Source organism: Aquarana catesbeiana, linkage group LG09, assembly GCF_042186555.1.
Source record: "Aquarana catesbeiana isolate 2022-GZ linkage group LG09, ASM4218655v1, whole genome shotgun sequence".
NCBI classification, from domain to species: domain Eukaryota; kingdom Metazoa; phylum Chordata; class Amphibia; order Anura; family Ranidae; genus Aquarana; species Aquarana catesbeiana.
The window spans coordinates 109,105,012-109,249,190 of record NC_133332.1 but is presented as its reverse complement, the minus strand read 5'-3'; the positions used below and the strand labels follow the sequence as shown (position 1 = coordinate 109,249,190).

Below are 144,179 nucleotides of genomic sequence, written 5' to 3'. Positions count from 1 at the left end.
CTATAAAACGGAAGTTCAATAGCCCGTACGACACCCTTTGGGCTCCTTCTGCTAATCTCGTGTTTATCTCGTGTTAGTAGAAGTTTGGTGAGAGACGATTCGCGCTTGTGAGACTCGTATTTTTCAGTTCGTTTTAACTGTTGTTCAGTCTGTGCTTGTGAGGTTTGTATCTGCTTTTCAGTGCGTTTGGTCAGTTGGCATTGAGAAATCTTTGTTTTATTGGCCGCTCGTTCCTGATTTTCAGGTCGTTCTTCACAGGCCTTGCTGTTCTTCAGTGCGTTCTGTTTAGTGCGTTCTGACCAGCCGACCGTTTTGAAACCATGTTACCTGTACGTACTCGTCGTAGAGCTCGTGCATTGTATGTGCTTGGTGCTGTAGTTTATTCTTCAGCCCAAGACCAGTCCATGAACAGGGCGAGGAGGAGTTCATGGACCAAGAATTGGTTGCTTCAGCGTGACCAGTTCTGTCACATGCCTTTGCTCCGTGAGATCCGTGAGAATAATCCTGAGGATTTCAGGAACTTTCTCCGGATGACGGACCCCGTTTTTGACCGTTTGTTGGCTTTGCTGACCCCCTATATCAGCAGGCAGGATACCTGCATGAGGCAAGCCATCACTCCGGAGCAGAGGCTGGTCGCTACCTTGCGGTATTTGGCCACAGGGAGAAGCCTGCAGGACCTTAAGTTCTCGACAAGCATCTCCCCCCAGGCTCTGGGGATCATTATCCCAGAGACCTGTTCTGCCATCATCCAGGTCCTGCAGAAGGACTATATTAAGGTAAGATATTTTTCTTTTATTAGCATCACATGTTCTTTTATGTAATCTTTGATAATGTAATGTATTTCTTGCTTCAAACACTACTTACCATCATTGCAATATAGTGTGAATGTCCCCTTTTTATCCTCACACATGCTGGATTTTATTCCTGTTATTTTTTGGCATGCATGTATATTTTCCTTCAATAACCTTCCCAGCATGAAGTGATGGGAACATATCCACCTAGTCTACTCATTTTGAATGTATTTTGTTTGAGTGTATTTAGTGTGCTTATAATTAGCAATTAGCTAGATTTCCCAACCCCCCCACCCACCCCCACCTAAACTCACTCCAAATAGTGTGCTGCTAATTAGCAATTATCTAGATTTCCCAACCCCCCCCACCCACCCCCACCTAAACTCACTCCAAATAGTGTGCTGCTAATTAGCAATTATCTAGATTTCCCAACCCCCCCACCCACCCCCACCTAAACTCACTCCAAATAGTGTGCTGCTAATTAGCAATTATCTAGATTTCACAACCCCCCCCCCACCCTCGTAAAAATTTGCTTGAATGTTCTGTGGTGTTGATTTGTCTAAAGCAAATATATGTTGCAGTTTGCAAAATGCATGTGCACTCTACAAGTGCATTTGTTCCAGTGCTTTAGTAAATGAGCAGAAGCTCTGCTGATTTCCATCATCAAATCATATGCAAGCCTCAAAGTGTTTTCATTAATTGCCCTTGCCTGTGATTGTGTACTCCTTGCAACATGAATGCCTTTTTACATTACCTCATTTACTGTAAGCTGGTTAGCAACTGCACCTGCAGAGTGCGACAACTGCAGTCTTGTAGCCTTTTTAGTCCCTAAATTCCTGCGTGTCCTAAAAGTAATCTTTTTTAGGGATTTCACAACCCCCTAAAATGTAATCAATGTTCCATCAGAGGGGGTGAGCAATCTGATAAGTGTGCCTTTCCATATTAGTTATTCCAGAAGAATTAAATTATTTAATGTTATACTGATGCTGGGGAATAATGTTTTTAATTGTCTAATTTTCTTGCAATGTTAGCTTCCAAATTAATTGATTTTGGTTTTCTTGTTTGATTCCCCAGTTTCCTTCAACGCCACAGGAATGGCAGACTGTGGCATCCCATTTTGCCAGCCGTTGGGACTTTCCCAATTGTGGAGGGGCTATAGCTGGGAAACATGTCCACATTGTGCCACCACCCCATTCGGGGTCATACTATTTTAATTATAAGGGGTTCCACAGTATTGTTTTAATGGCGGTGGTGTCGGCACACTATGATTTTTTATATGTGGACGTGGGGAAGAATGGCCGGATGTCGGATGGAGGAGTATTTGCCCAGACGGAGTTCTGCCAGCGTCTCCAGAGTGGTGGCCTGGGATTGCCACCTGATGCGGATAACGTGGAAGGACTCCCCTTTGTCTTCATTGCCGATGAAGCCTTCGCTCTCAGCAAGCACCTCATGAGGCCATTCCCCCAAAGAACCCTCACCCCGGAGAGGAGGGTTTTTAATTACCGGCTGGCCAGAGCTAGAAGAGTGGTTGAGAATGCGTTTGGAATTCTGGCCAGCCGGTTCCGCCTGTTTCAAACAGCCATTAATTTGGCGGAATACAAACTTAATTTTATCATTTTATCGTGCTGCATTCTGCACAACTTTTTAAACAAACATTCTCCGAATTATATAGGCACAGTTGGGCCTGAGGCCGGACAAATAGATGCCAACCTTACGGGCCTGGATACTGTCCGTACTGGCTTGGCCCCCCAAAGTGCCCGTCAAGTTAGACAGCAATATGTTAATTATTTTATGGGTAGGGGGGCCATTGCAATGGGCCAGGATATATAATTTTTTACAATAAAAAAAATATTGAGGAAATCTTGCATTATATTTATTGCTTGCCTTTCTTTTGGGCTGTCTCCTAGGTTATGGTCGAGCAGTTGTAGTGCCAACTGTATTTTAATTTTAAATGTCTAAATAAGCTCCATTGCCACTGTAAACAACTTTTTTACAATTATAACCAAACTGATACTGAGCCTTGAAATAACAAACCACACATTTATTTAATTCCTATAAGGAGATGTTTTTATTAATGGTTGTTATGCATTCAGTTCTGCATTTAGTATAAAATGTTCATAGACAAAAATATAATGATATCTTAATAATGTAGAAAAATATAATTATATTTAAATATTTCTACCTAATCCACAAAAAAATATTTTTGGCTTTTTGATTTTCGCAAACAGGCTTTTTTTGTTTTTTTTTGAAAATCAAGTTTTGTTATTTTTTTTTTTTTTTTAAATCAAGTTTTATTTTTTTTGTTTTTTTAAAATCAAATTTTTTTTTTTTTATTGGTTTTTTAAAATCAAGTTTTTTTTTTTTTTGTTTTTTTTTGAAAATCAAGTTTTGTTATTTTTTTGCTTTTTTAAAATCAAGTTTTATTTTTTTTGTTTTTTTAAAATCAAGTTTTTTTTTTTTTTTTGGTTTTTTAAAATCAAGTTTTTTTTTTTTTGTTTTTTTTTGAAAATCAAGTTTTGTTATTTTTTTGTTTTTTTAAAATCAAGTTTTATTTTTTTTGTTTTTTTAAAATCAAGTTTTTTTTTTTTGTTTTTTTAAAATCAAGTTTTTTTTTTTTTTGTTTTTTTTTGAAAATCAAGTTTTGTTATTTTTTTTGTTTTTTTAAAATCAAGTTTTATTTTTTTTGTTTTTTTAAAATCAAGTTTTTGTTTTTTTTTTGGTTTTTTAAAATCAAGTTTTTTTTTTTTTTGTTTTTTTTTGAAAATCAAGTTTTGTTATTTTTTTTGGTTTTTTAAAATCAATTTTTTTTTATTTTTTTTGGTTTTTTGAAAATCAAGTTTTGTTATTTTTTTTGGTTTTTTAAAATCAATTTTTTTTTATTTTTTTTGGGTTTTTGAGAAAATCAAGTTTTATTTTTTTGTGGATTTTTTAGGTATTTACGAGAAACAGCCCTCCTTTTTTAAATTAGGTTAAACAGCCATTTATGTTCAGCCAAAAAAAGAAAGAGAAGGCCCAGAATGGGGTCAGCAAAACAGGAAATGAAGGACATGATTGATGTTTTGGGGTTTAAAAAAGGGCATTTAGATTCGACCCAAAACATCAATCATGTCCTTCATTTCCTGCTGCATACGATCCAGCCGATTACGCATTTCATCGATGTCTTTATTCCAGGCCATTATTTGACCAATTAGCCGTTGGGCACTTTCAGAGGTGAAATAGTCACTTCTTGTTGTACCTAAAGTGGAATGAAACCAAAAAATGTCTTTAGAAATATGCACACATACATAGTTTACCTTACCATAATAAAGCTGTTGTCTCAGACACTGACCTGGTGGGGTGCCCATGTAGCATAATTCCTCCACATCCTCGGGGGTGGTGCTGTTGCTTGAATCAAGCACAACCAGATCCCCTAAAATAGAGTAGACAAATTACATTAAACAAAAGGCAGCCATGCATAGATTACCGTAAGCTGGTGTGTCAGACACTCACCTGGTGGGGTGCCCATGTCGCCCACCTCTCCTTCCTCCACATCCTCAGTGGGACTTGGGCTGATTTCCCAATCATGTTTGGCTTGGGGTGGACTGTCTTCTTGTTGGCTGAGTGATTTTTCCCCTATGTGAAACAAAAAATTATTAATCTACTTAGCACACAGATATTTTAGTACATAGTAATTTTCCAACATTTGTAGTGAAGTGGTTTGTGTAGAGTTCCTATTTTACCTCAATATTTAAAATTATAAAGACATATCGGATAGATAGATATCAATATCTCAAAATATAGTTAATAATCTTTTGATCTCTCTCTCTCTCTATATCTGGAACAAAATCTCTAAATATCTAACTAAATGTAAAGAAAAAAAATAAAGATAACTTAAAATATTCAAAAAGAATGTTTTACATTTCTATATCTATCTATCTACCTATCTCTATATTTCTCTCTCTCTCTATATATTTCTCTCTCTCTCTCTCTCTCTCTCTCTCTCTATATCTATATATATATCTATATCTATATATATATATCTATATATCTATATATATATCTATATATCTATATGTATATCTATATATCTATATATAGATATCTATAGATAGATATCTATATATCTATATATATTTCTATATATCTATCTATAGATATCTATAGATAGATCTATATATATATATATATCTATATATATATATATATCTCTATCTATATCTATCTATATATATATAGATATATATATATATATCTATATATATATATATATCTATATATATATATAGATCTATCTATAGATATGTAACGAGGTTTATTAAAAGATCGTTTAAAACGATGAACAAAAAATCGTATAGGAAGGAAAAGCACATGGAGCAGTATACAAGGTAATAAACACACGAGAAAAACACGACAAGTACTTACTTTTTTTAAGAACTTTCCGGATACGTCGGTATTGATCCGGCTCCCTGAGTTTCAGGTCAGACCATCTTTTTCTCAGTTGATCTCTGGAGCGCTGGACCCCAAAAGATGCCTGCAAAGTGTCCACGACCTTCGCCATTATTTTGGCCTTGCGCAAATTTGGCCGTGCGTACGGCCCATACTTCCCATCATAGTCAACTTTGTGAAGAATGGCCACCATCTCCACCATCTCTTTAAAACTCATATTAGAGGCCTTAAATCTAGGCCTCATAGATTTGGTTGACGTTCCAGCCTCCGGGCTGTCTCCACTACCTGAGGTCGTCAACATTTCAGGTGTCTCCGCCATTATTTAACTCCACTACGCGCCGTAACAAAAAATGGGCGGAGAACATGAGTTAAAATCGAACGTCAGGGGCGGGCGACGCAGGCGGAGTTTCACACATGCGTAGTGTATAAAGAGGGGCCTTGCGCACGTGTCGTACGTACGTTCTGTGCGTCGAATTAGGGGGCGGAGAACATGAGTTAATTTCGAACGTCAGGGGCGGGCGACGCAGGCGGAGTTTCACACATGCGTAGTGTATAAAGAGGGGCCTTGCGCACGTGTCATACGTACGTTCTGTGCGTCGAATTAGGGGGCGGAGAACATGAGTTAATTTCGAACGTCAGGGGCGGGCGACGCAGGCGGAGTTTCACACATGCGTAGTGTGTAAAGAGGGCCCTTGCGCACGTGTCGTACGTACGTTCTGTGGTAGGTGATAGTGGACCAGGACGTTACAAAACGAAGGTAATTTTAGATATATATTTTTTGGGTTTTATGGTCATGACTTTGTAGCAAGTGGCCTATATGGCTTGATAGATTGATGAGGCCTACATAGGGAGAAGATGATGAGGGGTTAGCAGAAACCTATAATAAAAGTGTTTTTTGTCTTGTGACTTCATCTTTTCCAGATATAATGAATCCCCTATTTAAGGATCCAGAGTTCCTTACAGCTTTTATTTCGAAATATCGAGAGATGAGGAATTTGTGGGAGGTGAAACACCCTCAGTATTATGCAAAGCATGTGAGGAAGTCAACGCTGGAGAGACTTCTGTCCTTTGTCCAGGCGACCATCCCGGAAGCAACAATGGAGACATTGCTCAAGAAAATTGGGGTCTTGAGGAACATGTATAAGAGGGAGCATAAGAAGATCCAGGAATCAAGGAGATCAGGAGCATCAGCAGATGATGTTTATGTACCCAGGCTGTGGTACTACAATCAACTCCGTTTTCTGGATGACCAGAATGAAGCCAGGCCATCACTTTCAACCCTTCCCTCCACCCTTCCCTCCACCCTTCCCTCCACCCCAGCAGAGGCTGATGAGGAGCAAGCTGGGTCTTCCATCCTGGATGAACCAGATATGACCATCTGGAGTCAGGTAAATTATTTTAACAAATATTTACTGTACTAATATTAATGATGTTAACTGGATGTTATAATTGTCTAAAATAATTTGTCACTCAAAATTGTGTATACATATCAATTGACAGTAGTGGCTAAATATGTTTGGCACCTGCTCGAAATAATTAGGGTGTCTGATTAGACTCTTTTATTAAAGAGATGTATTCACATTGAATTTGCTATTCATGAGAAGCAAACTGTGTGTCATTGATTAACCCAAAAAAATATACTCAAACTATTGTCCTTTTTTTATACACAGGATGAGTCCATCCAGGAGGAATGTGGGGAAAGTGGCAGGCAGGAGGAGACCGGGCCCATGGACAGCCTGGAGGAGGCCGGATTCACCATCATCCTGGAGGAGGCTGGGCCCAGTGTCAGGCAGGAGGTGGCTGCTCCCAGTGAGGTGGCTGCTCCCAGTGAGGTGGCTGGGCCAAGTGAGGTGGCTGGGCCCCGTAGGAGCCTGACCGAATCCCAAGTGCCTCCCCTCCACCTTCCCAAAAAAAGGGCCAGGAAGGGGATGGTCACACAGGACGCATCCCTGCGCCTCATGCAAGAGGCCACCCGTTTTTTAAGGAGCCCCCCCGAAGCGGAAGAATCCTATGGCTGCTACTTAGCCAGCAGGCTTCTTCAGATGGATTGGGAGCAGCGCCTCATTTGTGAGCGCCTATTTGGGGAAACAATCCATAAGGGGCTGCAGGGCACGCTAACACAAAACACCCAACTACATGAGGCAGCCCCCCCTCCTCCTCCTCCTCCTCCTCCTCCTCCTCCTGCCACAACTGAAACACCAGAGCCACAGCCTCAAAAGAAGGCTACAGGGAAGGCTGCAGGGCAGCGTGGAGGAAAGGCTGCAGGGAAGAGAAGAAAGTGATGACCTGGGTTCAGTCTGGTCTGACAGAAGACGCAGGCTGTTGTAGGACCACAGTCTGGGGACATCTAGATCATCTGCTGGTGCTGTTGATCTCTGGGATTCTTGGACCAGATTGTGCTCCCTCTTATATGGACTCCGCAAGATCCCAATTTTCTTGTACACCGACTTTTTCCAGCGTTGACTTCCTCTTTATTTTATTTTGACCATGAATAAATGGATCTTTTTTGAGTTTAGCAAAAGACTTTATGTGTTTTCTTTGAAATCATTGATTTTACACACAATGTTAAATTAACAAGGGACAACAATCTCATTGAGTTTGGAAAAAACACACCAAAAATACATTACTAATGTTAATAATGTTCAAGTGGTAAGTCTTGAAAATAAAAAAATTTACATAACCAAAAACGGTGCTTTGGGTTAACTTTATCTAAAAACTAAAAAATAATCACTATAAAAAAAAAAAAGAATAATGGGTTCTTTGTGGTAACTTTACAAACCTAAAAAAAAAAAAAAAAAAAAAGGGGAAAAAGTATTATTAGTATGGAAACATTGTTTTTAAAATGCATACTATATCATTCATGAGATCAAAGAGAAAAAGAATCCAGAAATCAGTTTGGGAGAACTCTGATTATGAACAGCAAAACACCTTCGTTCTTTAGAGCATTCGTAAAGAAGAAATAAAATGCGCTGCATTCAACGATCACAGATTTTGCAGCGTGATGAATGTGCTACCTACAATACGAACACTAGTTTTACTAGACCGAGTGCTTCCGTTTAGTTTTTGCTTATGAGCATGCGTCGTTTTTTTGTCCGTCGGACTAGCATACAGACGAGCGGACTTCGGGGTCCGTCGTAGTTACGACGTAAAGATTTGATGCATGTTTCAAATCTAAAGTCCGTCGGATTTGAGGCTAAAAAAGTACGTTGAAAGTCCGGAGAAGCCCACACACGATCGGATTACCAGCCAGCTTTAGTCCGTCAGCGTCCGTTGGACTTTTGTAGACGAAAAGTCCGACCGTGTGTACGCGGCATAATAGTTGTCCTGTGGACAGATTCTCCTACCTGAGCTGTGGATCTCTGCAGCTCCTTCAGAGTTAACATGGTCCTCTTGGCTGCTTCTCTGATTACTGCTCTTCTTGCCTGGCCTGTCAGTTTAGAAGCACAGCCATATCTTGTTAGGTTTGCAGTTGTGCCATACTCTTTCCATTTTCGGATGATGGATTGAACAGCTTTGTGAGATGTTTCAATGCTTGGGATTTTTTTTTACAACCTAACTCTGCTTTAAACTTCTCCACAACTTTATCCCTGACCTGTCTGGTGTGCTTCTTGGCCTTCATGATGCTGTTTTTTCACTAAGGTTCTCTAACAAACCTTTGAGGGCTTCACAGAACAGCTGTATTTATACTGAGATTACATTACACACAGGACTCTATTTACTAATTAAGTGACTTCTGAAGGCAATTGGCTCCACTAGATTTTAGTTAGGGGTATCAGAGTAAAGGGGGCTGAATACAAGTGCATGTCACATTTTTCACGTACCGCATTTATTGGCGTATAACACGCACAGGTGTATAACACGCACCTTCATTTTAAGAGGGAAGCTTCAGGAAAAAAACAACAATTTTAAATAAAGTACTTTGAAGCAAACTAAGGGTCACAGTCCATCGATGCAGCCTGATCAGTGCCCATCTGCAGCCTCACCAGTGCCCATCAATACAGCTTGCACAGTGCCCATCAGCAGCCTCACCATTACAAATTAATGCAGCCTGCATAGTGTCCATTAGCAGCCTCTCCATTGCCCATTAATGCAGCCCATTAATGCAGCCTCACCATTTCAGATTATTGCAGCCTGCTCATCTGCAGGATTACACAGTGCCGCAATCTCCTGTGTAACCGGCATTCAGTCACACATAGTCCCGCCTCCTGGCCCGCCTCCTGTGATAAACAGAACAGTGGTCCAATCCTGGGCCAGAAGGCAGGACTGTGTGTGAGTAAGTGCGGGGTACACAGGAGATCGCTGCCATGTGTAATCCAGCGGTGCCAGCCCCCTTCTTCCACTCAGATACAGCAGAAATCCACGTATAACACGCACACACAATTTCCCCCTGATTTTTAGGGGGAAAAATTGTGTGTTATACACTGATAAATACGGTATTTATTTGTAAAAAAAAATTTGAAAAACATTTATAATTTTCCTTTCACTTCACAATTATGTGCCACTTTGTGTTTGTCTGTCACATAAAATCTCAATAAAATACATTTACATCTTTGGTTGTAACATGACAAAATGTAGAAAATGTCAAGGGGTATGAATACTTTTTCAAGGCACTCTATCTATCTATCTATCTATCTATCTATCTATCTATCTATCTATCTATCTATCTATCTATCTATCTATCTATCTATCTATCTATCTATATATCTATCTATCTATCTATCTCACTTATAAATACTGTATAAACAAACATTTTAAACTGTATTAAAATGTGGACGGTGTCGGTAGTGCAGTGGATGATGTCAGGTGGACAGTGTCAGTAGTTTTTAATTTTTTTTTTTTTTTTTTACAGTATTTTTTATTTACAATTTTTTCAGGAGCCCTACCTGGGGACTTTGGTGAAATATCAAGGGTCTAAACAGACCCCTGATGTCTCATTTTTGCATCAGAGAAAGGGGCTGAGGACAGAGATACCCTAGCCCCATTCTCTGCAGCGCCAGCTGCACTAGACAGTGAGTGAATGGAAAATACTCTGTACTGAGCAGCTTCCTGTTCATTCACAAACTGAAGCCTAGTAAACACAGTATATTAGGCTTCAGTTATGAATAAACACAGTGAGTGATCTGTATCACTCACAGTGCTAATTCAGAAAAATAAATCACATGAATTTGAGCCTGTTCTTGGACCCATACAATTTTTCCATATTTTGTCTAACAGGTATAACATCAGTTGTATAACCTCATTTAGTAAAATACAACATTATGGCCATTAGAAGGTTCTGATGATCATAGAAAATAAACTTATTAGACAAAATACAAGGAAATTTTGTTATGGCTGGGTAAATGTTTGTGACTAGGGATGAGCTTCGTGTTCGAGTTGAACCCATGTTCGACTCGAACATCGTGTGTTCGGTCGTTCGCCGGATTGCGAACATTATGGGCCGTTCGCGCCAAATTTGAGTGGCGCGTCATGGCCCATAATTCACTGCGGCATCGCAGTGCATTGCTAGCTAATGATTGGCCAAGCATGCACTATGACCTGCATGCTTGGCCAATCACAGCGCTGTCTGTACAAAAAGCCGTAATTGGCCAAAGCCAGGGTGGCTTTGGCCAATTATGGCTCAGGGGTTTAGTACACGCCCCACACTATATAAGGCCGCCTGCACGGTGGCTCGGTGTAGTGTGTTCCGGCGTTGAGAGAGAGATAGACAGAGAGGAAGTGTCATTTGATCTAAGTTAGATAGAGTAGGCAGGTCGAGTCAGTTAGCTGCACTTACAGTGTATTGTGTATATATATATGTATATATATATATATATATATATATATATATATATATATATATATATATATATATATATATACATCCCAGGTGTTGTGTGTATATATATATATATATATATATATATACATACACTGTATTCAGTTTAGCTAGAGCCTGTTCTTCTCTTCCTAATTCCTAATATACTGACAGGGAGACAGGTGTTTATACAGTATTTCTAGTTACTGTACTGTGTACCCTGCACAGTTGCACCTACAGTATAGCTACCTGATGCCAGGTGCTTGTGTAGGCTCTTGACGTATTTCCAGTTAATGTACTGTGTACCCTGCACAGTTGCACCTACAGTATAGCTACCTGAAGCTAGGTGCTTGTGTAGGCTCTTGACGTAATTTCCAGTTAATGTACTGTGTACCCTGCACAGTTGCACCTACAGTATAGCTACCTGAAGCCAGGTGCTTGTGTAGGCTCTTGACGTATTTCCAGTTACTGTACTGTGTACCCTGCACAGTTGCACCTACAGTATAGCTACCTAAAAGCCAGGTGCTTGTGTAGGCTCTTGACATATTTCCAGTTAGTGTACTGTGTACCCTGCACAGTTGCACCTACAGTATAGCTACCTGAAGCCAGGTGATTGTGTAGGCACTTGACGTATTTACAGTTACTGTACTGTGTACCCTGCACAGTTGCACCTACAGTATAGCTACCCGAAGCCAGGTGCTTGTGTAAGCTCTTGACGTATTTCCAGTTACTGTACGGTGTACCCTGCACAGTTGCACCTACAGTATAGCTACCCGAAGCCAGGTGCTTGTGTAGGCTCTTGACGTATTTCCAGTTAGTGTACTGTGTACCCTGCACAGTTGCACCTACAGTATAGCTACCTGAAGCCAGGTGCTTGTGTAGGCTCTTGAAGTATTTCCAGTTAGTGTACTGTGTATCCTGCACAGTTGCACCTACAATATAGCTACCTGAAGCCAGGTGCTTGTGTAGGCTCTTGATGTATTTCCAGTTACTGTACTGTGTACCCAGCACAGTTGCACCTACATTATAGCTACCTGAAGCCAGGTGCTTGTGTAGGCTCTTGACGTATTTCCAGTTACTGTACTGTGTAACCTGCACAGTTGCACCTACAGTATAGCTACCTGAAGCCATGTGCTTGTGTAGGCTCTTGAAGTATTTCCAGTTAGTGTACTGTGTACCCTGCACAGTTGCACCTACAGTATAGCTACCTAAAAGCCAGGTGCTTGTGTAGGCTCTTGACGTATTTCCAGTTAGTGTACTGTGTACCCTGCACAGTTGCACCTACAGTATAGCTACCTGAAGACAAGTGCAGGTGTTCTCATACTAATTATACAGGCAGTTGATTCTGCTAGCTGCAGTATAGTTGGTATATATATATATACATCCCAGTTTTGTGCAGCTACATCTCACTGCAGGCCAATAGTATGTCTGGAAGGCCAACAAGGAGAGGCAGACAGTCACAAGCCAATAAAAGAGGGCAAGCAGGCTTTGTGTCTAGAGGCAACAGTGCTGGTCGTAGACACGGTGCATCCTCATCAGCACGTGGCCATGGGACACGCTGGGCCCTTTTTTCGGCAGCTGGACGTGTTGAGCCACAACATGTGGAAGACTTGGTCGAGTGGATGACCAAGCCGTCCTCATCCTCCTCATCCTCTCTCACCCAGGCTCAGGGTACTTTGCCTGGCAAAGCAGCTGCGAATGCGGCCTCTTCCCTCGGCTCAATGGCATCAGTGACTCCTTCCGTAGCCCCCCCATGTCCTCCTGGGGAGTCCCCCGAACTGCTTGACCACAGTGTTTGGTACATGCTCCAGGATGATGCCCGGCGTTTTGAAGGCTCCGATGATATACTCAGCTAGAAAAAGGCAGTAACGTTAGCCCAGAAAGAGGGGGTGCCCAAGAAGGACAGCAATCTGGCAGTCATGTTCCCCCAGCTGCACCATATTGCCAGGTTTGCTCCAGTGATGAGGAGGGAGGGGATGATGAGGTCACTGACTCCACGTGGGTGCCTGATAGGAGAGAGGAGGAGGAGGAGGCACATCTCCAACGTGGCAGGATGCCCTCCAGGGGCCAACCTAAGGGCAGCACACTGACTGCATCACACCGCAGAGCTCCGCATATGCAGGGCGCTGCTGTCTCTGCACGTTATTCCAAAAGTTTTTTGGTGTGGGCCTTTTTTGAGACGAGGGCATCAGATCGCACTGCTGCTATTTGCAACATATGTCTCAAACGTATCTTGCATGGCCAAAACATCTCCCGCTTGGGCACCACATGCTTGCCCAGACATATGTTGACCTGCCATGCAGTTCGTTGGCAAGCGTACCTAAAAGACCCACACCAAAGAACAAAGAGAACCTCTCCTTGCTCCTCATCTGCTAGGATCTCCAACCCCACTATACCTTCAGTCCTCTCTGAGACCTGCACTGAGAGGAATGAAGGTGTAGAATTAGGTGTGTCACAGCCAAGTACTTGCGGGCAATCTGCTATCGGTACACCGACGTCAGATTGTACCAGGCAAATTTCCCTGCCCCAGCTGCTGCACTGCAGAAAGAAATCCCCAGCCATCCACATGCCCAGCGGTTGAATGCTAGCTTGGCAAAATTCTTCAGTTGGTAGACTCTGCCCCCTTCCGTGAGTTTGTGGAATGTGTGGTTCCTTAGTGGCAGGTTCCCAAACGCCACTTTTTCTCATGGAAGGCGATTCCGGCTCTCTACCGGCATGTGGAAGGCAATGTCTTGGCCTCGCTGGACAAGGCGGTCAGCGGTAAGGTGCATATTACCGCTGACTCATGGTCCAGCAGGCATGGACAGGGACGTTACCTAAGTTTCACTGCGCATTGGGTGACTCTGCTGGCAGCTGGGAAGGATGCAGGACAAGGTGTAGTAGTGTTGGAGGTTGTTCCACCACCACGCCTCTAAAATGCCACTACTGGTGATTCTGACACACCTCTCTCCTCCACCCCCTCCTCTTCCTCCATGGCCTCTTCCTGTGCTTTGTCCTCGGAACCAGCGGTGCTCTGTAGGCGTTCAAGGGGCTACGCAAGTACGCAGGACAAAAGATGCCATGTGGTGCTTGAGCTGGTGTGCTTAGGGGACACGAGCCACACTGGGGCATAGATTCTGTCAGCTGTGCAGGGGCAGCTTCAGAGGTGGTTGACGCCACGCCAACTTAGGGCAGGAATGGTGGTTTGCGACAATGGCACCAACCTCCTCTCCGCCCTCCGACAGGGACAACTGACCCATATGCCCTGTTTGGCTCACATCCTTAACTTAGTGGTGCAGCGGTTCTTGGGCAGGTACCCGGGCTTACAGGATGTCCTGAGGCAGGCCAGGAAAGTCTGTGTGCATTTCCGCCGGTCATATAATGCCAGTGCTCGGCTGGCAGACCTCCAAAAGAAATTTAACCTGCCCAAGAACCGCCTAATCTGTGACATGCCCACCAGGTGGAACTCAACGTTGGCCATGCTGCAGCAGCTGCACACGCAGCAGAGGGCCATCAATGAGTACCTGTGCGACTACGGCACCAGGACAGGGTTAGGGGAGCTTGTTTTTTTTCCCCACGCCAGTGGGCCATGATCAGGGATGCATGCACTGTCCTGTCACCATTTGAGGAGGCCATGAGGATGGTGAGCAGTGACAGTTCATGCACCAGTGACACTGTCCCCCTTGTCCACCTGTTGGAGCACACGCTGCGTGGAATAATGGACAGGGCACTTGAGGCAGAACAGAGGCAGGAAGAGGAGGACTTCCTTAGCTCTCAAGGCCCCCTTTATCCAGACAGTGTTCCTGCATGCCCTTACATCACACAGGAAGAGGACGAGGAGGAGGAGGATTGTGTCAGCATGGAGGTGGAGCCTGGCACTCAGCATCAGCAGCAGTCTTTAAGAGATCATTTACAGTCCCAAGAAACCCATGGACTTGTACGTGGCTGGGAGGAGGTGGCTGTGGTTCATGTCCTTAGTGACCCAGAGGACTCCGGACCGAATGCCTCAGCAAACCTACGCTGCATGGCCTCCCTGATCCTGCAAAGCCTGCAGAAGGATCCTCGTATTCGTGGTATCAAGGAGGGAGATCGTTACTAGCTGGCAACCCTTCTTGATCAACGTTACAAAGGTAAGGTTGCATAACTTATCTTGCTGTCGCAGAGGGAGCAGAGGATGAAACATCTTTGGGAGGCCTTGCAGAAAGGTAAGTGCAACGCGTTCCCAGAGACTGGGAGGCTACAAACTCTTGTTCCTGGACAACATGTTGCTGAGGCTTCGGTCAGTCAAAGAAGGAGTGGTGGAGAAGGTGGCCGGCTGACTGATGCGTTCACACAATTTTTTAGTCCGCAGCCCCAAGGTATGATCGGTTCTAGCAACCATTGCCAGCGTCTGTTTTACATGGTGCAGGAATACCTAGGGGCAAGATCTGACTTGGACACCTTTCCCACAGAAAATCCTCTGGGTTACTGGGTCTTGAGGATGGATCACTGGCCAGAGCTTGCACAGTAGGCAATTGAGCTACTGGCCTGTCCTGCATCCAGCGTTCTTGCGAAACGTATATTCAGTGCTGCTGGAGGCTTTGTAACCGATCACAGGGTGCGCCTGTCCACCGACTCGGTCGATCGAATGACCTTCATAAAAATTAATCAGTCTTGGATCACCACCAGATACCAAGCACCTGATGCTGATGTAACCGAATACATTTTTTTGAAATGTCAGATCCCTTCAAGACTGCCTATGCTGATGCTGAGTGACTATCCTGTTATGCTGAGTGACTATCCACTTCCTCCTCAATGATCATGCTGATAGCTTGTAAGAATATTTTTTTTTCTGGGCTCCCCACCAGTGGCAAAGGCCCAATTTTTTAGCCCCTGTTTAACAGGGACGTGTAATTACAATTTTTGATGCAATACTTTGCAGCAGGGCTCGTTCCTGCGCTCCAACTAGAGTATCTGTGAGGGGTTGCAGTGTTGTGGCACCAGCACCAGTGCCTAAGGCCAATTTTTCAGCCCCTGTTGAACAGGGGCATGTAATTACAATTTTTGATGCAATTCTTTGCAGCAGGGCTCGTTCCTGCGCTCCAACTAGAGTATCTGTGAGGGGTTAGAGTGTTGTGGCACCAGCACCAGTGCCTAAGGCCCAATTTTTCTGTCCCTGTTCAACAGGGACATGTAATTGCAATTCTTGATCTGATATTTCACAGTAGGGCCCATTCCAGCGCCCACCAAGAGTAACTGCGACGACTTACAGTGTTGTGGCACCAGCACCACCACCGCCAAAGGCCCAATTTTTCTTCCCCTGTTCAACAGGTGCATGTAATTAAAATTCTTGATCTAATATTTCACAGCAAGGCCTTTTTCCTGCGCCCACCAAGAGTAACTGTGAGGACGTACAGTGTTGTGGCACCCGCACCACCACCATCTTCAAAGGCCCAATTTTTCTGCCTCTGTTCAACAGGGGCATGTAATTACAATTCTTGATCTAATATTTCACAGCAGGGCCCTGTGAGGGCTTACAGTGTTGTGGCAACACCAACACCTAAGGCCACAATTTATGCAGAGTATATAGGGCAGGCCCCTACTTTCAAACATCCAACTTGCAAACGACTCCTACTTGCAAACGGAAGGAGACAACAGGAAGTGAGATGAAATCTACCCCTAGGAAGGGAAATTCTCTCCTGTAAGAGTTAATATGGGAAAAACATTTCTCCTTTCCACTGATGCTTTATCACCAATCCTTGTTTCACTAAAAACCCCAAATTTTCTAAAAACATTTGTCATTGGGACAGAAAGTGAGGTGAAATCTTTTGAAGAGGAGCACAGACAGCAAAACAAATGTCACAGGGGTGATAACCCTTCCCTATGTTTTCCAAAAAGCTTAAAATAGATTTTTTGGCTGGAGGTAAACACGTTAAAAATGTTCCAGTTCAAAATTACAAACAGATTCTACTTGACAACAAACCTACACTCCCTGTCTTGTTTGCACCGCCTGTATACTGCTGTTCAGATGACCTGGGGTCCCACACCTTTCTTTTTTTTAATTTGGGTGCGGGGTTCCCCTTAATATCCATACAAGACCCAAAGGGCCTAGTAATGGACTGGGGGGGGGTACCCATACCGTTAGTCTCACTGAATTTCATCCATATTTCCGGGACCGGACATTACATTAAAGCCGTACGCAGTTTTAAATGACTTTTGTTACTTTAAAAATGTCATTTTGTGCAGGGACTGTTCTAAGCACAGGAAACAGGAGCCACTTTACAGGCATACTATAGACACCCCCCAGGTACAATATTTAAAGGAATATTTCACTTTTTCTTTTTCACTTTAAGCATCATTAAATCACTGCTCCCAAAAAAACGGCCATTTTAAAAACTCTTTTTTGCATTGATACATGTCCCCTGGGGCAGGATCCAGGACCCCAAACCCTTTTTAGGACAATACCATGCAAATTAGCCTTTAAAATTAGCACTTTTGATTTCGAACGTTCGAGTCCCATAGACTTCAATGGGGTTCTAACGTTCGTGCAAATTTTCGGTCCGTTCGCAGGTTCTGGTGCGAACCAAACCGGGGGGTGTTCGGCTCATCCCTATTTGTGACATTCATCCAGCGATTTTTGTAAAAATAGACTCCTAAGTGTTACTTTTTTTGGCTAATCGAAGTTATTAAGAGTGTGAGCTTTCGGGATTATTTAGATCCCTTCCCCAAGCTTTATATGATGTACACACACTTTTTTTTTTAGATATTTCTTTAAACCTATAAATAGCCTAGCCTGAATCTCATATCTTATCTGAGTGGAGTAGCAGAAAACAAAAAAAATAAAAATAGCCTAAAATGCAATAATAGCACCCTGGCCAAAATGTTTTGAAATAAGGTTTGATACTGAAGGCTTATTAAAGCTCATTGTTAGCAAATACCAGGATTATCTGCTTATTTGTGCATGGTTTTGTCATTGATAACAGAAAACATAAAATACATTTCAAGAAAAGAGTGTTCGGAATGTCAATCGGAATGTTATCCAAAGTAGTTTTTGATAAATGTTAATATTTACACTTTATAAAAGTTTTCTCTTCCTTTTCCCAAATAATCTGGAATTAGGGAGTAAAGAGCCATCTGTATGCAAGAAGGTTAGAACTTCAAACTTTCTCAACATTCTCATTCCATAAAGGTTATCTACTATTGGCCAACAATAGCTGAAGTAGCTGAAAAATGTTCCAGCTTGCATCAGGAACCAGTCATTAAAATTTGGTTAGTGTGGATAATTATTTTCTTTCCTTGCTTTAGTAGAAAATGGCAAATAATTTTAAAGATGTCTTTAAAGTGATAAGCAATATCCTTATTCTTCAAAAATAAACACATTCACTACTTACGTGAATATAAAATATTATTATTATTATTATTATTATACAGGATTTATATAGCGCCGACAGTTTACGCAGCGCTTTACAACATTAGGGCAGACAATACAAGTACAATACAATTCAATACAGGAGGAATCAGAGGGCCCTGCTCGTTAGAGCTTACAATCTAGGAGGGAGGGTCAAGTTATACAAAAGGGTAATAGCTGTGGGGGTTGAGCTAATGGAGAAAATAGTGCAGTTATTAGATGGAGGCAGGATAGGCTTCTCTGAAGAGGGATCACCTAAAAGTGGATAAATTTGGAGACAGTCTGACAGATTGGGGTAGGGAATTCCAGAGGATGGGCGAGGCTCGGGAGAAGTCCTGGAGGCGGATATGGGAGGGGGTGATGAGGGAGCTAGAGAGCAGGAGGTCTTGGGAGGAACGGAGATGGCGATTAGGTTGGTATTTTGAGACTAGGTTAGTGATGTAGCTGGGGGCAGAGTTGTGGATGGCTTTGTAACTTATTGTTAGTATTTTGAATTTAATTCGTTGGGCGAGTGGCAGCCAATGGAGGGATTGGCAGAGAGGGGTAGCAGACACTGAGCGGTTTGTAAGGTGGATGAGTCTGGCAGCAGCATTCATGATGGACTGCAGGGGGGATAGTCTGTTTAAAGGTAAGCCAATGAGGAGTGAGTTGCAGCAGTCAAGGCGAGAGATAACCAGGGAGTGAATCAGGAGCTTTGTGGTTTCATTGGTTAGAAAGGGACGTAGTTTAGAGATGTTGCGGAGGTTGAGGCGGCAAGCTTTGGAAAGTGATTGGATGTGGGGCTGAAAGGAGAGTTCAGAATCCAGGATAACACCTAGCACCCTGACATGTGGGGACGGGTGGATGGTTGTGCCATTGCTCTTGACAGAGAAGTCAAGGGAAGAGGCACGTGGGGGAGGAAATATTATAAGCTCGGTTTTGGACAAGTTGAGTTTGAGGAAGTGGTGTGACATCCATACGGATATGTCGGTTAGTAAGTTAGTGATGCGTGAAGAGACTGATGGAGTGAGTTGAGGGGTGGAGAGATAGATTTGCGTGTCATCAGCATAGAAATGATATTGATATCAGCTGACCCAGGGAAGAGGTGTAGATTGAAAATAAAAGAGGTCCAAGAACAGAACCTTGGGGGACCCCGACAGAAAAGGGAAGAGGAGTGGAGGAAGTAGAATTGTAAGTGACACTGAAGGTGCGTTGGGATAGGTAGGATGAGAGCCATTGAAGAGCACAGTCACGGAGACTGAGGGAGTAAAGTTTTTTGAGGAGGAGGGGGTGGTCAACCGTGTCAAAGGCAGCTGAAAGATCCAGAAGTAGGAGTACAGAATAGTGTCCATTGGTTTTTGCAGTTAGTAGGTCATTTGTGAGTTTTAAAAGAGCAGTTTCTGTGGAGTGTTGAGGGCGAAATCCAGATTGAAGGGGATCAAGAAGGTTGTTTTTAATGAGGTGGTCACTCAGTTGGTTGTAAACCAGGCGTTCAAGGAGTTTAGAGGAAAAGGGGAGCAAGGAGATAGGGCGTAGGTTGTTAAGATTGGTAGGGTCCAAGGACGGCTTTTTGAGTATGGGGGTGACCAGTGCATGTTTTAGAGCGTCGGGGAAGATGCCAGAGGTGAGGGAGAGATTGAAGATGTGGGTTAGAGAGTGTAGGATGGGGTCAGAGGGTGACCGTAGCATTTGAGAGGGAATAGGGTCCAGGGGACAGGTGGTTAGGAGGGCGATAGAAAGGAGTTTAGCAACTTCATCTGTAGTAGCAGATTTGAATAGGGGGAGTGTCAGTTGTACCTGTTGACATGGGGTCTTAGCTGGGGGAGATACCTGTAGAATGTCGATAATGGTCCAGGGGGCCGGTAAATCACAGCAATTCTTAGGGAAGTAGGAGAGAATAGATGTATACAGTGGGCTTCGAATGATGAGAGGGAAAAAGAGGGAGGAGGGTGAATAACCTGGAAGGTGCTCTGAGGGGATAGGAGGAATCCCACTCCACCTCCCTTGCGTCCATTAGGCCTAGGGGAGTGAGTCCAATGAAGGCCACCCTGGGAGAGGGAAGCAAGAGAAGGGGTGTCATATTCGTGGAGCCAGGTTTCGGTGAGAGCAAGTAGATTGAAGGAATTAGTGACAAAGAGGTCATGAACAGCAGTGAGTTTGTTGCAGACAGAGCGGGCGTTCCAGAGGGCGCAGGAGAAAGGGAGGCTGGTGTTGGGAAGAAGAGGAATGGAGACTAAATTGTGTAGATTGCGACTACTGCCAGAGGGTGTAGGGTGATGGTGATGGGTGTGTTGGGCACAGTTAAATAAATGGGCCCAGGGTTTGGGGAAATATCTCCAGCGATTAGGAGAAGCAGAAGAGTGAGGGAGGTAATATGAGAATATGATTTGTATGAGGGGACATGCTTCAGTATCCTGGGGGGTATGTTAGCAAGTGGGCTTAGAGTTAGAAAGAGGTGATGAGTGCAGTAATAGGGGGAGGGGAGAAGTGAGGGTGATATGTACAGATTGTGTGGTGGAGCAGAGGGATGTAGAAAAGAGAGCTTGAGGAGAGAGGCTGCAATTGTGAAGAGGAGGAGAGGTAAAGAGTGCATGTTTCAGAGATGGTGAGATAATATGAAAATGAGGTCACCTGCAGTCGTTTATAGTTAGCTTTGTGCAAATCGCTGAAGTGCAAGAGCAGAAGTGCCACTTATTTAAAGAACGCCACTTCTTTGGAAGAACCCCCTGTATGTGCTCCCCCGTAAAGAAAGCCTTGTTATATACTGTGTTGGCTGTGGATGGAATCTGGCAATTAATCAATTAGGAGGGCATATTAGGAACACAGCAAGCAGGGCATTACTTTCACACCACAATCAAACATATATAAAATATAAATAAAATATATAGATAAAATATATAAAACTCATAATTTGTAATCTATTTATCATGAAATTGATCCTTAGTATGTCTTCTGCCTCTTTATAATGTCCTCAATGAGCTCCCAAACCTCTCCTTATCTCCTCTTACTTCCATTTGTTTTGAAATGAGCAGTGCATATTAGTTGTGGTCGTTGTGCTCTATGCATGCTAGAAATCCCATAGTCCTTAGTCCATTTTAGAAGCGAGCGAGAGAGGGTGGCTACATTCCTACACACAGTGGAATCATAGAAAATGAATGTAGCCATCCTCTAACAGGAAGTCATATCACAGAAAAAGGAATTTGGAGATGTAGAGTAGGCTGAGAGCAATAAAAGTTACTTTTTGGAGTTTAAGCAGACCTTCAGTCATTTTTTCAACTTCCCATCCATTAAATCTTTTGCCCTTGTTGTTTTAATTTTGGATAGTAAAACATTTTTTTTCTGCCAGTAAATACCTTATACAGCCCACTTCTTGTTTCTTGTCTGGTCATTAGCCTTTATGACATCATGCACAGCTCTCTCTCTCTCACTCTCGTAAGGGTCTGCCAGGAAGGGAGTGGGGATGAGTCATAAGAGGGCCAATGAAAGCTGCAGGGGTGCAGAGCTAGAGGTGTGCCTCTGTGTGTCTGTGTATACCCAGGAAGTGAACAGGCAGCAGCTGAGCTCACAGTTAAAATGGTTGCAGCCAGACTCAGTGGTTGGCGATTTCTGCAGCATATTTGCCAAGTACAGAATCACAGTATATATAAAATAATATGCAAAGTGGTTGGAGGAAAGCTTCAGAATGGCAAAGATGTTTTTATTACAAATTATGTGAGCATACTGCAGTCCCTCTTTAACCACTTACCAACCGGCCCATAGCCGAATGACGGCTGCAGGGCGGTTGGATAACTCTGGGACGTCCTCCCAGAATTCCCCTCTCGCGCGCCCCCTGGGGCGCGCACCCGAACACATCCGTGACCGCTGGGTCCAGAGGACCCGGAGCATCACGGATCCCGGTAAATGGCCGCTGATCGCGGCCGTTTACCATGTGATCACGCCGTCAAATGACAGCGCGATCACATGTAAACAGACCGGCGTCATCTGATGACGCCGGTTCCTCTCCTCCCCTCCTGTGTACCGATCGGTACACTGTGGAGGAGAGGGAGATGGATGGATGGCTGCAGCGCTGTGGGCTGTATGTGTAGTGCCCACAGCGCTGCACAGAGACATCCAGCCATCCATCCATCCATGCTCAGCCATCCCTACTACTATGCAATGCTGTGCAATACTCTGCAATACCCCCACAATACTCTGCAATGCTGTGCAATACTCTGCAATGCCCCCACAATACTCTGCAATGCTGTGCAATACTCTGCAATGCCCCCACAATACTCTGCAATGCTGTGCAATACTCTGCAATGCCCCCACAATACTCTGCAATGCTGTGCAATACTCTGCAATGCTGTGCAATACTCTGCAATGCTGTGCAATACTCTGCAATACCCCCACAATACTCTGCAATGCTGTGCAATACTCTGCAATGCCCCCACAATACTCTGCAATGCTGTGCAATACTCTGCAATGCCCCCACAATACTCTGCAATGCTGTGCAATACTCTGCAATGCCCCCACAATACTCTGCAATGCCCCCACAATACTCTGCAATGCTGTGCAATACTCTGCAATGCCCCCACAATACCCTGCAATGCCCCCGCCATACTCTGCCATGCCCCCGCCATACTCTGCCATGCCCCCTCCATACTCTGCCATGCCCCCGCCATACTCCGCAATACCCCGCCATACTCCGCCATACTCCGCCATACCCCGCCATACCCCGCCATACTCCGCCATACTCCGCTATACCCCTCCATACTCTGCAATACCCCGCCATACTCCGCAATACTCCGCCATACTCCGCAATACCCCGCCATACCCTGCCATGCTGAGCCATGCTCGGCTGTACTCGGCCTCTGTATGTGGCCAGGCTGTGGAAGTCTCACACATGTGGTATCGCCGTACTCAGGAGGAGCAGGAGAATCTATTTTGGGGTGTCATTTTTGGTATGTACATGTTATGTGGTAGAAATATTGTATAAATGGACAACTTTGTGTTAAAAAAAAAAAAAGCGTTTTAACCACTTCCCGCCCGCCGGCCGTCATACAACGTCCTTGACTTTGTGCGGGGATATCTGAATGATGGTTGCAGCTACAGGCATCATTCAGATATCAGCTTTTTCAGCCGGCGATTCCCTACACCATGAGAATGATCATAGCAGTTGTTCCACTGCTTGATCGTTCTTACGGGAGGCGAGAGGGGATGTCCCCCCCTTCCGCGCTTCTACCGACTCACCGCTACGATCGAAGCCAGGATCGTTTTTTTTTTTTTTTTTATTTCAGGCTTCCCAGCCTAGAGGTGAGATGTGGGGTCTTATTGACCCCATATCTCACTGTAAAGAGGACCTGTCATGCCATATTCCTATTACAAGGATGTTTATATTCCTTGTAATAGGAATAAAAGTGGTCCAAAATTTTTTTTTTGGGAAAAAAGCATCAAACTAAAATAAATAAAGTAAAATGAACAATAAAAAAAAAAAAAATTTTTAAAGCGCCCCTGTCCCTGTGTGCTCGCATGCAGAAGCGAACGCATATGTAAGTCCCGCCCACATATGAAAACGGTGTTCAAACCACACATGTGAGATATCGCTGCGATCGGTAGAGCGAGAGCAATAATTTTGGCCCTAGACCTTCTCTGTAACTCAAAACATGTAACCAGTAAAAAATGTTAAAGCATCGCCTATGGGGATTTTTGAGTAGCAAAGTTTGGCGCCATTCCACAAGCGCGTGCAATTTTGAAATGTGATATGTTGGGTATCTATTTACTCGGTGTAACTTCATCTTTCACATTATGCAAAAACATTAGGCTAACTTTACTGTTTTGGTTTTTGTAAAGCACAAAACAGTTTTTTTTCCAAAAAAAACGCGTTAAAAAAATTGCTGCGCAAATACCGTGCGAGATAAAAAGTTGCAACAACCGCCATTGTATTCTCTAGGATCTTTGCTAAAAAAACATATATAATGTTTTGGGGTTCTATGTAATTTTCTAGCTAATAAATGATGATTTTTACATGTAGGAGAGAAATGTCAGAATTGGCCTGGGTGCTCCAGAACGCCTGAAGGTGCTCCCCTGCATGTTGGGCCTCTGTACGTGGCCACGCTGTGTAAAAGTCTCACACATGTGGTATCGCCATACTCGGGAGTAATAGCAGAATGTGTTTTGGGGTGTAATTTGTGGTATGCATATGCTGTGTGTGAGAAATAACCTGCTAATATGACAATTTTGTGGGAAAAAAAAAAAGTAAAAAAAAAACCTTGATTTTGCAAAGAATTGTGGGAAAAAAATGACAACTTCAAAAAACTCACCATACATCTTTCTAAATACCTTGGAATGTCTTCTTTCCAAAAAGGGGTCATTTGGGGGGTATTTGTACTTTTCTGGAATGTTAGGGTCTCAAGAATTTAGATAGGCCGTCAGTACTTCAGGTGTGATCAATTTTCAGATATTCGCACCATAGCTTTTGGACTCTATAACTTTCACAAAGACCAAATAATATACACCGATTTGGGTTAATTTTACCAAAGATATGTAGCGGTATAAATTTTGGCCAAAATATATGAAGAAAAATTACTAATTTGCAAAATATTATAACAGAAATGAAGAAAAATGTATTTTTTTACAGATTTTTCGGTCTTTTTTCTTTTACGGCGCAAAAAATAAAGAACCCAGCGGTGATTAAATACCACCAAAAGAAAGCTCAATTTGTGTGAAAAAAAGGACAAAAATTTCATATAGATACAGTGTTGCATGACTGAGTAATTGTCATTCAAAATGTGAGAGCACCAAAAGCTGAAAATTGGTCTGGTTAGGAAGGGGGTTTAAGTGCCCAGTTGTCAAGTGGTTAAGAATACATACGTGAACATATTTGTTTTTAAACCAGAGCTTAGTGTAATTTTGAAGTGGTTCTAAAGGCTCAAGGTTTTTTACCTTAATGCATTCTATGCACTAAGGTCAAAAACCTTCTGGGTGAAACCCCTCAGCTCCCCCTTATACCTACCTGAGCCCCATTTAAATCCAGCAATGTACACAAGAGCAGAGAATTTTTCTTGAGGATCTGGGCTGCTCTGCGCAAAACCATTGCACAGAGCAGGTAAGTATACCATGTTTGCTACTACCACCTCAATACCGGGCCTATTCTGACACTTCTCTCCTACACCCTAGGGAATAAAATGGCACTCATTGCAACTTTTTATCTCGCACGGTATTTGCACAATAATTTTTCAAACGCCTTTTTTTGGGGAAAAAAAAATGGTTTCATGAATTAAAAAATAACAAAACAGTAAAGTTAGCCCAATTTTTCTGTATAATGTGAAAGATGATGTTATGCTGAGTAAATAGATACCTAACATGTCACGCTTTAAAATTGCGCACGATCATGGAATGGCTCCAAACTTCATAACTTAAAAATCTCCATAGGCGACGCTTTAAAATTTTTTACAGGTTACCAGTTTAGCGTTACAGAGGAGGTCTAGTGCTAGAATTGTTGCACACGCTCTAATGCACGCGGCGACACCTCACATGTGTGGTTTGAGCGGCGTTTACATATGTGGGCGGGACTTACGTTTGCGTTCGCTTTATTTTTTATTTTATTTAAATTTTTTTATTTTTACACTTTTTTTTACATTTTTTTTTAAACATCCCTTGTAATAGGAATCTATGTGACAGGTCCTCTTTATGGAGAGATGCGGGGATATAAGACACCACATCTCTCCTCCAGGCTGGAAAGCATGAGATCGGGGAAATTTTTTTTTACCGATCTCATGCTGACAGCCGCGATTGTGGCTTTGTTTATTTCTGGGTACCCGGGCGTGACGTCATAACATCGCCCAGACCTCCGACGGTCAGAGATGACTGGTAGAAATTATTATTATTATTATTATTATACAATATTTATATAGCGCCAACAGTTTACGTAGCGCTTTACAACTTGAGGGTAGACAGTACAAATACAATACAATTTGATACAGTAGGAATCAGAGGGCCCTGCTCACTTAGAGCTTACAATCTAAGAGGGAAGGTTAAGAGATACAAGAGGTAATAGCTGTGGGTGATGTGCTGATTGAGAAGATAAATGTACAGTTGTTAGGTGGGGGCCAGATAGGCTTCTCTGAAGAGATGAGTTTTCAGGGATCGTCTGAAAGTGGATAAGGTAGGAGAAAATCGGACGGATTGGGGAAGAGCATTCCAGAGGATGGGGGAGGCTCTGGAGAAGTCCTGAAGGCGAGCATGGGATGAGGTGACAAGGGAGTTTGAGAGCAGGAGGTCTTGGGAGGAGCGAAGAGAACGATTAGGTTGGTATTTTGTGACTAGGTTAGAGATGTAGCTAGGGGCCAGGTTGTGGATGGCTTTGTAAGTTATAGTTAGTATCTTGAATTTAATTCGGTGACTGAGTGGCAGCCAATGGAGGGATTGGCAGAGGGGTGTAGCAGACGCTGAGCGGTTTGTGTGGTGGATGAGCCTGGCCGCAGCGTTCATGATGGACTGAAGTGGGGATAGCCTATTTAGAGGTAAACCAATGAGGAGGGAGTTGCAGTAGTCAAGGCGGGAGATGACCAGGGAGTGGATTAGAAGCTTTGTGGTGTCATTGGTTAGGAAGGGGCGTATCTTGGAGATGTTGCGAAGACAGAGGCGGCAAGCTTTGGATAGTGATAGAATGTGGGGTCGAAAGGTTAGTTCAGAGTCCAGGATTACACCTAGGACCTTGGCGTGGGGAGATGGGTTGATAGTTGAGCCGTTGATCTTGACAGGGAGATCAGGGGAAGTGGCACCTGAGGGAGGAAATATCATGAGCTCGGTTTTGGATAGGTTGAGTTTGAGAAAGTGATGTGACATCCAGGCTGATATGTCTGCTAATAAGTTGGTAATGCGTGAGGAGACAGATGGAGAGAGCTGGGGGGTGGAGAGATAGATTTGGGTGTCATCAGCGTAGAGATGATATTTAAAGCCGTGGGAGGCAATCAATTGACCCAGGGAGGTGGTGTAGATTGAGAAAAGGAGAGGTCCGAGAACAGAACCTTGGGGGACCCCGACGGAAAAAGGAAGAGGAGAAGAGGAAGTAGAGTTGTAAGTGACACTGAAGGAGCGGTGGGATAGGTAGGATGAGAACCAGCGAAGAGTACAGTCACGGAGACCAAAGGAGTGGAGTTTTTTGAGGAGGAGGGGGTGGTCCACTGTGTCAAAGGCAGCAGAGAGGTCCAGGAGAAGTAGTACAGAATAGTGTCCATTGGCTTTAGCCATTAGTAGGTCATTTGAGAGTTTAAGGAGAGCAGTTTCCGTGGAGTGTTGAGGGCGAAAACCGGACTGAAGGGGATCAAGAAGTTTATTCATGGTCAGATGGTCGCTTAATCGGTTGTAGACCAGTCTTTCAAGAAGTTTGGAAATCTCTATCGTCCTCATCTGGCGCCGGCCGATTCATTCTCCAGGCTCCCGATGGCACGGGAGAGCCCGGAGGAGCACCGGATGGCGCGGGGGGGGGCGTCCCCTCCCATCACCTATAAGAATGATCAAGCGGTGGAACTGCCGCTATGAGCATTCTTATTGTGCACAGAATCGCTGGCTGAAAAGAATTATATCTGAATTATGTCTGTAGCTACAGGCATCATTCAGATATCACCCCACAAACACAAGGACATTTATATACAGTGGCCGGTTTTGAAGTGTTTAAAAAAAAAATTACATGGAAAATATATATATTTTTTTGTAAAAAGATTTATGGATGTATCTGTGGTCACACGGACAAGAGTCCATCTGTGAATTGTGAAAGGGTTAAATAGCATCAAGATTTTAGGGGAAAGCTGCAGATATTATACAAAATGAATAGAACTGTGCAGTCAAAGATACCTACAGTATATCCTATGGAAGGTGACCTGGTAGTGATGGCTTGTAATAGGTTTTTTACCTTAATGCATTTTATGCTGTAAAAAAACTTTTCCAGGTCAAAACCATTGCACAGGGCAGATAAGAATATAATCTTTGTAATTTTGAAAAAAATTCCTTTAAGCTGGCCATTAATGTATTAAAATTTGGTCAGTTCAGCAGGGACTGACTGAATTTCAATCCACCTGTGTCCACTCCAATTGACCAGAAGTTGATCTACCTGTAAACTGAGTGCAGTGTGGTGCAGCAATAATAATTCACACAGTCAGGTGCAGTGAAGAACTTGTATTGAAATACTACAACAGTTCACAATAAACCTGAGGGAAAGGCTGCCCAACAGGGTGCACGCATGGTTTCCAATAATGTGAAGAGAGCAGGTATCAACCAGGCTAATGGGGTCTGTTAAGAGAGCAGTATGCGGCCTGGCAGTCTTGTGCCCATATGGTGTGAAGCCCAAAGGAGATGCATCCCTACGCTTTCCGTCCCTGTCAGGAACCTTTCCCTTACAGATAGTCCTGTCCCAAACAGGCCGGGTACCTATCCCTACTAATTTGCAGAAAGCGTGAAGGGCCTGGAACCTTGGTTCTGCCTGACCCAAGATCCCTGCTAGGGTCACATGGGGTGACAGTGTCCAATAAGATAGCTTCCCCAGTGACCCAGAAAACCACAGAGAAACCCTGTTCCTCTTGACTTCCTCTCCAACAACAGTGTCCCTGCAGAAGAGCGCCACCTGCAGTGAAGTAAGAAAGTAGACTGCATCTGCTTACATACCGATTGACTTCTGTTTAACCGCCCTGTTGGATAAAAGCAGCTCAGTCAGCTCAATGGCTGCAGCACTGATCTGTGTATTCTGACAGTGGACATTCTGACAGAAGGAGGATTCCCCCATCGGCATCGATTGTGTGGATGGGGTAATCTGTTTCGTTTTTTCCTTCAACTGCTGCCTGAATGAAAAACTGAACAATATATGGCCAGCTTAAAGATTCAAACAAATAAAATCTGGTCTTACCTAGTGAAACTACAGTATGTTTTTGAAATCAGTCTCTGATACCAGCATGTCTCCAACAGCTACCCTAAGTAAATTTTTCATAACATCCTACATGTTACACCAATATTCAGGGTGCGATATGTAACATGTTAAGAAAAGGACCAGCCCCTGCTCCCCCACTTTGACAGCTAGCAGGGGATCCGTTAGCTCTCACAATTTAAAAAAAACGCAGCCCCACAGGCCTCCGCCCATGTTACTAATTTTCAGTGTTCTGTGAATGGAAAAGTACAATTTAAAAAAAAAAGGACGAGTGAGTGCCCCCCCTCCTGATCCATACCAGGCCGCATGCCCTCAACATTGGGGGGTGTTTTGGGGCGGGGGGCTCTGTGCCCCCCCACCCCAAAGCACCTTGCCCTCATGTTGAAGAGGACAAGGGCCTCTTCTCGACAACCCTAGCTGGTGGTTGTCGGGGTCTGCGGGCGGGGGGACTTATCAGAATCTGGAAGCCCCCCTTTAAGAAGGGGGCCCCCAGATCCTGCCCCCCCATGTGAATGGGCATCCATTCACTAAAAAAGCAGTGAAATTTAATAAGAACATAAGAGCTGGTTTTTGACAATTCCTTTATTAATTCTTCTCTAGCCGTCTCTTTCCGTCCTCTTTTACCTTCTGCCGTCTCCTCTTTGAGCTGCCTCTTCCCGCCATCTTCTCTTTGAGCTATCCCTTCCAGCCGCCACCGTAGCTTTTTCTTTTTTTTTTTAGAACAAGAGTGGCTTTTTTTTTTAGCCGGTAACCGGTGGCGAGGAAGAAGACAGCAACGGGAAGAGATGGCAGCGGCGGCGGAAAGAGACAGCTCGAGGATAAGACAGTGGGAGGAAACAGCGGGAAGGAGAATACAGCAGGAAGAGACAGCTCGAGGAGGAGACGGCGGAAGGAGAAGACGACGAGAAGAGACGGCTAGAGAAGACAGAGCCATTAATAAAGGAATTGTCAAAAACCGGCTCTTCTGTTTTTATTACAATTCACTGCTTTTTTGGTGAATGGGTAACGGTACGATGTACCCGATACCCATTCACATAGGGGGGAGGGGCCTGGATCTGGGGGTCCCTTCTTAAAGGGGGGCTTCCAGATTCTGATAAGCCCCCCGCCCGCAGACCCTGACGTCCACTGGCTAGGGTTGTCGGCAAAAGGCCCTTGTCCTCTTCAACATGGGGGCAAGGTGCTTTGGAGTGGGGGGCGCAGAGCCCTTCCTGCCCCAAAGTGCCCACCCCTCCATGTTGAGAGCATGCGGCCTCGTATGGTACAGGGGGGGGGGGGCGCTCGTTCGTTCCCTCCCTTTCCTGACCTGCCGGGCGGCATGCTCGGATAAGGGCCTGGTATGGACTTGAGGGGGAACCCCACACCGTTTTTATTGCAATTGTTTTGCTGGCAAATTATATATATTTTTTCACATTCAGCTTTCAGCGGGGAACCCCGCTGACAGCTGATGACTCATTGGTTGCTAAGGACGCGGTGTCGGCTTCACAGGGGCCCCTCCTTAGCAACCACATATATACAGTGTATTTTATGGTGCTTTTTAAGAGAAAACAAAAAACATAAAATGCAAAATGCAAGAAAACTGCATGCAAAAATGCATAAAAAATGCTGGTCTAACCACTTGCTGCCCGCCATATAGCAGAATGACGGCAGCAAAGTGATTTAAATTTCCTGACTGGGCGATATATGACGTCTGCAGGATATTATGCCGCTGCATGCCCCCGGGAGCGCACATCGCGGCGATCGTTTTTGTGGGGTGTCAGTCTGACACCCCGCAACACTGATCTAGGTAGAGAGTCTCTGACGGAGACTCTTTACCACGTGATCAGCCGTGTCCAATCACGGCTGATCACGATGTAAATAGGAAGAGCCGGTGATCGGCTTTTCCTCACTCGCGTCTGACAGATGCGAGTAGAGGAGTGCCGATCGGCTGCTCTCCTGACAGGACCCCCTCGGATCCCACCCAGGACAACCAGGGAAGCCGCCCAGGACCACCAGGGAAGCCGCCCAGGACCACCAGGGAAGCCATCCACACTGGACTACCAGGTATGCCCAATAGACCCCCAGGGAAATACTAATCTGTGCCCAGGCAGCTGCCAATCAATGCCCAGGCAGCTGCCAATCAGTGCCCACTCACAATGCCTACCACTGCCAGTGCCACCAGGGATGCCTATCAGTGCCACCTATCAGTGCCCATCAGTGCCACATATCAGTGCCCATCAGTGGATAGCAGTGCCGCCTATCAGTGCCCATCAGGGCTGCCTATCAGTGCCCATCAGTGCCACCCATAAGAACCCATCTTTGCAGCCTTTCAGTGCCCATCAGTGTCGTCTATCAGTGCCCATCAGTGCCACCTAGTGCCACCCATGAGTGCCCATCAGTGCGCCTATCAATGCCTATCAGTGCTCCATAGCAGTGGCACCCAGCAGTGCTGCATATCAGTGCCCATCGTCAGTGCCCATCAGTGCCCGTACATTGGTGCCACCTCATCGGTGCCGCCTTATCAGTGACTGACAGTGCCGCCTTACCAGTGCCCATCACCACCAAAAGAAAGCTCTATTTGTGGGAACAAAATGATAAGTATTTAGTTTGGGTACAGTGTTGGATGACCGCGCAATTGTCATTCAAACTGCAACAGCGCTGAAAGCTGAAAATAGGTCTGGGCAGGAAGGTGTATAAGTGCCCTCTATTGAAGTGGTTAATAATGCAAAATGCACTGAAAAATGCATCAAGCGCAGCCACATAAATGTGAACCTAGACTCAAAGAGCTGGAGGAAATGTCAATAAATGTCAATAGACTACAAATGTGGTAATTGCCGCACTTGCCACACCCCCTACTAGAGTGCTAGTATTTTTGTTAGTGTAGGAAAATTGTCAGGCTTGGCTGGCAGCCAAGCCTGTGTTATTGTTGATCTGGGTCAGGTGAGTGACTCAGGGAGGCTCGTATGACTCATAGGCAGCATCTCTAAGACTTTCCCCTACCTATAGAAACATGCAGAAGATTCTAGAAGGATGGGAGTGGAGGAGAGGAGGAGTTGCCTGGACCATGACCAATTCCCAACAGATGGGTTGGCATGGAGCAGGCCCCGTCAAATACTCAGGGTCAGCCCAGCTGGGGAGGTGGAGTTCTGGTGGAAGATTGAGATGGAGTGTTATGCCCCGTACACACGGTCGGACTTTGTTCGGACATTCCGACAACAAAATCCTAGGATTTTTTCCGACGGATGTTGGCTCAAACTTGTTTTGCCTACACACGGTCGCACAAAGTTGTCGGAATTTCCGATCGCCAAGAACGCGGTGACGTACACCACGTACGACGAGACTAGAAAAGGCCGGTTCAGAACCAAGCGCGGCACCCTTTGGGCTCCTTTTTGCTAATCTCGTGTTAGTAAAAGTTTGGTGAGAGACGATTCGCGCTTTTTCAGACTCGTGGCTTTCAGATCGTTTTCTGCCGTTCAGTTTGTGCTTGTGGGTTTGTATCTGCTCTTCAGTGCGTGCAGTCAGTTCGTATCAGAGTTTTCTGTGTGATCTTGCCTGCTCGTTGCTGTTTTTCAGGTCGCTCTTCACAGGCCTTGCTGTTCTTCAGTGCGTTCTGTTACTTTGTTCTGAGCAGCCGACCGTTTTCTAGCCATGTTTCGTATGCGTACTCCTCGTAGAGTTCGTGCTGTGCGGGGGCTTGGTGTTGGGGTCCTGACCTTGACACAAGTCCAGTCCATGAACAGGGTGGGGAGGAGTTCATGGACCAAGAATTGGTTGCTTCAGCGTGACCAGTTCTCTCATATGCCTTTGCTCTGTGAGATCCGTGAGAATAATCCTGATGATTTCAGGAACTTTCTCAGGATGACGGACCCCGTATTTCACCGTCTGTTGGCTTCGCTGACCCCCTATATTAGCAGGCAGGATACCTGCATGAGGCAAGCCATCACTCCGGAGCAGAGGTTGGTCGCTACCTTGCGATATTTGGCCACAGGGAGAAGCCTGCAGGACCTCAAGTTCTCGACAGGCATCTCCCCCCAGGCTCTGGGGATCATTATCCCAGAGACCTGTTCTGCCATCATACAGGTCCTGCAGAAGGAGTATATGAAGGTAAGATTTTTATCCTTTTATATCACATTTTATTGTATTGAATGTTTGCTAATATATTGTATTTCTTCCCTCGTTCCCTAATTACCATGCTTGTAATATGCTGTGAATGTCCCCTTTGTCCTCATGCATGCTGGATTTTTATGCAATTATTATTTTATGTCCTTCATACATATTTGCCCTTCAATAACCTCCCCAGCATGGTGTCTCCTGGCCTATATTCACCTCATGTAGTCACTTAACAATGTATTTTATCTGCTCCATAGTAGTGCTTTACCCCAAACACCCCCTAAAATGTTTTGAAATGTTATTTTTTATTTAAATTCAGGCAGAGTGCCAGAGGGTTTTTTTTGTGGTGTCCCCAAATAATTTTTAGTAATCCTCCCTCCTCCAACTGCTAAGTCAGCTGATCCCAATTCTCTATCCTCAATCATCTATCTGCTGACTTTGCCAAACCCATACACACTATACCCACCTCTTTACTGGTCAGATTTATGGATGAATTCCCCAAAGCATGTAGTGCAAGGGCCTGCCTGTATACTTTCCAATGGTACTGTTTAAAGTTTTTGTATTCTATTATTATCTTGATAGGTAATAGCAGAATGTCCAAATGTCCTCAAATGTGTACAGTGTGTATTTATATCTTTGTATTATGACACTTCTTACCTGTCCAGTGGTCTGCCAATAGTGTAACTAAGGAGGGGCTGTTCCAAGTAATACCCTGTATTTAGGCATTCATCTCTCAATGAAGTGAAGAGGGTTACCTGTCCAAGAGTCCCCCCCCCCCTATAATGTTAGAAATGGCCCATGAGAGGGGGGGAGGGGGAATATGATAGGTGTACCTTATACTTTGTTGTTGTTAAATTCCCCTTAGTAAATACTATCTGGAGGTTGCCCCATAATGTTTGTGTATAATCTGCTTGCCATGTATCTTTGAAAAAATAGTAATGTTTATTGTTTTTTCCTCAACAGTTTCCTTCAACGCCACAGGAATGGCAGACTGTGGCCTCCCACTTTGCCCAGCGGTGGGACTTTCCTAACTGTGGAGGGGCAATTGATGGGAAACACGTCCACATCGTCCCACCACCCAACTCGGGGTCGTACTATTATAATTACAAGGGGTTTAATAGTATAGTGATGTTGGCGGTGGTGTCGGCTAATTACGAGTTCTTGTATGTGGACGTGGGGAAGAATGGCCGGATGTCCGATGGTGGAGTGATCGCCCAGAAGGAGTTCTACAGGCGTCTCCAGAATGGCAGCTTGGACTTGCCACCTCCAGAGGACAATGTTGAAGGTCTCCCATTTGTGTTCGTTGCTGATGAAGCATTTGCGCTGGGGGACCACCTGATGCGGCCATTCCCGATGAGGACCCTCACCCCGGAACAGAGGGTTTTTAATTACCGGCTGGCCAGAGCCTGAAGAGTGGTGGAGAACACATTTGGAATCCTGGCCAGCCGGTTCAGATTATTTCTGACACCCATCCATATGGCGGAGTATAAACTGAACCATATAATACTTGCCTGCTGTGTTTTCCATAATTTTTTAAGAAAACATTCAGCCAACTATGCTGGCTCAGTTGGGCCTGAGGCCGGAATCCCAAATCCATCAACACTGACGGCGCTTGAGAGTGGCCGTCCTGGCTTGCCCTCCCTGAATGCCCGTGATGTCCGGTTACGCTACCTGGAGTTCTTTGCGGGTAGGGGGGCTATCAATATGCCAGACAATCTGTGACACCTTTTTCAAATAAAAAACAACCAAAAGAAATTCTTTGTGGACATTTACTGCTTGTGTTTGTTTTAGCTGACCCTGACAGAAATGTGTTAAGTGCAGAAAATGTCGTGATTGGGTAATCTTATAAAAAACACTGTTGGCTGGTACTTCCTAAATGCAAAAACACATTTCACTACAAGTGCACTTGCAACTGCACTGAACCTGCACTTGTAGTGCAAAGTGTATTTGCCCTTAGGAAATAACCCCCATTTTTGCATAAAACAGCAATTACATCACCCCAAAAGTGTTGTAGTGTTGAGACAATAATCCACACATTCTTGAGTAAGGCACTTTTTTATACCTGCACAATCACATGTGCATTTACCAAAGGTTTTTAAAACAAACCAACATGTTTGTTGTATAACAATGTTTGCAGTAGCATTATCAAAAATCTAAATATCCATTTCAGATAAAACAGGCCTGTGTAAAACCAACAAGAAAGCCAAAAAACTTGAACTTACAAAGTTCACATATGGTAAAACCTGAAGGCTATATCAGACATCAGTATTTAGGAACTGGGTATTATATAGTGTTCAGATGGGGGGAAATCACCCCTGGAAAAGCCAAATTTGGAAGATGCACACCAATTTACGAATGTCAACATGTGCTAGCTGCCATCAGGGGGGATCAAGGGACGTGTTTTGGGGAAACAAGCCCTTCCTCAACGCTACTTTATAATTGAGGAAGGGGTTGCACCCCCAAAACGCGTCCATTGATCTCCCGTGATGGCAGATAGCACATGTTGGCACACTGTGTGCATCCTCCAAATTTGGCTTTTCTAAACATTGAAAAAATTTTGGTAAGATTGGACCGCTATAAAACAGGTGATTTTATGGGGTTTAAATTTGCCCCAAAACATCAATGATGTTATTATTTTTTTTAATAACATCACTGATTTGTTGCTGGATGTTTTGCAATTGGAGATTACACCCCATGATCTCCCCGATGAGGATCTGGGCACTTTCAGATGTAAAGCGTTCTGGATCACGATCACCTAAAAAGAGATAAAGAACAAAAAAAAAGGTCTCAAAAATCTGCCACCATCCATCTCTTTTACCTGAGCCTGTGGTCGCAGACACTCACCTGTTGTGGTGCCAATCTCCACCACATCTTCTTCTTCCTCCTGCTCAGCTTCTTGGGTTGATATTTCCCCTTCTTCCAGAGGGGGAGGGTCTCTGGTCTCCTGCGATGAGGGGTGTCCGAGTCTTTTCTCCCCTATGTAAAACAAAAATGGTATAATTAGCACACAGATATTTGATGGCAGAGCTATAAATAGGAAACATTGCTTGGAAGTGGGGTACAATTGTCTATTTTAGCCGAGTTCCAAGATGTATTTTTTTTATTGCCCTTTGTCAAGCTGCAATACTTTACCTGTTTAGTACAAGCTTCACAGATGTAGCCCCCCCTATAGTATACACTGGAGCATCAGTGTGCCCCCCCTAATAAAAATGGTGTTCTTGTGTCCCACACTAGTGCTCCAGTGTCCAGATGTGAAAACAGCTGCTCAGTGTCCTCTCCTTACACACAATCTAGTTTGCATTTCATTCTAGTAACAAACCCATCTACACAAACAAATATTTGGCATCCAAGTAGGCCCCCAAAAATGTGTGAAAATGCATATGGCCTAAACAATGGTGTTCTAGAGACCGAAAGAAAAATGTTTGATATGAACGAATAATGGGCCCATGAACATTAAAGTTGACCTTTTTAAACGTTACAATTAATAAAAGCATATGGAGCAGAACGAACGTAATAAAGACAGAAAGAATAGGAACACAGCACAACTACTTACTTTTTTGCAGCACTCTCCGGATCTTTCGGTACTGCTCTGGCTCTCTCAACTTCAGGTCCGACCACCGCTTCCTGAGCTGATCTTTAGATTTTCGTACCCCGAAATTCCTCTCAAGACTCCTGACCACTTTCGCCATGATTTTGGCCTTTCGGATGTTGGGGTTGGGGTAAGGCCCATATTTTCCATCATAGTCGGACTTCCTCATGATGTCGACCATCTCCAACATCTCCCCAAACGACATATTTGTGGCCTTAAAACGTCTCCTTCTGGATCGGGATGTGCCTGGATCCGGGCTTTCCTCCTCCTCGTTGCTAGAATTAGCACACACCTGTTGTAACTCCGCCATCATGCTCTGCCCCCACTGCGCCGAATGAAAAGGGGCGGGGAATAGACTAGAAAGAACGTCAGGGGCGGGCGGAGTTACACGCATGCGCAGTGTGTATAAAGCGTAACAAGCGTGCGTATTACGTACGATCTGTGAGCGGAGGAAGGAGCATTGGACGCGCCGATCGTAAGAACGAAGGTAAGAGACAAACTTGTGCCTATACTGCTTCTAGATTGAGGCCTATATTGTAACAAGATTAGGAGAGTTTTGTCTGACATTAGGCTTTGTCTTGTGTTGTGTCTTGCAGTGAACATGGATATCTTAATGAAAGACAATGACTTCATGTCAGTATTCATAGAGATGCTAAGTGAGCTGCCCTGTCTGTGGGAGATTACACACTCCCATTTCAAGAACCAAGCAAAGAGGAAGGCAGCACTGGAGCAATTGTGTGAAATTGTGAAGCAGGTGATCCCCACGGCAGACATCACTTATTTAAAGATTTTCATTGGTGGCCTGAGGAGCACATATCTGAGGGAGCGCAAGAAAGTCCTGGATTCACAGAGATCCGGAGCAGCAGATGACATCTATGTCCCCAGGATGTTGTACTACTACAGGCTGCACTTTCTGGCAGGCCAGACTGAACCCAGGCCATCCCTCTCCAGTCTTCCTTCCACGCTTCCTTCCCCCCTGGCTGAGGCTTCTGACGCCCAACCTGGGCCTTCCAGGCCACATGTGGAGGAGCCCAGATTGAGCCAGGTATAGCATTCCTCTAAATATTTCTGCTTGTCCAATCAATGATGTTAACTAGATGTTAGTTGGGAGTACTAATTTAGGATTGTGATTGATGATGCAAAAACTAAAACTATGTCCCTTTTTCATACACAGGGAAGTCTCAGCCAGGAGGTGGCCGGGCCGAGCCGGCTGGCTGATATCAAGGTCCCTCCACCCCCCCTGAAAAGAGAAAGTGGCAGTAGGAGGAGTACCAGGAGTACCCTAGAGGAGGCTGCTATAGGATTCTTTTGGAGGGCTACAGAGGTCCTGGGAGCACCCCACACCATGCAGGAGAACATTGCTGCCTTCATAGCCTATAAAATGCAGAGGATGGAGGAGGGCCAAAAAGCCTTGTGTGAGGCCCTCATATCGGAGGCTCTGGAGAAAGGTATGAGGGGCCAAATTACACCTCACACACATCTTTGGGATGGTCCTCCTCCTCCTCCTCCAGGTCCTATTCCTCCTCCAGGTCCTACTCCTCCTCCTGCCACATCTCCAACTGCACAGCCACAGCCGTGAAGGAAGCGTGGAAGGAAGACCAGACAGTGATTGCCCTGGGTTCAGTCTGGTCGGCAAAAAGATGCAGCCTCTTGTGGTACCACAGCCTGGGGACACAGATGTCATCTGCTGCTATCCGGATCTCTGCGAATTCTGGACCAGACTGCCCTCCCTTACATATGGACTCCTCAGGCCACCAATTTTGATGTTGAAGAATTGATGTCTGCCGTGGGGGTGCCAGGCTTCGCTAATTTCTCCTGTTGATCCAGTGTTGCCTTCCTCTTTGTTTGGTTCTGATCCCTTAATAAAGGATTTTTGTTTTGAATTATACTCTCCTATGTGTTTTACTTCAAAAAGGACCGTTTGTTTGTGAGGATTCAGGTACATTTCAAATATACAATGTGAAATTAACAAGGGACACCAACACCAAACAATCTCCTGGAGATTAAATAATAAAAGATATCAATGGTGTTGGGGTAACTTGACACACAAAACACACACAACAATATTCTGGAGTAAAAATAAAAATAACATTGAACAAAGATCAGCCTTGGAAAAAATCCAAACATTAAAGAAAAAAAAAGGCTTAAAATCCAAAAAAAAAAAAAATTAAAAAATATAAAACTGTCAGATGTGACAACTAATAACAATATATTCAGGGAATCCCACTAAAAAACACAAATAAAAGTTTGTGAGAAGTGTGTGTGAATATGAGCAGCAAAACGACTTAATTCTTGTCACATTATAAAGAAGAAGAGAGTGCGCTGTATTAAACCATTTTGAACATTGCAGCGTGACGAAAGTGCTGTATCCATTGCGAACGCTAAGTTTACCAGAACGAGCTGTCCCGTGTCGGAATTTCTTCTGAGCATGCGTGGCACTTTGTGCGTCGGAACAGGCCACACACGGTCGGAATTGACGTGATCGGATTTTGTTGTCGGAAAATTTTATCTCCTGCTGTCCAACTTTGTATGTCGGAAAATCCGATGGAAAATGTCCGATGGAGCCCACACACGGTCGGAATTTCCGACAACACGCTCCGATCGGACAATGTCCATCGGAAAATCCGACCGTGTGTACGGGGCATTAGGCTATCGGAGGCCTTTGAGTGTAACCCCCTAGTCTGGCGGGGGGTGGGGGCTTGAAGAGGGACCCCTCTTCAAGTCACACAGGGGCATCCTGACCAGGAGGCACTGGAGCAAGGAGTGGACAGCAGGAGAACTCTGCCGGACAAATCTCCAGTGAGGAAGACAGCCAGGAGTGTTACAGTCAGCAGACTGAGAGGCAAGCCTGAAGGAACTGGGTGTAAGCAGTCTGGGATGGATGCAGAGTCAGTCTGGGCGGACTGTGGAGAAGTAGCCAGGAGGGCTAGTGAAAAGGGCAGCTGCAGCCAGGTGGGCTGGCAGTGCCTGAAGAGGTGGTACTGGGATCAGTAGCCACAGGAATAGGAAAGCTAAGCCCTAAGACCTGTTTTCTGCTACACTACCAATAGGGCCCGTAGTCCCTACCTGCAAGGGGCACATGCTCTGGATCTGAGTCTGAGTTGGATCATCTTAACAGTGCTAGCTTGTCCTGGGAGATGTAATTCTACAAGCAAGATTGTGCTGGAGGTAGAAGAGGAGAAGTGTATATGCTGTGTGTATATAGTTGTGTCCCTGAAGAATTCTTTCTGTGCTGCTCGAATGGGCATCCCAACATTGGTGGCCCATCCATACGGAGCTCAGGGATGCCGCCCCCTAATCCATGCAGCCGGCCCCTAATCTACATGCAGGGTCCTGGACGCATGGATTTCAATGGGTTTTTTTTTTTTTTGAAGCATGTGATTAGAGCCTGAGGCTCTAATTGACTTCAAAAAAGTGTGGGCTCGGGGGGGGGGGGGGGGGGCAGAGCACTGCGCCCTGAGCCCACCCTGTTGCGTGACAATAGCAAATTAATATTCGCTATTGTCTTCCTGATTCTCCTCCCGGCCAATCAGGAAGTGGGTCCTGAGACCCGATTGGCCAGGGAGTCTTAGAACTCCCTTACATTTCTGCCACCCACCAGTGATACTAGAATGCCCTGTATCTATTGTCTTTATTTATATGGCTTGAATAAATCAGCAAAATACATTTTTTTGTTTGTTTGTTTTCTGAGAATATCAGGGGAATATGGGGAATAGTTGAAAAGGGATATAATGAAACTTACCAGAGACTTTCCTATAGACTTTTCCTTTGAATAAGTAAACAGCCTCGAGCAATGAAACCCAACATCAATGTTGAGACTACAGTAATATTACTGCACACATTGTCTCTGCAGTACTTTTATCCGAATATATAAAGAAATAACCACAATTACTAATGACTTTGTCATACTAAACAATACTGACATTGCTTGGATTCCCTTTACAGAGGAATTCTGTAACAGCTGTAAATGTTTCTGGTATCAACCATTCTGGTTTCAGTTGTGAAATAAAAGCAAAGCCTGACTGATTATTTTGGACATCCTCTGTAGTTTCTCTTTTCTCTGGGCTTAGGGCCGGTTCACACTGGTCCGACAAGTGTTCTGACTTCGAGAGCACAAGTCGCATGACATCTCAAAATCAATGGTTCTCTATGAGAGCCGTCTTAATTGATCCGATTTGTGTCGGTTCAACTTTTGAAAAAGTTCCTGCACTACTTTGGTCCAGTTTGGATCCGATTTCAGCATGAAAGTTGGATCAGCATCTTAACCGATCCGACTTGTGACACGCGACTTGTGCTCAGATGAATGTTAGAAATGCAAAATGTATTGGCATGGGGTCTGGTATGGATTTTGAGGGGAAATCTCACACCATAATGGAAAAAAAAAAAAACAATGTGGCCGCCCCTCAAAATTAATACCAGACCCTTATCCGAGCATGCAGCCTGGCAGACCAGGAGAAGGGGGGGACAAGCGAGCACCCCCCCCCAAACCATACCAGGCCTCATGCCCTCAATATGGGGGCGTGGGTGCTTTGCCCCCGCACACAAAAGCACCTTGTCCCCATGTGGGACAAGGGTCTCTTCCCCACAACCCTGAGAGAGGAAGAGAGAGCCTGAGTGTAGCATTTAAGTTAAAAGCATCAAGTTTTTTCAATTATATTCAACTCACATTTGAGTAAAAGTATGCAGGCATGTGTATATTACAAAGTCTGCGGGGATCGGAAGTGAAATGCTACACTCAGAGGGGCGCCGCTCTATCCTCCTCTCTCACTGCATACAGAGTATTCTTCTGCTCTAACAGCTGGCTGCCGACACTAATGCCCCGTACACACGGTCGGATTTTCCGACGGAAAATGTGTGATAGGACCGTGTCGGAAATTGCGACCGTGTGTAGGCTCCATCACACATTTTCCATCGGATTTTCCGACACACAAAGTTTGAGAGCAGGCTATAAAATTTTCCGACAACAAAATCCGTTGTCGGAATTTCCGATCGTGTGTACACAAATCCGACGCACAAAGTGCCACGCATGCTCAGAATAAATAAAGAGATGAAAGCTATTGGCTACTGCCCCGTTTAGAGTCCCAACATACGTGTTTTACATCATCGCGTTCAGAACGATTGGATTTTCCGACAACTTTGTGTGACCGTGTGTATGCAAGACAAGTTTGAGCCAACATCCGTCGGAAAAAATCCTAGGATTTTGCTGTCGGAATGTCCGATCAATGTCCGACCGTGTGTACGGGGCATTATACTGGTCAGAACCTATATCATAGGTCTGGCTTTAGTAGCATATGGACTTTGCTCCTTAGGACACTTGTTGCACTATTGGACCCTTTAAATTACATTTACACTTCACTAGCTGCCTACATAGTGCTCCATATTTACCTTATCCCCACAACCCTGGGCTGTGGTTGTGGGGGTCTGTGGGCAGGGGACTTATCGGAATCTGGAAGCCCCCTTTAAGAAAGGGGGCCCCCCAATCATGCCCCCCCCCATGTGAATGAGTATGGGGCACATAGTACCCTACCCATTCATTCCCAAAAAAAACATTGTAGTGTAACAAAAAACATGAGGCAGTTTTTGACAAGTTCCTCTTTCAAAACTACTAATGTCCCTTGATGTATGTCCAACGTCATCATGTCTTGTTAAAGGGGGCTTCCAGATTCCAATAAGCCCCCGCCCGCAGAACCCCAAAACCACAGCCCAGGGTTGTGGGGAAGAGGCCCTTGTCCCCATCAACATGGGGACAAGATGCTTTGGGGTTGGGAGGGGAAAAGCCCCCCCTGGCTCAAAGCACCGCCCCATGTTGAGAAACCATGTGGCCTGGCATGGTTCAGGAGAGGTGGAGGCTGCCCGCTCACTCGTGCCCCCCACCCCCTTTCCTGGCCTGCCAGGCTGCATGCTTGGATAAGGGTCTGGTATAGATTTTGGGGGGACCCTATGTGTTTTTTTTATTTTGGCATGGGGTTCCCCTTAAAATCAATACCAGATATGGATTGGGGGGGCGCCATTTAACATTTCTCTATCCCTGGCAATGTTTTTTTTTTTTTCATTCAGCTGTCAGCTGTCAACCCCCCCCCCCGCATGTTCGGATAAGGGTCTGGTGTGGACCTTGGGGGGGAACGCCACGCAATTTTTTATTTTGGCATGGGGTTTCTTCCGTAAATCCATACCAGAGTGGAGGGTCTGGTATGGTCTTGGGGGGACCCCACGCAGTTTTTTTTTTAATTTTGGTGTGGGGTTCCCCCTTAAGATTCATACCAGACTTAAAGGGCCTGGTATGAATTTGGGGTGGGACCCCACGCCGTTTTTTTTTTGTGTATAAATTTGGCCAAAAATTGGACAAGTTGCAATCATTTCAAAGTCGAATCAAAATCGGAATCTGTTCATCTCATTGAAGTCACATGGAAGTCGGACCTAAAGTCTGAGGGCAAAGTACGGCTATCGTGTCTGATCAATGTGAACATGGCCTAAAAGCGATATTAAATGCGGTGGCTGCATTCCTTTTTAGGTTTTCTGTTTTTCCTTTATTTTACCTGGTGATCCAGCCAGTAATACACTTTCTCTCTTATGCCATGTACACACGGGCGGACTTTTCGACCAGACTGGTCCAACGGAACGAATCCGTCTGACAAGCCGACCGTGTGTGGTCTTCATTGGACCTGCAGCTGACTTCTTCAGTCGAAAATCAGACCGACTTTAGATTTGGAACATGTTTCAAATCTTTCCGCCGGAACTCCGCTAGACCCAGTTCCTATCGAGAAATCCGCTCGTCTGTATGCTAGTCCGACGGATGAAAACCGACGCTAGGGCAGCTATTATATCTGCTACCAACGGGTTCACACTTCAGACATTAAGGTACATATCACATTACTTCCCAAACCAGAAAAGGATTTAAGGCTCTGTTCTAGTTATCGGCATATATCTGAGGTCCTGAGCACTCTAAAGAAGGTTTTCGTTCAGGATATCCCTGTACTTGGCCGCATTCATCTTTCCCTCGATTGCAACCAGTCGTCCTGTCCCTGCAGCTGAAAAACACCCCCACAGCATGATGCTGCCACCACCATGCTTTGAAGTCCTTCAGGTGTTTTTTTAGCAAACTCCATGCGGGCTTTCATGTGTCTTGCACTGAGGAGAGGCTTCCGTTGGGCCACTCTGCCATAATGCCCTGACTGGTGGAGGGCTGCAGTGATGGTTGACTTTCTACAACTTTCTCCCATCTCCCGACTGCATCTCTGGAGCTCAGCCACAGTGATCTTTGAGTTCTTCTTTACCTCTCTCACCAAGGCTCTTCTCCCCCAATAGCTCAGTTTGGTCAGATGGCCAGCTCTAGGAAGGGTTTTGGTCATCCCAAATGTCTTCCATTTAGGGATTATGGAGGCCACTGTGCTCTTAGGAACCTTAAGTGCAACAGAAATGTTTTTATAACCTTGGTTAGATCTGTGCCTTGCCACAATTCTGACTCTGAGCTCTTCAGGCAGTTCCTTTGACCTCATGATTCTCATTTGCTCTGACATGCACTGTGAGCTGTAAGGTCTTATATAGACAGGTTTGTGGCTTTCCTAATCAAGTCCAATCAGTATAATCAAACACAGCTGGACTCAAATGAAGGTGTAGAACCATCTCAGGCTGGGTTCACACTGGTCCGGCATGCTGGGACTGTGACATTTTAGGGGGCGTGGTCATCACCCGATGACCACGCCCCCTTATGCCGTCACAGTCCCAGCATGCCCAGGGACTGTGACGGCATAAGGGGGAGGGGTCACCGCCTATATAAGCCATAGCAGAGCGCACAGAGAGCATTCCAGCCGGAAAGAGCGTCGTGTCAACATTGGAAGAAAAGAAGAAGGAAGAAGGCAGAAGTCCGGGCCACCGCTAGCAATAGAGCTGTAGAAGATAGTGGAGGAGCCGGCAAAAGATCAGGGCAATGGAAGGAGACGCCGGAGAGACTCCGAAGTCGGAAGAAGACCCCGGAGCTGTCTAATAAATTACTTTAAAAACCTGTGTACTGTGTTTTTTTATTGACACTTTTTTCCCTAGGTGAATGGGTAGGGGTACGATGTACCCCATACTCATTCACAAAGGGTGGGGGGCCGGGATTTGGGGGCCTCCTTATTAAAGGGGGCTATCGGATTCCGATAAGCCCCCCGCCTGCAGACCCCGACAACCAACGGCCAGGGTTGTTGGGAAGAGGCCCTTGTCCTCATCAACATGGGGACAAGGTGCTTTGGGGTGGGGCCCGCAGCGCGCCCCCTCCCCCAAGGCACCAACCCCCCCATGTTGAGGGCATGCGGCCTGGTACGGTTCAGGAGGGGGGGGCGCTCGCTCGAACCCACCCCCATTCCTGACCGGCCGGGCTGCGTGCTCGGATAAGGGTCTGGTATGGATTGGGGGGGACCCCCACGACGTTTTTTTAGCGTAGGGGGTTCCCCTCAAGGTCCATACGAGACCTAAGGGCCTGGTATGCTCCTGGGGGGGGGAACCCATGCCGTTTTTTTATTTAAAATTTGGCGCGGAGTTCCCCCTCAAGATTCACACCAAGACATCCGACATTGCGTTATTGCCTGCCCCCTGCTGTAGCCCCTCCCATTGTGTGTTAGTTTTAATTGGTCAAAGGACAAGTATACTATCTGAAAAGTCGGATCAAAGTAGTATCCTGTTCATGAAAGTCGGATGGATGTAGGACCAATGTAGGATCAATGTAGGACCAATGTAGGACTGATGTCGCAGAGCAAAGTAGGATGAAAGTCGTACTACTGTCGTGTAGTATAGTGTGAGCCCAGCCGCAAGGATGATCAGAAGAAATGGACAGCACTTGAGTTAAATATATGAGTGTCACAGCAAAGGGTCTGAATACTTAGGAACATGTGATATTTCAGTTTTTCTTTTTTAATAAATCTGCAAAAATGTCAACAATTCTGTGTTTTTCTGTCAATATGGGGTGCTGTGTGTACATTAATGAGGAAAAAAATTAACTTAAATGATTTTCGCAAATGGCTGCAATATAACAAAGAGTGAAAAATGTAAGGGGGTCTGAATACTTTCTGTCCCCACTGTATATCCAAATCAGAAATTCTTGACGTCTCTTCTACCACATCATTTCCAGATTCTGGGGAATAATTTCCCATTAAAAACTTGCTCCGAAATGCTCAAATATCTGGGTATTAGAATTCTCACAGATCTTACTAAGCTGTTTAGGGAAAATTATGACTCTCTTATGCAGCATACAATACAAGATCTCAAGAAGTACGATCAAGCTCAACACTCATGGTTTGGGAGGATCAACATCTTAAAAATGGAAATAGTACCGCACTCCTTTTATCCCTTTCAAACTATACCTATTGTTATCTCGCATTCTTTTTTTGTTATTTTACAATCTGCTTTTACAAAGTTCATTTGGGGAGACAATAAACTTAGCGTGCAAAGGCAAACTCTATCCCCAAAACAAAGGGTGGCGTAGGGGCACCAGACCTACATCATTACCACGCTGCAGCAGTCTTAACTAGGCTAGTGAATTGATTCCATCATTCCTATCTTAAGCAATGGGTTCAAGTAGAACAGTCATTTGCCCATTTCGATCTCCAGGCGCTTCCCTGGCTAGACACTTCTGCCCGTGGCCCACTCTCCTCCTTATCCTTCCTTACAGCACATTTAGTGCATGTTTGGGATAAAATGCAAACCCAGTTGGGACTTTCCCCCAAAATAGGACCAATGACTCCCTTATTCGGCAACCCTCGGTTTCCTCCTATGGAGTCGTTTCCTGTCATGGAGCAAGGAGACAAACTGTCGGATATCTCAAATTCTTTACCAGGGAACTCTCCCACTGCTGTCAAGTCTGGTTCCTATACAGCAACAATTGATTACACGTTGGCTGGAATATCAGCAATTATCTTCTTTTTTATCAACATTTTCTTCAAGGGATGTAATTATTAGAGAATTGGATACCTTTGAATCTCTTCTTTTACAGGACACTATAACAGATCTTATGCCCCGTACACACGGTCGGACTTTGTTCAGACATTCCGACAACAAAATCCTAGGATTTTTTCCGACGGATGTTGGCTCAAACTTGTCTTGCATACACACGGTCACACAAAGTTGTCGGAAAATCCGATCGTTTTAAACGCGGTGACGTAAAACATGTACGTCGGGACTATAAACGGGGCAGTGGCCAATAGCTTTCATCTCTTTATTTATTCTGAGCATGCGTGGCACTTTGTCCGTCGGATTTGTGTACACACGATCGGAATTTCCGACAACGGATTTTGTTGTCGGAAAATTTTATCTCCTGCTCTCCAACTTTGTGTGTCGGAAAATCCGATGGAAAATGTCCGATGGAGCCCACACACGGTCGGAATTTCCGACAACACGCTCCGATCGGACATTTTCCATCGGAAAATCCGACCGTGTGTACGGGGCAATATTCTTTCTGTATATAGGATTCGTATTTTGAAACTCCATCCGCTTCTCCCAGAATTTACAGATAGGTGGAATTTAGATTTGAAGGTTCAAATTAAACAAGAAGAATGGGAGAAAGCGTTTACTTTCAGTCACAGAATGTTATTAGCAACTAGGGCACAGGAGACAAATTTTAAGCTTCTTTCTCGGTGGTATAGATGTCCGACGTTGCTTCAGCGGATATATCCAAATGTCTCAGCTTTATGTTGGCATTGTCATTCTGCTAAGGGTTCGCTATTGCATATCTGGTGGAAATATCCACCTATCTATAATTTCTGGGGGCGATTTTACAGCTCCATACCTGTGCAACTGGGGTGACTGTCCTACCACAAATTACTCTGCTATCTATTTTACCTGGCTTGTATAAAAGCATTAAAAAAGGCCTGAAGATGGGGAATAGTAAACCACAGACCACAATTTTGTTGGGGTGAGAAAGATTGGTTAGAGTTATTCTCAAGGGGTCCAACAATCTAAGTAACTGTGTATTATTTTATTGCTTACTTATAATATATAAGCTTCTACATTGATAGACATTACCCAACGGTACTCTAATTAGCTCACACCATTTATTGGATAAGGGTTTTTGTTGTTTAGGGTGTCTGTATATGTCTATGTGTAACATGTTCTTATGTTATGTATAATTTTTATAATATTCTTGTTTTGATTGTTTGTGGTATGTGATATCTTTTGTTGTATATATTTTTGTCTGAAAACTTTACTAAAAATTAGATTGAAAAAAAAAAAAGATTGTGTCAGTGACTGGATTGTCTGCTGAGGGCAATGTGGTTCCAGGACCTGAAGGATGTCGTTCCAGCATCCCCAGCATATCCTAGTAGTTAGTCTTCACCTGATGCTGGCTGCTAGGAGCGTATTTAGTCCCTCCTCTACCTAGCCATATTGCCTCAGTGTTCTGTTTGTGTTTCCCATGTACCTTGTGACCCTGATCCTTCTACTGCCTGATTGTACCAATCTCCAATGTACCTTCTCCCTAACTGGGCTTATTCCTTGTTCCTCAGCCTGAATCTGCATGGCCTGTTTAACCTGCCCACTGTACACAGTTTAATTTAGTTAGTTAGTTTAGATGGGGTTTGCTTTATTGTGCTCACTATTAGGTTCACTTTGTTTTGGTTCACTGGGTTTAGTATTCGTTTCTGTATTGGATGTTTGTATGTATGGCTGTTTTTATTACTTGTGCTGTCTTCTTAAAAAAAATCATATTATTTTTATGCAGTTGTAGCAAGGTCCCCAGACTCCTTCAGTCTAATGAGAACCTCCAGGGCCAGAGATAGCTGACATCCTTCTGTATATGGTGGGTTGTATGGCATAGTGGGTGTAATTCAAGGTAGATTGATTGAGCGCCAGACACTTCTTGAATGCAAAAGAGATTTTATTTCTTTTAACAAACTTTTTTGGGGAGAGAGGGTTTAGGGCCAGGACACCCTTAGGTAGTTGCAATTCAATTGGCAGACTCCCAGACTTCAGGAGGACAGTCATGCAGGGAAAGGCATCCAGCAAGACACCATATCTGCATGTGCAGGAATGCTGTCTCCTATGGCAACAGTCTTTAACAGTTCCTAACACAAAGCGTAACAGTTCCTTCACTTCCACTACAATCACTTCTTGTAGTTCTTCAGCCCACTGAGCTACCAGTCTCTCACTAGACTAGATGATTCACTGTTACTGAATCCCTTGAGCTCCTCCAATCTTCATGGTAGTATCTTCCTCAAGCATCACCCCCGCTTCTCTGCTGGGTCCCTAGCTTGGCACACAAGACACCTCTCAAGCTTCACCCCACTGGCCTGCTCAGTCCTTGGCTTGACACACAAGGCTGCTCTCCAAGTGTCACCTCCACTGGCTGGGTCCCTGGCTTGATTCCCATTGAAGTGTTGTGATTCTTCACCATCCCCGGTTGGTGAGAATACTGCTCCAGCACTTGCTTCAGTTACTCACTGTGATCCCTTGTAATAAGGCAGATGGTCCCTTACTGGCAATAGCTTCCCCTCAACCTCCGACCATGACAGATTTGGAGAATTTGGAGGCTAAATCAACACTTTATACTCATTGTTATGTTCCTCAAACCATTCTTTAACTATTTTTGCAGTGCGGCAGGGCACATTATTTTGCTGAATGAGGTCATTGCCCTCAAGGAATACTGTTTCCAATGAGCGGTGTACTTGGTCAGTAACATCGTTTAGGTAAGTGGTAACTGTCAAGTAACATCCACAATGTGAGGACCCAAGGTTTCCCAACAGATCACTGCTTAAAGCATTACACTACCTCCGCCTTCTTCCCATGCTGAAACCTGGTGCCGAATTTTCCCCAGCTAAGCGACGCACATGCACCCAGCCATCTACATAATGTGATTCATCTGACCAGGGCATCTGCTTGCATTGCTCCGTGATCCAGTTCTGATCCTCACGTGCCCCTTTTAGGTGCTTTTGGCTGTGGACACAGGTCAGCATGGACACCCTGACTGGTCTGCGGCTAGGCAGCCCCATACACAACAAACTGAAATGCTCATTTTTCTGATTTGAACACATCAAGGTACAACATGTTTACTTGCTGCTTATTGCTTAATACTGTATATCCCATTGACTAAATTAAAAAGAAACCTACGCACCACTCCTATAATGTGATAATGAAAAGCTTAAAAAGATGCTGACACTAATCACAATCCTACATGTGTATCAATAACATTTAAACAATCAACTGTGCAGTGCTTAAAACTAAACACACTAAAGTGCATACACGGTGAAAATATATACCGTATTTTTTGCACCATAAGGCCCCTTTCACACGATCAGACCGTTCAGGTCCATCTGTCAGTTTTGACGGCGGACCTGAACGGGCGCTCCATGTTAGCCTATTTAGCGACGGATGTCAGCGGAGACATGTCCGCTGACATCCGACCCGGTCCGATCCGCAAAAAGCAGATGGATGGCCCTACGTCCAGATCCGTCGCTGGCGGATCAGATCGGGTGAGATCTGATGAAAACGGACATGATGTCCATTTTCATCCGATCCCTCCATAGGCAGCAGCGGCGCCTGACAAGCCCCTCCCTGCTCAGTGAGCAGAGAGGGACCTGTCATCCGCCGGCTCAGCGGAGATCAACAGACAGATCTCCCGCTGAGCCGGCAGACCGAGGCGGGCTCCGTGGAAACAGAGTCCGCCTCGTGTGAATGAGGGCTAAGACACACTTTCCCTCCCCAAAAATGGGGGGAAATGCCTGTGCGTCTTATGAAGCGAATATAGACCAGCGACCCCCCCCTGGCCGCTCGGCTTCTCAGCTATGGCTTGCCTGCTTCTCCCTGTCAGGTCGGAGCATCTGTGAGTCTGTGACAGGGAGTGAGGCAGAGCATGCTCTCTGTGTTCCCCCCTTCTCCGGGCAGAGCAGGCTCTCTGTGTTCCCCCTTCTCCGGGCAGAGCATGCTCTCTGTGTTCCCCCCCTTCTCCGGGCAGAGCAGGCTCTCTGTGTTCCCCCCTTCTCTGGGGAGAGCGGGCTCTCTGTGTTCCCCCCTCTTCTCCAGACAGAGCGGGCTCTCTGTGTTCCCCCCCTTCTGCAGGCAGAGCAGGCTCTCTGTGTTCCCCCCTTCTCCGGGCATAGCGGGCTCTCTTTCCCCCACCCCCACCCCCACTTCTCCAGGCAGCAGCACAAGCCGAGCACAGATATCAAAGACACATAGAGCGGGCTGTGAGTACATTCTATTACCTCACCCTTCTTCTGTCAGGAGAAGGGGTGGGGATTAATAAAGCAGCAGCAGGACTGAGCAGATTGCAGAGGGGGACACTGAGTTGCAGGCAATTAGTGTGCAGTAACCTCTAGCAACTGAATGGTAAGTGGCAATGTGTAGAAACCTCTAGCAACCAATCAGCGAGCAGTAATGTGCAGTAACCTCTAGCAACCTAATTGTGAGTGGCAATGTGTAGTAACCTCTAACAACCAATCAGCGGGCAGTATTGTGTAGTAACCTCTAGCAACCAAATGGTGAATGGTAATGTGTACTAACCTCCTGAGAATATTTTTTTTTCTTGTTTTTCTCCTCTAAAACCTAGGTGTGACTTATGGTCAGGTGCGTCTTATGGAGCAAAAAACACGGTAAGTATTCTGATGATACCCCAAATATCACTTCATATGTGAAACCAATACTAATCATGCAGTGCATAAACACTTAAAAACTTAAGTGAATATAGAAAAAAAATTTCCATAAAGCCCCCACAATGTAAGTGCTTCATAATAAGTGCTCAAAATGAATCCACTCCTCTGTGCTCAAAAAAGATCCAGGATGTGTATCACCACAGGTCGTCCCCCCCCCCCCCCCGCAGGAGTATTTTCACTTGGATCAGTGTGATCACTACAGCTAAGTAGGATCAGAAACAGCTTTCTAGCCTCACCATGGGCATGACAACTCCAGAGCTCCTCTCCACTCCTTGCTCCCAGGTGGCCAGTGATTGCCAATGATAAATAGTAGATAAAAAAACAGATAGTGCTTATATTAAGAAAAAAAATATTAAAAAGTATTTCTTTGCATACAAAGCGATGACAAGGTACTTACATTTTCCTGGTGCTGCAAATGCGCCAGTCTGTAAACAGCAAAAATAAAATCCGTGTTTGGGAATCACCTCTCCAATTCACACAAGCCCCGCTGGCACTACTCATGGAAATAACCAGCTCCACGCTAGTTCCTGGTACTGCAATCGGCCATGCCCCTTCCCAACGCGTATCGATACAGGGTCACGTATCTTCCTCCTGACCCTGTATCGACACGCGTTGGGGAGTGGCATGGACAATTGTGGTACCAGGAACTAGCATGGAGCTAGTTATTTCCATGAGAAATGCCCGGAGGGGCTTGTGTGCCTTCAAGGCAACAGACAACAACAACTGGGATCCTGGAGAAAGTGTTAAAAATGTACTGCTGATACATATTCTAGAACAGGGGTAGGCAACCTTAGAGAGGTGAAGATCTACCTGAACAACATGGGACAAGTCAAAGATCACCAGGCACAGTGTCCTGTTGTAATGGGCCAATTCACAGCATGGGAAAGGCGCATTCCATATGTGTTTCCTTCACTGCAAAGTGCACTGCCTTTGCAAAATGTTCTAAGTGCCAATACATTGTTAATGGCATCCCAAACACAGATCCATGTAATTTGGTGCAGTGTGATTTTAAAAAGTAGTGCCTGCATCCACTACTTTTTGTGAGGTCTGGTGCGATATGCAACCCATTTAAACGAATGAGGTGCAAAATTGCACCACACTGAAACACACAGGAACATGGACCCTTACCCCCTATAGCCACATGCCGCCACAGGAGTTATACCACCTGTTGTAAATTGCGACCCTTCCAAATGAATGGGGTCACTCCACAAATGCTCCACAACTGCGTGCAAAGCACAGAGTTGCATCATACCAGTGCAGGGTCCAAGGGGTTATAACAGGCAACCTGTTTTAACCTCTTCATCACTGTACTGCACAAGGTTGCAGGGTGCTTGCAGAGTGACCCCATTCACCTGCTCTTACTCACAACCAGCACTGAGCAGTGTGCCCCAGGGAACAGAGGGAAGAGTGACACTGCTGATCACACATCTATTGGCACAATTGTATATCCTGTTTCTGCATCATACTACGGCTGTCAGATTACCGCTCTGCGGAAGGCACAGCATTTCCTGCAAGGGACCTGGGAGAGTAGCAGCTGGTGGGCAGAGTGTAGGATAGTATGCTGAAGTGTGTTGGCTCCTGTGTGCTTCAGATCCTGAGATTTCTGCAAGGCCACAGCAGCAGCCCAATGTGCCCCTTCCTCACATGTGAGCTCTACTCCCAGGGCAGCTGCCCTTCCTGGCACCGCTCGGTCCTAGGCTAGATACAGAGGATGAAGTGCAGTTTGTATCACTCCGTCAGGGCCTGCTCTTCACTGCTCTGGAAACGGCAAGTCAAGGGCACAATCTACCAGTCACCTAGCTGCGGCTGACTGGTAGATCGCGATTGTCAGGTTACCAACCCCCATTCTAGAAAATCTTCCACTTCTTTGTAACACCTTCTTTGAAGCACCTTTCTATCAAAATCTGATTGCTTTGTCTCATAGCAGGAGCCCTAGTTGTCACACAGGTTGAACTTCAAACATGTCTGCCATTGTTTACCTCCATGGTGGTGGATTGATGGGACTAGTAGTTTATACAAGAAATGACAGGGAAACTGCACTTAGCCGACACATCTAAGGATGATTTTTGTTGCTTTAATCATATGTGAATAGTAGTCACTTCATTAAATTCATAAAGCTTCATTTATGATTCATAACTGAAGTAAATTTTAATTCCTCCTTCTTACCATACTATTGCCAAGATCTTTGAATGGCTCACAGCCTCTGTATTTTTTTATCTTAGCTTTGGAAATATATTGTGAAATAGTTAAGCCAAATAAAAATTGTTGCAATGTATAAACCTGAATCCCTCTTCAGTTATAATCTGCAGGTAACACCCTTATGAGAACAAGAGTGACTCAAAAGTCAAGGCATTAACAAAGAAAACAACTATCATGAAATATTCATATACTCTGTGAGTAAATAAAAGATGTGAACATTATGCAATAAGAGTGGGACATTATTCACGTCACTATATAAACTGTACACATGCGTTGTTTATAAAATGGAGTGTTATCATTTTTAACTTTAAACTAATGATTTGGTTTTGTTTTTTTTTTACTTTCATTTTCTATACATGAGAAAAGTCACATTTTAGACACATTGAATTGGACAACAACCATTTTTCTAAATTAATTGTACAAAACTCAACTTAACCGGCTCTATCACACAGACATACAGTCAGGTCCATAAATATTGGGACATCGACACAATTCTAATCTTTTTGGCTCTATACACCACCACAATGTATTTGAAATGAAACAAACAAGATGTGCTTTAAACAGGGCTTTTTTTCTCAAACAATAGGTGCTGGAACTCAACCACAACCCCCCAAAACAGCTCCCCAACACACACCCTCCAAATCACATCAAATAGTGGGTGTGGTCAGTCAAATTTCATGAATAGTATTGGGGGTCCTAAAGGTCATTAAATAGCAGGATTGCATTACACACACAGTGCAGAGCTGTCACTTGTAAACACAGAAACCAGACTTTTGGGTTTACAAGTGATAGTGGTGGGCAGGGAGCAGAGGGTCTGAGCCAGAGGTGGTGGTCCCCCTGAAAAAAAGCCCTGGCTTTAAATGCAGACTTTCAGATTTAATTCGAGGGTATTTACATCCAAATCAGGTGAACGGTGTAGAAATTACAACAGTTTGTATATGTGCCTCCTACTTTTTAAGGGACCAAAAGTAATTGGACAATTGGCTGCTCAGCTGTTCCATGGCCAGGTGGGTGTTATTCCCTCCCTGATCCCATTTACAAGGAGCAGATAAAAGGTCCAGAGTTAATTTCATGTGTACTATTTACATTTGGAATCGGTTGCTGTCAACTCTCAATATGAGATCCAAAGAGCTGTCACTATCAGTGAAGCAAGCCATCATTACGCTGAAAAAAAACAAAACTAACCCATCAGAGAGATAGCAAAAACATTAGGTGTGGCCAAATCAACTGCTTGGAACATCCAGACAGTACCAGAGTGATGGGAAGAGAAGAGTATGGAGAAGGAAAGGAACTGCTCATGATCCAAAGCATACCACCTCATCAGTGAAGCATGGTGGTGATAGTGTCATGGCGTGGGCATGTATGGTTGCCAATGGAACTGGTTCCCTTGTATTTATTGATGATCTGACTGCTGACAAAAGCAACAGGATGAATTCTGATGTGTTTCAGGCAATATTATCTGCTCATATTTAGCAAAATGCTTTAGAACTCATTGGACGGCGCTTCAGAGTGCAGACAATGACGCAAAGCATACTGCGAAAGCAACCAAAGAGTTTTTTAAGAGAAAGAAGGGAAATGTTATGCAATGGCCAAGTCAATCACCTGACCTGAATCCGATTGAGCATGCATTTCACTTGCTGAAGACAAAACTGAAGGGAAAATGCCCCAAGAACAAGCAGGAACTGAAGACAGTTGCAGTAGAGGCCTGGCAGAGCATCACCGGGGATAAAACCCAGCGTCTAGTGATGTCTATGCATTCCAGACTTCAAGCTGTAATTGACTGCAAAGGATTTGCAACCAATTAAAAAGTCAGAGTTTGATGGATGATTGTTAATCTGTCCCATTACTTTTGGTCCCTTAAAAAGTGGGAGGCCCATATACAAACTGTTGTAATTCCTACACCGTTCACCTGATTTGGATGTAAATACCCTCAAATTAAAGCTGAAAGTCTGCAGTTAAAGCACATCTTGTTTGTTTCATTTCAAATCCATTGTGGTGGTGTATAGAGCTAAAAAGATTAGAATTGTGTCGATGTCCCAATATTTATGGACCTGACTGTAGATATATTAAAAAAAAGTGCTATGCTGATCTCACACAAACTCAAGCTTGCAGATAAATGTATAAATCCACAAACAATAAATCAATCATGTACAAATCCAGTATATATGCACAAATGTGAGAAATTCTCTAATTGTGTGATTTTTCAATTAATTTCTAATGTCCCAAATTCCTGCAGTGTTCCACTGCAAATAACAATTTTTGGGGAAACAGAGCTGGGTGACGTCACAGAAAGCAATACTGACAGCACTGGAGCGGCACCCCGCAAAAAGACTGTTTTTGTTGCCTGTGTCTCCAAAGTGCACGGGTTGAGTGCACCAATTATTGTGAGTGTTCTTTCTTTTTATGTTTTAAACAAATGAGTGTAAAGAGATTACTGTGGAATGGAAGCTTTCTCTTCTATTTGAGCACTTTACTATCAATATTATTGAAGGAGGAGGTTACATCCCCTTATAGGGCAATTTACCCTGGTGTTTAAATATAAGTGGTCCAGTCGTAAAAAAATGAGAGGAGAGCTGATAGTCATTTATCCCTATAGAGGGTAAAGCATTTGGTGATCTATATCTTCCATAGGTTCATAGTAGAATGTGAGTGGCTTTTCACATTTAAGGTGGAGTCGGTGTAAAGATTGTATTTGCAGTGGCCCACTGGAGGAATTTGGGACATTTGCACTGAGAATTTAAAATCGCACAATTAGAGACTTTGTTGTCACATTTGTGTAAATATAATACTACTCGAAAAGAAGAAGGACTTTAATGGCTGCCACTCATAACCCAACATGAACATGTCAGTTTCAAACCCTTTCTATAGAAGGATACCATTTTTCCTTATCTCCCCCCCCCCTCTTTATTGTTGTATTTTTCTATTTAAAATGACAAGAAACGTGATCAGGCCATTTTAAATAAGGGGTTTATTTATGATGCTCTATTTGGGTCAGGTTAATTGGGTCCATTCCCACAAGGTGATGTGACATCGGGCCCACCACTCCTGTCCTTTTCTTCCCCTTCCTTTTTTCTTTTCCCTACTCCCCAACCCCCCTCCCCCCTATTTTCCCCTTTCCTTTCTATGCTTAGTTGGGTTATGAGTGGCAGTTGTTAAATTCCTTCTTCTTTTTGAGTAGTATTATGCAACTTTTGGTGCCACAACAACTAACTGTGCCTCATATGGTTCTTTCACACTTGTATATATACTGTATATTGACTTTGTATATATGGTTGATTTATTTTATGTGCATTGGTGGAGTAATTTATTTAATTTAGTGCATGTATATATTTATCTGTAAGCTAGGGTTAGTGTGAGAGCAGCACAGCATTTTTTAAATATACAGTATCTCACAAAAGTGAGTACACCCCTCACATTTTTGTACATATTTTATTATATCTTTTCATGTGACAACACTGAAGAAATGATACTTTGCTACAATGTAAAGTAGTGAGTGTACAGCTTGTATAATTGTGTAAATTTGCTGTCCCCTCAAAATAACTCAACACACAGCCAGTAATGTCTAAACTGATGGCAACAAAAGTGAGTACACCCCTAAGTAAAAATGTCAAAATTGGGCCCAATTAGCCATTTTCCCTCCTCGGTGTCATGAGTGTTACAAGGTCTCAGGTGTGAATGGGGAGCAGGTGTGTTAAATTTAGTGTTATCACTCTCACTCTCTAATACTGGTCATAGGAAGTTCAACATGGCACCTCATGGCAAAAAACTCTGAGAATCTGAAAAAAAAGAATTGTTGCTCTACATAAAGATGGCCTAGGCTATAAGAAGATTGCCAAGACCCTGAAACTGAGCTGCAGCACGGTGTCCAAGACCATACAGTGGTTTAACAGGGCAGGTTCCACTCAGAATAGGCCTTACCATGGTCGACCAAAGAAGTTGAGTGCACGTCATATCCAGAGGTTGTCTTTAGGAAATAGATGTATGAGTGCTCCCAGCATTGCTGCAGAGGTTGAAGAGGTGGGGGGTCAGCCTGTCAGTGCTCAGACCATACGCTGCACACTGCATCAAATTGGACTGCATGGGTGTCGTCCCAGAAGGAAGCATCTTCTAAAGATGATGCACAAGCCCGCAAGCCGTTTGCTGAAGACAAGCAGACTAAGGACATGGATTACTGGAACCATGTCTTGTGGTCTGATGAGACCAAGATAAACGTATTTGGGTCAGATGGTGTCAAGCGTGTGTGGCGGCAACCAGGTGAAGAGTACAAAGACAAGTGTGTCTTGCCTACAGTCAAGAAGGGTGGTGGGTGTGTCATGGTCTGGGGCTGCATGAGTGCTTCCAGCACTGGGGAGCTACAGTTCATTGAGGTAACCATGAATGCCAACATGTACTGTGACATACTGAAGCAGAGCATGATCCCCTCCCTTCAGAGACTGGTCCACTGGGCAGTATTCCAACATGATAACGACCCCAAACACACCTCCAAGATGACCACTGCCTTGCTAAAGAAGCTGAGGGTAAAGGTGATGGACTGGCTAAGCTTGTCTCCAGACCTAAACCCTATTGAGCATCTGTATGGCATCCTCAAATGGAAGGTGGGGGAGCCCAAGGTCTCTAACATCCACCAGCTCTGTGTTGTTGTCATGGAGGAGTGGAAGAGGACTCCAATGGCGACCTGTGAAGCTCTGGTGAACTCCATGCTCAAGAGGGTTAAGGCAGTGCTGGAAAATAATGGTGGCCACACAAAATATTGACACTTTGGGCCCAATTTGGACATTTTCACTTAGGGGTGTACTCACTTTTGTTGCCAGTGGTTTAGACATTAATGGCTGTGTGTTGAGTTATTTTGAGGGGACAGCAAATTTACACTGTTATACAAGCTGTACACTCACTACTTTACATTATAGCAAAGTGTAATTTCTTCATTGTTGTTACATGAAAAGATAGAATAAAATATTTACAAAATTGTGAGGAGTGTACTCACTTTTGTGAGATACTGTATATAGTGCCTTGAAAAAGTATTCATAACTCTTGAAATTTTCCACATTTTGTCATGTTACAACCAAAAATGTGAATGTATTTTATTGGTATTTTATGTGATAGACCAACATAAAGTGGCACATAATTGTGAAGTGGAAGGAAAATGATAAATGGTTTTCCAATTTTTTTACAAATAAATATGTGAAAAGTGTGGCTTGCATTTGTATTCAGCCCCCCTGAGTCAAAACTTTGTAGAACCACCTTTCACTGCAGTTACAGCTGGAGGTCTTTTTGGGGATGTCTCTACCAGCTTTGCACATCTAGAGAGTGACATGAAAAAAGGAAGACACATAAGGAAGAGATAAGAAAGGCTGCACACCCCGAAATTGAATTAAAGAAGAATTGTATTCCCCATGGGGCTTTAAAACAGCAATGTGCAAGATAAAAAGGAAGTTCTTAATAGATGTGTAAAATATTTTGTCCAATGTCATGGTTTATTGAAGTACAGTATATAGAACGTCATCTGGTACAGTAACACAAATCATATTCCCCAGTGCAGTAACAAACAAATATTGGTACACATTGTTAAATTACATAATGTTACATAGATATCAAGCCCCGACGCCTTTCGACCTGTTTGCGGTCTCTTCAGGGGGACAATTGGATCTAAAGAATAATTACATAAATAGAATTAAAATACATAAATATATATATTATTGTGCATCACTTGGGTTGTACCAAGATAATATGTTTTTACCGCTCAACGGTGGAATGGGTGTTCTATAATCCAGGATAGGTACTGAGGGCCAATAAGGACACCGGAGGGCTCAGGGGGCCACCCTCAATTTCCCAGGAGAGCCAGCCCCAAGGAGCTTGCAAGGAGTCACACTTTGCGCGCCCCCGGTGGGGGGGGGGAGGGGAAAAAAGGGGGGAGGAGCTCACACCTGCAACAGAAACCCAAGAATAGCCGTGTGTTAGTTGGAGGAAGTTTGATAGTTAGCTTTGTAGTGTACTCAATATTTCTATTCATCTATGTAGAGACTGACGTTGGATAGGATTTGTTACTATGTAGATATATTAAAATATTATTTACGTCCCATAAATATGGTCAACAAGATTTAATGATCATATGATCCAACAATGTAGTAATGTAGTGTGTCTTTTAATTCATAATGAATGGGTAAATAAAATGGGTGAAATGGGTAAGAAGGGGAAAGAGATGTATGTGTGAAAAACAACAATTGCCTTGGTTGTGTGCAAGAGAGTGATGTGATTGGGATAGTGCATGGAGTGATGACATGACATAGTGCCTGCTTGGTGCCGGCTGTGTGTAAAACAAAAACAAAAAACAAGTGTAAACTAAGAGGTGATGAAATCTAAAAATGGGTACAAGCCAATCAAAATGTGAAAGTGTGTGTGTGAGATGATGTGAAGTGCTGTGTGAAGTGATGTGAACTAACAAGTAGTTTACCTTATCAATGTTTTAGATCGTGTAGGCTGGAGGTTGTATTGGACTTGTAAAGTAAGTCTGATGTAATAGACTTGATAGCGATAGTGCAGAAATAGGGACTCTAGTAGTAAAGGAACGTAGCTGCAATGGCATCCATCCTGGCCTGTATGAAATCATGATCTGATTCTCAGGCCTCCAGTCTCCCAATATATCCAAATTTGGGCAAATGGGATAATCATATGCAGGTGCAAACCCCCCCACACACCACCCCACCCCCGGAAGGCATAGCGCGAGAACCGCTAATGGAGCGGCCCACGTGTGGCCCCCTCGGCGTCCCGGAAGGCCGTTGGGCATCTCCGCCGCAATGCGCGTGACGTCATGACATCGCGCGCACGCCGGACCCAGGCATGTGCACTCCGCCAAATAGTCCGGAGATGAACACGGGACGCCGCCGGCAGGGTGAAGCTCACCTTGGCCTCAAAGATGAGCAAAAAAGGGGGCATGCAAAAGGTGCTTGCATGCCCCCCATCCTGCCGGGAAGCCGCGAGGGGCCAAACTCACCCCGAGGAAGGAGAGGAGGCACAGCCAAGCCCGCCAGTTCAAAACGGCCCTCAAAACAAAAACAAGATACTAAAAGTAGTGTCAATGGGACATAGAGTAACTGACTTAATTGGATCACCAACATAGCACACAAAAGATGTTGATAGTCTAGTGTTTTATACATGGGCTGTGTGCTGATTCCAAGTCCTCATATTCCTGCATCAAATGTCAATAAGTACATATAAATGGGGTTTGTCAACAAATGCCATATAGGGCAATTGAGCATCATGCGATATAGGAGTCTAATTTAGATTCCTCCTAATGCATGGGACCATTAAAAATTAAACAAGTAGGTAACAATTGATTAGCAGAATGCAGGAATCGTGAAGAAAAGGAAACACACAGCTCATGTCTTATCTCTAATGTGTCAAAGTGGGGAAGGGGTGTTTAACCACCCAAAATTGAATAATGAAAAAAGGAAGACACATAAGGAAGAGATAAGAAAGGCTGCACACCCCGAAATTGAATTAAAGAAGAATTGTATTCCCCATGGGGCTTTAAAACAGCAATGTGCAAGATAAAAAGGAAGTTCTTAATAGATGTGTAAAATATTTTGTCCAATGTCATGGTTTATTGAAGTACAGTATATAGAACATTATCTGGTACAGTAACACAAATCATATTCCCCAGTGCAGTATCAAACACATATTGGTAGACATTGTTAAATTACATAATGTTACATAGATAGCAAGCCCCGATGCGTTTCGACCTGTTTGCGGTCTCTTCAGGGGGACAATTGGATCTAAAGAATAATTACATAAATAGAATTAAAATACATAAATATATATATTATTGTGCATCACTTGGGTTGTACCAAGATAATATGTTTTTACAGCTCAACGGTGGAATGGGTGTTCTATAATCCAGGATAGGTACTGAGGGCCAATAAGGACACCGGAGGGCTCAGGGGGCCACCCTCAATTTCCCAGGAGAGCCAGCCCCAAGGAGCTTGCAAGGAGTCACACTTCGCGTGCCCCCGGTGGGGGGGGGGGGGGAGGGGAAAAAAGGGGGGAGGAGCTCACACCTGCAACAGAAACCCAAGAATAGCCGTGTGTTAGTTAGAGGAAGTTTGATAGTTAGCTTAGTAGTGTACTCAATATTTCTATTCATCTATGTAGAGAATGACGTTGGATAGGATTTGTTACTATGTAGATATATTAAAATATTATTTACGTCCCATAAATATGGTCAACAAGATTTAATGATCATATGATCCAACAATGTAGTAATGTAGTGTGTCTTTGTAATTCATAATGAATGGGTAAATAAAATGGGTGAAATGGGTAAGAAGGGGAAAGAGATGTATGTGTGAAAAACAACAATTGCCTTGGTTGTGTGCAAGAGAGTGATGTGATTGGGATAGTGCATGGAGTGATGACATGACATAGTGCCTGCTTGGTGCCGGCTGTGTGCAAAACAAAAACAAAAAACAAGTGTAAACTAAGAGGTGATGAAATCTAAAAATGGGTACAAGCCAATCAAAATGTGAAAGTGTGTGTGTGAGATGATGTGAAGTGCTGTGTGAAGTGATGTGAACTAACAAGTAGTTTACCTTATCAATGTTGTAGATCATGTAGACTGGAGGTTGTATTGGACTTGTAAAGTAAGTCTTATGTAATAGACTTGATAGCGATAGTGCAGAAATAGGGACTCTAGTAGTAAAGGAATGTAGCTGCAATGGCATCCATCCTGGCCTGTATGAAATCATGATCTGATTCTCAGGCCTCCAGTCTCCCAATATATCCAAATTTGGGCAAATGGGATAATCATATGCAGGTGCAAACCCCCCCCCACACTCCACCCCACCCCCGGAAGGCATAGCGCGAGAACCGCTAATGGAGCGGCCCACGTGTGGCCCCCTCGGCGTCCCGGAAAGGCCGTTGGGCCCCGACCGCTGTCGTCATCTCCGCCGCAATGCGCGTGACGTCATGACGTCGTGCGCACGCTGGACCCAGGCATGCGCACTCCGCCAAATAGTCCGGAGATGAACACGGGACGCCGCCGGCAGGGTGAAGCTCACCTTGGCCTCAAAGATGAGCAAAAAAGGGGGCATGCAAAAGGTGCTTGCATGCCCCCCATCCTGCCGGGAAGCCGGGAGGGGCCAAACTCACCCCGAGGAGGGAGAGGAGGCACAGCCAAGCCCGCCAGTTCAAAACGGCCCTCAAAACACATTTTTAGATTTCATCACCTCTTAGTTTACACTTGTTTTTTGTTTTTGTTTTACACACAGCCGACACCAAGCAGGCACTATGTCATGTCATCACTCCATGCACTATCCCAATCACATCACTCTCTTGCACACAACCAAGGCAATTGTTGTTTTTCACACATACATTTCTTTCCCCTTCTTACCCATTTCACCCATTTTATTTACCCATTCATTATGAATTACAAAGACACACTACATTACTACATTGTTGGATCATATGATCATTAAATCTTGTTGACCATATTTATGGGACGTAAATAATATTTTAATATATCTACATAGTAACAAATCCTATCCAACGTCAGTCTCTACATAGATGAATAGAAATATTGAGTACACTACAAAGCTAACTATCAAACTTCCTCCAACTAACACACGGCTATTCTTGGGTTTCTGTTGCAGGTGTGAGCTCCTCCCCCCTTTTTTCCCCTCCCCCCCCCACCGGGGGCGCGCAAAGTGTGACTCCTTGCAAGCTCCTTGGGGCTGGCTCTCCTGGGAAATTGAGGGTGGCCCCCTGAGCCCTCCGGTGTCCTTATTGGCCCTCAGTACCTATCCTGGATTATAGAACACCCATTCCACCGTTGAGCGGTAAAAACATATTATCTTGGTACAACCCAAGTGATGCACAATAATATATATATTTATGTATTTTAATTCTATTTATGTAATTATTCTTTAGATGCAATTGTCCCCCTGAAGAGACCGCAAACAGGTCGAAACGCGTCGGGGCTTGCTATCTATATAACATTATGTAATTTAACAATGTGTACCAATATGTGTTTGTTACTGCACTGGGGAATATGATTTGTGTTACTGTACCAGATGATGTTCTATATACTGTACTTCAATAAACCATGACATTGGACAAAATATTTTACACATCTATTAAGAACTTCCTTTTTATCTTGCACATTGCTGTTTTAAAGCCCCATGGGGAATACAATTCTTCTAGAGAGTGACATTTTTGCCCATTCTACTTTGCAAAATAGCTCAAGTTCTGTCAGATTGTAAAGAAAAGGGGGGGGGGGAGCATATTTATAGGCCCCCCTTTCTTCATGGGATCTGAGGCAGCGGCTGTTGTTTTTAAATCTTTTCAACATCAATTGAAAGCAAACACAACCAGCTGATCTGGCGCTTATGGACAAGTAACACTTAAATAAATGAATGAATGAGCTGCTGCTATAATAGACAATTACTGGAAACAGGCGATCCTAGAACTTCATAGCGTGTAATTCATAGGTTGAAGCAGCGCTTAAAGATGATACAAATAAACACTAGATAGTGATAAATTGCCCTATGAAGGGCGAGTCCAGCAAAGACTTTGGTAATCCTAAAGAGTGTTCATATGAGATCTTGTCAGAAAGGATGACGGGCCTTCACTGTACCATGTGACACCGCTCCCCTCAAATTTAACACTCACCAGAAGGAACTGATAAAACAGCTTTGGAATATAAATGGATATTTGGCAAGCAGCAACTCCACTTCCTTAAATCCTTATCGATAATCCTAAAGGGTTAGTACATCACTCCCGACAGCTATGGTCAGTCAGATAGGATTTCCACTTAATGGCTCATTGCTGGCTTATTGGTTCTTGACATAAGGAAAAAGAAACAATCCTCATAGCGTGAACCTGTTTTAAAAGTTTTATTTCCAGCAGAAGAACCCCCCTTTAAGATTTACACTTACAAACTGTTAGGTATAAAAAGTATCTCATGGTATAACCATCTGATCTGTGCAGCACAGCACAATACTCTCTCACTGTTCCAAAGAAATCTCATACGCGGGCATGTCCGGGTGGAGATCGTAGCAGCTGACAGATACAACAAGCCGTCTGGTCATGCGGTGTCACATGGTATGGTGAAGGCCCATCATACTTTCTGACAAGATCTCATATGATCACTCTTTAGGATTACCAAAGTCTTTGCTGGACTCGCACTTCATAGGCCTTTACACTATCTAGTGTTTATTTGTATCACCTTCATTGAATGTGGGAATATATATAGGTGATTGCCTACAACTCATATACAGTGTGTGTTTGTGTGTGTGTATATATATATATATTGTGAGAATGAGAGCCCCTGTCTTAGTGAAAATGTGTGTAAAATGGACACAGGACTCTCAAAGAAGCAATTTGAGAAGTTCCAGCAAAAGATCGGTGAGCAGAGAAAACTATGCTTTAAGTTTTCTCTGGATTTTGTAAGTCTGGATTGGGGCTGGAAACTTGAAGACTTCAAAGAGCATTGGGAGGGATGGAGTCTTCAGTCATGTGTCTGGATTTTCCAGAAGCTCTGCAGGTTGTGTGTGTGTCCAGTTGCAAACACCCGTTATAAGACAGAGCTGAGCATAGCTCAGTGTGTGTGTGGGACAAGAGTCAGTGGTGGAGCAGTTGTTGCAGACAGGAGAGCGGTGTGCTACTGGTTAAGAACTCATGCAATATTCTTTATGCCCTGTACACACGGTCGGATTTTCTGATGGAAAATGTGTGATAGGACCTTGTTGTCGGAAATTCTGACCATGTGTAGGCTCCATCACACATTTTCCATCGGATTTTCCGACACACAAAGTTTGAGAGCAGGATATAAAATTTTCCGACAACAAAATCCGTTGTCAGAAATTCCGATCGTGTGTACACAAATCCGACGGACAAAGTGCCACGCATGCTCAGAATAAATAAAAAGATGAAAGCTATTGGCTACTGCCCCGTTTATAGTCCCGACATACGTGTTTTACGTCACCGCGTTCAGAACGATCGGATTTTCCAACAACTTTGTGTGACTGTGTGTATGCAAGACAAGTTTGAGCCAACATCCGTCGGAAAAAATCCTAGGATTTCGTTGTCGGAATGTCCGAACAAAGTCCGACCGTGTGTACGGGGCATAAGACAGTACTCCACGTGGGAGAAGTTCCAGGTCAGTGGACTGAGAGAGTTGGGCCAGCTGAGAGAGTCGAGAAGACCATAGCTGAGACAACTGGAAGAGAGAGTCTTGGGGACCAGAGGGGACCGTGAGTCTTGGAGGAGTGTAGAGGCCTGGAGTGTCAGTAGAGCCCCTTCCTAGAGGCCAGGAGTGGGCCTGTGCAGCAAGGAACTGCACCCAAGGCTGAGCGAGCCTTAAGAGCCAGGTGGATTGGCATTTTTCAGTTGTTATTTTTGGGAGAAGAACCCCTGTGTGGGAAACCAAATCCTGTGTATAAACTTTTATTTTGTTCCTTTTAATAAAAATGGGCTGCCACGCCCTGAACAACATATATAGGTGAGCGCTGAGCCCGACACAGTATAAACCCCCAACCCTGCTGCTCCCAATTGGGAATTGGCGGAGCAGTGCAATATAATTAAAAATAAAAATAGATGATAAAAATGAGATTAAAATAAAATTAAAACTTTAGAGGACAATGGGCTGTAATGTCCATATGGGCTGGAATAATGTCCATAATGTTGATGGAATGATAGCCACATTAGAAGGCAGCCCTGTTGAAGGAAAAGAAGCAATCCTCTGGGCACTGTAGAGATGAAAACAAGGCGCCACTCTAAGTGCAATAAATTACATGAAGTTTAATAGGAACTATAAAAAGTGGTACTCACAAAAGTACAATGTAAAAGGCATATTGACAAGGTAATGCCGAGTGTCCTGGATGTGTCTCTAATCCGAGTACTGGATGGCGGTGGTCTCCGGTGGACAGGCTGCGCCGATGGATGCCGTCACTTCCTGTCGTTGGAATGCACGTGAACGCATCTCTATTCAGCTGGGGCCATGTATTGTAAAGTCTTGGGTGAGAACCTTCTTTCTTCAGCCAGAACACTGAAGATGGGTTGTGGATGGGTCTTCCAGCATGACAATGACCCAAAACATAGCACCAAGGCAACAAAGGTGTGGCTCAAGAAGAAGCATATTAAGGTCATGGAGTGGCCTAGCCAGTCTCCAGACCTTAATACTATAGAAAATTTATGGAGGGAGCTGAAACTTTGAGTTTGTATGCAGTCACATATTTTCAGTCAGTGGAATTAATGTGTAAGAGTAGATCTAGATCATAGTCGTGCTGAAAACTGAGTCCATTGCTAGGATTAGTTACATCAAATAAAATGTTGCTTTGATTAGGCAGATTATGCAAAGAACAGTTCTGATTGGCTGCTTTGGTTTTCTATACTATGCAGTACTAGCAAATCTGTGCCTGTTCTGGGCACAGGTGGCATAGGGTGGATGAGTACACAGAAGACAGATATAAACCTTGGGTGGCACAGTGGTGTAGTGGATAGCACTTTCGCCTAGCATAAAGAAGGGTCACTGGTTCGAATCCCAACCACGACACTACCTGCCTGGAGTTTGCATGTTCTCCCTGTGCCTGCGGGCGTTTCCTCCGGGTACTCCGGTTTCCTCCCACACACCAAAGACATGCTGGTAGGTTAATTGGATCCTGTCTAAATTGTCCCTAGTATGTATGAATGTGAGTTAGGGACCTTAGATTGTAAGCTCCTTGAGGATAGGGACTGATGTGAATGTACAATGTATATGTAAAGTGCTGCGTAAATTGATGGCACTATATAAGTACCTGAAATAATAATAAACCTTACCAAGGTTTAAAAGTCCACTTCATTTATTATCCCCACCAGCTTACTACATATGTCTTGGCGTGTGTTCCCTAACTCTGCTAATTACTGTATATTCAAAGCAAGACAAAAATTGGATATTTGAAGCTCAAGTTTGGGGCAAAAGGAACATTTGTCTCATCTGGTTTTACATTTAAGTAAAGTACATATAACTGAATAGAGAATATGCACCCTCCTCCATGTTATGTGCATACTCATAGTAGTACTCATAGTTATGATTCACAGTGTGCCTGTAATAAGCAGAGGCAGGATTAGAAGATGAATAATATTCAGGAGTCTGCACATGATGTCAATTTGGATACACAGAAATGGAAGACATGAAAGGCTGATATAATACACACTGCATTGTTAAAGAACATTACTTGCCTTTATGAAAGTATATAACAGAAGTATGTACAGTAGATCAATTCATTGATGGTCTACCACACCCCACAGGGAGTTGTGGTTGGAACACCAGGCCAGAGTGTCGCCAGAGAAAAAAGGAGCCAGGGCACAGGGCAATGGTGTCCAAAAAAAAAGCAAGGCATATTGGGACAAAGGAAATCAATGAAGAAGAAAGGGGCCATATTAAATCCTCAATCAAAGTGGTTGTAAACCCTTACATATACCCAGTTAAGTGACTGGCCTCAGGTAATAAACAGAGATGAAACAAATCCTTCCTTATATGTTGTAACTGTTTATCTGCAGTCTTCTATTCTCTACAGCCATTCAAAGTCCAGAATTTTTTACAGCTTTTCTGAGTTTCCAGAAAGTAGGAGGTGGCGAGCTGAAGACCCATTCTGCAGAGCTGAGTGAGACCTGATTGGAGAGAAGGGACACAACCCCCTTCACACAGCACACAGGACCAGATCTGAGGCTGTCAATCACAGGCTGTCAATCAATAATGTCTGCTGCTTTGTTCCTTTGCTATCAGCATGAATCATTTCTGACACGTTTTCCTGACACCAAAAGAAAAAGGGTGACAGGGAAGGGACCTCCAGCTGATTGACAGCCTCAGCTCTGTTCCTGCAGTGTGTAACTTCAGCTTTCTACATCCTTTTCTCTGATGGCTCAGACAAGCTTTCTGGGATTTGAACAGATATAGAGAAGAGAAGACTGCAGATAAACAAGTACAACTTATGTAGAAGGACTTGTTTCATCCCTTTGTATCACCCAGTCACTTCATTGGGTATATGTAAGGATTGTAGTTAGGCATTGGGGATAGGAACAGAGAAACATCTAATTGGCACCATCATTTCTTTTGATCAAGTAAGGGTTTACAACCACTTTAAACATGATGGCTGAATATGACTTAAAATATATATACTGAAGCAGATCTGTGTGGGGATTAGAGAGAGACAGGGGTGCAATAGTGGTTGTATGTGCCATATTAGATGGGGAACACTTAGGCTGCATTCACACCTGAATGTTTTGTAGCTTGAAGCTTGAAGCTCCAAAACGCTGGAGAGGGAAAAATCAATGATTCTCTATGAAGATGGTTCACATCTCCACTCCAAATCACCTGAAGCCAAACGCCTGAAGCTCAAACAAGTTCTGGAGCTTTTTCTGTCATTCAAATTGGGCAGATTTGGGCATCTTTGGCGCATTTTTATTCCCATAGGAATGATTGGAAACGCGTTATTCGCGCGTTTTTGTGCGAATTTGCACGTTTTGTCGCGTGTTTTTGCGCGATATTCTGCTCAAATGAAAAATGTAAGAAATAAAATGTTAATAATATATGAATAAATAAATGTAAAATACACAAATAACTAAAAATCATCATAAATAAATAAAATAAATTATTAAGTAATAATACATTAATAAATAATAATTAACCTCTAACCTTAAAAAAAATATGAAATACATTATTATTAATAACAATAATAATAATAATAAAATAACAATAAACACCCAAACTCGAACAAAAAAAATAGTTTTGTGTTAGGCTTAGGATGTTTAGTTATTTATTATTATTTTATTTTTTAAGGAGTAAAGGTTAAAGTTAAGGGTTAATTATTGATTTATTGTTACTTAGTATTAATTTATTGAATTTATTTATTTTTTATTTATGATTTTTATTTATTTGTGTATTTACTTTACATATTTTATTCATTTATTATTATTCATATAAAAATAAATACAATAAAATAAAAATAAATAAAATAATAATAAATAACCCTAACCCCAACTCCTAATCCTAACCCTAACCTAAAGGGAACTCTAAACCCCTTACCCTAACTAAAAACATTATAATAAATGAATAATAATAAAAGAAAAAAGCTAATGGAAAAGCTAAAAAACTGAAATACCTAGCAACAAATGATGCAACAGATAATATGTTTCTCTATTGGCTAAATAAAAAAATGGCAAAGCCCAAAAACGCTGCATACAAACGCGCAAGTCGCGCAAAAACATGCAAAAAAAATGCTCAAAGGCACTACGCTCAGGTGTGAATGCAGCCTGACAGACCTAATGGGGTTTCCGATAACTTGAACATATCTATAAAGTTACATGTAGTTTATAGAAGGGATAAACTTATCTGTAATTGGAGAGTGTGTTTGAATAGTGGACATTATCACCCGCCTTAGTGATCACATTATTCAGAAACCTTATTTGAGCTTATTTGTTATACTGGCAGAGCGTTTGGAAGGGGTGAACTGATGTGGAATTTCATTTCTGGATGGCAAGGTTCAGCTGGTCATGCTCTAACATAACAACATATAATTGTCCAGATGAACAGAAATACATTTCTGGAAACTTATTCTTTTAAGTGCTAAAAATTGCAAGCCAAGATCTACATCCCAGGGAGGAAATGATTTGCAAATTAGGATGTAGATCTACTAAGGTCATTAGGGGGTAAAAGCATGTAATGTAAATTTGTGACAGTAATAACGAATAAATGCATCTATATCATTCAAATATAACCTTCCTCCCCTCACCACAATTGTAAAGATAACCTTTCAACCTGCTGTCATTTAAGTTCTGTGACGAGGGAGTCGGGGGCTGAGCCGAGCCACCTTGTCTGTGTCAATGGACGTAGATAAGGTGGCTCAGGGGCGAGCCTGCATGAGTGCCCCCATAGGAAGCAGTTTCCTATGGGGGTACTTGCCAAAGAGGAGGAGCCATGAGCACTGGCATTGCAACCATTGCACAAAGCAGGTAAGTATGGTGTGTTGCTATTTTAAAGGAAAAAAAACATCCTTTAATATTACTTTAAGCCATTCCTATTACTTGTAAAATATTAAAATTAAATATAGGTTAACTTTAAAGTGGTATTACACCCAAAAACAATTTCATATTCTAGTCTGCTATTTTTTTCAACTTTCTTTAACCACTTGGCGACCAGCCGCCGTCATTATACTGCGGCAGGTCGGCACGATCTCGCGAACCGTCGTTGTACGTCGGCCCCTTTAAGCAGGCGCGTGTGCCCGCTGCACTGTGGGTGTGCCGATGCGCGTGGCCGGCGGTCGTGATGACAAATCCCTGTTCTGTGAGGAGAGGAGAGACAGATTGTGAGTTCCTACTAGCTAGGGAACAACGATCTGTCATCTCCTCCAGTCACTACCATCCCCCTACAGTTAGAACACACACTAGGGAACACAGTTAACCCCTTGATCACCCCCTAGTGTTAACCCCTTCCCTGCCAGTGACATTTACACAGTAATCAGTGCATTTTTATAGCAGTGATCGCTGTATAATTGTCAATGGTCCCAAAAATGTGTCAAAAGTGTCCGATCTGTCCGCCATAATGTCGCCGTCCTGATAAAAATCGATGATCACCATCATTACTAGTAAAAAAATAAATAACTAATAAAAATACCATAAATCTTTCCCCTATTTTGTAGACACTATAACTTTTGCGCAAACCAATTAATATACGCTTATTGCAATTTTTATTACCAAAAATATGTAGAAGAATACATATTGGCCTTAACTGAGGAAAAAATGTGTTTGTTTTTTAAATTGGGGATATTTATTATAGCAAAAAGTACAAAATATTGTGTTTTTTTTTTCAAAATTTTCGCTCTTTTTTTGTTTATAGCGCAAAAAATGAAAACCCACAGAGATGACCAAATACTACCAAAAGAAAGCTCTATTTGTGGGGAAAAAAGTACATCAATTGTGTTTGGGTACAGCGTCACACAACCACGCAATTGTCAGTTAAAGCGACGCAGTGCCGCATCGCAAAAAATGGCCTGGTCATTGAGCAGCCAAATCTTCCAGGGCTGAAGTGGTTAACAGACCAGCAAAAGTGACATTTAGAGACTTGAGACAAACCGTTTAACACTGACAAGGTTGCTTGCAATGAAAAGCTTTTATTCATTTAGGTAAAACCTTTATTTCAAAAGGAAAAAAATGTTGCTATAACAGCGTAAGAAGGATTAGCTGGCGTTTGTCTTTAATTTGTTAGTCAAGTCCATCTAAATTTGCTAGTGCATCTAATACTACTCTCTCCCCAGATTGACAATGCTGCTGTCCATAGATTTCTCTGTTGCTCCTCCATCCAGAGTGGAGACATTCCCCGACAGGAAGTGTGTTGCTGGCAAATTACTGGGTGGAAATAAAGGAATAAGTCTAAACAAGCAGAAAACCAATGCAACCACAACATTTAAGAATTGATAAGCTACAAAATATTACATTTTTATTTTTGAGTTTAATACCACATTAAATAGGCTTGTTTTTCTATAATAAAGTTAATAGCATAATGTTCTTTTACTGTAAATGGACAACAATCATGTGCAGTAGCATAAAGAGGATGTTAGTTTAATTTCCAAGATCCAATTGGAGACAATACAGTGGGGCAAAAAAGTATTTAGTCAACCACTAATTGTGCAAGTTCTCCCACTGAAAAAGATGAGAGAGGCCTGTAATTGTCATCATAGGTATACCTCAACTATGAGAGACAAAATGTGGAAACAAATCCAATCAATCACATTGTTTGATTTTTGAAAGAATGTATTTGCAAATTATGGTGGAAAATAAGTATTTGGTCAATATCAAAAGTTCATCTCAATACTCTGTTGGCAATGACAGAGATCAAACGTTTTCTGTAAGTCTTCACAAGGTTGTCACACACTGTTGCTGGTATGTTGGCCCATTCCTCCATGCAGATCTCCTCTAGAGCAGTGATGTTTTGGGGTTGTCGCTGGGCAACACGGAATTTCAACCCCTCCAAAGGTTTTCTATGGGGTTGAGATCTGGAGACTGGCTAGGCCACTCCAGGACCTTGTAATGCTTTTTACAAATCCACTCCTTTGTTGCCCGGGCAGTGTGTTTGGGATCATTGTCATGCTGAATGACCCAGCCATGTTTCATCTTCAATGCCCTTGCTGATGGGAGGAGGTTTGCACTCAAAATCTCACGATACATGGCCCCATTCATTCCTTCATATACATGGATCAGTCGTCCTGTTCCCTTTGCAGATAAACAGCCCCAAAGCATGATGTTGCCACCCCCATGCTTCACAGTAGGTATGGTGTTCTTTGGTTGCAACTCAGCATTCTCTCTCCTCCAAACACGAGGAGTTGTGTTTCTACCAAACAGTTCTACTTTGGTTTCATCTGACAATATGACATTCTCCCAATCCTCTTCTGGATCATCCAAATGCTCTCTAGCAAATCTCAGAAGGGCCCGGACGTGTACTGGCTTAAGCAGGGGGACACGTCTGGCACTGCAGGATCTGAGTCCCAGCGTAGTGTGTTACTGATGGTAGCCTTTGTTACGTTGGTCCCAGCTCTCTGCAGGTAATTCACTAGGTCCCCCCGTGTGTTTCTGGGATTTTTGCTCACCGTTCTTGTGATCATTGTGACCCCACGGGGTGAGATCTTGCGTGGAGCCCCATATCAAGGGAGATTATCAGTGGTCTTGTATGTCTTCCATTTTCTAATTATTACTCCCACAGTTGATTTCTTCACACCAAGTTGCTTGCCTATTTCAGATTCAGTCTTCCCAGCCTGGTGCAGGTCTACAATTTTGTTTCTGGTGTCCTTCGACAGCTCTTTGGTCTTCACCATAGTGGAATTTGGAGTGTGACTGTTTGAGGTTGTGGACAGGTGTCTTTTATACTGATAACAAGTTCAAACAGGTGCCATTAATACAGGTAATGAGTGGAGGACAGAGGGGCCTCTTTAATAAGAAGATACAGGTCTGTGAGAGCCAGAAATCTTGCTTGTTTGTAGGTGACCAAATACTTATTTTCCACCATAATTTGCAAATAAATTCTTTTAAAAATCAGACAATGTGATTGTCTGGCTTTGTTTCCACATTTTGTCTCTCATAGTTGAGGTATACCTATGATGACAATTACAGGCCTCTCTCATCTTTTTAAGTGGGAGAACTTGCACAATTGGTGGCTGACTAAATACTTTTTGCCCCACTGTATTTAAATTCTAGCTCTACTCAAGCTCCAGAAACTGATCTCCTCTCCAGCACCACTTTAGTAAATCAGCTCCAAGTCCTGTTCAGAGTCAGTGCTTAGCTGAACACCATGATTAGCACTAATCCATCTCCAGACCATACTAAGCTGAAACTAACTAGGGGGATTTACTTAAAGTGTAAGTAACCCCCCCTATCGTTTTCAGCCAAGGAAGCTGCCATCTTTGCCTGCTTGCCGACCGTCCGCCGCAGTTATACTTCGGCAAAATGGCAAAGGCAGGCGAATCGCCGTCATGGTATGTCAGTACCATAGACGGCCACTAGGGGGGAGCGTGTGCGTCTCGATCACCCGCCGGGCTTCCACGATCGATCGGGGCACACGGAGAACTGGGATCTGTGTGTGTAAACACACCGTTTCCGGTTATCTGAGGGGAGAACTGACAGATCCTCTGTTCATACAGAGTATGAACAGGCGATCTGTCAGTTTACCTGCACTGTCCACATCCCCCTTCAGTTAGAACACTTCCTAGGACACACATTAACCCCTTCACTGCCCCCTAGTGTTAACCCCTTCACTGCCAGTGACATTTTTACAGTAATCAATGTATTTTTATAGCACTGATCGCTGTATTAATGCCAATGGTCCCAAAAATGTGTCAGAATTGTCCAATGTGTCCGCCATAATGTCGCAGTCACGATAAAAATTGCTGATCGCCGCCATTATTAGTAAAAAAAAAAATTATTAACAAAAATGCCATAAAACTATCTCATATTTTGTAGACACTATAACTTTTGCGCAAATAAATCAATATATGCTTATTGCGTTTTTTTTTTAAATATGTAGAAGAAATCGTATTGGCCTAAACTGAGGAAAAAAAATGTTTTTTATATATTTTTTGGGGATATTTATTATAGCAAAAAGTAAAAAATACTGCGGTTTTTTTTTCAAAATTGTCGCTCTTTTTTTGTTTATAGCACAAAAAATAATAACTGCAGAGGTGATCAAATACCACCAAAATAAAGCTCTATTTGTGGGGAATAAATTACTTTGATTTTGTTTGGGAGCACAACCGCCCAATTGTCAGTTAAAGCAACGCAGTCCCGAATTGCAAAAAGTGGTCTGGTCTTCAGCCAGCCAAATGGTCCGGGGCTGAAGCGGTTAATCTACAACTGCCATAATGCTGCACATGTGATCAGTTATGACAGCAGCCATTGGATGGTTTGACAGTTTAGTTGAGAGCACAACCAATGGGGATGTTACATTTCCAGCACGTGCCGTAAATGAAACTGTTTTATGGATGGGTTTACTTCCGCTTCAAAAGAGAAGTATAGGAATTTTTTATTTTCAGGAAATCATACTTACCTAGGTAGATGCAGCATTGGTCCGATGCTGCACATCTGTCCCCCGTCCGCTCCAAGACTGAGAACCGAGCACTCAAACACTGCAGATCGCTCGGTTCTCAGTACTCCCTGAGCAGAGAGTGTCTCACTGTCAGTCACCACTGTCTGATCTGCCCCCCCCCCGAGTGCTCACTGCAGTGCTGGGCTGTGAAGGGGATGGGCACAACCAGCTCAGGCTCTCAGTGGCTCACTGAGAGGCTGAGCCAGGTGCCAGTCCAGGCACGTGGGCGGATCCAGACTATATGGTCGCGATCTTTCTGGACCGTATCTGTGACGTCAGCCGACAGTGGACTTCAGTTCGTTCTTCACTCCTGTGATCCACAGGAGAAGTACAGCCAAATGAGCTTTGGCTGTACTTCTCCTTTAATTCTAGTACACATGATCAGAAAATCGGATGAAAATATTAATTTCGAAGCGATTTACAATAATTTGATCATTAGTACAAAGCTTTCGAGAGCTTATCACGACAGTTCATCTGAAACTATCCGAAGGGACAAGTACGAAAAAATGTTCTTGTAGGATACCAGATCGTACGACTTTCATTTAACCACTTCAGCCCCGGAAGGTTTTACCCCCTTCCTGACCAGAGCACTTTTTACAATTCGGCACTGCGTCGCTTTAACTGCTAATTACGCGGTCATGCAATGCTGTACCCAAACGAAATTTGCGTCCTTTTCTTCCCAAAAATAGAGCTTTCTTTTGATGGTATTTGATCACCTCTGCCGTTTTTATTTTTTGCGCTATAAACGGAAAAAGACCGAAAATTTTGAAAAAAAATGATATTTTCTACTTTTTGTTATAAAAAAATCCAATAAACTCAATTTTAGTCATACATTTAGGCCAAAATGTATTCGGCCACATGTCTTTGGTAAAAAAAATGTCAATAAGCGTATATTTATTGGTTTGCGCAAAAGTTATAGCGTCTACAAACTAGGGTACATTTTCTGGAATTTACACAGCTTTTATTTTATGACTGTCATTTCATGAGGTGCTAAAATGGCAGGGCAGTACAAAACCCCCCCAAATGACCCCATTTTGGAAAGTAGACACCACAAGGAAATTGCTGAGAGGCATGTTGAACCTATTGAATATTTATTTTTTTTGTCCCAAGTGATTGAATAATGACAAAAAAAAAAAAAAATTACAAAAAGTTGTCACTAAATGATATATTGCTCACACAGGCCATGCGCATATGTGGAATTGCACCCCAAAATACATTTAGCTGCTTCTCCTGAGTACGGGGATACCACATGTGTGGGACTTTTGGGGAGCCTAGCCGCGTACGGGGCCCCGAAAACCAAGCACTGCCTTCAGGATTTCAAAGGGCATAAATTTTTGATTTCACTCCTCACTACCTTTCACAGTTTTAAAGGCCATAAAATGCCAAGATGGCACAAAACCCCCCCAAATGACCACATTTTGGAAAGTAGACACCCCAAGCTATTTGCTGAGAGGCATGTTGAGTCCATGGAATATTTTATTTTTTGACACAAGTTGCGGGAATGTGACAATTTTTTTTTTTTTTGCACAAAGTTGTCACTAAATGATATATTGCTCACACAGGCCATGGGCATATGTGGAATTGCACCCCAAAATACATTCTGCTGGTTCTCCTGAGTACAGGGATACCACATGTGTGGGACTTTTTGGGAGCCTAGCCGCGTACGGGGCCCCGAAAACCCAGCACCGCCTTCAGGATTTCTAAGGGCGTAAAGTTGTGATTTCACTCCTCACTACCTATCACATTTTTGAAGGCCATAAAATGCCCAGATGGCACAAACCCCCCCCAAATGACCCCATTTTGGAAAGTAGACACCCCAAGCTATTTGCTGAGAGGCATGTTGAGTCCATGGAATATTTTATATTTTGACACAAGTTGCGGGAAAGTGACAATTTTTTTTTTTTTTTTTTGCACAAAGTTGTCACAAAATGATATATTGCTCAAACATGCCATGGGCATATGTGGAATTACACCCCAAAATACATTCTGCTGCTTCTCCTGAGTACGGGGATACCACATGTGTGGGACTTTTTGGGAGCCTAGCCGCGTACGGAGCCCCGAAAACCAAGCACCGCCTTCAGGATTTCTAAGGGCATAAATTTTTGATTTCACTCCTCACTACCTATCACAGTTTTGAAGGCCATAAAATGCCAAGATGGCACAAAACCCCCCCAAATGACCCCATTTTGGAAAGTAGACACCCCAAGCTATTTGCTGAGAGGCATGTTGAGTCCATGGAATATTTTATTTTTTGACACAAGTTGCAGGAAAGTGACAATTTTTTTGTTTTTTGCACAAAGTTGTCACTAAATGATATATTGCTCACACAGGCCATGGGCATATGTGGAATTGCACCCCAAAATACATTCTGCTGATTCTCCTGAGTACGGGGATACCACATGTGTGGGACTTTTCGGGAGCCTAGCCGCGTACGGGGCCCCGAAAACCCAGCACCGCCTTCAGGATTTCTAAGGGAGTAAAGTTGTGATTTCACTCCTCACTACCTATCAAATTTTTGAAGGCCATAAAATGCCCAGATGGCACAAAACCCCCCCAAATGACCCCATTTTGGAAAGTAGACACCCCAAGCTATTTGCTGAGAGGCATGTTGAGTCCATGGAATATTGTATTTTTTGACACAAGTTGCGGGAAAGTGACAATTTTTTTTTTTTTTGCACAAAGTTGTCACTAAATGATATATTGCTCAAACATGCCATGGGCATATGTGGAATTACACCCCAAAATACATTCTGCTGCTTCTCCTGAGTACGGGGATACCACATGAGTGACACTTTTTGGGTGCCTAGCTTCATACGGGGCCCCAAAATCCAATCACCGCCTTCAGGATTTCTAAGAGCGTTAATTTTTTATTTCACTCCTCACTACCCATCACAGTTTTGAAGGCCATAAAAATGCCAAGATAGCACAAAACCCCCCAAAATGACCCCATTTTGGAAAGTAGACACCCCAAGCTATTTGCTGAGAGGCATGGTGAGTATTTTGCAGCTCTCATTTGTTTTTGAAAATGAAGAAAGACAAGAAAAACATATTTTTTTTTTCTTTTTTCAATTTTCAAAAGTTTGTGACAAAAAGTGAGGTCTGCAAAATACTCACTATACCTCTCAGCAAATAGCTTTGGGTGTCTATTTTCCAAAATGGGGTCATTTGGGGGGGGGGTTGTGCCATCTGGGCATTCCATGGCCTCCGAAACTGTGATAGGCAGTGAAGAGTGAAATCAAAAATTTACGCCCTTAGAAAGCCTGAAGGCGGTGCTTGTTTTCGGGGTCCCGTACGCGGCTAGGCTCTCAAAAAGTCTCACACATGTGGTATCCCCGTACTCAGGAGAAGCAACAGAATGCATTTTGGGGTGTAATTTCACATATTCCCATGGCATGTTTGAGCAATATATCATTTAGTGACAACTTTGTGCAAAAAAAAAAAAAAAATTGTCTTTTTCCCGCAACTTGTGTCACAATATAAAATATTCCATGGACTCGACATGCCTCTCAGCAAATAGCTTGGGGTGTCTACTTTCCAAAATGGGGTCATTTGGGGGGGTTTTGAACTGTCCTGGCATTTTATGCACAACATTTAGAAGCTTATGTCACACATCACCCACTCTTCTAACCACTTGAAGACAAAGCCCTTTCTGACACTTTTTGTTTACATGAAAAAATTATTTTTTTTGCAAGAAAATTACTTTGAACCCCCAAACATTATATATTTTTTTAAAGCAAATGCGCTACAGATTAAAATGGTGGGTGTTTTATTTTTTTTTTTCACACAGTATTTGCGCAGCGATTTTTCAAACGCATTTTTTGGGGAAAAAACACACTTTTTAAAATTTTAATGCAATAAAACACACTATATTGCCCAAATGTTTGATGAAATAAAAAAGATGATCTTAGGCCGAGTACATGGATACCAAACATGACATGCTTTAAAATTGCGCACAAACGTGCAGTGGCGACAAACTAAATACATTTTTAAAAGCCTTTAAAAGCCTTTACAGGTTACCACTTTAGATTTACAGAGGAGGTCTACTGCTAAAATTACTGCCCTCGATCTGACCTTCGCGGTGATACCTCACATGCATGGGGCAATTGCTGTTTACATTTGACGCCAGACCGACACTTGCGGTCGCCTTTGCGCGAGAGCAGGGGGGGACAGGGGTGCTTTTTTTTTTTTTTTTTTTTTTTCTTTATTAATTTTTTGATTTTTTATCTTATTTTTAAACTGTTCCTTTCATTTTTATTTTTTTTTTATCATTTTTATTGTTATCTCAGGGAATGTAAATATCCCCTATGACAGCAATAGGTAGTGACAGGTACTCTTTTTTGAAAAAATTGGGGTCTATTAGACCCTAGATCTCTCCTCTGCCCTAAAAGCATCTGACCACACCAAGATCGGTGTGATAAAATGCTTTCCCAATTTCCCAATGGCGCTGTTTACATCCGGCGAAATCTAAGTCATGAAATGCTCGTAGCTTCCGGTTTCTTAGGCCATAGAGATGATTGGAGCCATTCTGGTCTCTGATCAGCTCTATGGTCAGCTGGCCGAATCACCGGCTGCATTCTCAGGTTCCCTGTTGGGCCAGGAGAGCCAGAGAAAAACATGGAAGACGGTGGGGGGGGGAATCCCTCCCACTGCTTGTAAAAGCAGTCTAGAGGCTAATTAGCCGCTAGGATTGTTTTTACATGAAAGCCGACCGCTGGCTGAAAAGAATGATACCAAGATGATACCTAAACCTGCAGGCATCATTCTGGTATAACCACTCAAAGTCCAGCAACATACCAGTACGTTGCTGGTCCTTGTATTGTAAACTTTTTTTTCATGCAGCCTGTGGGCTGAACGAAAAAAAGATATTGATCGGTGGGTATTCCCACCATTAGAATACCTCCCTTCATCCGCCCACTTCTAATGATGGGCATACATGCACCATTTATATATGCCGAAGCATGGGGGCATCCTCCCGCAAAAGGCAGGAGCAAATTGCTCCTCCACCCACTGCTGCCCCCACGCTTCGGCATATATGCTGAAGTATGTAACTGTGGTGGTGAAATCACCTCCGACAGCGCTGGAGTCACGGCTTTATATATCGTGGGAGCAAACGCTGTTGCTGTCAAGATAAATAAATCCGCGCTGCAACTGAATGGCGTACCTGCTAAGCAAATGATGGTTAACAAAAAAACAAAGTAACATTACAGTATAACAGTAATACTTACCATACCTGCAAAGCAAATACAAAAAAAAACATAATAAAAAATAAAACATTTAACGCAACCTGTGCCTACCTAAAATATATATATGCCGAAGCATGGGGGCATCCTCCCGCAAAAGGCAGGAGCAAATTGCTCCTCCACCCACTGCTGCCCCCACGCTTCGGCATATATGCTGAAGTATGTAACTGTGGTGGTGAAATCACCTCCGACAGCGCTGGAGTCACGGCTTTATATATCGTGGGAGCAAACGCTGTTGCTGTCAAGATAAATAAATCCGCTCTGCAGCTGAATGGCGTACCTGAAAACAAAAAAGTGGTTAACAATAAAAAAACAAAGTGTAAAAAAATTGCATACCTATAAAGCAAACATGATAAAAACATAACAATAAAACATTGCAGTATAGAATACAATAAAAAAGAGCAGAACAATAGAGAGAGAATAGAGAGAGAGAACAATAAAACGACAACTATTTTTGGTTTTTTTATTTTATTTTTTTTGTATTTTTATTTTTATTTTTTTTTAACACTTTTTTTTAGTAACTTTAACTTTTAACTGTAACTGTACCAGGTTTGGGTCTCTCAAAATGCGATGGCATCTTGGGAGACCCTGTGTTAGTGTGCCTAGTCTGTGCCGTGCTGAACCCTACGCTAATACTCCACTAGTGAATGGTAGCGTTCAAAACATTCACCAATGCATAGACCAGGATTGTCAGGACAGGAGGGACAATAATACCGGGTGTCACGCCTAAATCCGCGCTTGCTGCAGACACGACATCTTTTTTGGGGGGCTCGTTGGGTAGGGGTACTCTGGAGGACATAAGGAAAATGCCTCCCATGCAGCCGGCTTACTGCATTTGGATTGGGAAGGTGAGGTGGAGCACCATCTGGAAACAGAAGGGCTCTGACGATCTCTTCCTGGAATTTAAGGAAGGATCCAGTCCGTCCTGAAGCTCTGTATAGCACATGAGCATTCAGCAAAGCCAATTGAAATAAATAAACAGACACTTTTTTGTAACAGCGTCTGGCCTTACGGGCAACTAGGTACGGCGCCAACAACTGGTCGTTGAGGTCCACCCCTCCCATATTAAGGTTGTATTCGTGGACACAGAGGGGTTTCTCCACAACACCAGTCGCCGTAGTAATTCTTATTGTCCCTCCACTTCATAGCGAGCAAATTATTATACTGCAAGCAGGCTCTCTCCCCCAGCCTAAGACGGGACTCTACAAGCCGCTGGGGAAAGCCCCGGCGATTAGGTCGCACGGTGCCACATGCTCCAATCTGATGATCAAACAAGTGACTAAAAAGTGGCACGCTCGTATAATAATTGTCCACGTACAAGTGGTACCCCTTTCCGAATAAGGGTGACACCAAGTCCCACACTATCTTGCCAGCGCTTCCTATGTAGTCAGGGCAGTTTATCGGCTCTACGTGACGCGATCTTTGCCCTCGTAAACCATAAATCTACATGTATAGCCTGTGGCCCTGTCACAGAGCTTATACATCTTGACCCCATATCTGGCACGCTTGCTGGGAAGGTACTGTTTGAATGACAAGCGGCCAGAAAACTTAATCAGGGACTCATCAACGCAGACAACTTGATGGGGAGTAAACAAGTCTGCAAAAGACTGGTTGAAGTGGTTTACGAGGGGTCGAATTTTGTAGAGCCGATCGTATGCAGGGTCTCCACGAGGACGACAGAGTTCATTGTCGTTGAAGTGCATGAACCGCAAAATCTGCTCGTATCGTGCCCTGGTCATGAACACGGGCATATGGTGAATTGGGTCAGTGGACCAATATGACCGCAACTCACTCTTTTTGGTTATGCCCATGAGGAGGGAAAGGCCCAGAAAGATCTTAAATTCGGAGACCGTAATTGGTCTCCAATCTCTGGCAAGGGAGGACTGGGGAATAGTGGCGATGTGTTGACCAGCGTACAAATTGCTTTGGTCCACAATAGATCTATAGAGATCTTCGGTGAAAAACAGCAAATAAAAATCCAGTGGCGTAAAGTCAACTGTTTCCACCTGAATTCCGGGTTGGCCAGTGAAAGGGGGAAGTACGGGTGCTGCAGAAGTGGTGGGTTCCCAATTCAGATTGGCGAATGCAGCAGGAAGGGCACTATGGGCACGACGGGCCTGTGTTCGTCTTCTTCTTGGTGGCAGCGGGACACTACTTGTGCTTGCCACCTCGCCAGCTTGAACTGCACTTATGGGACTCGCCACGTCACCACGTGATACTGCAGTGCTGGATGTACGACCAGGGTGTACTAGGCCGCTGGTGCTTGCCAGTTCACCAGAAGGAGTAGCGGCACTAGTACTTCTCTGCTCCATACGAGAGCCCTGCAGTTCTTGCACTTCAAGGACAGAAGAAGTTCGGGGTCTGGTACGCCTGACCCTAGCAGGGACCACAACTCCGTCGTCAGAGCTATCTGTCATGGAGCCGCTGTCCTCTACAGGTTCGTATTCTGAGCCTGAACTTGACAGATGAGTGACTTCCTCTTCACTATCTGTCATACTCAGAAACGTGTAGGCCTCTTCACTAGTGTACCTTCGATTTGCCATTTTGGCCTCTAAATTTAGGGGTACACTAGTGAGACTCACAGGCAAAAAAGCTCCTGACTGTTAGCGACTGATTCAAAACGCTACCAAAAAACTGTTAGCGATCGCAGGGATCAGGCCTGACTCTGCGAACGCTGCAGTTATGTGTGCTTAGTGTTTTGTAAGTGTCAGTTATCGATCGATACTGCACTTGGGTGGGCTGGGCTGGGCTGGGCCGAGGGGCAAAACGCAGGTGCTAGCAGGTATCTGGGCTGATCCCGCTAACACTGTGTTTCAGGGAACCCTAAACTGCTGGGGAGTATAGATCTGATCGGATCAGATATCGATCCGTTCAGATACTATAGCACTAAGGGAGGTGTATGCTGCGTGCGTGGGTTTTAGCGGTACTGGCGCTAACCTGACGCTGCCTGGGGCGACGCAGACCTTATCAGATCCTAAAAACTTAACTTATATCACCGCCGGGCAATTAGGGGGTTAAACCTTTATAAGGTAATAAACGGCGGGTGCCCTAAAACTATAATAAACTATAATAAACTGTAATAAACTATAATAAACTACAAAAAACAAACTAGCTAACCAGCGTCACCCGTAACACTTATACGGTGATCGCTGGTGAAAGGGTTAACTAGGGGGCAATCAAGGGGTTAAAACCTTTAGCAGGTAGTATATGGGGGTCCCTGTCGCTATAAAACACTGACAGCGAACCTATATACTTACCTCCCTAACTAGCGTCACCTGTGTCACTAATACAGGGATCAGAAAAACGATCGCTTAGCGACACTGGCGACAGGGGGTAATCAAGGGGTTAACTTTTATTAGGGGGGGTTAGGGGGGTACCCTGGACCTAAAGGGGGTACCCTAGACCTAAAGGGGGCTAACCTAACTGCCCTAACACTTGTAACTGACACAAACTGACACCAATGCAAAAAAAAAAAAAACTGCTATTGGTGTCAGAGTGACAGGGGGTACAGGGGGGGTGATCGGGGGGTGATCGGGGGGTGACTGGGGGGTGAAAAGTGTGCCTGCGTGTTCTACTGTAAGTGTAGTGTTGGTGCACTTACTTGGATGTCTTCTCTCCTCTGTGCCGGGACGAAAAGACCGGCTCGAGGAGGGATGACATCACTTCCTTTCCCTCTGTTTACATTACAGAGGGAAAGGAAGCGTTTTCATTCGCCGGGAGCGATCGGGAAGGGGTGGTCAACAATGGATGGCCTCCCCCTCACCTCTCATCGCCCGCGAACGAGAGCCGACCGCCTATGGCACCGGGGGGGGGGGGGTCCGAACGGACCCCCCACCCGCGGGAGGCAGATCACGTACGGGTACGTGATTCTGCCTGCCCGTGCCATTCTGCCACCGTATATATGTGTTAGGCGGTCGGCAAGTGGTTAATCAGTACAGCTTTTGCCTGTAAAAAATTGGAAGAGCAAGACTATGCATGCTCGGAAATGAAAGAATACACTACAATACAATACATTACATCACTTCCGAAGTTGTATTCTGTCGTATGAGAATTTTCATAAGTTGAGTAACCTCTTTCGATATGAGAATAGCACATTAGTTCGGTATCCCCATTGTGTGTACGAGGCTTAAAAATGGAGCATGCAAAATCTGTTCCAGCTCTGCATAGAAACCAATCAGCTTCCAGATTGTATTGTCAAAGCTTAATTGAACAAGCTAAAGTTAGAAGCTATTGGCTGGTTGGCTACAATGCACAGCTGCACCAGATTCTGAGTGCTCCAGTTTTAGTAAATCCCTCCACCGCATCAGTCATCCTGCTACATTAGAAGATCAGTACAAATCTGTCAAGTTCTGCTAATTGCCATATTATTCTTAAAGCGGAGTTCCAATTAAAAAAAAAAAAATTAAAAGTCAGCAGCCACAAATACTGCAGCTGCTGACTTCTAATAATTGGACACTTACCTGTACCAGGGTCCAGCGATGAGGGGGAACGAAGCCCCGCCTGTCTCCTCCTCCTTTCTGCAGCGCCGGCATTGTTACTGTGGGTGCCCGGCTGTGGCTTCACAGCCGGGCACGCATTGCGCATGCACGAGCCGCGCTGCACACTGTGACTGGCCGGGCAATCATCTGGGACCTGTGACGTGTCCCAGATGATTGCCGAGAGGGGGGGGGGGGTGATCTCCCTTCCAGCGCCGCGGTGCCCCAGGAGGAAGTGGGAGCGGGAACCCTCTACAAAGAGGGTTTCCGCCCCCCCCCCCCCAAAAAAATGACATGCCAAATGTGGCATGTCAGGGGGTCACCTCCCTTAAAGTGGAAGTTCCATTTTTTGGTGGAACTCCACTTTAAATGGAAAATAAAAGGTATATGTTTCACAATTATAGTTGGATACGTCATCAGTTCTTTAATTGCAGTTTAGGCTACTTTCACATTGGGGTGAGGGTCCGTTTTGGGAGTGGTCTATACAGTGCTACCAAACTGCCCCAAAGATGCTGCTTGCAGGACGTTTTTTCCTGTCCTGCAAGCGACCCGCCCCAGTGTGAAAGCACTCAAGGCGCTTTTCAGGAGCTTTAAAGGTGCTATTTTTAGCGCTAAAATGCATGAAAAGCGCCTCAGTGTGAAAGGGATCTAACAGTATATACAGCTTATCATTCAAACCAAATGTATTTAATGTATTGGGTGTGAAGGAAAGGTTGGTGTTTCTATATAATGTGGGAGTTGAGATCTAGAAACAGATCTTTTAGCTTTTGCCAAAAACAGCACAGGGGGTCTGCCTTGGTGTGTTCAGCCACTGACATACTTTTGCAGATCTACATTCTAACTTTTTTTTTTAGATTAATTACGGTGACTTGTTAGTCATTCTAAGCTAACTCATAAACCAGAAGGAATTTCTCCCTCACTTACATGTTATGGCACCACTTGACAAATTATTACTCTTAACAGACATCATTCCTTATGCAGGATATAGAGACTATGTATGTTAAAAATTAAAAGTTCTGAAATTGGTTTACTGAACACTAAAACTACATACATAAAAACATTTCTTCCTGATAATATGATTGATGATTTCTCAACCACACTGAATATGAGGAGATGAGATTCAGGAATACTTACAGCATTCTGCTTTTACAACATTTAGCATTTTTTATGTATTTGTTAGTTACCATTATTGAACCTCATCAGAAGTCACAAGTACTAAAGGAAATATCAGCTACACTAAATGGCCCAAAGAACGAGGTCAGCCCTCCAACTTAATGAGTTCAGATGTTTCTAGTGAAGAGCACTGTTTAATTATAATGCCCTGTACACACGACCAGTTTTTCCCGTTGGAATAAGCTCTAGAGGTTTTTCCGACGGAATTCTGCTCAAGCTGTCTTGCATACACACGGTCACACCAAATTCTGACCGTCCAGAACGCGATGACGTACAACACGTACAACGGGACTAGAAAACGGAAGTTCAATAGCCAGTAGCCAATAGCTTCCGTCTTGCTTCAGAGCATGTGTCGTTTTTGGTACGTCGGAACAGCATACAGACGAGCGGTTTTCCCGATAGGAATTGGTTTCGTCGGAAAAATTTAGAACATGTTCTCTTTCTAGGTCCATCAGAATTTTTTACGTAAAAAGTCCGATGGGGCATACACACGATCGGAATATACAATGAAAAGCTCCCATCTGACTTTTTCTGTCTGACATTCCGCTCGTGTGTACAGGCATAAGGCCGCTCTCACACATGCAGACTGTTTGTCCGTTTTTCATCTGTTGACGGATGAAAAACGGGCATCGTTCGTGGCTGTGGTGATCTTGGATCACATCTCCATACTTGGTGGGATTGCCTGGTAGCAACAAAATTCTGGAAAGATATATTGTATTTCCTATGATTTCAACACTGTTTGAAATCCCTATCAATCCTGATCCTACAATAGCACTTTTAAACTTAAAACCGGCTACTCTCTCCTACCGCCAATTCAAACTCCTATTACAGATCACTAAAGCTGCAAAACAAACAATTGCCAAAGCTTGGAAATCCCCACCCTTAATAATTGCTGAAACTAAAAATAGAGTCAATCAAGCAATGATCCATGCCAAAACAGAGGCTATAACTCAAGATAAAATATCCAACTTTGAGAATATATGGAATCCCTGGGTGACTCACTGGGTGACTTACTTTTTGCCTTCCAATTTTGATGCTTCCCTACTAAGACCTTGGTAATCTCGATTTATACTTCCATTCTCTGCATTCATGGTATGTGTTTATTACCATCTACTACCCCGGGGACCCCTACTACCTATTTCTTTCTTCCCTATCTATTTTTTCCCCTACCTAAGATTACTTTTTCTTTTATCTTCTTTCTCTCTTCTACTTTTCCTCCCTATTCTTTCTCTCCTCTTTCAATTTACTCTTTCCAAAATCTTTTTATTGGTTTTTAAAAAGAGAAACAAAAACAGATAAAGAGAACAAACAGTTAAACATACATTGGTCTAATATGATGTCTATGTGATCCTTGCAAGAATCACGCTGTCACCTTATTCATGAAGAATATATTATGACATCAGTCATAGCGGTACAGTTTACTGGGTCATGGTGGTGCTATGTGCAGTTGTACATGGTAAAATAGCATATTGTAGATTATTGTGTACACCTGGCACCCGCTTGGGAGCTACTTTGTGATTGGGGTCTACTGAGAGGCCTCTGAAGCAGTGGAGGGATCTGCCAGCCACTTAGACCAGACTTTGCTATATTTGTTGGGGCAGCCTCTGTTGTCATATGTGTCTTTATACAGAGGTAAGCTATTGTTAATTAATTGTTTCCACAGGGAGAGAGGAGGGGGGGTTGGTTTGCGCCAACTAAGGGCTATAGCTTTACGGGCATAGAACAGGAGCAATCCCACCAGTGTGCGTCCCGCCACCGTAGGAATTAGTTGTTCTACCAGGCCTAGTATGCAGATTGACATTGATGGTTGTAGTGGCACAGAGGTGATTTGTGTGACAAAGTCCAATATCTCCCTCCAGTATCCGACAATTGCCGGACAAGTCCAGAAGATGTGGGTGAAGTCCCCAGGAGTCCCACCACATCTCCAACACCCGGGAGGGGAGTCGGGGTTCATTTTGTGTAGTCTGTGAGGGGTAAAATATGCCAGATGGACTATCTTGAATTGGATCAGGCGATCTCTCAGAGAGACCAGGGAGCTAAATGGGAAATCCCATATGTCATCCCAGTCATTGTTGTCAAAATTGGGGATGTCATGGGACCATTTAGATCTTAGCTTTTCCATAGTCGGGAGGGAGGTGACAGTCAGGTGGAATATAATTGAGAAGTGTGTTTTTTCGCACAATCTGATCTAAGAAGGTCCTCCAGTGAAGATTGGACTAGTTGAGGAGGGGAGTTGGAGAATTGGTGACTGAAGGCATGGGAGAGTTGAAGGAATCGGAAAAAATAGGGCTGGGGTATATTAAAATCGGAGTTTAGTTTGGAGAGCGGGACTAGGGATTGAATGGAGATAATCTGTGCCACCGTTTTAATGTTAAATTTGGTCCAGGCATGAGGCTCAGGTAGTTTATAGATGTGCTCCAGGGTTGGGTTTATCCAAAGGGGAGCATTGGGTGAGATTGCCTGTTGAGGGTATTTTTCTAATTTGAGACCTGCCCCCCATGCACACAGTGTAGTGCGCATGGAGGGTGTCAGTGGATAAGGGGCTCGAGGGCCTCGAAAAAGCAAAAATTTGAGCGCCTCTAGGGATCCCAACACTGCCGTCTCGACCATGGTAGCTGGGTTGGAGGTGTCCGGATTGAGCCACCAAGCAGCTGTTACTAGCTGGGCGGCCAGATAGTACTTGTATAGATCCGGACACGCCAAGCCACCTTGGGAGGTCGGGCGTATCAGTGTTGACCAGCTGTATCTGGGGGATTGGGACCCCCATAGGAAAGAGGCGAGGAGGCGATGTAGTTGTTTGAAAAAGGATTTAGGAATCCACTGTGGAGAGTGGCGGAATAAGTATGTAAATTTGGGGAGTATTTTCATTTTAAACAAATTAATGCGTCCCAACAGTGAAAGAGGCAACGATTCCCACGCCTTCAGCCGTTGCCAGTCTCCTGAACCACCGGGGACAAGTTGAGGGGTAAGAACTCAGAAGCCTGCCTGGAGACCACCACCCCTAAGTATTTAAAATTCTCGACCCATTGTTTCAATTTACTCTTTATATAGTTCTGGTAGCAGAACTCTTATTTCCTTGGTTATCATTATACCAATTGTACATAGTTCCAATATGTAGTATAAGATTTTAGATTCTATAATAAATTTTTTCTTTTTTTCTTTTTTTTTTTTTTTATTTAAGAACTATACTCTTGATAATAATTGAGACTTTTTTTTAATCTGAGGTCATCTTATATTAACCTGGTGTAAGTTGGTTTTATCCTCACTTATACAATGTATGACACAATCTTTTGAGTAGTTAGATCCATGCTAAAATTGTTTTAGTTAAACTACTTTTAGTTTATGTTGGAACTACAACTCAATATTATTACCATATATGTGATCTTTTCTTTTGCTGCCACCATGTGTACTTATGTATACTAATTGTTAAAATCAATAAACAAATTTGGCAAGAAAAACAGTCATCAATGCTTCCCTCTGGAAAAACGAATTCAGATGGATGATCATGACCATTTACATCCACTTCCATCAACATCCTTTTCTTGGAACAGATCAAAGCCCTATTTTTCTTTCGTTAAAAAACGGATCGGAAAAAAAATGGATGTAAACGGACAACGGTCCATTTTTGTATGAAAGAATAGCTCCGGGACTCAAGCGGTTAAGGATTCTAGCTGACAGATGTAAAGAACAGATGTATCATATTTTCACTTGGTGATCCAGCCAGTAATTGATCAGAATCCCAAAACTATACCTCTCACATGTGTACAGCTAGAGATAGTGGCGCTAATATAAATTGTGTAAAATAATGAGTCAGAGCAGCATAGTGCCCAAGACCCTCTAATTATACATAAAAATAATAGTATCATGAAAAAAATTATTTTTATCATGGAAAAAAACCCAGTGAAAAGTGTCACTATAGATAATAAATTACAAGAATTGAATGATCAAGCTCAACAGTTGTTTTTCAATTTTCTTGTGTGATAAATCTTCTACTCTTCCACCACACCACCGTGATAGTGACACCACTACCTCTGAAGAGCGAACTCACCAGATTGTATAGCCTCCCACTCTCGTGTTCCGCAAAACAGCAATTGAACCACACCTGGGTTGCATGTGATGAACCGTGACTCCAATCAAGCCAGCTCCATATGTGAAAAAATGAATAAAGTGCTCCACATAGCGTGATACCATTTTGACAGATTTATTAAAATCACTCCAAACACACTTCAATGGTTACACGGTATTCTATCGCACTGACATTAGACACTGATGTCTGAGGACGATTACACCGATCAGATTGCTGGGCCTTAGAAGGTTGGGTGAGAGACACACCAGTTTACACTTCAGGTCCGCTGTGACCGCGGTGCACCGTTGGATCATCGATCCTGTTGCTTGCTGTGGTTTTGTTCTAAGGCTTTTTTGTTTCAGTTTAAAAGTGAGTGTAACCATTGAAGTGTGTTTGGAGTGATTTTAATAAATCTGTCAAAAATGGTATCACGCTATGTGGAGCACTTTATTCATTTTTTCACATATGGAGCTGGCTTGATTGGAGTCACGGTCTCTTGCAGATGTATCAGCTATTGGGATCAGACAAACCATTTAACACGAGCAGGGGTACTTACAATGATCAGCTTTTATTTACTTATGTAAAACCATTATCCCGAAAAGAAAAGACTATTTGCTGTTACTGCTTATAAAGTGTGAGCTGGAGTTAGGCTTCAACTTGTTAGTAGATCTAAGTGAAAGTGACAGCGAGGAAAAGCCTAAAAAGCCTAAAAAAGACCTCATGCAGTCACCACATCTAATGAATGGTAAGCTGCAATATATCACATTTTTGTTTTGGGGTTTAATACCACTTTCAGCTTAATGTATTCCTAAAGAATGCTCCTGGCTCCGCCTCTAGGCTCCTCCTCCTCCAGTGCCCTGATTACAATTAGTGCCCACCAGTGCCAGCAATGATTGCCCACCACTGCCAGCAATCAGTGCCAGCCAGTGCCCACAATTGCCACCAATCTGTGCCCACAAGTGCCAGCGATCAGTGGCCATTAGTGATGCCAGTCAGTGCTCGCTATCAGTGTTGCCCATCAATGCTCATCACTGCTGCACATTAATGCCACCCATCAGGGCCCATCAGTGCTGTCCAACAGTGCTGCCTATCTGTGCAGCCTATCTGTGCCCACCAGTGCCGCCTATCTGTGCCCATCAGTGCCGCCTATCTGTGCCCAGTGCCCACCAGTGCCACCCATCAGTGCCGCTTATCAGTGCTCATCAGTGCCACATATCAGTGCCACCTATCAGTGCCCATAAGTGTGGCATATTCGTGCCTCCTCATCAGTGCCCATAAGTGTGGCATATTCGTGCCTCCTCATCAGTGCCCATAAGTGCTGCCTCATCAGTGCCCATCAGTGCAGCCTATCAGTGCCCATCAGTGCCACCTCATCAGCACCCATCAGTGAAAGAGAAAAATTACTTATTTATAAATTTTACTGACAGAAACTAAGAAAAACTTTTTTTTTTCAAAATTTTTTTTTTTTTTTTTTAGGAAAAAATAAAAAACCCAGCAGTGATTAAATACCACCAAAAGTATTTGTGTGAAGAAACTGATAACAATTTCACATGGTTACAATGTAGCATGACCGCGCAATTGTCATTCAAAGTGTGACAGCGCTGAAAACTGAAAAATGTCCTGGGCAGGAAGGGGGTGTAAGTGCCCTGTATTGAGGTGGTTAAAAAGACTTTTACTTAGTACCTGCTGCTGAATCCCCCCCCCCCAGAACAAAATATGATCTACGGCCCTGGTGTGTGCCTTTTCTCCAATCATCTCTCATACAGTGTAAGCCCAGACTCCACACCCACTGCTGGAAGAGGAAATAACATTTCTAACACGATCTGCACTTTCCAAAGAGTGTAGAAAGGGAAATTTGCTTCATCTCTGTGTATCATCTGAGGCTATTCCCTTCACTGGGCAGGGTTTACAACTTTAAAATGAAAAACCTTAAGGCTTTAGAACCACTTTAATGCTTTTTTTTTTCAGCTATCAAAACGCTGTCAGTTTCTGGCCAGCTATCAGTTCTTAGAATAAACATTTTGGAACCATTCAATAGGCTCAGTTTACAAAGCTTTAACAACATAAGATCTTTATTTTCTTCATGCCACTAATTTTCAAATCTCATTGGACTCTTTAAAGGGGTTGTAAAGGCAGAAGGTTTTTTATTTTAATGCATTCTGTGCAGCAGCCCCCTTCAGCCCCGCCCCCACTCACCCTCCTAATACTTACCCATCTCTATCCATGATGTGCACGAGTGCCTCTGCCATCCGGGACTCCCCTCCTGATTGGCTGAGACACAGCAGCGGCGCCATTGGTTCCTGCTGCTGTCAGTCAAAGTCAGTTAGCCAATCAGGAGAGAGGGGGCGGGCCGAATCCATGTCTGAATGGACACATGGAGCTGCGGCTCGGGTGCCCCCATAGCAAGCTGCTTGCTGTGAGGGTACTCAACAACAGGGAGGGACCAGGAGCGCAGAAGAGGGACCCGAGAAGAGGAGGCTGCTCTGTGCAAAACCATTTCACAGAGCAGGTAAGTATAGAAATTTTTCTTTTTAAAGAAAAAAAAAACGAGAATTTAGTATCACTTTAAGTATATAACACAAATAGAAAATCCTCACCCTTGTGTCTTAGCTTTGTGAATTGAACATAATGTCTTGTATCAATAGACAAACTGAGCTTTCTACTGAGCACCAAAAGATATTCATAGATATCACAAGATTGTCATCATATTCCTTCAGTTTTGGCACAACTGAGTAAAAAGCAAGAAATGTGTACAGTGCATGTAATCTTTGGGCAGCTGTTGATTGGAAACTTATTTTGAAGTAGAACAGTTGGGTAGATATCTACTAGTCTATGTGTGAATTGTCAGAGTGCCTGAGATCCACTGCAATGTTTCCTGATGCAGACGATAGTTTATGATTGAGGCCACTCACAGAAAAATATTCTAACAAGCGGGAAAAACAGCTTCTGTAAAGCTGGCCATAGGTGGTTCAAATCTTGGTTCAGAAGGGACCGGCCAAGATTCGAACCATGTATGGGCAGGCTGATTGTACCAAAGCTGATCAATTGATAAACTTAGAAACAACCAACCTCTCGTATTTTTTATGTGATTATTGCCAGCAGCTATAGCCTCTAGCGATAATCACAGTGGGGTTGATAGCCTAAACCTGGAGAGTGCAAAATCTGGTGCAGCTCTGCATAGTCACCAATCGGCATCAAAGTTTTATTGTCAAAGCTTAATTGAACAAGCTGAAGTTAGAAGTTAGAAACTGATTTAGCACAGCTGCACCAGATTTTGAGTGTTTTTATTTATTTATACATTTATTTATTCTCTCATGTATGTGTTATTTTTGTTTGGAATGTTGGGGTCCTAATAAAGTGGAACTTTACCCCCTACTATAATCTACAACAAAGGCACCTTTAGAAAGGCCAATCTACAATATTTATAAATAATTGCAGATTCTTTGTTCTTTGTACACCTTATTTTTCTTTTCTCTTCTATTGTTTTCATGATGGCCATTTTTATTAAGGGCAGAAGAATCCATATCCCTTTACTTCCTGGTACTCTGGGTCTGCCTCCTGGAACAAGTGACAGGAACTTCACAGGATGCAGCTGTAAGGCCAGGGTTACATCACTAGTGCCTCAACCAGGAAAACGCTTAAAGTGGATGTAAACCCAATGTCATCCTTTCTAAACTACTGCCATAGGGGTTATCTATAAGGATATACATGCCTCCTGCATGTATCTTTACCTGTCAAATGTCTCCCCTCTGTCTGTTATGAGAGCCGAAAAACTGCAGATTGTGGGTGGGTCTGTTGTCTGGAGCTCGGTGGGTGGAGTCGTGATGTCAGTAGACTCCCCGCCCACTTCTACACTCCCCTTGTCAATATGCATTTTCTCCTGTGTATTTCTTACACTGAACTTCTGCTATGATCTCTAACATCCAGTGAAAAGACAGGAAAGTAACCACATGACTTCAGCATGCCAAATCATGCTGAGGTGTGATAAAGCCAATCCTCGCAGAGCTGCTGAAGAAAGGAGTGGGGGTGGGAATTAAAAAATAATGCCTGTGTCTTAGGCTGTCACTCACAGCAAGGGGGAGGATTTGACAAAGTTTTTCTCAGTTTGTCAAGATTTCTCTCACTGAACAATAAAAGAGGATTGCTCAGAGATGGATTAACTCTGTGTGGCAAGACTGGGCTCAAATGATAGGAAATCTTATACGCTACAGTATGATATTAAAAAAAAAAAAAATGTTTGAATAATGAATGTAAGATTATTTTATATCAGTTGTTCAATGCTGTAATTTTTTAGTAAAAAGAGGTTAAAGTCTACTTTAATCAAACAAGATATTGACAGAATCAGACACCTATTTAACCCAAATCCAACTTTAATTGAGCAAGGACTTTGTATTAGTTCTGTGTGTATTTGTACCTCTGAGCACTTTACTACAGTGGCTTTTCACTTAAAACAAATATAGCACCCTTGTCCCAAAGCAGGGCTACAGGTAAATTTAGTTATGCTGGGTGGTATCCAGCCTGGCTAATTTGTAGTGTTTAGTGGTCAAATGGCTTTTTTCCTAATTCTGTTTAGCTGTGGTTTCTCCTTTTTGTCAGTAGGTGGTGCTGTTGCCTTTGACATTAATATGATGAGCTACAGTGAATTCAAGGTATGAATAAACATACCTTTCTCAGCCAATCAGATTCGCTGCTATGAATGATGGGAAAAGCTATTTATTTGGAAGACGTCAGGTGATCTGGGTCTTCCTTTCCCAGGCTGTGGTCTGGGTGGATGTGTGTTCAACAGCTCCTGGCTGCTAGGCCTGAAGCCTGAGGCCTATCCAGGTGCTCGCCTGGCTGCTAGGTCTATCCGAGGCCTATCTGGGTGTTCAAGATTCTGCAAGGAAAAGCCTGCTTAATATCCAGAAACAATGCTGAGAAGGAAAGGATTTAGACCTGAGATGAAGTACCAGAGGTGAGTCTTGCATGGCCCGGGGACCCATGGAGATCCTGGGAAAGCGTCAAGATGGAATCATCCATAGAGTTCCTGCACCTTCTGTGAGTTAAGTTCAGTTACCATAGGAGACAGCCTATTCTACAAAGTACAGATGTGCTGGTTCAGCTTAAAGGCTCTCTTCCTGTACAGCTGTCTGCCTTATCTCATCTTTTTGTCTAACGAGTCTGCCAATCTGCCTATTTGCTGATCATTACTATTGTTGACTAAGGGTGTCCTGTGCCCTATCCCCCCTCTCCCGCATTTTTCCTGTTGTGAGAAATAAGCTTCTCTTTGTTTAAACATAAAAGTGACTGGCGCCTAATTTCTATCTTGTCCATCACCTACCATGCCAAGTAACCTGCACCCTGAGGAAGTATGTCGGCCCCTCCCACCTCTGAGGGTCACCACCAGGCTCCCAGAAAGTTGGGGTAGGCGCTACACAAACATACACCTAATAAGTGTCAGCTGCATGTCTTATATTGACTTAATGCTGCTTTGTGGGATTTATGGATTACATGGAGATTTTATAGAAAGCCTTCCTCACGCAACATAACTTAATAATCCCCCTCACCCTCATATTTTAGAAAATTAGCCTATTAATGTCAACTCATTGTCATTTGATAGTCCTATCACTGTTTAAACAATAGGTAACACATTACTCTTAGTGATTTTAGGGTAGAACTCCCCATTAGTGTAAATTGGTTCCTGTTATTGTTTACCTAAATGGCTTGTGATGTTGCATATTGATGACTATACAAGAAACAATTATTCACTATGTTGAAAAACTGCCTTTTGCATGACCGAAGGAATGTGCACACTTTCAGGTTTTATAGACAATGATACACTATATTGTCAAAAGTATTAGGACGCCTGCCTTTACAAGCACATAAGCTTTAATGGCATCCCAGTCTATAACAGCTTCAACTCTTCTGGGAAGGCTGTCCACAAGGTTTAGGAGTGTGTCTATATGGGAATGTTTGACCATTCTTCCAGAAGCGCAATTTTGAGGTCAGGCACTGATGTTGGACGAGAAGGCCTGGCTCACAGTCTCCTCTCTAATTCATCCCAAAGGTGTTCTATCGGGTTGCGGTCAAGACTGTGCAGGCCAGTCAAGTTCCTCCACCCCAAACTTGCTCATCCATGTCTTTATGGACCTTGCTTTGTGCGCTGGTCCAAATCATTTGGTGGAGGGGGGATTATGGTGTGGGGTTGTTTTTCAGGGGTTGGGCTTGGCTCCAGTGAAGGGAACTCTTAAGACGTCAACATACCAAGACATTTTCAACAATTTCTTACTCCCAACTTTGTGGATACAGGACTGTGCACTAGTGCACAAAGCAAGGTCCATAAAGACATGGATGAGCGAGTTTGGGATGAAGCAACTCGACTGGCCTGCACAGAGTCTTGACCTAAAACCTATAGAACACTTTTGGGATGAATTAGAGCGGAGACTGCGAGCCAGGCCTTCTCATCCAACATCAGTTTCTTACCTCACAAATGTGCTTCTGGAAGAAAGGTCAAACATTCCCATAGATACACCCCTAAAACTTGTGGACAGCCTTCCCAGAAGCTGAAGCTGTTATAGCTGCAAAGGGTGGGCCAACTCAATATTGAACCCTATATAGACGAAGACTGGGATGCCATCAAAGTTCATGTGACAATATAGTGTGTGTATGGTGAGCTTATAGAGAAATGCAACCTATTCTAGCATAGCAGACCAGTAGGGTGCTCAGATGCCAATCAACCTCAAATAACCTGAATGACAATAGCAATCTAAAATGTAAACTAAACATGGTACTATTGGCATTCATAAAGTAACAAATCCCATGTCGTTCAGAGCTTGTGCAGCTGGAACAAGCATTCCCGCTCGTGATTTTTTTTTTTTTTAACATGTTTCTGCATGTTTTATATAGGGCAACCAATTCATTTAAAAACTTCAAGAAATGTACAAAGAGCTCTCTTTGCAGGGAGTTTTTTCCAGGAGCTCGGATTTTCAAAAAACATACCAATTTGTAGAATGAATGTTGTCCAACTTGAAACTTTGCGGGTTTTACGCATGTTTCTACATGTTTCATATAGGGCAGCCAATTCACTTCAATGGGCTGCTCTATACGTGTTTGTTGCCCAAATGAAGATTCTTCTCCTGTTTGACCAACAAGCTTCATGCGATTCTTAAAGGCATATGTTGCCGCAATTTCCATGCAATTCTGTCGTGCGACTAATACAGCAAAATTGCACCGCAATTGGGGTGCCATCAAGAATAATGTCACCTAAATGTCCGAAGGTGAAGTTTTGCCCGCCAACATTTTATAGCATTACTAAGATTAAAAACTTCAATAAATGTACAAAGAGCTCTCTTTGCAGGGAATTTTTTGCAGGAGTTTTAATGCTACAACTGAAAATACATTACAGTATATCTAAACCCAGAAACAAAAATACAATATATTGCAGCTTACCAGTCCTTAGATGTGTGATGTGGTGACTGCATGAGTTTTTCAAGCTAAGTACATTTTCTGCAAGTAGAAAATATTCCCTGTTGACCCTGCCAGAAATCTTCCTCTGCACTGAACTGAAGTCTCAAACAATGTTATCAACTCTCACCAGTTCTCTGCTGATGACTACATAACACCTCCCTCCTATGTTATAGAGTTTTTCAGTCCAAATATAGAGAGCAGCCTTGGGTGACAACATTGCTCCATGGATAGAGTATGGTGAGTGATTGTTGTCAGAGAGTGTTCCCAGCAGGATTAACAAGCAAAAATAAAGGAAGAAGGCTGAATAAAACAAATGCAGCCGCCCCTGCTAAGGACTAATATGCTGCAATATATTACATTTTTGTTTTTAGATTTAGATATACTTCACGCTGATCGTAAACAAGTATGCGACCTCACTTGACCAGTGTAGGAACTAATATCCCCAACTTCCACTACCCACTCTTTATTTACTACTCCCCTTTTCTTTTTCCCTTTCTATAATCTATAATATAGAAATATAATATAATAATAATAATTATTATATAATAATAATAATAATAATTAGATAACACACACAGGAGTTGTTTGGAGTAAAAAACCGGCCATAGCAGCCTCCTTTATTATAAAAGTATAAAACCAACTTTTAAATAACTTTAAATAACTCTTTTAATGAACATTTTGTACAACTATGTATAACTTTTAACTGACAGTTCTTACACCTCCCAATCTTTGGTCTTCTGATGGCACTCTTAACTTCACCTCCTCCATTTCAAAAACTTCACCAAACACCATACACTGCGGTACATAATTTTACCATACCAGGCCTCCAGCCGTATTTAAAACAGCACGGTGACAACACCCTTCCCGCAGTGTAAAACATCTGTCTTCCAGCCTCGCCTTCCGCTGTAAGAACAGAACACACCAGAGGGGCACAGAATACTGAAAGCCCCCCACCATTTACCATCACCTCTTTGCATTTTGTACCACCATCAGAGACCAAAGATGCCGCCGATAAAGCGCTGCTATGACGACCGTGATCCATTCACCTGTAATAAAGAAAAAACAGAAACAGCAAACCAGAAAAATACCCACAACAAAACCAAAAAAGGGGGGGTGGGTGGGCAACTTCCCCTTTGTCTGTCTCCTCACACTGCTCCTGCTTAAACCCCGCCTATTCCTTTTATATCTCCCCACCCCTTAAGTTAACTTCAATCCTCTCCCTCATACTTCCTTTTACTTTTAACCCTCCGTTGTCTCCTGTTCCACCTAGTCATGCCCAGCCCTTCATTACCATTCCATACTTCCATTATCATTCCGGGCCTCCCTTGACCAGTGTAGGAACTAATATCCCCAACTTCCACTACCCACTCTTTATTTACTACTCCCCTTTTCTTTTTCCCTTTCTTATCTATAATAATTAGATAACACACACAGGAGTTGTTTGGAGTAAAAAACCGGCCATAGCAGCCTCCTTTATTATAAAAGTATAAAACCAACTTTTAAATAACTTTAAATAACTCTTTTAATGAACATTTTGTACAACTATGTATAACTTTTAACTGACAGTTCTTACACCTCCCAATCTTTGGTCTTCTGATGGCACTCTTAACTTCACCTCCTCCATTTCAAAACTTCACCAAACACCATTACACTGCGGTACATAATTTTACCATACCAGGCCTCCAGCCGTATTTAAAACAGCACGGTGACAACACCCTTCCCGCAGTGTAAAACATCTGTCTTCCAGCCTAGCCTTCCGCTGTAAGAACAGAACACACCAGAGGGGCACAGAATACTGAAAGCCCCCCACCATTTACCATCACCTCTTTGCATTTTGTACCACCATCAGAGACCAAAGATGCCGCCACAGCCCGCAAGGATGACCTCTTAGCCTTAAGGGCACCTCCACACCTGCAATGCCCTCTCAATGCCATCCTGAAGCCCAAGAGCCCAAAGATCAATGCCTACTGCGGTAAGGTGCACCCCATCTCCCCTTAGGTACATCCCCACATTAACCTCCAACTCCGTGTGCCTCACCACCAATCCCCCATTATTAACAACAAACTTTCCAATCGCCTTATTTACTTTAATTCTTGCTTTGTTGATCCTAGGTACCGATCTAGCCATGCGCCATGACGTCCTTGCCACTATGTCAGACCAAACTATGATCATGCCCGGGAAGGCCACCCGAAGTGCCAAAAAGTCGCACTTAACGGCCGACACCAGTTCCCTGGTAGATCGGACCCCCAGATCATTTCCTCCTGCATGTACAACTAAAACATCCGGGGGTCGATCGAGTCGAGCGTATCGTTCAACTTCCGGAACGACTCTACCCCACCCCATGCCTGGAAAGCCCAACCAGCGAATACATGCCTCCCTCCTGGAAATCCCCAGTTGCCTGCCTTCTGGTCTGACGTCCCCCCTTTTTGCACCCCAGAAAACATAGGAGTGCCCCAAGATCCAGACGAGGCGTGGTTGACCCCCATCTGCAAAGACATAACACAACAAAAGACAATTGAAACATGTGAACTTCCCCCACCCCTGTCGTCAAATGCATGTGATCATAATATATCTATATATTTTTTTTTTTTTTTTGTACAGCATCTGATGACAATTGAGGGCGCACATAAGACTGGAACCTCTTGGATTCCCACCTCCCAATCCTCTTGATTGCTGCCTCATCCAACCCACACCTGGCAGCTTCAGTAGCCGCCCCGATGCGGAAGGAGTGTGAGGCGAATTGCCTACTATCCAACCCTGCCGCCCCAATGCATTTTCTAAACACTGCAATGAATTGAAACCTGGATAAGAAAGTCCTATCTTCATGCACAAACAACGGCCCTTCCCCAACCGGGCGGATTAGCAGAAATTCCTCAACTACTTGAACCGGGCAAATTCCCGACCCTGGTAACCTGAACAGCTGCACTTTTACCCCTTTTCCCGCTTGGTCTGTTTTAGACCTGCACAGTTTCAACAACACCCTATCCCGTTTTACTTCCACATCCTGCATCTTCAAACCCCCTGCCACTTGTTTTGCTGGACTCACCAACTCACCCACCCGAAACGCTCCAAAAAATGCGATAGAAAAAAACGCCTTGAACAAAATCACTTCATAACCTGACTTACATACCCCACCTAATTTATTCTACATTACCTGCAATAATGAAAAAGATACTGGCCTCCTCGAATCCTTCTTCGCATGACTCTTCCTATAACCTTTTAAAGCCTGTTTTACCCAGAAATCCTTGGTAAAATCAGGCAGGCCCTGTAACTTGAATAAAAAGGCCAACCCTGCCAACTTCCGCTCAATTGCGGACACTGAACCACCCTCCTCCATGTGTCGCGACACAAAATACACTACCAACAACCTCAAGTCCAACCCTCCCAGCCCGGCGTCCGCCAGCCGTGTAAAAGTGGCCCATTCTGACCACACTTTACTATATGCCGCCCATGTCGACCCACTCACCGATTTCCTGATCCATCCTGCGGCGATTCCGATACCATCTCCCAAAGCCACCCCGGACAAGGAATCCCCTCCACTTCCGCGGCGGGCACCAGCTCCCTGAATCTGTCCCACTGGAACCGAGACAAGGAGTCAGCCAAAGTATTATCTACGCCCGGAATATGAACAGCATATAGAAAAACATTAAGTTGTAAGCACCTCAACACCAGGTGACGCAACAATCGTATTACCGGCGGGGATGATGCCGATAGCCGATTGATGACCTGAACTACCCCCATATTGTCACAATTTAAACGTATTTTTAAGTTCCGCCACCTCTCCCCCCACAATTCTACTGCTAATACCACCGGGAATAATTCCAATAGCACCAGATTCCGAGTAAATCCCAACTCCACTCAAAACTCTGGCCATGCCTCCGCACTCCACTGCCCTTGGAAAAAAGCCCCATACCCCGTAGATCCCGCGGCGTCACTCACCAAATCCATGTCGCAATTACTTACCGGTCCTCCCATCCACACCGAACGTCCGTTGTAGCTCTCCAGGAACGTGTGCCACACCTTCAAGTCCTCCCTATGTTCCCTGGTAAGCCTGATAAAGTGGGACGGAGACTGTATCCCCGCTGTTGCAGCTGACAACCGGCGGCAAAAAACTCTACCCATTGGAATAATGCGACACGCAAAATTCAACTTACCCAAAAGTGATTGTAATTGTCGCAGCTGCACTTTCCTTTTTTCCATCATGTCCCTGACATCCCTTTTTAACCCGTCCACCTTATCCCCTGGCAACCTGCACTCCATGTCTCTGGTATCTATTTCGATGCCCAAAAAACTCAACACTGTCGTCGGGCCCTCCGTTTTATCCGCTGCCAATGGTACCCCAAACTTACCTGCAATGTGTTCCAAGGTTGCCAACAGAATCGCACACCCCTTAGACTCACGAGGCCCCACGCAGAGAAAGTCATCAAGGTAATGTATCACGGAATCCATCCCCGACACATCCCTAATCACCCATTCAAGAAATGAGCTAAACAGCTCAAACTTGGCGCAAGATATCGAGCAACCCATTGGCAGGCACTGATCGACGTAAAATTCCCCCTGCCAACAGCAACCCAACAGCCAAAAGCTGTCCGGATGTACTGGAAGCAAACGAAATGCCGCCTCAATGTCTGATTTTGCCATGAGTGCCCCCTGACCGTAATGCCTCACCCATCCCACTGCTGCATCGAACGATGTGTACGACACTGAACAATCTTCAGGATTGATACCATCATTCACAGATGCCCCTTTTGGAAACGAGAGGTGGTGAATAAGGCGAAACTTGTTTGGTTCCTTCTTAGGCACCACTCCCAACGGTGACACTACCAAATTCTGTAATGGCTTAGTTGCAAAAGGCCCACTCATGCGCCCCAACGCAACCTCCTTGGCCAGTTTCTCTGAAACCACCCCAGGATTCTGCAATGCAGACCGCAAGTTCTTGGCCATCGGAGGTATAGCTGCCAGAGAGCATGGAATTCTGAAACCCACTGAAAAACCCTCCCCCAACACCCTCGCTGCCTCTCTGTCCGGGTACCTATTTAAGAAAGGCGGCATCCTTACCTCCATCACCGGCGTTATCCCTCTTCTGAGCAGGCTCCCCTGACTTCTTTCCTTTTTTGAAGCAGCATGACAATGCGTGGTTCCCCCCACATCCTGAGCATTCATGTTTAAAACGACAGGATCCCCCAAACTTGCAGGATCCTTCGTTAAACTGCCAACACACCCCAAATTTTTTCCCGGCCGGGAGTCCAGAGGTAGACGATCCCCCGGCCCCCCCATGAAAAGGCTGGTTTGGTATCCTGGCGGAAGACATCAAACGCATCCATAAGCTGATATCCTTATGGTCCCACCTAAGAGCCGGCCTCACTGCCCTACGTTGCCTAAATTGCTCATCGTACCGAAGCCACGCAGTGCCCCCATACACCCTATGTGCCTCACCTATGGCATCCATGTAGCAAAACAACGCAGAGCAATGCTCCGGGTTCTTTTCGCCAATTACGCTCGCCATAATGGCGAATGCCTGTAACCAATTACCAAAAGTCCTAGGGATCAAACGATACCTTCGCTTCTCCTCATCCTCTTTTTTGGAATCGCCTGGCTTTACCCTGTCCAAGTTGAACTTCTCTAACGGTAACAAGGAGAAAATTTCCACATACTCACCTTTTACTATTTTCTCCCCCACTTCTTGCTTCAAATGTGCTCCCAGCGGGCCCTCATAGCAGACGTACACTTCGCATTTTGCCGCATCTGCTATCCTGACCACATCCTTCCTGACCACCACTGCAGATTCCCCCGTGGTGGCGTTTCCCGACACCCCTGCGTCTGAGTTGGCGACAGCCTCACCCCCTGTCCCCGTGGTCCCCCCAACACCCGACTTCTCCACCTGCCCTCCAACCCACGGTGCCACTATCGCTGGCGCCGTCTGGTTGGTTGCGAATTGCTGAACCAAATCCCTTAATCCTCCCAGCAATTCCTGTAATGGTCCCCCTGTCCCGGAGGCGACAGGCTGAACGCCCGTCCCCCCGAGGCCCGGCGGTCCCCCCGCCGCGGCCCCTACAGCTCCCCCAGGAGCCCTCGTGTCCCCCCCATCACCCCTATCTAACCAATTACCACCATCAACATTGCTAACAGAATCAGGTAAAACATGTGACTCACCAGGCTGACTGGGTCTGCTCCCCATCGCCGCTGCACTGGACCCTCCAGATGGTGCGATGTCCTGGCGCGCGTCCTCGTCCGAACCCGACAGCTCTCCTTCTGACCGTACCTCCGTGGCTTGGAGCATCGGCGTGAGTAACCTCCCAGGTGAAGCCTGCCTGGGGGCTGTGGATTCCCATCTTGTAGCTGTTCTCCCCCTCTCCCTGCGACCACCTGCTGCTGTGCTCTGCTGTCCCCCACTGCTGGCTCCTCTGCTGGCCCCTGGACCTCTCCTTCTGTCTTCATCTGGCTCTCTTCCACTCCTGGCTGCAGAAGGCCTGCCAGCAGCGTCAGGTAGCTGACCTCCAGCCGTGCCCCTGCTCCTCCCCTGTCGGATCTCCCCCCTAGCAGGCGCCTGTGCTGCGGGGGGGACCGTTCTGCTGCTGTCCTGTCTTCTGGGTGGTGATGCTTGGGCGCCATTACGGCCCGAAGCCCCGCCCCCCGCGCTCCGCCGTTGTAAAGGATTCCGCCCGGTCCCCCCAGGGGTGGCGGCGGCCACCCGTTTTGCTGGGGGAGCCGACGGGTCCGTTCCCGGGCTCCTATTAGGGCGAGCTGTTCTGGATGAGGGGCCTGGTGAAAAACGATCAGGCGGCCTAGACTGCCTGGCGCGTGGCGTCGCTTCCCCCCCCCGCGCCGGACCCCCCCGCTTCGTTTAGCAGCAATGGGGCTACCTGAGCCTGTAGCCATTCCTGTCCCCTCGTGGCCGCCGCCGTCCTCAGCCTTGCTAGGATCACATCAATGTCTGCCATGCTGCTGCAAATGCTTCTCTCCCCCTGTGTCCAACTGCTCCTGCTTAAACCCCGCCTATTCCTTTTATATCTCCCCACCCCTTAAGTTAACTTCAATCCCCTCCCTCATACTTCCTTTTACTTTTAACCCTCCGTTGTCTCCTGTTCCACCTAGTCATGCCCAACCCTTCATTACCATTCCATACTTCCATTATCATTCCGGGCCTCCCTGGACTGGCCTTTTTTCCGTGGGGCCACATATTTGCGTATCTCCCTTTTTTGTCATGCGGCGCACTCCCAGCACAGAGACCAGGGTCTCACTGAGAGCCCTGGACCCCGTTCTAACGATCGGGACCCAGAACGTTCGATTCCAGGTCACCTGATCGCTGTGATAGCCTGTGATTGGTTATCACAGTGATCAGTTACTGTGTGCACTATTGTCTCTGGGCTGTACTACGAATGCAAACAAAAACTAACATACACATATGTGGTATCGCTGCAATCGTCAGGAGCAGGAGAATTTATTTTGGGTTGTTCTTTGGTGGTAGGTTATGTATTATCTATTATATGTATGTATCCTATTCCTGTGATACTCTGAACATCCCGCTGGTAGAGATGCCTAATTGGTATGCGGGCTTTCGCCTCTATACCGTGAGAAAGGACCAGCCATATGAAGAACCTATGGAGGCACAAGACACTTGATACCAGAGGAGAAGATCCCCTTCTGCTCCGAGTCAACGTACTACTTCCTGTAGCTTACACCAGGATTCCAGCCCCACTAACTCTCCTAGCTTGAGAAGAGCCTGGCGGGACCACTAACTTCCCCCACAGGTACTACGTGATCTACTGTTAATGTTCAGCCATGTTCGGCTCCTATGAGTTCTGATTGACTGTTGTTTTCATTGACTATTGTCCTATTAACAATACTACTCTGTTCATCTTTCGGACCGTGGTACTCTTAACTATGCGTGTCTTCACTCCACACTAACTTTCCTCTGCGCTATAGCTGCCTTTGTATACAAACAAGACCCACAGAGATCCCACAATCAACAGCCGAAACTACAATTCCCACAACACCCTGCGGCCTGCCACCTGACCTATACATGAAGACATAAGAACTATCAGCGTGGCCTACAACCGGCTTTGCACGCTCCAGGAAGCATCACTGAGCAAGGAACATCTCTCACACACCGCTGTGTCTATGGACCAGGTAATGGACTCTTCTACACAGGGTGCAACCTTAGCAACTTCAACCTGGAAAGACGCAAGACTCACCAACCCTCCACCTTAAGGTACCCCAATGACCATGCTAATTACAACCGTACATGACTCCAGGTCTTGTAATAGCATCTTCAAATAAGGAGTAGGACGGGCGACCCCTCATACCCACTTTCCTACTGGAAGTTGAACTATACCGTCATCCCTGCCGGTCTTCTTCTTACTGCTATGCAGCACCAACCATGTCACCACAGGTGCAATTCGCTTCTCACCCTGGACTATCCAAGAAGCTCCATACTGCCCATACAATAAGAACCAAGGCAATTTTGGACACCCCCAGTGCTCCCTTGTCTTTATCCTTCACTAGGAATAAACCACCACCGGCTCATTAAGTGACTTATTTTAGATTCTACTCACCTCACTCAGCAAGATCTAACTACATAGAGAGAACGCCTAACCTGCTACTATAAATGTCATAGTCAGGAAATAGGTACTTAGCCTACTTGGCATAAACTGTTGGCAGTCTGAACTTTTCCTTAAAGTATTGTGACAAGGTATCGCTCTTATGTCATATTATTGTTTCGAGTTGTCTTAAGTTTAGTAAAACTGATTGCATTTTGCATAGGTTAATGATACACAAGTTTTAAGTTTATGGGTTACTATACTCGTTGCTCTGACATTGCTACACAGCCCGAACCCTGGACTTTCCACTGCTGACCTCCTGGAGGCCTGGTGGCAACTCCAGGGGCTAATCACCTACCCCAACAAGGCAGGGCGGCGAGATAACAGTAAACATTCAAATACCATTGAAATAAGTCACTACACTTCTCCCCCGTGTCCCTCTAACTTTGTACTCCAACATACCTGAGCAGTGTCCCATCTCACACACTCCCTTAAAGAACTATCTCTATCCTCCTTCAAATCTATCCCATGTGGCGGCGGGATACCCGAGATCTACAGACACTTTCTTGTGCTAGGTACACTCAAATCTACAACTAATACAACAGACCCCCACTTCCCCTACCTGACTACCCCCTACCCCACACACCCCTCCCCTCATGGCGGAGGACGTCGGTCCACACGCCACGCTACACCGCAAAGCTCAACCCCATATACAACTCAAGCTATGCTCTATAAACATCCGTGGACTTAACACCCCTGAAAAGAGAACACAATTACTTTACTCTCTCCAGAAAACTAAGGCTCACATAGCTCTTATTCAGGAAACCCATTTTAGAATGGATAATATCCCCAAACTGCACAACAAGCACTTTCCGACGGTTTATCATGTGTCCAATAAAGACGCCAAATCTAAGGGGTATCTATTCTAATATCTAAACAATGCCCAATCCACATATCAGAAGTCCAAACGGATCCACAGGGGGGGGGGTTCTTATTTCTCAAAGGCACACTTCACCATAGGCCCATCACAATTGTAAATATCTACGCCCCAAACACGCAGCAAGTTGCCTTCTTCCGAAAAACATTCCGACAACTGTTGACATTCCAATCTGGCACTCTAATCCTCAGTGGCAACTTTAATATAGCCCTGAACCCCCCCCCTTGACACATCTAATGGCTTGTCATCCTTAACGTACAGAGCCCTCCGCGCGATAAAGTCACAATTCAGCGACCTGACGCTACATGATACTTAGCGCACACTACACCCCAACGAAAAAGACTTCACCTTTTTCTCCCCGTCACATAACAAGTACTCGAGACTTGATCACTTCTTCATATCCCAAAATGACCTATCCTCTCTCACTAGAGCCACAATCGAACCTATGATACTGTCGGACCACAACCCTATCACCATGACACTAACTCTCCCTACGACACATGTCAGATGCAGTATATGGCGCCTTGACAATTCCCTCCTAACAGATCTAGAGATTGCTCAAAAGATATCCAAGAGCCTTTCCCATTACTTTACAGAAAACATATCGGGAGACTCCTCCCCGGCAACAATCTGGGCTGCACACAAGTGTGTAATTAGGGGTGAATTCATTTCATTGGCCGCCAAAAGGAAAAAACTTAGGAAGGCACACATTGATGAACTAACTAAACGTATATACATAATAAATGGTAGAAACTACCAACCCACGCAAATGGAAGCTGGTTAGACTAATATAAAATTGATTAAGGAGTAGCACGTTATAATGATAAAGAGAAAAGACAATAATTAACAAATTAATTGCAAACCGCACTCCCTATAAAGTGCAAGTGCAGATGACACACTCTAAACAAAATAAAATGTAGTGTATAAATAATGTGAATAGTGATACTCATAAATGACTATCAACTAAGTGAAATCAGCAGATAATCAAACATCAAAAACAAAAACAAGTGAAAACAACAGTTCAAATTCAAAAATGAATTAAAAAATTATATTAAAAAAATGTATGTGTTCAAAAAAGTGTTCAAATAGTATTCTGATTTCAACACTATTTGAACACTTTTTTGAACACATACATTTTTTGAATATAATTTTGGAATTCATTTTTGAATTTGATCTGTTGCTTTCACTTGTTTTTGTTTTTGTTTTGGATTTTTCAATTTTTTTTTTTTTTGTTTACATTAGAGTGTGTCATCTGCACTTGCACTTTATAGGGAGCGCAGTTTGTAATTAATTTGTTAATTATTGTCTAAACATATATACACATTGGAACAAAAGCACAAATCTTCTTTGGCCGCTAACTCCTTGACTGAACTGACACAAACCAGAGAAGAACTCTTGGGAGAGATACACAAAACACTAAAACGTAAATACGCCCTAACCCAAAAAGTATTTTACGAATTTGGCAACAAATCCGGGAGGCTGTTAGCCAGAGCCCTACATGTCAAAAAAGCACACTATCCACACGATCAAAGACCCCGCAGACAACACCTTAGCTACATCAGAAGACCTTGCAGACCAATTTGTAAAATACTTCTCCAAATTGTACAATCTCCCTACCTCACAATTGACAACCACCCCAAATGACCGGATGGCAGCAATTCAGGACTTCCTACAACAATACAACCCAACCCCTCTCACTATTGAAGAATCAACAGGCCTAGACCTCCCGCTTTCTGTAGAAGAGACCCTGACAGCCTTGAAACAATTAAAGACAGGAAAAAGCCCGGGCCCAGACGACTTGACTGTCAGCTATTTTAAGTCCTTCCCCGATACTCTTATCCCCCAGCTCGTTAAGTCTTTCAATAACCTTTCACCCTCCAAAGTCACCAACAATCCTAGAGGCCCACATTACCCTTATTCCAAAACAGGACAAAGACCTCATAATGGTATCTAACTATCGTCCCATATCACTTGTTAACGTAGACGTGAAACCCTACGCCAAAGTTCTGGCAAACCGCATCCTTCCCCTACTCCCGAGATTAATCTCTCTGGACCAAGTCAGGTTTGTCCCTGGCAGGAAGGCCAGGGATAACACCACTAAAGCTCTAAATATTCACTATTGGCTATCCACTACATCCACCCAGGGCTTCTTCCTATCCCTAGATGCGGAGAAGGCCTTCAACAGAGTGGACTGGGACTATATGGAGGAGACACTACGTGCGATGGGAATACTACATCGTCTACTCCAAATGATCCTAGCTCTCTACTCGTCCCCCACAGCCAAAATCAGGGTTAACTGCCGCCTGTCGAATGCCTTCCCCATTTCAAATGGCACTCGCCAGGGATGTCCCCTATCCCCCTAAATGTTCATACTCACCATGGAACCTCTACTCCGCAAGCTAAGAGACAACTCGGATATCAAAGGCATTGATGTCAATAATAAAAAATATCAAATAGCAGCTTACATGGATGATATCCTACTTTTCCTAACAGACCCTATAAACACCATCCCTAACCTCCTCAAAGACTTTGCACTTTTCAAAACAATCTCCAATCTGCAAATAATTTCACAAAATCAAAAGCTCTGAACATCACCCTCCCGAATACACTCATTACACAATGTAAAAGTAATTTCCCTTTTGGCTGGGAACCCCACGCTATCACCTACCTTGGTATCAATATCCCTACCAGGTTGAATGAACTATATGCGCAAAATTTCAACCTGTTCTCCAAGCCATCCAAGGAGACCTTCACAAATGGCACACAGGGCCTTTCTCATGGTTTGGCAGAACAGCTATCCTGAAAATGAATGTTCTACCCAGACTTCTCTATCTCTTTCAAGCAATCCCCTCCTTCTTCTCGTCTTACAAACGAATGTGCAGGAACCTTATCTGGACCTCCAAAACACCCAGACTAAGCTGGGAAAGATTGACGCTCCCCAAACTACAAGGGTGTCTAGGCCTTCCAGACATTCAAAAATATCACTGGGCATGTCACCTGACCAGAATAGTCGACTGGCATGTACATGGGCATAGTAAGGATTGGATTCAGCTTGAAAATTCTTTTGCTCAGATCCCACTATTCCACCTTCCCTGGATCAGCCACATTCATGTCCCTAAAGAACTTACTTCACACCCACTAATTAATGCCACCCTGCTGCACTTCAGAGCTGCTTGAAAAAAATGAATTTGAATCCTACAACTGGACCCATGACTCCTCTAGATAAAAACCCAGATTTTCCCCCGGGCCTGTCCCTACACAACCCAACTGTGAAACCAAACAGACCCCAAATAAGAGCTCAACAATTTTTCCAGAACAATGAACTCCTGTCTCACCAAGCTATGTCCTCTAAATTCCCAGATTATAACATTCCCTTCTTTAAATTCCTACAACTCCGACACTTCTTCCAAGACACCAAACCCAACACACGCTGGCACCAGGATTACACGGCATTCGAATTACTTTGCAATAGCGAAGAACCCCAAAGACACCTAATCTCAACTGTTTATGCACTCCTCTTCTCGACCCACAACATCAAAAAAGACAAAGTTGTCCGACAATTGGAATCAGACCTCAATATAGATTTAACCAACGAGGAATGGGAGCACATATACAGTCACATCCACAAAGGTTCCATCAATGTATCTACCCAGGAAAGATATTCTCCAGATGGTACATGACACCCGACAAGATCCACAAATTTCATCCTAGTCTCCCCCCCCCCCGCTATACTGGAGATGCAACACAGCACAAGGCACACTACTCCACATTTGGTGGGATTGTTCGCTCATAAAACCATTTTGGATAGAAATCCACCACCTTATTACACAAATTACAACATACACCCCTGATTTCACACCCGAACAATTTCTACTTCACTACACCTCCAAACTATAAAAAATCCCTCGTCCTACACCTCATTAATGCGGCCAATCAATATATGCCGGTCTACTGGAGAAGTACATTTCCTCCCACTGTTACAGAATGGCTCCATCGAGTTGATAGACAAGTAAAGAATAGGGCAAATATATTAGGTACTTTAATTGAAGACATGACCTGGTAAGGTCAATTATTCCATCCCTCGGGACTTTAAGTGAAATTGTGACCCGGAAAGGTCACACATTTCCATCCCTATTGTAGTCAAGAAAGGGGGAGGGCAAGGGAGGTGGGACTTTAAATGAAGCACGTGGTTGCAAAAGAATAAAATTGGTGAACATAATTGGAATTTATTAATTGCCATAAAACAGAATTAGAATACATCATGTAAAATTACGTAAACATAATGGAATGATACAAAGGGTAATACAGTACATCTTGATCATAATTAGAATATCACATGGATATGGCAAACAATAGCCTCCAAAGTGCACCAATAACACATTTCGGCTAAGTGTGTAATAAAAAGTAATGCCTGCAAGGACCTCTGTCCTCATTGATCCAGAAACATGGTAATAAATGTTAGCTAGTACGATATTTTATATATACATCAGAAACATAGTGTATGGCAGCTCTACGCATTTCGTGGCTGGAGGGCCACTCGTCAGGAGTAAGCACTTGATGTAACTATGGGTAAGAAAACTGATATAAGGTTAAAGAGTTAAATTAATACAGAGATGGACAGGGGTAGGGTTAGGAACCCCCAAACCAATTGTAACAAAATTCACTCAGGTTCATGTGGTGGAGATGTGGTGCCGGGTAGCACAAGCCAGCCAAAGTACTCTCATCCGTGAGCTGGGGTGGGTATCACTGCAGGGGCGCCCAACAGGCATCCATCGGGGCAGGCATAGGCCCAGGAGGCAACCTGGATGTGAATTGAATGATGGGAGAGTGAACCACGGTGTTCACAAAAGGAGGTGGTGACGTGCATAGATGAATAGAAGGATCCGTGATGAAAAATAGAGTGGTAGAAATAGCAACTTAAAGGTGCTTCATTTAGGTCCCACCTCCCTTGGTCTCACCATTTCTTGATAGACTAGCAGAGATGGAAATCCTCATACACCAAGCCAGAGACAGCCCGACAAAGTACAGGGAAACCTGGGCATGCTGGACACATTTTAGACAATCCATAGAGGCTAACAGGCCAAATAATGACTCACCCTCCACCAACTAGAGAAATCCATCTCTGAAACTAGTAAACACACCAGAGACCTCTGCCCCCCCCCCCCCCTCCTCTCCCCTCCACCCCCCCCCCCCCCCCCAACCACTAACTCCCACATAACCACTCTGTTGAACAACTATTTTTATCATACCTCTGAACAATTTCCATATCAGCTTTCTCAGATAGGAAAACACCCTTAAATGGCTTTTAGAGATCAAAACCAAACACCACACCTAGGCTTCCTAAGCTTGGGGTCCAAACACCTAAAGAGTGGGCTCACCCAAACAAAGAAATATAATGACCTTACTCAAACCACATACGCACATACCTACAGCCCCCCCAGTCACAGTCAAATCCCTTTAGGGGTGATTGGGGGCAGGGGTAGTTGCCGTCGGTATACACCTTTCCACTGCTCAGAGGCCAACGCATGCAAACACCCCAACTGTCCAATACGGAGATACACAGAGAACCTCTTAACCACATACATCCTGACCACATTACCCACACAGGGAAGCAGCCAAATCTGATTACGACAGTTCAAATCTACTACACATGTCAGGACACTGACAAGATGTCGACTAACCGTGATCCTGTTGTTATTCGCATTGTATGTCTTTCATCAGTTTCTTTTGACGACTTTTCATTGTACTTTATGCTTGTGACTTTTGTAAACCTGTAAAACGTTAATAAAATTTTAAAGTAAAAAAAAATTTGAAAATATCCATTGCCATTTACCACCAAATAAAAGACCCATTTGTCCTGAAAAAAACAAGGTATAATCCACCTGGATGCACCAAGTAGTTGTGATGATATGTACGTCATTTGTTTTACCCTTAGACGCGAAGGGCTTAAGCTTATCTGGGGTATTGGCTGATATAAATGGTTCTATGTACTATTTGAAACTTAGTGTAAACTGTTGTGCTGCATTAAAAAACAGGAAAATACTTACATGCATAAATATACCACATTACTAATTATACATTATTTAGCTTTTAAATCAAGGTACACAATGGCCATAAAGGATACTGAGTCATACTATGGTGCGGAGGGTCAAAAGGAACCAAAAAGCCCTTCATGTACAGCACTGTAGATGATGACTTCTTGAAACAGAAAGTATTTACTTTGGTATTACAAATTCAAAAATAAGGGTTTCATTTTAATTATGTATGGACACTTTGGGCTTTGTCATGCAAATCATTCTTTACCGGTTCCCGACCGGCTCACGCAGATATACTGCGGCAGAATGGCTCCCCTGGCCGAAACCCTATACGGGTACGTCCTTCCGCTTTTTGGCCATCAGAGGGTGTGCGCCCGCTGCAGGGTGGGGGTACCTGATGCCCGTGGCCAGCGGGTATGATCGTCCACCGGCCACGCGCAATTGCGTGCATGAGCCACAGCACGGGGATATGTGTGTGTAAACGCACAAATCCTTGTGCTGCCAGGAAAGAGGAAACATATCACTTTTCCTTTTCTTACTAGTAGGAAAAATGATATGTCTCCTCTCCTAGTCACTCCCATCCCCACACAGTTAGAACACACTGAGGGAACACACAGTTAACCCCTTGATCGCCCCCTAGTGTTAGTTTTTCCCTGTCAGTGGCATTTACACAGTAATCAGTGCATATTTATAGCCCTGATCGCTGTATAAATTTTAATGGTCGCAATGTCGCAGTACCACTAAAAATCGCAGATCACCTCCATTACAAAAAAAAAAAAAAAAAAAATTATAAAAATGCCATATAAATGCCATAAATCTTTCCCGTAGTTTGCAGATGCCATAACTTTTGTGCAAACCAATCAATATACGCTTATTGCGCTTTTTTTTTACCAAAAATATGTAGAAGAATATATATTGGCCAAAACTGATGAAGAAATTTGTTTTCGTTTTTTTATTTTGGGGATATTTATTATAGCAAAAAGTAAAAAAAAACTTTTTTTTTTTTTCTTCAAAATTGTCTGTTTTTTTGTTTATAGCGCAAAAAATAAAAACCACAGAGGTGATCAAATACCACCAAAAGAAAGCTCTGTTTGTGGGGAAAAAAAGGACGCAAATTTCGTTTGGGTACAGCGTGGAACGACTGCGCATTTGTCAGTTAAAGGGACGCAAACGTTAAAGTTAGGCCCCTTTCACACTGGAACAGTTTGCAGGCATTATTGCGCTAAAAATAGCGCCTGCAAACCGAACTAAAACTGCCGCTGCTGTTTCTTCGGTGTGAAAGCACGAGGGCTTTCACACTGAAGCGGTGCACTGGCAGGAGAGAAAAAAAACTCCTGCAAACAGCATCTTTGGAGCAGTGAAGGAGCGGTGTATACACCGCTCCTTCACTGCTCCTGCCCATTGAAATCAATGGGGCAGCGCGGCTATACCGTGGTTATACCGCGGCTATACCGCTTTAACCCTTTTTCGGCCGCCAGCGGGGGTTAAAACTGCACCGCTAGCGGCCGAATACCGCCGCTAAAACGATGGTAAAGCGCCGTTTTACCGCCAACGCCCCCACCGCCCCAGTGTGAAAGGGGCCTTAGTTAAAGCAACGTGCCAAATTGTAAAAAGTGCTCTGGTCGGGAAGGGGGTAAAATCTTCCTCTGTGGCCAACTGTACATCCAAAACTGCAAATGCATAGTACAGGAAGCGCCTAAACTTACAGAGCCATTTATTCCAACATGTATACACCTGCTGCAGACTTTTAGGGGATCACCATTCTCAAATATATCATAAATCTATGGAGCCTGGCCCGTACTAACAAAGGTTAACCAATACACTCACAGTCTGGTGAGCCAAAAGAAAACAGAAATTAAAGCAGAAATGATTTCAACACAAATCCAAAAATAACATGGTTTTTTCATCATTTCCAGATAGTGAGTCATAAAAACAACAAAAAATGTTTATAGGTCTACCCACTCATCTAAAATGACAAGTAAATTCTATGTAAGAATTGTGTTCAAAGCAAGCACATGCCCATTCCTATTTCAATGCATAGAATGAATAAAGTGACATGGATATTTCCCCTAAGAAATATATATATATAAATATATAAATTTATCATACCCGGGATGTCTACTAGACTCTTGTTTGGACAGATTTAAGTGAGTTATTCCCAAGAATTACAGGCCTACAATATAAAACGCCAAATTTGAATGCAAAATAATTGTACCGCTTTCAGCATCAAAAATCTGAAATAATCATACCGCCAGGGAAGTTAACCCTTTCATCGCCCCTGATGTTAACCCCTTCCCTGCCAGTGTCAGTACAGTGTTAGCACTGTTCACTGTTTTAGTGTCACTGGTCCCCAAAAAGTGTCAAAAGTGTCAGTTAGGTGTCCGATTTGTCCACCACAATATTGCAGTCCCGCTGACCGTTGCCATTACTTGTAAAAAAATGATGATTTGGTGTGTTTTATAGCAGAAAGCAAAAAATATTGTTTTTTTTTCAAAATTGTCAGTCTTTTTTTGTTTATAGCGCAAAAAAAATAAAACCCGCAGAGGTTTTCAAATACCACCAAAAGAAAGCTCTATTTGTGAGAAAAAAAATGACAAACATTTTATTTGGGTACAGTGTCGCACGACTGCGCAATTGTCATTTAAAGCAACGCAGTGCCTTATCACAAAAAATAGCCTGGTCATGGAGGGGGGTAAACCTTTCGGAGCTTAAGTGGTTAAACTGTGACAAAAAAAAAAAAAAGGAATCTGATTGATTTCTCTGTAGAGCTGCACCAGATTTTGCACTCCCCAGTTTTAGTAAATCAGCTTCATAGTGTGCACACACTAGTTATATTGGTTGTATTATGTCCTGTCTTCTGCAGAGATGTCTGCACCCTATACATGCTAGAATATTGATAGATTAGGTCTAAAATAATCTACTTCACTTGATAACTGAATCATGTATGGACTCCATTCCTCCTAACAAGAGAGGACGAGTGGGCAGAGGCAAAAATGTCTCTATTAGCACGATTACTAGAATTAGAATGAACATTAGAATAAACATCCATCAAAAACAGACACAAGCAGTAGTACTGTGTATAGTCAGTGTCTAAGGCATGTACAGTATGTCATACTTTAACTGATTTCACAAGTCTATTTAATAGACAACATTACACTGAGAATTAATTCCTATAAATGGTCCTTACTCGTGGTGGCCTCCAGCGATTCAATGGAGTACCAAATGCCTTCATTTTTGCTATGGGTGGTCAATACTCCTATGCTCATGCACACTAGGCATAGGACTCAGGGATGCCTTTCTTGTAATGGCTCTGTGGTGCCAGGCAGGGCCCTACAAGGAAAAAAACTGTATCAGGGATGAAGATAAGTGTTTTCATTTGTGGGCTAAACTAAGCTGTTGGGAGGGGGCTGAAGAAAAATTAAAAGGGAACTTTAGTAAAGTGAAGTTTTCCTGTAAAGAAATATTTGACAGATGACCCAAAGACTTTTCCATTTTATCCCTGGTCATTGCACAGAACTGCAAAGCTACTAAACCTTCCCATCATCATTTGTTAAGGTAAATGTAACTAGCTCTCCAGAACTGAGGTAGCTATCCATTTCCTGCCTCTGTATTGCTTCTACAGTGTAAAGTCATATGCCAACAACAAATGTTGGATGTGAGCTTGTTATCGGAAAGTCTGACCATGTGTATGCTCCATAGAACATTTGTTGTCGGAATTTCCGCTAACAAATGTTTAAGAGCAGGTTCTCAAATTTTCCGACAACAGAAATTCCGATCGTGTGTACATAAGTCTGAGGCACAAAATTCCATGCGTGCCTTGGAATCAAGCAGAAGAGCCGCACTGGCTATTGAACTTCATTTTTCTCGGCTCGTCGTACGTGTTGTACGTCACCGCGTTCTTGACGTTCGGAATTTCCAACAACATTTGTGTGACCGTATGTATGCAAGACAAGTTTGAGCCAACAACTGCAATTTAGAATTTGAATGAAAGGTTTAGCACTGGGATACACTTTTTGAAAGACAAAAAGTGCATTTTATATATACAACTATATAGATGAGACCAAAATGAGGGACAAATTTGAAATAAAGAGGGACAGAGGGACATTGCTCGAAATCAGGGACAGTCCCTCGAAATCAGGGACAGTTGGGAGCTATGTATAATGACAACTACATCCCTGTTGAAACAGCATTGGCAATCAATCTGTCCCACAAGATGTAATGGAGATAACTTGTGATACTGAGATTTAATGGTCCAACTAGTCTGCTCATCCAGTCTTCCTTGTATATAGATAAAACCATATATCCTATTCCCCTGACTCTATCCTATACAGCTACTGTTTCCTTCTCTATCATTTTTACAGAACCTGCAATCAAACTCAATGACCCAGATGCAATTTACAGTCGGAACGTTGCCCTCTTCACTGTTTTTCACTAAAGGTGTGACTTCCTATACAGAGATACTAATTGTCTGCCTATAAAAGGATTTTTGCCTTGAATGAGGGTAGCATTGAACACTGCATTATATAATCATTAGCTGTAAACGTGAATCACTCCCACTTCTGAATCAATAAACAGTTGCTCTAAATATGCTTGCAACAAGTTTTATAAAAGAGTGATACTCACTAACTAAAAAGAAACTCATTTGTTAATCCAATCTTATCACATAACTGTCAGTTTAAGATAAAGGATTGTGTGTTGATATTTTGCAGGAAAATCAAACAATACTCTGTTTTCCCAGGATACACACTCTGGTAAATGATTATTTGGAAAGTAAAGTCATTTAAAAGGATTTGTTAAACAAGCGTAAAGCTAATTGGTAAATTCAGGGGAACACACATTTTCAGCTAATATTTTAATTTATGCGTTGTGTATTTATTTATTTTTGATAAAGATGAACTGTTCAAATTAGCACAATTGTTGTGCCTGTCTAAGAAAGGATATTCCTAATTTAACAAAAAAAAATCCTCTCACTTGCTGCTGTGTCTACAGGAGAGGTGAAGGGAAAGCTCCTCTAATAGACACAGGCCACAAAAAACCCTGAGAGGTGTTTGTCCCTTCCCCTAAAAAATTGATTTAGGTATACTTTAAGTTTATAACCAATACCAATAAAATAAATGGTCTTCCACACAATATTCATTTTTTTGCCAGCAATGAAATGGGTCCATAATGGCTCCCCAACAACCAGACAATGGTGGAGCTAATTAACAGGCCAATGTCCTCATCATAATTTGGAGAGATTTTGAAGCATGTATGAAATATCCACCTTTACCCATGCTTCCTCCCCTAAGCTTTTCAAACTAGTTACACTTTAAAGCCAGCCATAGACGGTTGAATCTTATCTGGTTCAGCAGGAATTGGCTAAGATTCAAACCATGTATGGGCAAGCTGAATGTATTTGATTGATCAACTTGGGTATAATCAGCCTGTTGGATTATACATGTAATTATAGCTAGCAGCTGTTATAGCCTTTAGTAATAATCACTGTGTTCTCCTGGTGGGGACAGCTTCCTACACCCCCACCAGGAGAATACAGTGGCTCCACGGGAGAGATTCACCCATCAACACTAACTGTATTGATAAGAGAATCTAGTGATTTTCTTTCTTAAAATTTTGGTTAGTTACAAAGCTTCTTCTATATTTTGTCATATTTTAGATCAGGCTATGTTGCCCCTTTATCTCATTAAAATATTCAAATATAAAGCTAAGTCCTGTGTTGAAGTGTTTCATAAATTTGTATGAAAATCTACAGTCTTCTTAAAGCAGAAGGTATCTACACATCTCACGCCCATCACAAATCCCAAAAATAAGGGATGCGGTCCTCATTTTAGGATAGTGGGCAAAGCTTTACAAAACTGTCCATTGACCAACTGTACCTCCAGAACCGCTGGTTCCACAGCAGAGAGTCAACCTAAAAATTATAGAGCCAGGGCGTAGGGAGAAAAAAAAAGCATATCTGGGCCAAAAGGAACCAAAAATGCCTTCTACTGATTCAGTGCAGTACAGAGAAAAGCCTTCTTAAAAGAGACGGTAAATTGGTAATGGCCAAAATGCTGTTTAGAATAAATGGCTCTTAAATATTTGGGTGTATGTTTCATGCAAACCAGCAGTTCTGGATGTTTAGTTGGCCAAGGGGCAGAAAGGACTAATTTGCATGGCTCTGTACACAATTTTAAAATAAAGAATAAACATGTGGTATAAGTAAGACATGTACAATATCTCACAAAAGTCAGTACACCCCTCACATTTTTGTAAATATTTTATTATATCTTTTGACAACACTATAAAAATTACACTTTGCTACAATGAAAAGTAGTGAGTGTACAGCTTATATATCAGTGTAAATTTGCTGTCCCCTCAAAATAACTCAACACACAGCCATTATTGTCTAAACCGCTGGCAACAAAAGTGAGTACACCCCCAAGTGAAAATGTCCAAATTGGGCCCAATTAGTCATTTTCCCTCCCTGGTGTTTACAATATTTACAAAAATGTGAGGGGTGTACTCACTTTTGTGGGAGACTGTATATATCTTCTGCTTTAAGAATGCTGGTTCAGATGAGGGCTTTTTGGTTTCTGTTGGTGCAGCTCAGATCTATGAAAAAATGTAACTGGTTTGTGGTCATCTTAACAAATCAATATCATATTGTTAGTGGAAAACCTGAAAACAGCTTAGTAAAAAGAAAGAAAAAAAGAAAATCAATGCTATTGGTAAAAACTGTGGCGTATTCAAAATCTGGTTACTGGAAACCCGTACAATCTATCAAAGTAATATTTAGCACAAACATGACCATCATTTGTGTTTGTAATGTTATTTCCACTAGGAAGAAAGTGATGGAAGGTAACCTCATATTCAGGTAAATTCTGGCAATAGCACTGTTTATACTGAAACAATACTCCATCTTCCTGGTAGGCTTTGTAACTGCAAATAATGGGCACACCAAAGCAATAAAGATAAAGCACTGGCATAAACATCCACTGAAAGTCCCTGGTTTCGAGTCTGCGAGTTTACTTTTGTATCCTGCGTTTACTTAGCAAATACCCTGCCTCTGAGCTTATGGTAAGCCTGCCTGCTATTTTCAACTTTTAAAATTAAAAATCTAAAGCCTCGTACAGACGGTCTGATTGTTGGACAACCAAGAGTCTGATTTTTGTCAAAAGTGCGTGTGCAGGATTTTGTCTAGCATACCAACTATCCGCAAATTGTCATTTGACAAACACGAACGTAGTGACGTACTATGAGAGCATAAAGAGGAAGTTTGTTTCTCAGGCGCCACCTTTTGGGCCTCCTCTGCTAATTTTGTGTTAGGAGAAATTTGGGGAGCGTTGATTCGCAAAGCAGCTTCTTTATTATCCCAATAACCACTTGCCTATAGGCCACTTACACTCCCTTCTTGCCCAGGCCATTTTTCAGCTTTCAGCGCTGTCGCAATTTGAATGACAATTGAGCGGTCATGCTACACTGTACACAAACAAATTTTGTATTATTTTCTTCACACAAATAGAGATTTCTTTTGGTTTTACTTAATCACTGCTGTTTTTTTTTTTACTAAAAAAAAAAGACCAAAAATGTTGAAAAAAACATTTTTTTAACTTAGTCATTTTTCTCCCTCACTGATGTGCACTGATAAGGCGGCACCGATAGGCTGAACTGGTGGGCATTGATGAGGTGGCACTCATGGGCACTGATGAGGTGGCACTTATGGGTACTGATTAGGTGGCACTGATGAGGAGGCACTAATATGCCGCACTTATGGGCACTGATAGGTGGCACTGATATGTGGCATTGATGAGCACTGATAGGTGGCACTAATGGGCACTTTTAGGTGGCACTGGTGGGCACTAATATGGAGCAGTGGTGGGCACTGATGGGCACTGATGGGTGGCACTGATGAGCGAGACTGATTGGAATTGATGGACAGCAGTGATGGGCATTGATGGGCAGCACTGATAGCCAGCACTGATAGCCAGTACTGACTGGCATCGCTAATGGGCACTGATTGGTGGTACTTGTGCACAGTGGTGGGCACTGAATGCTGGCACTGGTGGGAACTGATTTCTGACACTGGTGGGAAATGGTGGGCACTGATTGGTGACATTGTTGGTGCTATATTGTAATCAGGCCACTGACGATCAGTGCCCTGATTACATGTGTAGATGTCCCCCCTGTGTGGCGATGCTGGCGCGCGAGAGTGGCCGGTCTGGGACGCTGTCCTATGACATCATCCTAGAATGAGAGCCGCACCGCCCTGCCATCATTTGATGGTGGGCGGGCAGCAACTAGTTAAAGAAGATGAGAATTTTGACATTTCATCAATTGCTGCGTCACGAATGTTAATTCTAGATTACGAACAGTAGTTTACAAGACCAAACTCATCCCAGTCGTTCCTTGATTCCGAGCATGCGTGTTTGTACTTTCGACTTTTGTGTGACGATTTTTGTACTGACCATCCAAAAATCAGACATTGAGTTCACATCAGACAAAAATTTTATAGCCTGCACATCCAACATTTGTTGTCGGAAAATTGGAAAACAATTGTCTAAAGGAGCGTACTAACAGTAAGAATTTCGGACAACAGGCCATCAAACGACAATCCCCTTCTGATTTTCGTACCGTGTGTACGAGGCTTAAGAGTAAACACTTTAATTGGAAAGGGGTGGGGCAGCTGATGAGCTTGAGCTGGCCACACACTGTTTGTTTTCTTTTTGTTTTCTTTTTTCATTCAGTCAGACTCCTCCATCTACACAAATGAGTTGGACGGAGGAATGCCCTCACTGGGACATTGTATTCTGACAGTGGAACCCACTGCTGTCAGAATACACTGATCAGTGGCTGCAGTTGGTTGCAGCCACTGATCAAGAACATTTTTCCAGCATGTCCCTTCGACAGGAGTCAATTAAACAAATTCCCTTCCACAGTCTCAGCGGGGAGCATCGATACTTTCAAAAAGCTATTAGATAAGCACCTGAATGACCGCTACATACAGGGATATACAGTGTAATACAGACATATAATCACACACATGGGTTAGACTTGATGGACTTGTGTCTTTTTTTCAACCTCACCTACTATATGATTGACTTCTGTTGCGTGGGGACAGCCACGCACCTATTGAAATCCGACTGATCCCTGCTGAACCAGCCAAATTATGATCAGTATATGACAGGTTCACTTTAAAGCAGAACTAAAAGTATCAATACTCATCCTTCCAACAGTCCCTTGTCGGTGCTGACATCTTCCCCTTGTGCTGGTTTCTGAGCATCTTCATTGGCCAGTGCGGGATGATGTCACGCATGTGCAGGAGATAGTCATTCTAGCACAAAGGAATTGGCCCAATTCCTTTGTGCTAGAATGACTGGGTCATATAACCCTCCTGCCTTCCTGCTCTCCCACTCCAGTGCTCTATGTCAGCACATGAGTCATGTCCTCACCCCTCATCATAAGCACCCTCATAGTCATAGGCGTGCACACGGGGTGTGCCGGGTGTGCCCAGGCACACCCTAATCGCCACGCATGCATATCGCTCTGTGTGGTGGCGTCAAGCTTTTTTTTTCAGCCAGAACTAACTCAGGTACTGCCGCATTCTCCTGTCATCTGTAAACACAGAAGCGAGGTTTCTGTGTCAACAAAGGACAGCGCTCCTCTCCCGGCGGCTGCCTGCACTGAACCCTCTATGTTCCCTGTCTCATGCCAGTGATAGCAGAAGATAGGGCTGGATTTGTGCACAGCCACGCTAGCCGTGGCTAGCATGCTGCCTGCAGCAGCAGCACCTTGTGAAGCCTGTGTCCTCCCTGCAGCCTGAACTCTCCTATGGAACATGGCAGGATCTAGGGGGGTGCTGGGGTAGGCTAGGCACCCCCAGATTTCAGTTGCACCCCCCAGGTAATTCCTCTCTCTCGTGGATGCTGACCAGGCAGGGTTGCACATCGTCAATATCAGCTTTCAGCCAGCACACTCCCCCTGCCGCCTCCGTTCCATGAACGAAAGAGAAGAGAGGGTTTAGTCTGCTCCTCCTGCTCCTATCTCTTTGTCTGGCTGCCCACATCGCAATCCCTGTGTGTGCAGCCAGTGCTGTGTGCCTGAGAAAGGGATGTGTGCGCGGGAGATTGAAACTACAGCAGCTTCAGGTAGATCGTGGCTGCATGAATTATGCCTGAGCCTGCAGAGACCAGCCTATGATGAGTGAGTATTTCACTAAACTTTCCACATCCCCCTCCCCCATCTATCTCCCCCCTCCCCCATCTGTCTCCCCCATCTGTCTCCCCCTCCCCCATCTGTCTCCCTCCTCCCCCATCTGTCTCCCCCCCTTAACATCTGTCTCCCTCCTCCCCGTCTGTTTCCATCCTCCTCCCCCATCAGTCTCCCTCCTTCTCCCCAATCTGCCTCGCCCCCCTTTCCCCCATCTGTCTTCCCCCTCCTTCTCCCCGTCTGTCTCTCCCCTTTCTCCCCCATCTTCCCCCCTTCTCCCCCACATGCCCCCCCTTTTCTCCCCATCTATCTTCCCCCTCCTCCCCCTCTTACCTGAACTCTGCACTCTACAGGCAGTGCACACCTGAACTCTGCACTCTACAGGCAGCGCACACCTGAACTCTGCACTCTACAGGCAGCGCACACCTGAATTCTGCATTCTATAAGCAGTGCACACCTGAACTCTGCAATCTACAGGCAGCGCACATCTGAACTCTGCACTCTACAGGCAGCGCATACCTGAATTCTGCATTCTATAAGCAGAGCACACCTGAACTCTGCACTCTACAGGCAGCGCACACCTGAACTCTGCATTCTACAGGCAGCACACACCTGAACTCTGCACTCTACAGGCAGCGCACACCTGAATTCTGCATTCTATAAGCAGCGCACACCTGAACTCTGCAGTCTACAGGCAGCGCACACCTGAACTCTACACTCTACAGGCAGTGCACACCTGAACTCTGCACTCTACAGGCAGCACACACCTGAATTCTGCATTCTATAAGCAGCGCACACCTGAACTTTGCAATCTACAGGCAGCGCACACCTGAACTCTGCACTCTACAGGCAGCGCACACCTGAACTCTGCAATCTACAGGCAGCACACACCTGAACTCTGCACTCTACAGGCAGCGCACACCTGAATTCTGCATTCTATAAGCAGCGCACACCTGAACTCTGCAATCTACAGGCAGCACACACCTGAACTCTGCACTCTACAGGCAGCGCACACCTGAACTCTGCACTCTACAGGCAGCGCACACCTGAACTCTGCACTCTACAGGCAGCGCACACCTGAATTATGCATTCTATAAGCAGCGCACACCTGAACTCTGCATTCTATAAGCAGTGCACACCTGAACTCTGCACTCTATAAGCAGCACACACCTGAACTCTGCACTCTATAGGAACTCTGCTCTCTATGCACAGCACACACCTGAACTCTATAGGCAGCACACATGAACTCTGCACTCTATAGGCAGCACACACCTGAACTCTGCACTCTATAGGCAGCACACACCTGAACTCTGCACTCTATAGGAACTCTGCTCTCTATGCGCAGTGCACACCTGCTCTCTGCACTCTCGCAGCACACATCTAAACTCTGTACTTTATAAGCAGCGTACACCAGAATGCAGCACTCTATACGCAGCGTACATCTGAACTCTGCACTCACATGTGTGTTTGAGCTTTGAGGTGCACACCCTAATGCAACAGGCTGCGCACACCTATGCTCATAGTGACTTGTAATTCATAGAAAGGCGGGAGGGTTATATGACCCAGTCATTCTAGCACAAAGGAATTGAGCCAGCTGTTGCATGATGAACTAAGTATGCACAGCTCAATTTAAATTGGGGGATCACTATGAGCAGTAAACAATATTTTATTGCAGATAAGGGATTGCATGTCTCTTCTGCAAAAACAAAACAAAAAAACCTGCCTGCTCACAGTATGTAATAGCTGAGCTTTAGTTCTGCTTTAAGGTGCAGGTTAATGTACAATATTTTGAATGGGCTGAATTAGTAACAGTTTAGTCTAAGCACAATTGGGAAAATCAGAGTGGATGACACTTGGCTTTACCACAAACCTCTTAACCTGTGTGAGAAGGGTCAGTGAGTGCGGTTTCATTCTTCCTCTTATGAGTCTAAGGATGAAAACATTTGACATGGCAGGATTAGTGAGGCAGTCACACATGTGCCAATTAAAATATATCATTATCCAGATATCCAAATATAATGTGTAATGCAATCTGCACAGTGGCCGTATTACAACAAAAAAAACTGTATAATAAAAGTCCAATGTCCTAAAGTAATTCCAATAACCAGTGTGAAAAATGTGATGTCTCTTTAATCTTTAGTATATAAATTACTTTTTTACATCCTGCAATAAAACATATCCAATAAAAAATTTTTACAAAATCAAATGTCTTCATAAATTTAGGACAATATGTATTCTGCTACATATTTTTGGTTAAAAAAATCCCAAAAAGCGTATATTGATTGGTTTGCACAAAACGTATAGCGTCTATAAACTATCGGACATATACTGGAATTTTTATTTTTTTTTATTTTTTTTATATGAGTAATGTCGGTGATCAGCGACTTATAGTGAGACTTCAAAATTGCAGCAGAAAATCAGACACTGAAACTTTTGAGACTTTGTAGAAACCGGTGACACTGGAAAGGGGTTGAGCATCAAAGGGTTAAATGTGTGCCTAGCCAGTGTTTTTGTGTACTTTGTATGGTGCTTTTACTAAAATCTGTTATAGGGCGGTCGTTAAGTGGCTAAAGTGATTGCAAACGATCACCTTTGTAAAACAACCCATTCACTTTTGAAATAGAGGTGAAAGGCAAAACATTTGTATAGTCATAAAAAACATTATAAATACCTTTTTTCCCTTTTTTATAAGTGAACACATTCCTTCTGTTTTCAGCTGCAAAAGAGCTGGGGGGGGGAAGCAACAGTACACTGAGCTTCCCAGTGAATGGCTGTGCAGGTGAGGTGTGTCAGGACAAGTCTGATCATTGGAGGAGAGCAGGCTGAGTTCCCAGTATAGCTAGAGAATTGACCATGCTGTGCTCTGTTGCTTAGTGTGGTCAGTTTTTAATAGGAAAGCAGAGGGGCTGACAGCAACACCAGGGATTTCACATAAAGGAAGCAATACAAAGAGAACAGGATACATTTTCATACAAGTACATGTACAGCAGGCACATATCAGGAATATGAAATGTTGGGTTTACATATTCTTTAAGATGCCAAAAGAGGAGCATCTCACATAGTGGAGTGCATGCATGTCAGTGTGCATCCTTTATATACAGAAAATTAAAAAGACATCGCGTTTTTCACATCGGCGATTGGAATTACTTTGGGACATTGGACTTTCAGTATACAAGATTTATTATTATTTGCTTATAATCACTTGCTTTACAATTCTTGAAGTTGCACTACGCTATATTCATATGCATTATCCAGATATTTATATGTTTTTCAGACATGCATTACTTTACTGATCTAATTTTGTAGCTTGGAAATGCCTTAAAATACAATTTCTCTCTGACTATGAGCTTCCTGCTCTCCCACTCCAGTGCTCTATGTCAGCACATGAGTCATGTCCTCACCCCTCATCAAAAGCACCCTCATTGTAATTCCTAGAAAGGCAGGAGGGTTATATGACTAGGTCTGTTGGATGACTGTGTGGTCAAACTCTGGTGTATTGGACTGTGCAATCATATTTAGATACACTCAACAGTTGTTAAAGGAGGAAAATCTTAAATTTATGTTTTCAGTACAGAGTGTATCTGAATGTCTATTTCTGTGACTTCAATCAGGCTTCAAAGTCTCACAGTCCCAATACGTTATACTCTAGTGATGGCAAAAGTACTGACGTAATTGCACATTGTTAGCAAGGACATCACTAGCTTCAGGGCAAAGGACTTGATGGGTACATACTAGATATATGGTTAAATAATCTCCGTGTACTCATAGTACTGCTGTTTGAACTGTTCTTATTCATATGCAGGGCCGCTGTTAGAAATCATTGGGACCTGTACAGCCTTCCTGACGCCCCCCCAACCGCTCCTACACCCCAAACCAACTGCTCCTACAACAACCCAACCGCTCCTACAACCCCCCCAACCGCTCCTACACCCCAAACCAACCGCTCCTACAACCCCCCAACCGCTCCTACAACCCCCCCCAACCACTCCTACACCCCAAACCAACCGCTCCTACACCCCAATCCAACTGCTCCTACACCTACACCCTTGGGGTGCAGATGAACAGCAGCACTGACTTTATCTGCATACGTCGCAAAAATGAAAAAAATCCCTCTTCTGCTCCTACCTCGTATTGACCTGATGGGGCACAGGGAAATGTAATTTAAGGAGTGACGCCCCCCCAACTACTCCTACACCCCAAACCAACTGCTCCTACAACAACCCAACCGCTCCTACAACCCCCCCAACCGCTCCTACACCCCAAACCAACTGCTCCTACAACAACCCAACCGCTCCTACAACCCCCCCCAACCACTCCTACACCCCAAACCAACCGCTCCTACACCGTTGGGGTGCAGATGAACAGCAGCACTGACTTTATCTGCATACGCCGCAAAAATGAAAAAATCCCTCTTCTGCTCCCACCTCGTATTGACCTGATGGGGCCCAGGGAAGTGTAATTTAAGGAGTGGGGGTGTGGTCTAGTAAAATGCATTTATTCATTAAGGCAGGAATGAACAATAAGTAGAATGGAGTAAATATCTGCGCTAAGCAATACAAGAACGGGTTGCTGCAGCTCGCATATAGCCTAAATACTGAAGCTACAAACATATGGATAAATAAAAAACAAGCACATATCCAATACTATTCAGTTAAGAAAAGTGAATAAGTGAAAAATTGAGAAAGTAATACCAAAAAAGTGTTGCAAGTGTAATATGTCAAAAAAAGGACATTCATATAAAATGCCAATACACAAGAAAATACATATAAAACAATTAGTGAACTGATCAATATAAAAAGTGATCACAGAAACTATTGCATATGCTCAAAAAAAAAAATATATATATATATATATATATCTTCCGATATTCTGAAGTCAGGAAATAATATCAATGCCGCTTACCAGATTTGTAGGGTTTCAAATTATAGAGATCAAAGACGCCTGTGCCATTGCCCCCCCCCCCCCCCCCCCCCTACCCTCTTCCCTAGCCTCTTGTGTGAAAGAACACAGACTGGATCATAAACCTGGCTGAACAGAACTTCTTTGGCAGATGAAGAAGTTCATCTATATGTATTTCATATATCTATTAGCGGTTTGACTAGAGTTCAGTTTTAAATACATTTAACGGCCAACATATGACAATAACATTAATATAGAATAAATATTGGCTTGTTCTGTTAACCAATGCAGGATGTCTGGCGCAACCATTAAACACTCATTTAGTGTTAAGTATTTACCAAGCCATCAGAATACCATGTGAGCAGGAAATATGTACTTCTATTTCCAACTATAACTTGTTTTTTCACCAGATCCAAGGTCTGTGAATAATACAAAATGCGCTTATTATTTACTAAATGGCTATGTTATATGGCTAACTGCTTGACACCAAAGGCAAGTTCAAAGCTGTAAATACAACCATAAGAGGATACAGTACATTACTATTAAGGGGGTCTCAATTCATGCACCCCATAATAAAATCAGGGTAGTGACTATAGTTTAGTTAAAGTGCACTAATTATAGTTTGTGGCCCATAACAAAGGCCTTTTTCTGAGACCTTTGTTTACGTGTAAAAATCAGTATGTTTTGCAAGAAAATTAGAACCCCCAAACATTATATATATATTTTTAAAGAAGAGACCCTAAAGAATAAATTGGTGTGTTTTGCATTTTTTTGGGGAAATAATATACTTTTTTGAATTTTAATGAAAATAAAAAAAAACACAATACACAACCTCATTTTTTAATAAAATATAAAAGATGATGTCTTGCCGAGTGAAACATGTCATGCTTTAAAATTGCGCACACCTGTGCAACGGCGACAAACTGCGTAAATATTACTATCCATAGGCAAAGTTTTCAAATCAGGAGATCTAGTGCTGGAATTACTTCCCGTGATCTGATGTTTGTGGTGATACCTCACATGAGTGGGACGATCGCTGTTTGCGTGCGTGCAGGACAGACATGCACATCCTTCTTTGCATGCGAGCACCAGGGGACAAGGACACTTTACGTTTTCTTTTTTTTTTTCCTTTTCTTTCTTTTTAAACTGTGTGACAGCAATAGGCATGTGACAGGTACTCTTTATGGAGGGATCTGTGGTCTATGAGTCCTGGTATAACTGCTCGAAGTTCAGCAACGTATGGGTACGTTGCTGGCTGGCAAATGGTTATATGGCTTTTTGCGCAACACTTATGGTAAGTTCAAAGCTGTAAATACAACCATAAAAGTATACAGTATATGACTATTAAGGGGGTCTCAGTTTATGTGCCCCATAATAGCATGAGGAGAGTGACTATTGTTTAGGTAAAATGTACTAAATGTAATTTGTTGCCCATAACAAAGGGGTTGTCTGCTTCTTTCTGTGCCTTCTCCAACTCTGCCATTCAGTATATATTTCACGGGACTAAAAAAAATCCATGTAAAACCACCACAGCAAAAGCAGTGGCACAGGGAGCTGAACTACTAGACTCCAACGAAAGGTCATGGGGGGAGCACTCAGAATCTGGTGCAGCTGTGCATGGTAGCCAATTAGTTTCTAACTCCAGCTTGTTCAATTACCTTTAACAATAAAACCTGGAAGCTGATTGGCTGCCATGCACAGCTAAATAAGATTTTATTAAATCTCTTCCAAAGTGTCTGGTCTGTCATATGGGAAGTTCACCAAAGCAGAACACATGCAGTCATTGGAGTTGATTTACGAAAATGGAGAGTGCAAAATCTGGTGCATGGTAGCCAATCAGCTTCTAACTTCAGCTTGTTCAATTAAGCTTTGACCAAAAAAAAAAAAAACTGTAAACAGATTGGTTTCTATGCAGAGCTTCAGAGCTTCACCAGATTTTGCACCAGTTCTAGTAAATCAACCCCTCTTATGTAGATATAATTGTATTAGAATTATTATCATACCAGAGGAACCTGTGATTGTAATAAGGCTTCTTCGGATCAATGAAAATATCCCAGTTAGCACCGCGGATCCCTTTTCAGAGAGCGGTAACCATTAGTGCCTGTCTGAAAGAGCCCTTCCAGGTGAAAGTGTTTAAATGACAGTAATTGATTCACCACTAGTGACTGGTGAAAAAGACATTCTATTAATGTTTAGCTTTCTGCAGACATGTACTATTTCCTTTTAAAATGTACTTCCGTCTGGTGCCATATTTCACCCTCTATGTAGCTCTAACTGAAAACTTTCCCCCTCTATTGTTGTGAAATACCTTCTGGTAAAACGTAGCAATCTTGTGGCAAGCAGTTCTTCCTGGTGACATATGGCAGTTTCTCTTAGCATTCTCAGGTAACATGGAAAACTCTTGTGTAAGGCCTCGTGCACGTGCGTTTAGCCCTGTGCATGAAGTTTCGGCATTTAGCTACAGATGGAGGGCACAGGCACACCATCCAACCCCACTGCCAGCAGACTGTCACACTCTGTGAGAGTGGTTAGTGATATGTGCGTTTAGGGCGGTATGCGCCCAGGGACAAATACACTAAGCACAAGCAATCTTGCTGCTTCTTCCAGCCTGGTAACGTCTCTTTTTCTATTTAACATTTGGCTGGTTGCTGAATATATATTACTGTTTCATTTTTAACATCTTCACACCTGAGCATGAGGCATTTTTTTCACATTTGTACATGTTTTTTGCCCATTTTCAGGTGTTTCCAGGCTTTTGTGTTTTTGTTTTAGCTAGTTATTAGGGGGAAAAGCCCCAAAACATCACACAAAATGCATGTTTCTTGCATTCTCAGGCCATTTTCAGTTATTTTTCAGGTGCCCCTATTGAAGTCTTATAGGGATCAAAAACTCATTACTCTGTCCCAAACAAGCTCATGCACATTTTCAAGCTTCAAGCTACAATGCATGAATGGGCACTATTGAAAATAATGGAAATCTTGATGTTGAGCGTTGATGCACTTTGAGAACCGCACTTCTTATCATTCAGGTGTGAATGGGGTCCAATGCTAAAAGTGGACTAGGAGTTTACATCACAATTCCGAGGCTAGAAGACAGGTAAAGCAGTTTTTTGGCATCAAATGGCAATTTTTCTTTTGCGCTTTAATGTTACTTTACATAGTGAGGGCTAAATGTGATAAAAGTGCAAAGATTTAGAGAAAGTACACAAGTCTTTATCCTGCTCCTTTAATCCCCACTTGCTTATTGGTTAGATGGTCTGCAAATTTCTTTCTTGTTGGAGCTTCATAATTTCAAATGTTCCTAAAACTATCTTCTTTAGACATGTGTGGAAATTCCTTTATAACGCAACACTCAGCTTGTGATAGCTCTTCATAGAAAGGAATGTAAGCATGACTGATTTATGCTCCATTGGCTTAGTGGCTTGTGTAGCTTAGTCAGGGGACTCACGAGTCCCAGAGACCAGGTCAACAGTATATCTATAACCTACGGTGGTAACTTTGTGGGACTTTTCTACTGTTGTCAGTAGAAGGACATGTTCACCGTTCACTTTAAGAAAAACCTTTAATGGTAATATGTTTATGTATTTAAACTGATGTTTTTTTTATCTTTTGTCTTATTATTTATGTCAAATTTTTGTTTTGCAAATAAACATTAATTAGACAGTCTTCTCATGGCAGAGGATTCAGAGAACAATATATGCTTTCTAGAAAGCACAGATAAGTTGTTTGTTTTTAGGCTTTCTCTTTCCTATTAAAACACCCTATGGAGCTATCTTTTTTAAAAAAGGAAGGGAGAGGGGAAGAGGGGGAATAAGCCACTCATCCCACCCAATGAGTTGCTGGTAAATCATGGCTTGAGCTACTGAGCTCTGTAAACAATGGATGTATCTTAGTAAAGAAGAAAAGGATAACCTGGGATATGTGAAATATAATTGAAATAAAAATGCTTTAATAATCAAAGTAAAAATGTTTAATGCTTACCTTACTAATACATATATGTATATATATTATTTTTTTATTATTTATTTATTTATTTTTAGCTATGACCATGACAAAGCACTATATATTCCCTGCTGAATGTGCGACCTCTCCCTTCCCCCCAACACACACTTTTCCTTCCCATTCTTTTCTTATTTTTCTGCTCCCTCCCCCTTCTACTAACATCCGACCTTTCCTACATGCCACCATACCCCCTCACTTTCCCCCCGAATGCACTTGCCATCTACACATCTGGGGTGTTTTACAGATTTTTAAACCATTCTCATTGTATAAAGTTATATGAAATCATAGGCTCCTGAGATTCTTGCTAAATATCTTTCCCTATTGTCCTACTACCTTTACTGTTAATGTGAAATCTAGCAACACATTGGGGTTGATTTATTAAAGTGGAGTTCCACCCAAAAATGGAACTTCCACTTTTTGGAACCCCCCCTCCGATGTCACATTTGGCACCTTTCAGGGGGAGGAGGGAGCAGATACCTGTCTAATACAGGTATTTGCTCCCACTTCCGGGCATAGCTCACCGCGGCGCTTGCAGTGACCTATGCCACTTCCGGCGCCTACCCCGTCCTCCCCCGCTGTATTCTGTAAGACACAGAACACAGCAGGGACCTGAGAGGACGCTCAGCGTGGCTCGCACATGCGCAGTAGGGAACCAGGAAGTGAAGCCACACGGCTTCACTTCCTTATTCCCTTACCGAGGATGGAGGCGGCAGCAGCCGAGAGCCGAAGGACGGATTGGCTTCGGCTGCCGACATCGTGGGCTCCCTGGACAGGTAAGTGTCCATATATTAAAAGTCAGCAGCTGCAGTATTTGTAGCTGCTGGCTTTTAATATCTTTTTTTCAGCGGACCTCCACTTTAAAGACAAATAGACTGTGCACTTTCCAAGTGCATTTGCTCTCATTTTCCCCAGACCTTAGTGATGTGGTGAAGCTCTGATGATTTCCATCAAGCAGAAATGTTTTTTTTTTCTTGTACCTGATTGGGTATGCTTTGCAAAGTGAAACTTCACCACATTCACTAAGCTCTGGAGAAAATGAGTGCAACAGTCTATCTGGCTTTAGTAAATCAACTTCACTGCATGTGAGCTAATAAACAATAGTTGCAGTCTGCATGATATGTTCTGTAAACTTCATAGTATTGTACATCTATGTACATTTTTGACGATATAACTTTCTTAAGTTATAAAATCTTACCAAACAAATTTGACTATCCTGACCTTAGAAAAAATAAAAACAATTTGTTTATTTTATATTGAGTGGCTAAAATCATTATCACTGATGAAGTTTTGGATCTTTCTTTTTTTTTTTTTAACTATTTCCTTTTTATTGATTTTCGTATTGCAAAATTAAAAACATACAGCATCATGAATTGAATTGAAATATAGTATCGCATAATACAAAAAAACTATTGTTATTTTATATTTCTTCTCCCACCCTCCACACGATCTACTCCAAACTCTCTACCACACATCATCCCATCATTAATTACTGTATAGATAACAAATTGTCTATTAACTATCAAAAATAGGCAAAGAATGAGAATCAACCCATTCTGTGGGCGAAGAGAATGTGTAGGACAGAGACTACGAAAAATAAAAAGGTGGAGGAGACGGGAGTATGGTGAAAAGCGGGGGAGGAATTCTCCCCAACTCTCCACCATCCCCTCATAAGGGACATCCCATCTCCTCCAACCAAGGGCTCCACAATCTCACAAACTTTCTAAGGTTATTTTGCCTAATATATACCACTCTCTCACTCCAAACCATTGAATTGATAGTCTCAATCCAAGTCTTAACAGTTGGGGGGGACTGTGCCTGCCATTTCTGTGCAATTAGTCTTCTCGCTTGGAACAAGCATCTCAGCACTGCGACAGTAGTACCGGGTGGAACTCTGTCTTCCTCCTAGCTCCCTAGTAGACATGTCTTAGCCTCAGGTTCCAATGTAGTCCTAAAGATTTTATTTATCCTATCAACTATCTCCACCCAGTATCTAAATAGCTTTGGACACTTCCACACCATGTGAATAAGATCTCCTGTCGCCTTACACCTGGGGCACTTGTCTTTTGGTTTCCATCCAAGTTTAAACATTTTTGGGGGGTATAGTAGACTCTATGGATTAGAAACAGGTGAGAGACTTTTTGCGAAGGGGTGATCGAGACCAGTGCTCCTTGTTCTAAAATATTGTCCCATTGCTCCATAGTTATTGTCCCTATGTCTCTCTCCCACCCTGCTTTGCTCTTAAGAGGTCCCACTCCACTCATAATTCTATCCCCCAGGCTAGCATATAGCTTGGAGATTAAGTTTTTAGTTGAGACTGGTTTCATTATTTTTATAAGTACCGGAATCTGGGTCCATTCAATGGTTTGAGACCTGAATTGGGCTTGAATGGCATGCCTAATCTGGAGATATTTATAAAACGTCTTGTTTGAGATATTAAATTCCCGTCTTAAATCTAAGAATGACTTCATGAGGTTACCCTCATACAATTGAATTAAGCGGCTAATACCCTGTCTTTTCCATCCCATTTGGATCTTTCAATTATACAACTAAGGCATAGACGGTTCTAAAGGCATAGATGACAAACCTCAGGCAAAATTGTTAAATTACGTATGTAACCAAGAAACATATTGTTTGCCCAGTATAGCCTACATTTTAAACTGTTTAGAGTGCGATATGCAATGAGCACACCATGCGTAAAAAGCATGTACATTTAAAATGGAGACATTGGCTCTGTTTTTCTTGAGTACCAGGGTCATTACCTGTCCAGGAACACAATGTTCTATGGCTGGTTGAGTTTACAAGGATCTACGGAAGCTCATTTTACAAAATGAACCATGTTTCCATGTGCTTCCAGCTCTCTTTATAGACAAATAGAAAGATGTGTGTCATTATCCTCCCCATATATAAAATTCTGTTTATCTGGGGTATGATATATAAAAAGTTTACTAAAAAAAATGCCTTTAAGCCAGTGTTTCTCAACTCCAGCCCTCAAGGTCACCCCAGCAGGTCATGTTTTCAGGATTTCCCTAAGATGAAACAGCTGTGGTAATTACTAAGGCAGTGAAACTGATCAAATCACCTGTGCAAAATAATGGAAGGCCTGAAAACATGACCTGTTGGGGCACCTTGAGGACTGGAGTTGAGCAACCCTGCTTTAAGCTAATAGCAGCCAAAAAAATCCTTTATTTATTTTTAAACTGGTCTGTAAAGATGGTATTTGAAAAATTTGTTGGTTTCTATAGGCAATAAGAAATGTTTCTTCTAATTAACTTTTCATAATCAGCCCCATAGTGATTGCCTAATTTTACATCCATCATTTTTTTTTTATAAATATGTTTATTGAGCTTTTACAAACAAAAGTATACAGTACGTAAATGAGAGAGTAATGAGCCGGAAAACAGTAGTACAAGTAATGTAGAATAATGAGCAGAATAAAGTTGCGAGATTTGAGGCCTGTAAACAATAAAAATGAATCTGATAAAGAGGTATCTGGTCCAACAAATTAAGTTATCTGAAGGCACTGCCTAAGGAGTGAAGCATGTTAACATTTACTCGTAGAGTGGGTAAAGAGATCACTACCATTACAAAGATGTAAGATGTATCATGTCAAATCAAGAAGAACCTAAGTAGATAGATTAAACAGATTAGGTGGAATGTCCGGGGGGGGGGGGGGGGGGGGGGCTATATGGGGTTAGGATATTGGGGGCGGGCTGGATCTGGAATTTGCCTAGTGTGTTAGCAAGATCTGCTCGCAGGTACCAATCCGTGTAACGGAAGGGGGCCATAAGGGAAGAAATTTCTTCTGGAGAAAAGGAGTGTTCCATGAAGCGACGCCATCTTGCAATAAAGCGTTTCAGGGATATGGAGTGTTGAGTGATGATATCCAATTTTTCAACGTGGAATAGCTTTAAGAGTATATGTTGGGATCTGGCAATATAGTCCATTACCTGGTCCCAGAAGGTGGAGATTGCAGGACAAGTCCATAATCTGTGGAACAAGGTTGGTCTTGGGATAGAGCACCAAGGGCATGCGGAGTCAGTTGAGTCAGTTTTGCTGTGGTGAAACAGGAAATATGCCCGATGGGCAATTTTAAACTGGGTTTCTCGCCATGTTTCACACAATACTAGAGAGCGTACCCTTTGATATCCTGCGAGAATCTTCTCTGGAGCCTCTTGGTCGTCCAGAATAGAGATCCAAGGTTTGAAAGGTACAATGTGGTATTTTGTAGCCTGATGAGTGATGCGATTGGAGTATATGTCTAAAATGGAGTATTGATCCCGATCTATCAGGGCATCAATGAAGGAGTGTTGGCAAGGGTTTTGACGAGTGCTACAGCAGGATCTGAGGTAGCTGGTTAACTGGTGGTAGTGAAACTCCTGTGATGGCTTGAGGGAGAATTGTTTGGTGAGTTCCGAAAAGGGTCTGAAGGTACCTTGGACAGGATCAATGACTTCAGAAATAGTTGTTATGCCTGAAGATGACCATTGGGTAAAAGCCTTATGATCCATAGAGGGGGGGGGACATTGGGTTACCAATTATAGGAAGGTGTTTTGAGATGGTGGAGGGTAGGCCCAGGATTTTTCGTATTTATCTCAAGGCGATTACAGTGTCTCTAATCAGGAGGTTGGATCTCAAAGGCTGAGGAAGGGCACGCAGCCTAGAATGCAGGACCGCCTGGAGATTAAACGGAAACATGAGGGCACCCTCCAACATGAAGTTGGAATAACAAGATTTTTTTGATAACCAGTCAATACCTTGTCTCAGAAGGCATGAAAGATTGTAGAATCTGATATTTGGCAGGCCCGCCCCACCCTCACACTTCGTGACACCACTAACCCCTGAGGATGAGTTTAAAAGTCTAAAGAGTGGTTCAATGGTTATGTTGAAAAGAAGAGGGGATAGGGGACAGCCTTGTCATGTGCCTTTGGTGAGCGGAATGTCGGGAGAGATGAAATTAGGGGTAATAAGGCAGGCCGGCGGTGAGGAATACATTTTTTGGACAAATTGCAATAGGGGGCCAGTGAAGCCAATTGCTCTCATGACCATGAAGAGCCAGGAGAAGCTGATGTTATCGAAAGCCTTCTCGGCATCTAGCGATATAATGGCTATGTCAAGGTTTGAGTGCCTCTTAGCGAATTCAAGAGCTAAGAGGACCTTTCGGATGTTGAGGGTGGCAGATCGTCCCGGGACAAATCTTGATTGTGCCGGGTGGAGGAGTGTTGGGAGAATGCACGCTAGTCGGGATGCGAGGATTTTGGAGAGAATTTTTGCATCTACATTGATTAAGGATATAGGCCTATACGAGCCTGGTAAGAGGGGGTCCTTTCCCTTTTTCGCAATGAGTTTGATGTGTGCTTGCGCGCCCGAGGGAAGGTATGGGCCATCAGCCCACACTGCTGTATAGACATGGGATAGGGTCTCAGGGATGAAATCGGCTGTCATTTTAAAAAATTCAGCCGAAAAGCCGTCAGGGCCAGGGGCTTTTCCACTAGACAGGGCTTTAATGGTAAAGCAAATGTCTTCCTGGGAGATAGGGGCGTTTAGAATGTCCAAATGGTCAGGGGACAAAGTAGGTAGTTTAATTGACGTAAGCAATTTGTTTGCTGCCACTGTGTCAATGGGGTCTACTGAGTATAAATTGGTATAATATTGGGTTAGGATGGCGCTGATCTCAGCTGGCGCATTAGTGATGTCTCCGTTAGGGGAGCATAGGGCTCCAATATGTGTCGGCCGGCGACGTCCTGAGCACAGCTTCGCTAAGAGCTTGCCTGCCTTATTTCCATATTTATGGAATTGGAGAGCAGAGTAGGATTGTCTAATAGTTTCCTGTTGCGCAGACCAGTGGTCAAAGGCACGCTTGGCTGCTTGCCATGCAAGTGAGTTGGCTGTAGTGTAGCTTAGCATTAAGGCAGAGTGTGCCTGGCGTAAGGAATCGCTAGCCTCCAGATACCGGAGACGAGTTTGCTTCTTAAATTGAGCTGTATATGAAATAATGCGCCCCCTGAGAAAAGCTTTTCCTGTCTCCCAGAACAGATTTGGAGTAGAAAGATGGGCTCTGTTAGTTTCTACAAATTCAGGCAGTGCGGAGGGCGAGTAGAAAATCATCATTGTTAGCCAAATAAGATAGGAAGCACTAGGTGCCTGCGTTGTGGGGAGTCACGAGCCCAGATAATTGAACACTAATAGGGGAGTGGTCAGAGATGACCATGTCTTCGATGATGGACGAGGAGACGAAGGGGAGAATACCCGGTGAGCAAAAAATGTAGTCTATGCGGGAAAATGAGTCATGGGGAGGGGAGAAGAAGGTGAATTCCCTCTCAGTAGGATGTGAGACGCGCCAGGTGTCTGTGAGGTGGAGCGAGGAGGCCGTTTGCTCTAAGATGGTGGGAGTGTCGCCCGTATGTCCTCGAGTTACGGGGCCTGGGATACGGTCTTCAGCCGTGCGCATGACAGTATTGAAGTCCTCCCCAATAAGATGATAGTGTTCAGGGATTTGTAGGACCCAAGTGGCGAAAATCATGGAAGAAGGGTTGTCCAGGGGAATTAGGCACATATATATTAGAGATAGCGATGTCACGTGTGGCAAACGTCAGGTGAAGAGTAACTCTATGGCCCTCCGAGTCTGTCTCAACTGAGCGAATGGTGTGGTGGAGGTTTTTGTGGAGCAAAATTACTACCCCAGCTTTACGACCCACAGCTGGCGAGCCATATACCTCACCTACCCAAAGCTTGCACATGCGAGAGAGGTCGGCTGCGGTCTCCTGTAAAAGAGCGACATCTGCTCGCAGGCGCTTGAGGTGTCTTAAAATTTGCATACGCTTATGAGGGGAGCGCAACCCCTTGACATTCCAGGAAATTACCTTTAGGTGATTCCCATCATCCGAAGGAGCCATGGCTGAGGCAGTAGTAGGTATATATGTGATGGCCCAAACAGGGGTAACGCCACCGCAGTCATCGCCCTGTCAGATCCAGGACCTTTGGGACCTCGGCAGAGTCCTAGAGGGAAGTTGAGGGATAACAGAATGGGTGACCAGATAAAAAAACAGTAAACAACAAGAGGATAGGCCTCCTAAAACTTTCCATGAACTTCACTTTTTTCCCCATGGAGCCACCACCTAGATCACCCAGGAGCGTCTCCTCCACTCATATTGGCATGGGGCAGCCTCGAGGAGAGAGGTTCAGGGGGATGGGGGGGGGAGAAAGGGCAGAAGAGGGTTAGGGAAGGGGGGAGGGGAAAATGGATAGGGGAGAGGAGAGGGGGGGGAGGGAGAAGGAGAGAAAAAAAAAAAGGAGAAGGGGGGGAGTAAGAGAGAGGGGCCTGAAATTAGTCAGGGGTAACCCACATATAGTAAGTTAAGAGTAACCAGGCACAACAACATAAATAACATTAACATTAAGGGCCCACCGGACAATGTCGGAGATGGCGGGCTGTGACTGCTGGGTCCATGAAGATTGAGTTCCTTGGTGTCAATTAGAAGAGCAAGGAGCCGTACAGATTAGGATGAATGTGTAGTCAGCGGTGTGTGGAGAGACCCCCGGAGGGGCTGACGTGCACCCTTTTGTGGGGTTTTTGAGGACTTTGCTGGCTCCTGGAGGACAGAGGGGATTTCCTGTGTAGAGATGATTGGCCAGAGGCAGAGGGGTCCTCCTGCTCCATGTCGGAAGGTTGTGCCGTATTAAGGTAGTGCTCCGCTTCAGATGGGGAGGTAAAGGAGACACATTCGCCGGAAGCAGGCTGGATATGCAGAATCGCAGGGTTCACCAGAGTAAATTTGATATGGTTGTTAAAGAGGGATGAACAGATCTCTGAGAAAGCCTTACGTCGTCGCATAACTTCGACTGAGTAGTCAGCAAACAGCAGTAATGAGTGATCGTCCACAGAAAGGTTGCGTTGACGGAGGAAGTTTTGGAGTATGGCTTGCTTATCAGCATAATTTAAGTACCTGATGATCACAGGGTGGGGCTTGGAGCGGGACTCCACTGGTTGACCGACACGGTGTGCCCGTTCCACCGTACAAGGGGTTCGGAGCCCCAACTGCTCCGGGATGATGGTGGAGCATATGGCGGTGAGCGAGGAGGCAGGATAGGATTCAGGGAGGCCTATAATACGTAAATTGTTCCATCTGGAACGATTTTCGAGATCGTCCACTTTATCCTGGAGTTCCCGCTGGATTAAAGAAAGTCTGGCTACGGCAGCAGCGGTTGCGGTGGCATCGTCCTGTATGGCGGAAATTCAGTCCTCAGCCTGGTCGATTCTGAGGGTTTGTAGTTGCAATTCCTTATGAAGGTGTTCTAGCCCTTTACGAACGGCTTGGTCCACTGCCTCAGTGACCATTGGGGTGAGTAGGGTCACCACAGCTTGGGCAATACTGGCAGGAGAGGCAGGGTCCGTTTGGGTGGGTGTGGAGGGCACCAGAGGGAGAGCAGGGACCTGTGCTGTGTTTCCAGCACTAAAATCCTCCAGCGCCATGTTGGCTGCAGCATGTGCTGTGTCCCCAGCTTGCGGGGAGGGGGCGGGGGGCGTTCGTGCGGCGGATTGCTCCACAAAGCGGTCCATATTGTTGCCCCAGAGGAGAGAAGGGTGTAGGGAGGGAATACCTCTCGGCTAGCCGGTTTAGTGGCAGTATACGGAGGAGCACAGCGGGATCTGAGGTCTCCTAGCTCCTCTCCATGCGGCGCCGGAACCGGAAGCGGTACATCCATCATTTTAATATTCTTCTCTGTAAGGAGAAAACATTGTAGGTGAGTCCCTAGTTTATTAGGATAGTAGGATACTGATCAGTAAGATACTGTAAGAAGTAATGATTTAGGTAAAATGCCATTTGTAATGGGATGCTGTCTGCAGAGACCTTTATGGGACATGTTATACACAATTCTGTGGAGCCATTGCTGACGGTCATTTTAGGAATACCGGGGTTTATTTACTAAAGCTGGAGAGTGCAAAATCAGGCTCACTTCTGCATAGAAACCAATCAGCTTCCAGGTTTTATTGCCAAAGCCTAAAGTGGTTGTAAAGGTTTGTTTTTGTTTTTTTTTCTTTTATAACAAACATGTTATACTTACCTGCTCTGTGAACAAGAAAGAGTAGGCTGCACACCACGACTGTAGTCCAAAATCCTTTATTAGGACATCCAAGAGGAACTGAGTGCCCAGTAGACACATTTCACACTATTATAAGTACTTAATCAATTAATGATTAAGCACTTATAAGGCCTCATGCATACTGGACGTTTTTACAGCAGCTGTTTCTGGCTTCAGACGTTTTTTTCTACAGTCAATAAACTCCCCATCATGTTATCCTATGTGTTCATGCACTCATAGGCTATTATCAGCAGTTTTTGGCTGGGGCATTTTTTGGCTTTAAAAAAAACCCAAAAAAACTAGTGGGTTCTGAGCAGCTGGGCTGTTTTCAGCTGTAAAAATGCTCTAACGTCAAAAAAAATGCTGATAGACACTCAAAAACGTTGCTCACCAGCTATTTTTTCATGTTTTTGATCCATTGGAAAAAAAAACGCTAACGTGAAAAAAATGCTAAATAACGCTAATAAACGCTATTGCAAAAACATTGAAAAACTCACTGCAAAGTTACTGCCATTTTTATCATGTTATTTTAACGACCAGTGTGCATGAGGCCTAATAGTGTGAAACGCGTCTACCGGGCACTCTGTCCCTGCGTTGTTACTCTTGGATGCCCTAATAAAGGATTTTGGACTACAGGCGTGGTGTGCAGCCTATTCTTTCTTGTTCATTGATTGCGGAGGCGAGCACCTACGAATTCCATTAGGCTTCCTCATCACCTGGAGCAGCAAGCCTTCTTTTGTTCCTTACCTGCTCTGTGCAAGGGTTTTGCACAGAGCGGCCCCGATCCTCCTTTTCTGGGGTGCCCCGGCGGTGCTTCTGGCCTCTCCTCTTCATCTAGTGCCTCCATGGAGATCCACTTTCCCTAGGGGGCACCCGTGCGGGCGCGCCCATGAGTCCGGCTGCTGCATCCAATGACACAGACAGCAGGACTCACCCCCGGCTCCCATTGATTTAAATGACAGATGGCTCCTGCTGCTATCAATCTATCAGTCTCCATTGAGGACCCGAGACAGCGTCTGGAGACGCTGGGCTCGTGCACATCGCTGGAATGATCAGGTTCAGGTAAGAAAAGGGGGGGGGGGGGGTTGGAGGCAGCTGCAGCACAGAAGGTTTTTCACCCTTTTATATAGAATGCATTAAGGTGAAAAACCATGAGTCTTTACAACTCCTTTCATTGAACAAACTGAGATTAGAAGCTGATTTGTTTGTTTGCAGAAGTGAGCCTGATTTTAAACTCTCCAGCTTTAGTAAATAGACCCTATGGTTTGCCTGCTGGAGATAGATGATATGATAGACGATATGGTAACTGTGAACATTGTCTTTGCTCCTTTAGGCCCATTTACCCCATTGCGGTGCATTAGCGCACGTGCATTAACGTGTTGTGTTAAGACAGCCCATTAATTTGAATGGGGTGCATAAAGCACCTAAACGCATCAAAACGTGCATGCAGGATATCTAGCATACACGTTGCATTGTGCAGCAATGCACATATGTCAGCAAGGTTTGTTGGGGTGCCATTCAGTATGAATGGTGCTGCATCGTACCGACACATGTATTACACATGTTGCCACAATGAAATAGCATGATTGGGCCCTTACAGAATAAGCCTATTTATTTATTAGTGGAAAAGTGCACATTTCTTGTCTGTTACCCTGAATCTTGGGAAACTCTGTTCACTTCAACCCTATAGTCATTAAGGAAGAAGATTTATTTTTTTCATATTGTCCTGCAGATGATTAGATACTTGTAGTTAATGAATGCCCTTTTCTGCTCATTATACATTTTTTTAAATTAGGTTCAGTTAATCAAGTTTATAAAATGATGGTTTTTAACATTAGTATGCATATTTCTTTTGCAAAGGAAAAGATTAACCCTGCTCTTTAAGTTTAGTAGGCAGTGCCTGCTGAACGAGACCCTTTGAAATGAATGTAGGTGGCATGCTGGTTTGTGATTTAAGTGATTGAAAACAGGTTGTCAAATGCTTTCTGAAAAGCGATCTGAATACAGCTTCCTCTTCAGAGGGCAATGCTTGTATAAAGGCCCTAGTTTGCTTTCCAAGTCATTATAGTAACGTAATATATAGCTGCTGGAAATATTTATGTGACTTGCACTTTTTTACTTGCTGTTTCCTGTTCCACATTTTGATTGATGAATGTGGCTTTCAGGTCTATAAATGCTCCCTTTAATAGTTACCTGTCAAGTATGGCCAAAAAGTTAGAGGGGTTTTAAACTAGGCGATGGGGGGGAGGGTCCAGAGACAGTGATAGCCAGCGCGGAAGATATTCCAGAGGGTAGTATTGGGGGCATTAGTGGTAGGTTAACCAAAGCACAAAAACACAAGGTGAGTATAGTAGCAAGTCCAAGTTGCAATCTTGAAACACCCAATACGAGGACAATATGCGACCGGTCTAAACTATGTGGCATGTTCACCAATGCCAGGAGCCTGGCGGACAAGATGGGTGAACTAGAGATACTGTTGTACAAGGAGGATTTGGATTTTGTGGGAATTTCAGAGACCTGGTTCAACAGCTCTCATGATTGGCTGGCAAACATTCAAGGGTATACCCTATACCGCAAGGATAGAGAGGGTAAAAAAGGGGGAGGGGTATGCCTATATATCAAGAATAATGTACAAGTGAATGTGAGAGATGACATCACTGAGGGGGCTAGGGAGGAGGTGGAATCTTTATGGGTAGAGCTCCAAAGGGATGAAGCTAAGGGGAAAATAATACTGGGAGTATGCTATAGGCCCCCTAACCTGA

General features: G+C 43.8%; 1 protein-coding gene and 1 long non-coding RNA gene across 2 annotated transcripts; one reads left to right on the top strand and one right to left on the bottom strand.

Moving 5' to 3' along the window:
- Positions 1-6,141: 6,141 nt before the first annotated feature.
- Positions 6,142-8,065, top strand: LOC141107236 (uncharacterized). The gene is made up of 2 exons (XM_073597952.1): positions 6,142-6,604; positions 6,887-8,065. The coding sequence occupies exons 1-2, from the start codon at positions 6,143-6,145 to the stop codon at positions 7,496-7,498; spliced, it is 1,074 nt and encodes a 357-aa protein (XP_073454053.1). The 5' UTR covers position 6,142; the 3' UTR covers positions 7,499-8,065.
- A 63,863-nt stretch (positions 8,066-71,928) lies between these two features.
- Positions 71,929-130,897, bottom strand: LOC141107235 (uncharacterized). Its single transcript, XR_012235829.1, has 5 exons — positions 130,644-130,897; positions 125,307-125,363; positions 119,758-119,842; positions 116,439-116,581; positions 71,929-72,113 (listed from the first exon to the last, which is right to left on the bottom strand). It is a non-coding gene; the product is annotated as an uncharacterized lncRNA (long non-coding RNA).
- Between the last annotated feature and the right edge of the window lie 13,282 nt (positions 130,898-144,179).

Coding starts and splice junctions, on each gene's coding strand:
- LOC141107236 (XM_073597952.1), top strand. CDS start 6,143: ATGAATCCCCTATTTAAGGATCCAGAGTTCCTTACAGCTTTTATTTCG. Junction 6,605..6,886: donor ATATGACCATCTGGAGTCAG/GTAAATTATTTT, acceptor TTTTATACACAG/GATGAGTCCATCCAGGAGGA.